The following is a 144,179-nucleotide window of genomic DNA, read 5'->3' on the forward strand; positions in this document are numbered from 1 at the left end:
AATGAGCCCACCGACGGGAATCGACCCTAGATCGATCGATCATCAGGCGAGCGCTGTACCACTGAGCTACGTCCCGCCCCCGTTAAGACTGGGGAAAAAAAGTTCACCTTCTCCTTTATTCTTCGTGTTTCTCTGGTTCTAATTTAAATACAAATATTTATATATTTCGACAGGTGAAAAATACAATAGTTTTACTTTTTCAGCACTAAATGTTCATCTTGTATTTTTCTCTGTGTGTGTGTGTGTGTGTGTGTGTATGTGTGTGTGCGCGAGCGCGCACATGTATGACGGAGAGAGACCCATGGGGTGAGCAAAACTTCATTGTATGGGGAGGAATCTGGATCAAATACCTGTGGTATTTCAGAATATTGTCCCACACAGATATAATGGTGTCACGGATCTTGTGTGTGTGTGTATATATATATATATATATATATATATATATATATATATATATATATATATATATATATATATATATATATATATATATATATATACTGAACAAAATAAGAAACTTCCGCTAACTTTGCTTGAACATAACTTGATGAAAACAAATCGGAGGAATAATTGTTATATATGCGTTTAAACTAAAGAGTGTTCCATGATGCATCGTTTGGTGCAAAAATCATGGCCATAGGTTAACAGAAACTGGTAGGGGTTAAAAAAAACCCACAAAAAAAACAATCAGTGACGACTAGTGGTGAACGATAACCATGGGCAATAGCTGCCCAGACCATGACACAACCCCCACCCCCGAAACGATCTCGTTCAAGAACACAACAGTCAGCATAGCGTTCATTTCTCCTACGGTAGACGCGCACCCTGCCATCACCACGTTGTAAAGAAAATCTGGATTCATCCGAAAAAAGAACGGTATTCCAGCGTCGCCGTATCCAACGAGTGTGTACACGTGCCCAATTAAGACGATTTAGACGATGACGTTGCGTTAAGACGTCGTACATGTAAACCGTTCTACGGCAGACGATTACGAACAGTTTGCCCACTGATTCGGTTATTATGAAGCCCAGGTGTGTTAGCAGCAGTAGCAGTGGCAGTTTGCAAATGCGTGTTCATGATATAGCGGTCTTGACCACGCGTTGTAACACGCGGACGTCCACGACGTGGCAAGTCGTTGATGCTTCCTGTCGTTCGAAATCTTACGCGAAGATTTCGTATCGCTCGACTTGAACTCCCAACATGCCTTGCAACGTCTTCTGTCGACATGCCAGCATCAAGCATGCCAATCGCCCGTTCGCGTAAATATATATTGGGTATTCTTGGCATACTAAAAATGCTACAATGTAAAAAACATTAATTTTTTTTACAATTTTTTAAGCGTTTTCGTTCACTTGACAACAATGTCAGTAAGACAAGTAAAACAAATTGACCGAATACTACACGGGACATGTCGAACCATGCATGCACCATCTTCATAAATCAAGGCTAATATTCGTTCCTCGTATTCAGCCTTGATACATGTCGTCAAGAAATCGTGCCACAAAATACTTAAATTTCATTGGATGCGATGAGATCTGATTGCAACGAATCGCAACGCTCCTTATAGATTCCCTTGTTATTATAAACAAAGATGGCAGCGTCAGCGTCCGTGGAAACGTGTCGTGTTTGGCGGTTAATTTTTTATATTGCTTTCAAGATTGTCACATGTTACCGATGCTGTGATTGGTCAACGATGTCATCGTGTAAGGGACATAATCGGTGTTACAAATTTTCTTCCAATAGAGGACGCTAGTAGTGGATATCAGTAATCTTGACGACATGTATCAAGGCTGAATACGAGGAACGAATACTAGCCTTGATTATGAAGATGTGCATGCACGTGCGAATTGAATTTCACGTTGTCGACGATTAACAGTGCAAAAATAATCGATACAATTCATGAATCCTGATAATACAGCTCAAGGCTAATACTACCTATATAATTTCATTACACAATGAATTCTTTAACACAACAAATACTATATGTACAAATCGGGAGTTTTTGTGTGGGTTTTTTCAGTATATAGGCACAGTTTGTCACTTTTTCGACAGTGTGTGTGTGTGTGTGTGTGTGTGTGACCAAGTGTAATTTTGTCATTAAATATATTATTAATTAGATATTTAGGATATTAATCGTTTGTAGTTAGTTAGTCACTTACCTTATTATAGTATATATATATATATTAATAGTGTGTGTAATGTTATTGGTTGGTTTGTTTAGATTGGATATTGGTTTGTTATGTATTCGGTGGCACGTGTTATTGGTGACAGGTTACGGGTGACTGAATACAGTGACGCTTAGCAAGGACAGTAGCACGTACTGCACGTTGGGTATTTTTCCACCTGTTCACGCCAAATTAACCACACCCGATCTCATTCTTTGTTCTACTTTTACCTCAGCAACTGAACATCTTTCAAAGACTTCAAAGTCAAAGATATATCGACATATTTTCACATGAAAGTTGTAGTGCGAACTAGAACAAGATGACTAGGTTTTTTTATATGGTCATCATTAAAGAAAATCTTCTTGTGTCTTAATTCACTACCCGAGGTTACATGTATACATGTATCTCTTATATATGGAACCGGCCTCGGTGGCGTCGTGGCAGGCCATCGGTCTACAGGCTGGTAGGTACTGGGTTCGGATCCCAGTCGAGGCATGGGATTTTTAATTCAGATACCGACTCCAAACCCTGAGTGAGTGCTCCGCAAGGCTCAATGGGTAGGTGTAAACCACTTGCACCGACCAGTGATCCATAACTGGTTCAACAAAGGCCATGGTTTGTGCTATCCTGCCTGTGGGAAGCGCAAATAAAAGATCCCTTGCTGCCTGTCGTAAAAAGAGTAGCCTATGTGGCGACAGCGGGTTTCCTCTAAAAACAGTGTCAGAATGACCATATGTTTGACGTCCAATAGCCGATGATAAGATATAAAATCAATGTGCTCTAGCGGCGTCGTTAAATAAAACAAACTTTACTTTTTTTTACTTACATATGGATCAAGTCCTATAAGAACTTAAACCTCACCTTCTTAGACATACTTTTTTTTGTCTTCCACCGCGGTCTCGGTGGTGTCGTGGTTAAGCCATCGGGCATAAGGCTGGTAGGTACAGGGTTCGCAGCCCGGTATCGGCTCCAACCCAGAGCGAGTTTTAACGACTCGATGGGTAGGTGTAAGACCACTACACCCTTTTCTCACTCTCACTAACCACTAACCCACTGTCCTGGACAGACAGCCTACCGCCCGTGCCTATAAAACATTTAGAGACCAGACGCAATCTTTAATGACGTCAAACGCATACAGTTTGTATGGCGTTGTCATGACATTAGTATCACACTCTATTAGAGTCTCGAGTCTTGACTCTAAATGTTTTATAAACATCAGGCCTGATCTATGACGTGTGTGCCCAGGAAAGCGTGCTTGAACCTTAATTGGATATAAGCACGAACATAAGTTGAAATGAAATGTGTCTTCTCTTGCTCGTAGCTGGACAAACGCTCGTGCCCGCACTGCCATACTTTCCGGGGACTTTCTCCGGACGCACATTATCAGAATCATGCCATGACCTGCTTTCGGTGAGGCTAACTCCGATAGAACACTTTTGGGACGAGGTCCTAAGAAAGCTCAATGAAGTTCACCCACCGCCAAGAACTGCAGCAGATCTACTTGCCACTTGCAGCCTCATCAGTGCTGTCAAGTCTCACGCATTCATGCATTTGAACGTCGTGTCACGCTCTCACGCTGGTACATGATTTTCTCATGCATTTTAAACATAGCAAAAAAAAAAAAAATAATAATAATAATAAAAATTAAACATATATTTTTTTTGTTGTTCATTCGATCTCGACGACCGACAAACAAGCCTGCGACTGCCGGCTGGCCCGGTTAAGCTGGCCACACACTGCCCTTGCGGGCTACGGTTTTTGATCGGTGCCACGAATCACAGAGCCGGAAGCCTTTATGTGCGGATAACGCCGTAGCCATGTCGTAATGATTTCATGCCGGCGGTCCTTGATGCAGCAATGACCGCAGAAATCAAAATAATTTGATATAACGCCGGTCAAAAACCGTTGCCCGCAAGGGCAGTGTGCGGCCAGCTTTAGCTTTAATATATATGAACATATTGAAACCTTAGTTATACGTCACGTTATTTTTTCGGTTCAGTGTATATGCATCACATGTTTTTGGTATGTTGTTGATATAATTGAATTTTAAAGTTACAACTGCAATCGTGGATTATCGATACCAATCTAATTAAAAATTGTGGAGCTAATTTTAATTAGATTGTATCGATACCTAATCATGTATAATTATTCAGCAAAAGAATGTAGTCGCGTTTTATGCAAACGAAATGTAGCCTCTCACGTGATTTAATCATGTGACATGGTGTTTGGATCTGTGTCGGTGTAGAATTGTGTTTTGGAACCATATTTTAAGGATTGCTGTGTATTCGTTTTTGACAAGTTAATGAAACGGGTAAGAATGCTGTTATATTCCATATTTTCGAAACAGACAGGCGTTGACATCCGTTCTTACTTTACAGTTTCGCCATTTGAACGCAAACACTCAATTCGGAAACGGCCAAAACCAGGAAAACCGGCGTATCGATTTATTATAATATTAATGAAAATATGTCAAGTAAAATTAATATGATCAGATTTGATTATTTAGATTTTGTTTGTTTGTAAGCCTAAGCTTCAAAAATATTGTCCTCTGGAGATAACAGGTCATAGATAATATTAATAGCTCGTGAAGTAGTAGGCTAACAGCAGGGTTCGAATTTTAGAATGGCACCGACAGCAATATGCCAGTAGTTAATTAAAATCAACCTCAGAGACATATGCGTTTGTCCTCAGTTTGTTTTAATGAACTACAACAGCAAGTGACATGATGCCCTCTGGAGCTGTAAAGATATGGTGATACAGTATCATATCACGATACGAGGGCCACAATAAAATACATCGATTCATGACAGCTGTATTGCAGTACAATACAATACATTCTTGTTTTAATACTAAAAGGTTGGGGAAGAAATTTACGAACTTATGAACTTGCACAGTAGAGCAATGAAAACATAATTTTGACGTTCAGTTAACTTGCTGGAATTACCCAGCATTTGAGGTGTCTATTAATAGTTCTCATCGTTGATATTGTCACATGCACCATATGTTTATTTTTTTAATGAAATTTCCTGAAAAAAGTATTAAATGTATATTTTTATTATTCATACAAACAAAGTATACAAATTCGCTAATCAATCTGAACATTGATTAGCGATTACTGATTTTGTGTAGCAATTTTTAAAAAAACCCATATAGTATGATATGAACAGATGATTTTTAAATAATTTTATATCATTTATTTAAATATCATTGCAATTTTATTTAGCCATAAAGAACAAATAATTTCACATGTAGTAAATTCCATTTTATAAGAAAGTGTTCCCCGTGGGAAGAACTGTATAGTCACAGTATGTGAATTCTGGTGCTGTTGCTCCAATATTTGGTTGTTGTTTTTGTACAATGTTTGATAATTCCGAGTCATAATACTCATATTCTTCTCTAGATCTGTGCTATAATAAAGTACTTACATTTAAGAGAATATACACTACATAAAGTCTAAGAAATACTAGCTATTGTTTAGTAATCGTTTAGTGTACCAAGATACATGTACAAACGAACATTAATAGCTGTCCGACTCATGATTACTCTACCCTATTGTTGGCTAAAAAAATTCTGTACATGATATATGTTCTGGCTAAGACTCAAAATAAATGCATCTATAACGAATTCAGATGATCTAAGGCGGAATTTGGCGAAGTAATATAGGAAGTAAACATGATTTGTTTCGAAATTCTGTTACACTAATTACTAAGATATTAATAACTGATGATTTCATACATATGTTCAACTTGTTTGTGCTTCCAATAGGTCCAATATTTTGTACTCACCAGTTGGCTACTACTTTTTAAGAAACAGTTGCCTGTGAACAAAATATTTGCAAATGTGAGTGTTTTACTCGCAGTGTTGGGTCCTGCCAGTAGCTGATGATTATTTAGTAAATCAATGTTCTCTAGTGGAGTCGTTAAAACAAACAAAGTTTAAATATATACTACTTCAATGTTAAATACATTAGTGATGAATGCACTTCAAAATAAGTGTAAAATGTTTTAATTTTCTTGGGGGAGGGGGGGGGGGGGGGTGTCCGGAACCCCTTGACCCCCATCCCCATCCCTGTAGATCTGTGCCTGTACATACATATATATACATACATGTCTACATAGGTTCATTTCCAAAACATGATTCATGTTTATATTCGAGGAAAACATGATTTAGCACATGAAGCAGTTTTAAAGGAAGGGACAATCAAGGCATTTGACCTGGTATGCATATTCAACGATAAATATAATACACATTATTGCTTAATATCAACAAGTATAATCGGATAGTTAATTAATAAAATGGTTAAATGTGATGGCTATTATATATAACGGGCGCAGCCATTCATTTTGTATCATCCCAGTGAATACGCCCTCTGGCGAGCTGGTGGTTACATAATACCTAACGTGTCACGTCAGGAATTAGTCTTCGAACTGAAGAAACAAAACATACCTGATTTTTGCGGATGCATCGCAATATTCTGTAATAATAGTCATCCCAGTAAGCCAGCAACAATTATCTATTTATGTTTAATACAAAATAAACCACCATTGTCAAAGTGTTGAAATAACTGTATTATGGTTTGTACATAAATTAACCCACGTACTGAAATAATAATTGGGAGTGTTTTCTTAGTTAATTGGTTTTTTCTTTCCGTGGCCTGTACCTGTGGTTCCTGATTGGCAGGTGTATATTTAGACGGTACCCAAACACTGTGTCTAGACACACTGAAAAGACGTGCCTCTTTTATTAAGATCACAGGGTATTGTGTGTTAACCGTACGGATACCCCTCTAATTGTAATCGATCAACCGTCTGCTTTATTACTATAAGTAATTCTGTAAAACCCTTGATTAAGTAGACTTTCCCACCTAAAATCACAAAACTGACCAATTACATAGTCCCAAAGAAAATTATCACTTGGGTATCGTGAGTGGTCGTTTTTTGCTCGAACGTAGCATACCAATAGGCCGTATGCATTTTTTTCTTTGGATTTTTAAAAAAAGACAAATACTATAACTCCATTTCGTTCTATTGATGCAAATTGAAATATATTTAGTTAAATAGTTTATTATACTATCAAGTCATTTATGTTATTTTACAAGTCAGATTGATGAAAGCGAAGCGCCTTGTCGTAAATTAGAGCATTTGTTTACACTGTGCGTAGAGCAGATGGACGGAGCTGACGTCACTTCACCCCAAGCTATACCACCGGACGTCACAAAAATGAAACAAAATGGCTGCCCCCAGTTAGCAGGAATAATCATGTTTTTTTATTAACTCTAAAATTACACGTTTTTCATTTGTTAAAGTGTCAGTATGTGTTGGTGGTCCGGGTATGCATCTTTCCAACACATAAATCTCTACCTTTAATATATTGTTGAATGCGCATAGCTGAAATCGTTCCAGCCAGTACACCACAACTGATAAGATATCAACAGTTGTGGTATGTGCTATCTTGTCTGTGGGATGGTGCATATAAAATACCCCTTGCTACTAATTAATGGGAAAATGTAGCAGGTTTTCTCTCTATGACTACATAACTGTATATATCAAATTACCAAATGTTTAACATCCAGTAGCCACTGATTAATAAATCAATGTGCTCTAATGGTGTCGTTAAACAAAACTTTTTATATTTTTTTATATCAATTATAAGAGTACATGTAGTTATAAATTAAACAATAATTTAAAAATCAACAATATCCACCACTGTGATTTAAAAAAAACACCCCAAGACTAATGTGGTACATCTGACTCGGTGTGTGTGTGTGATTACCTGAGTGTTTTGCATATTGCATTCAAATGCCTTTTGTGTGTGTGTATGTACATGTATGTGCATGTGTGTGCATGTGTGTGTGTGTGTGTGTTTGTGTGTGTGTGTGTGTGTGACTGTAGTGTGACTGTAGTGTGTCAAGAAGGGACTAGATTCTGTTTATTCATATTTATTCATGTTTATTCATATTTATTCATGTTTATTCATATTTATTCATAAATACATGTTGCTTTTTGTAAGTGGTGTACTCAGTCTTAGTAGTTAATTTGTGATGTTAGGATGGGAAGATGACAGAGGCCTTGAATAATAGATGAGAAACACGTAATAAATGTAATTTGAAATGTCTTTTGTGTAAACCATTCCAATCACGGAACTGGAGTTCAGCTTGTTTGCTATACAAAAGAAGAAGAAGAAGAAGAAGAAAAAAATAAAATAATAATAGAGATTGTGCATACATTTGTACATACGTAACAACTACATGTAAATGTAGGTATGTATGTGGAACTGAATATTATAACGGTTAACTGTAACAGTAGTTGATATAATCGATAATTGAGATATATCAGCAAGTTAGAGTTACCCCACTCACAACCGACCCTGGTCGGGCTGCTGGTGCTCCCTTACACTTGTCAGAGTGGGCGAACCCTCCTCTCACCCACCCCAAACCCTTTCCTGTCCTGGACGGAGGAGCCGGCCCAGGCTGACACCTACGTGCCATGACAGGCGTGTGATACAATAGCTTGCTCTGACTGAATGTGCACATTAAGCCCCATGACCTGACTTGACCTGACCTAACCTGACCTAAGTTAGAATTATTCTAAATTTACATGTAAATGTACATTTAGGGGTGCACAAATGTGAAGTTGTGATGGTTGCCCGGTGGGCAACAAGTAGCTGAAGTTTTGTTGCCCAATATCATCTCTTGGTTGCCCACATATTTGATAAAAGTTTTATGAATATAATTTTAAACTGTCATTAAAACAAAATTAAAATATTTTTATTATTATCATTTTAGTTTTATTCCTTTTTTAACATTATTTATCTACAGCTCATCTTCACTTGGACTGTCATGATCAGTTTTACAGGGTTTCAATTATTAAAATTAATCAATTTGGGAAGGGGTAGTTCAACAATTACCTGACGGACACAAATCAGGCTTTTATATCCCCTCCCTATCATAACATCGTGTAATGCTGGGAAAACATGCACACACATGCACAAACACGCGTGCACGCATACACTTCACCCCCTCCAAAAAAGGGCGCAGACAAACTCTTAAAATTATGTAATACTCGTTTTAACTGCTGCATCATCCATTCCCAAAGATTTTGACATACTTTAGCCAACATTATTCAGCGCAAATTTTTAATGACTGCTTAACTTCTGTGTAGGAGATCGAACAAATTAAACACTAGTAATATTTCAAGATATTGTTTTTAAAAGGATACATAATTCTTAACAAACAACCCCCACCATTCGATAACGCGTATAATTCCAATGACGCAAAATGCCGCAGGATTTGCTTAATTGTTGAACAGCTCCTTAGAGTGAGAAAGCACGGGAATACTCTGTAAAATAGTGTACACGTGACGATCATGAGTAGCAGGCCTGATCCGCATTTTCAGTGATACCAAACATTTTGTCTCATGTCAAATCGACCCTACTTTGTACTACTAGTTTGTCCCTATCCGGATTATTTCGCCACCAAATACATGTTATGTTGACGATATTACTAAACCATTTAACAAAAATACAATTTAATTCATGAAAATACGAAGAACTTAAAACATGAAAAACACGTTTTACAAAATGTAGAACTCGTTTTGAAGTAAAGTTAATAATGACAACATTTAAGAAATATTCATGATTAATTAGACTAAAGCTTGCCAGATAGTGTCTTAAAAAATTCACACTCGTTAAGCACAAGTCGTCAGTATTGAGATGTGTCAACAAGGTTTTTAGGGTGAATAGGAAATATTTTGTAGCGAGAATTACGGTATTAGGAACCATGCATGATGGACGCTGAGTGAATGCCGACATTTTGAATTGCCCGTGACTGTCCGAGTTTTGTTTTTCATTTTATTTGTTTTTAATATGATTTTCTTGGTTGCCCGTCGGTCAACTGTTTGACAAAGAATGGTTGCCCGCAACATATTTTGGTTGTCCCGGGTGTGATTTAAAATATGCAGGTGGAGAAAACCGAAAAAGCCCACTTAAATCGGCTTTTTAGTGCCTATATAGCTAGGTGGTGTGTTTTATCAGACCGAGAACATCTCATTTTAGGTGAGCCACCATCATCTCATTTTAGGTGAGCCACCATCATCTCATTTTAGGTGAGCCTCCATCATCTCATTTTAGGTGAGCCGCCATCATATTTTATAATTAGGCTATTCTTTTGACATTTCCCATTTTATTTATGTTGTCTTCTGCATATATCATTAAACAAATGAATGCATGTGTTCTATAGTGATGTTGTTAAACAAGAAAACTTTAACTGATAACTACATGTACATGTATGTGTCAGAATTACCAAATGGCTGATATTCAGTAACCTAAGATAGATTAATAATAATCCGTGCACTCCGGTGGTGTCATATGAAACGGGGAACATTGTGTTCAGTATACTGCATCACGATTCGCTATGCAAGTTTCAGAGATCCCAAGTGTTTGACATCCAATAACTGATGATGGATTAATCAAAGTGTGCTCTAGTGGTGTTGTTAAACAAATTTTAACTGAAGTGTGTGTTAGAATTACCAAATCTAATAGACAATTATAAATTAATCAATGTGCTCTAGTGGTGTTGTTAAGCAGACAAACTTTAACTGAAGTCTATATGTGTCAGAATTACCAAATCCAATAGCCAATGATAAATGAATCAAATCAATGTGCTCTAGTGGTGTTGTTGAACAAGATAAACTTAACTGAAGTCTATGTGTCAGAATTACCATGTCCAATAGCCAGTGATAAATTAATCAATGTACTCTAGTGGTGTTGTTAAACAAACAAACTTTAACTAAAGTGTATGTGCCAGAATGACCAAATCTAATAGCCAATGATAAATTAATCAATATGTGCTCTAGTGGTGTTGTTAAACAAACAAACTGACTGATGTCTATGTGTCAGAATGACCAAATCTAATAGCCAGTGATCAATTAATCAGTGTGCTCTAGTGGTGGTGTTAAACAAACAAACTCTAACTGAAGTCTATACATGTATGTGCCAGAATGACCAAATCCAATAGCCAATGATAAATTAATCGTGTGCTCTAGTGGTGGTGTTAAACAAACTCTAACTGAAGTCTATGTGCCAGAATGACCAAATCTAATAGCCAGTGATAAATTAATCATGTGCTCTAGTGGTGGTGTTAAACAAACAAACTAACTGAAGTCTATGTGCCAGAATTACCAAATCTAATAGCCAGTGATAAATTAATCAGTGTGCTCTAGTGGTGGTGTTAAACAAACTCTAACTGAAGTCTATGTGCCAGAATGACCAAATCCAATAGCCAATGATAAATTAATCAAATCAATGAAGTTTATTGCACACACGCAATACCACTGGAGCTACGCTGCGTTCAGACTCGCAGGCCAACAAATAATCAATTGAATACATCGCCTACTGATTCACTGGCAATTACATCTATCAGGAGTAAGGTGTTTTCAGTCATCTTCATACTCATTTACAGTCAAACGTCCCTGGCAACTGGGCATCGTTTTCCACTGCTAGCTGACTCATTCCGTCATATATTAAATATTGCAGGCCCATCCCGGGCACCACCGTAGAGTATGATGACACACGAAGAAATGCGGCGCTATAGTGGACACACGGGATAGAGCTGGAAGCAGCTAGTTAAGACTGCAAACGGTGACCTTGTCAAGTGCTAGTTGACCTTGACGGCTGTCCGGTGTGTGTGCCAGGACAGGAGTGATGAATTTGGAGGCCGTCTGAAGTCGTGCGATAGGTGAGTGGGTTAATAGTTAATTGAGGCGACATGCATACAGCCGGTTTTTATATTCTCTGTATATAGTATTGATTTTTGTTTGGTTTTCCCTTTTCTCCGGTGTCTAGCATTTGCTTGTGATCTGTAATGTGGCCTAGCTGCAGCTGGGTGGACAATGATCGGGAAAGAGGTGTGTATTTACAGTGCCATGTGATTGTCACAGCTTGTGCTTTATTATTACCAATTTAGCATGTATGTGTGTGTGTGTGTCGGTATTGATGTTTGCGGCAATCACTTGAATGTGTCACGTGCAGTGGAATAGTTGTAACATACACCACGTAATTAAGCCGGCCGGCTTCCATTCATATATTGCCTTTCAAGTTAAAATTTAGTGCTACGACTCCACTATATGGAGCACGTTGATTCATTAATACATATATGCCGGCAAGCCTCCATTCATATTGCCTTTCAATTTAAAATTTAGTGCAATGACTCCACTATGGAGCACGTTGATTCATTAATACATATGCCAGCCGGCTTCCATTCATATTGCCTTTCAATTTAAAATTTAGTGCAATGACTCCACTATGGAGCACATTGATTCATTAATAGATATGCCAGCTGGCCTCCATTCATATTGCTTTTCAAGTTAAAATTTAGTGCAACGACTCCACTATGGAGCACGTTGATTAATTAATTAATACATATACCGGCCGCCCTCCATTCATTACAGGGAGTCCATCCTATTAGTGTGTGTAACTGTGACTGTCAGTTCTTGATGTGTTTTGTTATTAGTGTGCGTTCAACATGCATGTTTTGTAACTGTCACTGTCAGTTCTTGATGTGTTTTGTTAGTAGTGTGTGTTCAGCATAGTTTTCTAGATGTCTTTTCCACAATGCCACAAGATATCCAGCTGAAATTCTGTATATAACTTTATCAAGTACTGTTGCAGATCAATCTTGACCTTTATGGCGAATTATCCATTTTTGAAAGAGTTATGGCCCTTGAACTTTGGACATACAAAAATTAGTTTTCCTCGCATTTCGTTCGGAATACCTCAAGATATTGAGCTGTAAGTTTGTGTATAACTTTTAACATGAACTGTATTACAGATCAAGTTTGAATTTTGTGGCGATATCCTAATTTTTGACAGAGTTATGGCCCCTGAGCTTAGGAGATATAAAAATGTGTTAGCCGTGCAGTAGGGGACATGTATTGCTTTGTCAGTGCTCTCAGAATTTGTGGTGAAATATGTTTCTTTATCTCAGAATGCATGTTGAAATATGTTTCTTTATCTCAGAATGCTGGTCGAAATATACTTTGTCAAAAAAGAAATGCATAGGCGAAATATTCATGGAATTATCTCTTTAATACAAAGTGGCATAATTTCATTATTTATGATCGTATCACAGTAAAATTTGACAAGAGTATGTGACAATGTTCTTGCTATGGACTGACGGCAGTGGAGGCATTTTCATCACCAGAGTCGCACGAGGGTGCTGAAATCAGTACTTTGTGTGGCCACCAGCAGCAGCAATCACTGTGCGACATCTTCTTGGCATAGATTGAATGAGTCTCTGAATCTGGGCACGTGGAATCCTAGCCCATTCTTCCTGCAGTGCATGTGACAGTTGCGGAAGTGTCTGAGGCTCCGGGTCACACTGGCGTACACGTCTATCCAGTTCGTCCCATAGATGTTCAATGGGTTGAGATCTGGCAATCTTGATGGCCATGGCAGCACATTAATGTTCTCATTCTGTAGGAAGTCCATTGTTACACGTGCCGTATGCGGCCTGGCATTGTCCTGCTGAAAGAGTTCTCTCTGTCGATCCAAAATGGGAAGCACGTGATGGCGAAGAATTTCATCCCAGTAGCGTACAGCTGTCAGGTTGTCTTCTATGAACACAAGTTCACTGCTGCCAGTATATGATATGGCTCCCCACATCATGACACTCCCTCCACCAAATGACACAGTTGTTGGCAAAACGTTTATTGTGGCGTCTGTAAACATGTTGTTGTCCACTACGTCACTGTAGAAGGAAATGTGACTCGTCGCTGAACCATACTCGCCACCAGTTTCTCAAGTTCCACCCCTATACATTTGTGCACCAGCGAACACGTAAATGTCGATGTTGACGTCGCAGGATGGGGCCAACATAAGGTCTCCTAGCCCGTAAACCAGGATTGTGCAGACACCCTTCTCAAACCAGGTATGCGTCCAGCAGTGTTCGTTGCTGTGGCAGTTTGGTGAACCCGGATGTAACGATCTTGTGCTGCAGTTGTTATGCGAGGTCTTCCACTTCTGGGCCGGTCTTCAGCTGATTGAAACTGCTGGTACCTGTCCCAGAGACGTGAAATGGTGCTCTGATGGACGTTCCGGGTCACGCTGGCATACACGTCTATCCAGTTCGTCCCATAGATGTTCAATGGGGTTGAGATCTGGCGATCTTGATGGCTATGGCAGCACATAAATGTTCTCATTCTATAGGAAATGCATTGTTACACGTGACGTTGTTTGGTGATGCAAGTGTAGAACCCGGATGTAGCGATCTTGTGCTGCATCTGTTACGCGAGGTCTTCCACTTCTGGGCCGGTCCTAGGGCTAGCTCTGGGTCAGCAGATAATTTTGCCAAATTCTCTACAAAACTTACAGAAAGCCAGTTATTTTGTAACAAGATATCAGTTAATACTTGAAATTATTTCGCCAAATTCTCTACAAAACTTACAGAAAGCCAGTTATTTTGTAACAAGATATCAGTTAATACTTGAAATTATTTCGCCAAATTCTCTACAAAACTTACAGAAAGCCAGTTATTTTGTAACAAGATATCAGTTAATACTTGAAATTATTACGCCAAATTATCTACAAAACTTACAGAAAGCCAGTTATTTTGTAACAAGATATCAGTTAATACTTGAAATTATTACGCCAAATTAAAATAAAATTCGCCAGTTGTTGTTTTTAAAATTCGCAGCTGGCGAATTTGGTGAGTGCCAGAGTTAGCCCTGGGTTTTCAGCTGATTGAAACTGCTGGTACCTGTCCCAGAGACGTGAGATGGCGTCTGATGGACGTTCATGTGGCGTGAAACTTCAGCTGATTGAAACTGCTGGTACCTGTCCCAGAGACGTGAGATGGTGCTCTGATGGACGTTCATGTGGCGTGCGACTGCTGACTGCGATTCACCTAACTGGAGGTGGCCTATTGCAATGTTTCAATTCAGCAGGCTTAGTCTTGGCATCTTGTAACTCGTCTACGTCGAAATGGAAATGATGCATCATTGCGAGCATTACAGCTTTAGATACCTATCACTACCCCAATGTTTTGCCCGAGTTTCATGTGCATTCACCAGAATCTGACCATTTCACGCCGATTTCCTGCAATTGTCGCACAATGTGCGTTAAATTTGTTTTTGGGTGCATTTGGGCATGCTGTCCCATTTCAGCATTCATTCAGAAACATTGTACAAAAAAAAGATATTTTGTAAAAATCAAACACCTTCCTTCTTTCCCTATCACCTATGCGTTTCTTTTTTGACAGAGTATATGTTTCTTCATCTCAGAATGCCTGTTGAAATATGTTTCTCTATCTCAGAATGCCTGTTGAAATATGTTTCTCTATCTCAGAATGCCTGTTGAAATATGTTTCTTTATCTCAGAATGCCTGTTGAAATATGTCTCTTTATCTCAGAATGCTCGTTGAAATATGTTTCTTTATCTCAGAATGCCTGTTGAAATATGTCTCTTTATCTCAGAATGCTTGTTGAAATATGTTTCTTTATCTCAGAATGTTTGTTGAAATATGTCTCTTTATCTCACAATGCTTGTTGAAATATGTTTCTTTATCTCAGAATGCTCATTGAAATATGTTTTTTTATTTACAGAATGCTCATTGAAATATGTTTCTTATTTACAGAATGCCTGTTGAAATATGTTTCTTTATCTCAGAATGCCTGTTGAAATATGTTTCTCTATCTCAGAATGCCTGTTGAAATATGTTTCTCTATCTCAGAATGCCTGTTGAAATATGTCTCTTTATCTCAGAATGCCTGTTGAAATATGTTTCTCTATCTCAGAATGCCTGTTGAAATATGTTTTTCTATCTCAGAATGCCTGTTGAAACATGTTTCTCTATCTCAGAATGCCTGTTGAAATATGTTTCTTTATCTCAGAATGCTCATTGAAATATGTTTCTTTATTTACAGAATGCCTGTTGAAATATGTTTCTTTATTTACAGAATGCCTGTTGAAATATGTTTTATCTCAGAATGCCTGTTGAAATATGTTTCTTTATCTCAGAATGCCTGTTGAAATATGTTTCTTTATAGATGAGTGATTTTCTTTGAATTTTTAGCCTCATCAACCATGGATTCTGTTTTCGGTCGCCTCCGCTCCAACTCGAAGGTGAAGAGAAACCACCTGGCACCGTCAAAAGAGGACATTCTGAACACTATCGACCAGTTCGACAAGGTGAACGCGGAGGACTGCCTACCCGCAGCAAACGAAGGTGAGATGTTTTAAGTTTTTGCTTTCTCACAAACTGTATATATATATATATATGTGTTTGGGCTGGACTTAGCCCGGTGTTAAAGCTCTCTCCTGCATGATGCACTGTCGATCTAAATGAATGAATGGATGTTTAACGATATCACAGCATGAAAAATAGGTCGGCTATTGGGTGACAAACTAAGGTAAATGCTGGTCAGTCTACAACAGATTCCCAGTGCACCACAACTGGTGTATCAAATGCTGTGGTATGTGCTATCCTGTCTGTGGGATGGTGCATATAAAAGATCCCTTGCTACTAATGGAAAAAATATAGTGCGTTTCCTCTCTAAAACTATTATAGTATACATATATGTCAAATTACCAAATGTTTGACATTGTTGATGATCAATAAATCAATGTGTTCAAGTGGTGTCATTAAAGAAAAAACTAAATGTTCATGACACTCCAGTACCAGTATGGTATGTGCTATCCTGTCTGTGGGATGGTGCCTATAAAAAATCCCTTGCTACTAATGAAAGAATGTAGTGTGTTTCCTCTCACAGATAAGGCTGCATGTATGTATTGGCATGCTTTGACAGTCACAAAGTTAATATTAGGGGTAATTTTGTCCCACACTAGGTACAGTCGCTAGAATGCCATTGTCTTTGCTATTAATAGACCCGATTCAGTCCAAAAGAAGTTATACAAGTGCCGAACTCCGTGGAGAATCTGTAGGGTAGCATGTAATAATGAAAGCAGACGGTAGTCGTGACTGATATAGCTGGACATGTTGAACGATGGACAGAAACCTTATTAGAGCACATAATATGACGTACATTAGGTCAGCGATTTCCCACTGGACACAGTTTTCCAAAACATTGATGATATTAGCCGACACACATTTGTTTGCACACAGTTTTCCAAAACATTGATGATATTAGCCAACACACATTTGTTTGGATCTTCTGATGAGATACAGCTTTTACACGAACGATCCATTTATATTGATATTCAGTTGGTTTTGCATAACCTAGAGGCGAGTGACGAAATCTTGCATGCCAAATTTTATGCACTACAATTTATTTTTCTTCCACCCGCTAAACGAAATTTGAAATAATTAAGTCATAGAAAATCCCTAATGTTTTTATGTGTGTAGTGTTTTACATTTAAAACATGTTTAATTAAGATAAGATATTGTTTAAAAAATAAAGAAAAAATAGGATATATGTTTATTTTGTTGAGAGGAGGGATGGAACTCTTGTTATGGCTGAAATTCAGGACAGTGTCTTTAATTTACGAAAAACATATGATTTTGTGCACATAATAAAATGATCAGAGAATATATGCTCTGGGTTGGAGCCGGTACCGGGCTGCGAACCCTGTACCTACCAGCCTGTAGCCCGATGGCTTAACCACTAGCTGCGCCACCGAGGCCGGTATTAGAGCACAAACACAAAATGGTTAAGAATTGAATTTCAGTTTATTGCACAATCAATCTGGTGTCGGTGAAAACAGAGATAAGTATTTTACAGCATCAGTAACAACCAGGACAACAATTAATAATAATAACAATATGAATGTACACAGACAGAAACACAAAATTTGTATTCCTAAAGTTCAGCAAGCACTGCATGGTTTTTAAAATGTCTTCCTTTTTTGCAACATCAGCTGGATAATAGTAACCTTTGGAAATTATATGTACTTGACAACAGTAGTGGTGACAGTGACAAGCCACAGCTGGAATACCGGGCTATTATTAATGGCTGCCTATATAACACGATCACCGCTATCATGATAACTGTGGCATTTTATGAAGAGGAGTTGAACATTTATAGATCAGTGGTGGATCGAGTGGTCATTTGAGGCATGTTGGGTCATCGGATCTATCACCATCAGCGCACTGAGAGTTTTGATTTTGCTGTTCCAACCAGTGGCCATTAAAGGTTGTGGTATGTGGAAAGGTGATGATAAAAGACCTCTTGCTGCTTTTTGGTACCACCAAGTTGTCGTGCTGTTTCCATGGGCATGGTGACATGACCGATCATTAGACACCAAGTTGACGTGCTGTTTCCATGGGCATGGTGACATGACCGATCATTAGACACCAAGTTGACGTGCTGTACCAAGGGCATGATGACATGACTGTTCATTAGACACCACCAAGTTGACATGCTGCACCATGGGCCTGATGACATGACCGTTCATTAGACACCACCAAGTTGACGTGCTGTACCATGGGCCTGATGACATGACTGTTCATTAGACACCACCAAGTTGACATGCTGCACCATGGGCCTGATGACATGACCGTTCATTAGACACCACCAAGTTGACGTGCTGTACCATGGGCCTGATGACATGACCGTTCATTAGACACCACCAAGTTGACGTGCTGTACCATGGGCCTGATGATATGGCCATTCATTAGATGCCACCAAGTTGCCGTGGTTACAAATGAACTTATCTATAGATGAAGTTAAACATTTCCTTCCTTACTGATCGAGAGAACCTAGCTCACATTAGAAGCAAGGACAAGGATGGATTAAAAAACACGTCCCCCATGAACATGCAGGACAACACCTACCACGGACATTGATTGGTATATTGTCCTGTCTATGGCAAAGTATATACAAAAGATCCTTTGCTGAAGACTGCATATCAGAATTGCAAAATGTTTGACAACCATTGGCCGTATATGATTAATTAAGGAGTATATGCTTTTAGTGTCGTCACTGGACATAGCCCTGTGGTAAAGCGCCCGCTAATTTCGTTGAAATAGCCCAATGGGCCCACGGATGGGGACCTGGGATTGATCCCCGTCGGTGGGCCCATTGGGCTATTTCTCATTCCAGCCACTGCACCACGACCGTTATGTACTACTCTGTCTGTGGGATGGTGCATATAAAAGATCTTTTGCTGCCAATTGAAAAGAGTAGCCCATGAAGTAGTGACAACGGGTTTCCTCTCTCAATATTCGTGTGGTCCTTATCCATATGTCTGACGCCATATAACCATATAAATAAAATGTGTTGAGTGCATCGTTAAATATTTTCTTTCCTTTTTTTTAGTGTTAAAACAAAACAAAACAAACTTTGTATTAATATTACTCAGTGTTTTTCAGTGGGGTTCTTTTAAAACAAAGATTGAGCTACATGTATTTCTCTTTCATCTAGTGCACCACAACTGATATATCAAAGGCTGTGGTATGTGCTATCCTGTCTGTGGGATGGTGCATTTAAAAGTCCTCTTGCAACTAATGGGAAAATGTAGCGGATTTCCTCTCTAGGACTATATGTCAAATTACCAAATGCTTGACATCCAATAGATGATGATTAATGAATGAATGTGCTCTAGTGGTGTCGTTAAACAAAGCAACGTTTGTTTACAGACCTGCAGCGCTGTGAGGACAACAACAATCTGAAGTCTCAGCTGAGTGAGGAGGTCGTGAGAGGTCGCTACGACATGCTACTTGATGAGTCGCCCAGCGCCAGCTTCTCCACGTCGTACAGGTGAGAACACCTTAAATAGTAAAGGAGGGAACACCTTAATTAGTACAGGTGGGAATACCTTAATTAGTACAGGTGAGAACACCTTAAATAGTACAGGTGGGAACACCTTAATTAGTACAGGTGAGAACACCTTAATTAGTACAGGTGAGAACACCTTAAATAGTACAGATGAGAACACCTTAATTAGTACAGGTGGGAATAGCTTAATTAGTACAGGTGGGAATACCTTAATTAGTACGGGTGAGAACATCTTAATTAGTACAGGTGAGAACACCTTAATTAGTACAGGTGGGAATAGCTTAATTAGTACAGGTGGGAATACCTTAATTAGTACGGGTGAGAACATCTTAATTAGTACAGGTGAGAACACCTTAATTAGTACAGGTGAGAACACCTTAATTAGTACAGGTGAGAACACCTTAATTAGTACAGGTACGTACCTTTCGGTTTAATACAGGTGGGGACAACTTAATTAGTACAGATTTGAACACCTTAATTAGTACAGGTGAGAACACCTTAATTAGTACAGGTGAGAACACCTTAATTTAATACAGGTGGGAATACCTTAATTAGTACAGGTGACAACACCTTTATTAGTACAGGTGACAACACCTTAATTAGTACAGGTGATAACACCTGAATTAGTACAGGTGAGAACACCTGAATTAGTACAGGTATGTACCTTTCAGTTTAATACTGGTGAAAACATCTTAATTAATACAGGTACGCACCTTTCAGTTTAATACTGGTGAGAACATATTAATTGGTACAGGTATGCACCTTTCAGTTTAATACATGTGAGAACACCTTAATTAGGACAGGTACACACCTTTCAGTTTAATACAAGTAAGAACACCTCAGTTAGTACAGGTACACACCTTTCAGTTTAATACAGATGAGAACAATTAGTACAGGTACGTACCTTTCAGTTTAATACAGGTGAGAACATCTTAATTAGTACAGGTATGCACCTTTCAGTATAATACAGGTCAGAACACCGTAATTAGTACAGGTATGCAGCTTTCAGTTTAATACAGGTGAGAACACCTTAATTAGTACAGGTGCACACCTTTCAGTTTAATACAGGTAACAATTCCTTAATTAGTACAGGTACACACCTTCCAGTTTAATACAGGTAACAATACCTTAATTAGTACAGGTGTGCAGCATTCAGTTTAAGACAGGTTTGTAGCTTTATTTTAATACAGGTATGAACCTTTCAGTTTAATGCAGGTACGCAGCTTTCAGTTCAATATAGGTACACAGGTGTAAGAAACGAAGGTTTCAATTTAATACAGGTGTTAAAATATATATATGAAGCTTTCAGTTTAATACAATTGTTCAAATGCACAGGTTTACGTTTTTACAGTATGATGGTGTTAAAATAAACAGGTTTCAGTTTACATGGATATGCAGTGTCACAATACACAAGATAGTTTAAAATGCACAGGTTTCAGTTTACATGGGTATGCAGTGCTAAAATACACAAGATAGTTTGAAAAGCACAGGTTTCAGTTTACATGGGTATGCAGTGCTAAAATACACAAGATAGTTTAAAATACACAGGTTTCAGTTTACATGGGTATGCAGTGCTAAAATACACAAGATAGTTTAAAATGCACAGGTTTCAGTTTACATGGGTATGCAGTGCTAAAATACACAAGATAGTTTGAAAAGCACAGGTTTCAGTTTACATGGGTATGCAGTGCTAAAATACACAAGATAGTTTAAAATACACAGGTTTCAGTTTACATGGGTATGCAGTGCTAAAATACACAAGATAGTTTAAAATGCACAGGTTTCAGTTTACATGGGTATGCAGTGCTAAAATACACAAGATAGTTTGAAAAGCACAGGTTTCAGTTTACATGGGTATGCAGTGCCAAAATACACAAGTTATAGTTTAAAATACACAGGTTTCAGTTTACATGGGTATGCAGTGCCAAAATACACAAGTTATAGTTTAAAATGCACAGGTTTCAGTTTACATGGGTATGCAGTGCCAAAATACACAAGATAGTTTAAAATGCACAGGTTTCAGTTTACATGGGTATGCAGTGCTAAAATACACAAGATAGTTTAAAATACACAGGTTTCAGTTTACATGGGTATGCAGTGCTAAAATACATAAGTTATAGTTTAAAATACACAGGTTTCAGTTTACATGGGTATGCAGTGCTAAAATACACAGGTTTTTCACTGATAGAAATATTTTTCATTATTGAAATCAGACATTACTTGCATTTTATTGTTTAGATTAACATTTCCGAACATCCAATGTGTTTCTGGTCATCCTGACTAATTAATAACAGTTAAAAACATATGAGCTCTAGTCTATCTTTTTAGAGTAATTCCCCGTTTTATCGTCACACTCTCGTTTCACTCTATATTGTGGCTTTATCCAAATTTGATACAGATTTGAAATTATCCAAACTTGGTGTCTACTTTGACATGTTTAAATTAAGGCTCTAGCTGGGAGTAACCAGTCATTTTGGGTTTGAGTTTGGATTAGCTTCAAGAGCACTGCCTAACTGTCATGTCATAATATAGCTGTGCAGATATCACGTTTCAGACCAGCTACCCAACTGATATATCATAATATAGCTGTGTAAATATCAAGTTTCATTCCAGCCGCCCAACTGTCATGTCATAATGTAGCTGTGCAGATATCAAGTTTCATACCAGCCACCCAACTGTCCTGTCATAATGTAGCTGTGCAGATATCACGTTTCAGACCAGCTGTCCAACTGTCATGTCATAATGTAGCTGTGCAGATATCACGTTTCAGACCAGCTGTCCAACTGTCATGTCATAATATAGCTGTGCAGATATCACGTTTCAGTCCAGCCGCCCAACTGTCATGTCATAATGTAGCTGTGCAGATATCACGTTTCAGTCCAGCCGCCCAACTGTCATGTCATAATGTAGCTGTGCAGTAATCACGTTTCAGTCCAGCCGCCCAACTGTCATGTCATAATGTAGCTGTGCAGATATCATGTTTCATACCAGCCACCCAACTGTCATGTCATAATGTAGCTGTGCAGATATCATGTTTCATACCAGCCACCCAACTGTCATGTCATAATGTAGCTGTGCAGATATCATGTTTCATACCAGCCGCCCAACTGTCATGTCATAATGTAGCTGTGCAGATATCATGTTTCATACCAGCTGCCCAACTGTCATGTGATAATATAGCTGTGCAGATATCACGTTTCATACCAGCCACCCAACTGTCATGTCATAATGTAGCTGTGTAGATATCACGTTTCATACCAGCCGCCCAACTGTCGTGTCATAATATAGCTGTGCAGATATCACATTTCATACCAGCCGCCCAACTGTCATGTGATAATATAGCTGTGCAGATATCACGTTTCAGACCAGCCGACCCAATGGTAAACCTAGACTGGAATTGGTCCGTTCTAACGGAGGCAGCTAAGTATAGGTACCAATCCATTCTCTTATATATTCACCTGTCCCACTCAATTGACATATTTGTACAGTGTGATATTATGCACTTTATCCAAACATTGATTTTCACACCAGCAACAAACTTCCTTTACCTTGCTTAGGTTGTTTTTCCTATATTAGCAAGAGTGAGATAAATATGTATAACCACACACTTTATAAATCCCCACCTCTCACTGAGCCATAAGTTAATAAATAGGTAAGTATGTTCTCTTACGATCACACCAACACCAAGCTTTATTTCCATATGTTATACGGACCGTTGATGATCAGCGTGTGGATCTAAGTGTATGTGTATAGGGGGTGCGGGTCCCCCTAAATTTATATATATATATTTTTTTTTTTTTATTTTTTACATTGGAGAATCTGACAAATCCCTTTGGGAATGTCTGTGGTCTTCGGCCACATGTCACTGGGATGGATCTTCTGGATGTGCCATGGATGACATCAGTAACTTAATTACCAATGAAAGGAAGGAATGAAATGTTTTATTTAACGACCCACTCAACACATTTTATTTACAATTATATGGCGTCAGACATACATGTATGGTTAAGGACCACACAGATATTGAGAGAGGAAACCCGCTGTCGCCACTTCATGGGCTACTCTTTTCGATTAGCAGCAAGGGATCTTTTATATGCACCACCCCACAGACAGGATAATACATACCACAGTCTTCATTACACCAGTTGTGGAGCACTGGCTGGAACGAGAAATAGCCCAATTAATGGGTCCATGCCGATAGTGATCGATCCTAGACCGACCACGCATCAAGCGAATGCCCCTAATTACCAATGAAAGTACATTTACTAGATTCAGCCATAAGGTCATACATATGACAAGTATAGTTTACTGCTAGGAGCAGTTTATGACTTTTCTTTAATCGGGCGTTATAATTGGTCAATACAGCTAGTGTTTGCCGGATAAATGTTCATGTAGTTTTGTGGTAACCAGCACTCTAGCTATCGAATACGTAATATATCTCATTAAAGAGACAGACCCTAGCTAGTTTTTAAACACTCGGACATATTTTTCACTATTAGAGCCATTTGTGGTCACTGAAATCAAACATTACTTATATATTATTGTTTAGATTATCCATTTCCGTACAACTCAAGTGTTTCGATCTGGTCATCCTGGTGTTTCTAATACCACAAAATTAATTTGTCATATTTAAAAAAAAAAAGCATGTGTGTCTGAGAAGTAAAGGTTATGGATTCGTATTTTAGTCTATTTTTAAGGGTATTTCAACATCACCAAATCTTGTTTCACTGTTCTATCCAAATTTGTTACAGGTTTGTAAATTAACCAAACTTATAGTATCCATTTTTTGACGGGTTGAAAGTAGGGTCTTAGTAAAAAATATGCCTTAGTGTTTACAAAATAGAGTCCGTCTCTTTAAGTAGACATTTGTTTGCAGTATAGTGATGTTCCAATTAATGATCATGCAGTTATAATCGAAAATCGATCTGTTTGAAATTTAAAATTGATCCGTTTGATCATCGGTTATAAAAATCCATAATTGATTGTGTGGAAAAATGTTAAATGTATCTTGTAATTGTTCCTTCAAATTGTAAGTCAGTTGAGTGCCCGCTTGAGGTGCTTGCATCGCAGGATCAATCCACATTGGTGGAGTTTTGTTCCATCCATTACACTACAACTAGTCAAAGGCTGTGGTATGTACTATCCTGTCTGTGGAAAAGTGCATATAAAAGATCCCTTGCTACATTACTTAGGGCTGGACGTAGCCCAGGTGGTAAAGCATTCGCTTGATGCGCAGTCGGTCTGGTATCGAACCCCGTCGGTGAGCCCATTGGGCTATTTCTTACTCCAGCCAGTGCACCATGACTGGTATATCAAAGTCCATGGTATGTGCTATCCTGACTGATATATAAAAGATCCCTTGCTGCTACTCAAAAAGAGTAGACCATGAAGTGGCGACAGCAGGTTTCTTCTCTCAATATCTGTGTGGTCCTTAACCATATGTCCGATGCCATATAACCGTAAATAAAATGTGTTGAGTGCATTGTTAAATAAAACATTTCCTTCTTTCCTCTGATGACTTACAATAGCTGATGATTAATAAATCAATGTGCTCTAGTGTCGTTAAATAAAACAAACTTTAACGTATATGACATATTATGGTTTGAATTGTAAAATGAGACATGTACACCCACAATCACTGTTTTATGTATTTTTCACCCCAATTCTTCCAGATTCATAATTTCATTTATTACCTACGAGGTACAGCATAACGAGGGTCATATTTATCGTACGATTTCCCTCGTATGTCATAACTAAATCATATGTCCTCTTGACATTGTCGTTTAACGATTGGCTGTTGTAAGAGTACATTTCTTTCTGATTGGCTGACACGACATTCCACAGATACTACTTTCTTCATTAATACATTTTCATTTCGAGTGTAAGCTGATCACATGCCGTAATGACAAATAAGTGTTTTTAATTAATTTAATAAAACATTAATTGATTATTTATGATAACTTGTATTATATTACGATGTAGTTGTGACACATCAAACACTTAATTATGAATATAACGTTCACAACTGTTAGAAATCTATACTGAGGTCAACGAGTCACTTTTCGCAGCCTTGTTTTGGCTTCATACATAATAAATGTATCATATCTTACCATAATTTCACTTGAAAGCCATATTTAGTAAAAGGTACAATGTTTTAATCCCAAGATTTTCTTCAAACCCATTCAGGTGCATTAATAATGTTAAAAAAAAAAAAAAAATCAATAGCAATTTTGCACTGGAATTATTCCAGCATTATAAAACGGAAACATCATGTACCCAATTTATAGTTATTGTAAGGAGATGCAAAGTGACGTCATTCAAATTCAAAATTAATTATTTCAATTACTGTGTATTTGTTTGCTTTTTAGTATACACATGCTTTACAATTTACAGCTGTTGATACATGTGTACTCTTTACTTATGGGCGTATAAATATCACATAACTTTAGAACAGGTTGTGATTTGGTTTTCAAGACCTCAATGAACAAACATTACTCCGCCGTTAAGGAAACGTTAGTTTGTAAACAGTGACTGGAATGTTCATTTAGCAAGACAGTTCTATTGTAATAAACAGAATATTACATTCGTGTCCATGACAGACGATGTTTACGACACTCGTGCCTAAATTATCGCATAGTAATTTAGGCACTCGTGTCGTAAACATCGTCTGTCATAGACACTCATATCATATCCTCTATTTAAAAACATTACTGCGCTATAATTGTATATGCTACCAATTTAATAGGAAACTTTACATTTTTAACATATGATCAATAGAAATTATTATACGAGCTTGTGTGTCATACTGACTTTACGACACGAGTGTCAGGATTTTTGTATTGCCCAAGTGAGAGTGAGGGTAATACATGAATCCTGATACGAGTTTCGTAAAATCAATACGACTCACACATGAGTGTAATAATTTCTTTATTATCCATATTATTATTGTTGTTTTCTTTATGAATAACAAGATCTAACTCAAAATGTTTCAGTCACAACTTGAAGGAGACGACGAAATGACATCATATTTCAAATGCACAGTCTGAGCTAGGACTGGAGAAGCAACGTCATGTTATGACATTGCTTCCCAAAATTATGTCATTACACTTGTTATTCCATGTGTGCTTCATATGATTATTATTAACTCGGTTATGTTGAACCATATGGATAATAAACTCGTTTATCAAATGTCTGGCTTAGCAGATATCTCGCAACTGCTGTTTGTTATGAAATAAATCATTTGTCGTGTGAAGATTTGCCATGACGACCGGTTTATTGAATGCAATTGATGGTGGTCATTTGTATGGGAATTAAGTGCTGTGTGGGTGGGAATTTTGCGATAATTAGTTGCGTTATTTTGTCGAGTATTTCCGTGCCGTCTCCCGAGACAAGGCTGGCGATTATGTATTATCTCATATATCTCCAGCTTGTTGCATCTCTCCAGTTCCTCTCCCCGTCACGCTTTATTTATACATCCATTTGTTCTATTGATTTTCCTGTCCTGTGTTCCTCGTGTGTAGAAATGTATAACTGTTTGCGTCTGCTTTGGCTTTGTTCAACAGTCATTTTATTTTTTTATGGAGAATATTAAGTAATTTTTACTGCCTGACAAGGTGTTAGCAGAACTGTTGTGAATGCCATTTCGAAAAATCAGAAATCAGACGTTATTAAAAAGAGAAAGAGAGAGAGAGAAAAAAAAAGAAATAAGTAAGATAAAGAAAGTTTGCTTTTGTTTAACAACACCACTGGAGCATGCACACCGATTAATTAATCATTAGCTGTTGGATGTCAAACATTTGATAATTCTGACTCGTAATCATCAGAGGAAACCAGCTACATTAAAGATAAAGATAACATAAAGTATATTCTTAAACTATTAAACTATATTATTTTTAAATAGTGATTACCATTGCTTGGTAGAATGTTTGCTTTTTCAAGATTTCTTTTAAACCCAGCCACAATCATTGTAATTTAATTGTCACACTTTTATGTTTTTTGTTCTATATACCCCTGCTTTAAATAATCCAAAAACAAATTAAAATATATCTTATATTTTCAGTGCAATCAAAATATGTGATATTTTCAGATCACATGCTTTAATAATTTGATAACTTTGCAAATTAGATGTAAATTAATTGAGGTCATGGCACTAGGTTTATTGACATTTAAGCAAACGTACTATCCAAGGGTGACACTCCATACGTGACGTAATATGCATTCATAGTCATCAAAGAAAAACATCTCCATAGCAATTTTACCATGAAAGCTGTCCAGTGTTCAGAAAACAAAAAATGTTAAGGTCCAGTTTATTTTGACGTAAGGACATCCAAAATGACATCATTCGAGTTTGATGTCATTTCCATTCAAAAAGACACCGCGCCACGTATTCTTACATCATTTGAATATCTAGTAATGGCGGACTGGAATTAAAGCTGCATTTACAGTTTACAAAAACACGTTCTATCATATATTAGGAATGAAAATTATGTATTATGTATTATGCTTGCCAGATACAATTTTTATTCCTAATATATCATATTGACAATACTGAAACTTGGTACAATGATCCTCTACAGTACTTTCCACAAACTAATTACAAGAGAGATATCTGGGAAATTTATGATTTTTTTTACTTTATTAAAAATTTTAAAATTTAAATTGAACATTTTAAAATATTATTTTCTATTAAGTGTTTATAGGATAGTTCTGAAACTTGGTACTATGATTGTCTGGGCACTTAAACTTGACACATGGATATTTTAAGGTGGTGTTTAAAAATAAAATTAATGATTTATCTACAAGTGACAAAATTGTAACTTAAATAGTGGAGGTCTATATATATATATATACATGTGTAGGTTGATAGGCCTCTTGTTACAATACAAAATTGAAGTAAAAAAAAAAAAAAAGCATTTTTAATAGCAGGGCTCTGAATTTGTTTGTTTGGGAGCTCTAGTCTTTTTGTATACAGTACAAGATTGAAGAAATAAAATTCTTTGTTTCTTTAATTGCAAGACTCGAAATTTGTTTGGTGGAGTGGGAAATAATCTTTGCTGATCAGATTTCAAGATGGAGGCAAATGCTAAAAATTGAGAAACAATTCTAGAGATTAGTATCAAAATTAGACTTGTGATAAGAACAAGATTTATTACACAAATAAAACTAATAAAAGACTGGTTACCGTTTTTGTATGTTATGCATATTATTGGTATTATAGAGTAACAAATCTTTGCCATCAGGATTGCACAAAGTAACTTTTACTGGCCCGAATTCAAGAAACACTGGCCTTGGGCATCGGGCCACCGTATTCTAGAACCCCTGTTTAATTTGATAGAAGCCTTTATATGGCCAAAATGTATTTTTTTAAACTTTAATCCTTGGTACCTTTTATTCCTCTGAATACACGTTGTATAGAAGACAGTTTTTAAGTAAAAGTTGTTGTTTTTCTGTTGTAGCTCCGAGTGGGAGAGGCTGTTTGTGACACCTAATTACAAGACGAAGCTCAAGGATCATGGGATTGCAGGGCGGCTACGCAGCAGTCGATTCCGCAGTGTGGTTTGGAAGGTGAGACACTCATTGGTTATTACCGGCCTCGGTGGCGTAGTGGTTAGGCCATCGGTCTACAGGGTGGTAGGTACTGAGTTCGGATCCCAGTCGAGGCATGGGATTTTTAATCCAGATACCAACTCCAAACCCTGAGTGAGTGCTGCGCAAGGCTCAATGGGTAGGTGTAATCCACTTGCACTGACCAGTGATCCATAACTGGTTCAACAAAGGCCATGGTTTGTGCTATCCTGCCTGTGGGAAGCACAAATAAAAGATCCCTTGCTGCTAATCGGAAAGAATAGCCCACGTAGTGGCGACGGCGGGTTTCTTCTCAAAATCTGTGTGGTCCTTAACCATATGTCTGACGCCATATAACCGTAAATAAAATGTGTTCAGTGCGTCGTTAAATAAAACTTCTTTTTTTTCTCATTGGTTATCTCCCTTTACTGTTGTTGGTTATCTCCCTTTACTCTAGTTGGTTATCTTCCTTCAAAACTGTTGGCTATCTTCCTTTACTCTTGAGATATTTACGTGAATATCTGTCAGTCTCACATATTGTTTGTTTTCTGTGGGTTTAGGTTTACTGGGACTATTTCTTGTTCCAGCCAGCCATTATCAAAGACATTGGTATGTGCTATCCTGTCTATGGGATGGTGCATATAAAAGATCCCTTGCTACTAATGGAAAAAAATGTTGCGGGTTTCCTCTCTAAAGACTATACATTTAAATTACCAAATGTTTGACATCTTATTGCCGATGATTAATAAATCAATGTGCTCTAGTGGTGTTCTTAAACAAAACAAACGAACAGGTTTACTTGGAAGTGTGACGTGAATCTCTGTCAATGTTTGATGTCTTTAAGGTTTACCTGGGGGCGGGATGTATAGCTCGATGTGTGGTCGCTCTGGGATCAATCCCCGTCGGTGGGCCCATTGGGCTATTTCTCGTTCCAGCCAGTGCACCACAACTGGTATATCAAAGGCTGTGGTATGTGCTTCCCTGTCTGTGAGATGGTGCATATTAAAGAACCCTTGCTGCTAATCGAAAAGAGTAGCCCATGAAGTGGCGATAGCGGGTTTCTCTCTCTCTCTATATCTCTGTGTTTTACTGTAATTAAAATGTGTTGAGTGCGTTGTTAAATAAAACATTTTTTTTTTTTTTTTTTTTTTTTAAGATTTACTTGGAAGTGCTGCCGGAAGACCTTGACCTCTGGGTGGCCAGTTGCCATGAGTGGCGCAGCAAGTATGAAGAGCTCAAAAATCAGGTGAGAACTGTATTCATAAATAGAGATTATTATACGAGCTTGTGTGTCACACAGATTTTACGAAACGACTTTCAGGATTCTTGTATTGCCCAAGCGAGAGTGACGGTAATACCTTGATCCTGACACAAGTTTATTACACAAGCTTGTGTGTCGTACTGATTTTATAAAATGAGTGTCACGATTTTTGTATTGCCCAGGTGAGCGTGACAGTAATACCTTGATCCTGACACGAGTTTTTCTTAAAATCACTATGATTCACACAGCAAGTGTAATAATTTCTCTTCATTATTCACATTACCGTATAACCGGAAATTTTCGAGGATTTTTATTTTCGTGGGTTTCGAGGGTAAGTAGTCAGCATCGAAAATATAAATCCTTGAAAATATTTGAAAAAATCAACAAATTCTAACTAAAATATTTATTGTGAAAACCATAACACACTGACAATTTACCGGAACATTTTATTTCCTGTCATGCGCAGTCCACCGGATACGACAAGAGAATAGTATAGTCAAAACAACAAGTTAGAATTTTTAAAAAGTTATTGCGTGAATCTCACTGTTTGTAGAATATAATGAAATATTTTTTAATTTCGTATATTGTTTTTGTCAATGTCCGCCCGCACTGCATCAGAGATTCTGGGGTGGATGAATGCAGATTTCAACATTTCCTGGCGTATTTTTAATTCTGCCATAACTTTCATAATCCACCTTGCATGAATTGGTTTTATCCCCGAAGTATGCATTTCGATCTTGATGTCCGTTACAACTTCGCCGTGTTTCATAGCCAGGGAAACCCGCTTTGAATACCATGTGGTAAAATTAGACTTCATGGCGTCCTTAAGTGCTTTGTTCACACATACGTCGTAATTGGCTTTACACAAAATCAAAGACTGTGATCAGTTGTCTGTCGAATAGCATACCGGGTATCACAGGTGACTGTTCTATTGTTTAACTTTACACGTCGGTAGTATCGAACAACTGGCAGCCGAAGTGAAACTTTAATCAACAATAGCAAGTATTCTCGCAACTAGACTTGCTAAAACTTGAAAATAAAATCACTTTCAATTTAGATTTGGCAAACAACGAAAATAAGAAACCTTGAAATATTTTTATACCCCAAACCACGAAAAATTAAGACCACGAAAATTTCCGGTTATACGGTATCCATAATATTATTTTTATGAATAATGAGGACCATGTCAAAACGTTTGAAACCTAACAAGAAGGAGATGGTGAAATGACGTCATTTTCAGTCGTTATGGTAAGTGATTACACAGATTGAGCTAAAACTGGTAAAGCGACATTATGTTATGACGTCGCTTCACAAAATTATGTCATTCGTTGTGCATGTGAAATCAGTATGATAAATGTGTGTTATACTGGTTATATTTTACAGTGTGTGGATAATAATTGTTATGGGATGATGTCTATAAAAGATCCCTTGCTACTAATGGAAAAATGTAACAGATTTTCTCTCTAAGATTAAAATTACCAAATGTTTGACATCCAATAGCCAATGATTAATAAATCAGTGTGCTCTATTGGTGTAAAACAAATTAAACTCTCTCTGTGTGTGTGTGTCTCTCTCTCTCTCTCTCTCTCTCTCTCTCTCTCTCTCTCTCTCTCTCTCTCTCTCTCTCTCTCTCTCTCTCTCTGTGTGTGTGTGTAATTAATCTGTTTTCTTTCAGCTGATAGTGAACCCGCGGAAAGCCGTCGATCAAGTTGACTTGTCATTGAACAACCCGCTATCGCAGGATGATGAGGTAATTAGCTTGTTAAAACTCAGGACAAAATTCAATAATTCCTGGATGTCTGCATTGGCATAGACGTGACATCAATCATTGTAAAACATGAGTTATGATGTCTGGATCAGACAGATTTATCTAGCCCTGTGCAATAGCTGGCTATAATTCAGTCCAGTGGGCAAGAATTCAAATTATTATATAACATTTAGTGAAATATCTTAAAATATCAGTGAAATAAAAGGGTTATTATCACTCAGTGACGATAACACATTTTAGAGTGAAAAGTTCATATTTCACTCGAAAATGTGTTATTGTCACTGTAGAACGTGTTATCTTCACTGTAAGAAAGCTGGAACTATTTTGCTGCTGGCATTTTAAAAATAAAGGTAAATTGCCAAAAGTTATATAATGAACAGAAAATTTCATGTTTTTTGTCAAATATGATTTATATCTCATCTCATATCACACTTGTGCAATCATGAAACTTCATCGATTGGGGCATATACATGAACCCTTACAGGATACAATCAAATGCCACATGAACAAGCTGGGGCATACAAGTGATAAATACATGTACATTAAGATCGATTTTGGGTAATAAATAGGATATTAACCTTGCTACCATTTTGTATCATGTTTATGTCCCTCATCAAATAATTTTCATTGTCACTCAGTAATGCTCTTTGACAATTGAAAATTATTTCACTTGAGACATAAACATGGTACGTAACTTAATTATTTAAAAAAAAAAAAAAACCCCAACAAACAAACATAATACGTACACGTAACTTAAACTTGTTTAATATCTTATAAATATTACACTAATAAATATGTTTTTTGCAATGTTACATTTTTTAATACATAATTCATGGATTTCTGCTTTGTGAAAGGAATTATTTCTTTAAGAAGTTTGCACATTGTTGATCATTTACTAAACACACCCGTCATAAATATTTACATCTGAATTTTTATAAATGTTTTTTTTTATATAAATACATTATTATTAATAAATATTTTTGTAATTACTTTTGTTAGATATATTTTGTGATCATTAATGATTATGAGCCAGTATTGTGGTACCTGATATGAATGTGATTACACTGTTTGCAGTGAATTTTTTACTAGTCCACCGGACAAATACATCGAGAAATTTACTTATCTACCAATATTTTCACTTGTCCAAATAAATGGTTTATTTTATTCAAGTATCAGGATAATGTTTGTGATTGCTAAAAATAAAACTGCCCTGAAAATTTTCACTTGTCCACTGGACAACCACCGAGGCACATTTGGCTTGTCCGAATAGATTTTCACTTGTCCACTGGACAACCACCGAGGCACATTTGGCTTGTCCGAATAGATTTTCACTTGTCGGGACAAACGGACAAGTGCTGATTCGAACCCTGGTTTGTTATTTCAGAGCCCTTGGAACAAATTCTTTCAGGACAATGAGCTCAGACTAACCATCAAACAAGATGTCATTCGGACGTAAGTTCTAATTCCAACTTTCTGTGTCCACATGTGAGTTGTTACCAGTAATCGATATGGCGCAGTATATACACAGTATAATTAGGAGATAACCATATGGAGTTTTTAGATTTGCCTTACAAGGTTTCTGCCAGAAGGTACGAAGGGTAAAATTATGTATCCTAAAATCTTGGAAATTAAAATTAATGGATATAGTTTTATAATTTTTAGTCATATTGAATAGGACATTCCTGAGTTTGCTGCATTGTAAGATGTTTCCGACTAATAAAATATTTCTACAATTAAACTTGCATATTAAATATATTTTCTTGTTTAGAATACCAGTGTCTGTATATCCAATGTATTTCTCGTCGTCTTAATATTTGTAAGAATCCCAAACTGGATTTTGTCTTCAAATAATTTTGTACATGTATGTACTAAAAAAATCTTTTTTTGGAAATAAAATGAAATTTAACCTAGTACAGATATTAGAAATATCAGAAACACGTTTAATATACAGCCACTAATATTTTATGCAAATAATATATATTTCATATGTAATTACAGTTGTCAAAAGTCTCTGTTAGTCGATAACATATTAAAAATTGCAGCAAACTCAGGAATGACCCTTTAAGACTCGTCAATGTATATGGAATGTAGTGTCCAATTTCAACAGATTTCAAACCCATAACCACCTTTTTATGGTCTGTACCCTCAGATTATGTTTTTTGGCAGAAAACCTGCACTACTCAAAATATTTGGTGATGGAGGGGAATGACGGATGAATTGCACTACTATAACCATGATTAAATATCTTGTGTGTTATTCATTTATATTATGGTAATATACATGTATACTCATCAATGAAAGGAGCGTTAATGTTTTAAAGGGACATTCCTGAGTTTGCTGCATTGTAAGATGTTTCCAACTAATAAAATATTTCTACGATTAAACTTACATATTAAATATATTTTCTTGTTTAGAATATCAGTGTTTGTATTTTCAATGTTTTTCTGGTCGTCTTAATATTTGTAAGAAGCCCAAACTGGATTTTGTCTTTGAATAATTTCATATGTATGAAAAAATTATATTTTAAAAAATAAAATAAAATTTAACCCAGTACAAATATTAGAATGATCAGAAACACGTTTAATATACAGCCACTATTATTTTATGCAGAAAAATATATTTGATATGTAATTACAATTGTTAAAAAGTCTCTTGTTAGTTGATAACATCTTAAAAATTGCAGCAAACTCAGGAATGTTCCTTTAATATCTTCTTTTTAATGTTAGGATTAAGTCGCTAAATAAATGGTCAAAATGATTACAAAACATTTGATAATTTGAATGGACACAAAAACTTAATGGATTGAAACTGAATAATTTTAAATAAATTTAAAAAACCCAAAATGTCTGCTGTACCTGTTACGTTTGTCATCTAATTGTGTTTCAGCTATCCTAAAATCAAATTCTTGTTTTTTTGGTGGGAGGGTGGGTGAGCTAGAGGATTAAAACAAAATGTCTGCTGTACCTGTTACGTTTGTCATCTAATTGTGTTTCAGCTATCCTAAAATCAAGTTCTTGTTTTTTTGGTGGGAGTGTGGGTGAGCTAGAGGATTTAAAACAAAATGTCTGCCGTACCTGTTATGTTTGTCATCTAATTGTGTTTCAGCTATCCTAAAATCAAGTTCTTTTTTTTTGGTGGGAGGGTGGGTGAGCTAGGGGATCTAAAACAAAATGTCTGCCGTACCTGTTATGTTTGTCATCTAATTGTGTTTCAGCTATCCTAAAATCAAGTTCTTTTTTTTTGGTGGGAGGGTGGGTGAGCTAGGGGATCTAAAACAAAATGTCTGCCGTACCTGTTATGTTTGTCATCTAATTGTGTTTCAGCTATCCTAAAATCGAGTTCTTTCAGTCGAACCAGCTGCGCAACCTGATGGTGGACATCCTGTTTATCTATGCAAAAATCTACCCTGAGCTTTCTTATCAGCAGGTGCGCCGCACACCGTTGTGTCAGTGGTGCACGTGGTCATCACCCCGTCAAGGCTGCACATGTTTATGGCATTTATGTTTCTCCTCTCACTACAGTGAAAGCCCTGTAAACCGGACACCCACGGGAACCATATAAAAAGTCTCATTTAAAGGGGTATCTGGTTTAGAGAATGTTCAGTTTTGTACTGGTATTTTAAAAAGGATCATATGAAAACCCTGTAAACCGGACATCCGTGGGTACCATTTAGAAAGTCTCATTTAAAGGGGTATCTGGTTTGGAGAAGGTTCAGTTTTGTACTGATATTTTAAAAAGATCGTGAAACCCCTGTAAACCGGACACCCACAGGGACCTAGTAGAAAGTCTGATTTAAAGGGGTATCTGGTTTAGAGAATGGTCTGTTTTATACTGATATTTTAAAAAGATCGTGAAACCCCTGTAAACTGGACACCCACGGGGACCAAGTAGAAAGTCTGATTTAAAGGGGGGTATCTGATTTAGATAATGTTTTGTTTTGTACTAGCCGATATATTTAAAAAAAGGATTACATAGGGTCCGGGTGAGAGGACTTCCACTGTATTTAGATGCTGCATGTTTTGAAGAAAACCACACACCTGTATAATATGTTTTCTGTTTCAAGCTTTTAATGTGTAGATACTTTCTTTTCTTTAGTAGCTGTCTACAATGGATCGAGAAAACATTTCTGATTGTTCTGTAATATTTGTTTTTAGGAAGGAAATAGAATCCATTGGTATCTTAAGAAATTATTTATTTATTGTCTTTTTTGTTTGTTCTAATGAAGGTATGGTACATGTATTTCTCTATGTACTTTAGAGTTTCTTCTCCCCCCCCCCCCTTTTTTTTTGGTAAGGACAGTAACTAAATACAACAGATATAAAGTATGGAAATTTATTATTTTTATTATTTTATTTTTAATTTGTATTTCTTTCTTTTTTTTCGAATAAAGGTAATTTTTTTTTTAATTTTTTTTATGTAATTATAAATATGTGTATCGCTTCTAGTCATTAATTCCCAGTAATATATACTCGAAGAAAAAAGTTACTGTGCACCAAATGATTGCATATAGAATATAATTTACTTGAAATCTGGTTATAAAAATTTCAGTAACTGAACGTGTAATCACTAGCATTACTAGCATTCTTGGTCACGTGCTCCTGTTTGACGTCATTTTTCTTATCATTGGACTTTAAAACTATTGTATGGATTCTCATCACTCAGAAAAATATTTTTGTTGGTATCTGATCGTTGTCAGTGTGATGCCACGCCTCCCAGAAAATGGACTTCTTCGAATGATGGGTATGATTGAGGTTAGAACGGCACAAATGCTGTTGCTAGTAATTTTGGTATTCATTGGTGTTCATCAAAACACTATGCAATATCTGTGGAGATGTTCTCAACAGTTTAGGGGTACTAGGGATCTTCCATGTTTAGGGAGTCGACACGTGACGCCACGTCAGCAAATCGTCAGTATTAAGCGGGTGCACATATGGAATCATTTGAAAATGATACGTTTAACATCCTAATGCATCTCTAAGTTAAGCCCAATCAGTGGAAGAACTGAACGCAACCGATTAGGTGATAACAAAGTACGACCATGACCGTACATCAGTACATTGTTCTGTTACATCATCACCGACGGCGCACCAAACATTGTGTAAACAGTACTTCAGGTTCAGAAGGCAGGAGAGGATTACTGTACTTTTAACAGATAAATAGTACATCTATGTAAATTACAATATTTTTAAATTTTAAAAATATAAGTCCTATTGAAATTTTAATGATGCACATGCAGGAACATTTTTCCGTGAGTATATATATCTATAGCTTTTTTTTCATACTATGAAATTTACTACAAGTTATTTATTTATTTTGGGTCCGGTTGATTTGTAAATTGCACACAAAAATAGTGTGTGTGGTTTGTGTTGTTTTTTTTGTGGGTTTTTTTTTTTGGGGGGGGGGGGGGGGGGGTATTTACAAAAAACTTCTACTTTTCTTCTTACCTGACAAACCAAACTGAAATTATTTACAAAAAGCATTTTTATAGAATGATGGGACAGACTAATACATCTATTATTCTGAATATAATCTATATATCTACTGTCTTGTAGCTTCTAGAAATTGTTGTGAGATTTTTCTTTATTTATCCAAACAACTTTCTAAATGTAGCGTTTTTCGTTTATGCTTGTTTTTGTTTGTAGAACGGGGATCGGCGTCGCAGACCGTCCTCATTCTGTTGTGGCTCCTCAGTTCAGTTCTTGTGCTTTGTTTTCAGTTTTCCCGAACTTGAGTTTTTCAAGTCGTCCCAGTTACAGGACATGATGCTCGATGCCTTGTTTTGCTTTTGTCGCACTCACTCCGTTCTCTCATACAAGCAGGTCAGTGTGTCAGGGGCATCTTTCAGGGCCAGACCCAGAGGTGCCATTACCTGGGGGTGGGGTGGGGGTGGGGGGATCCATTCTGTCCTACAAGCAGGTCAGTGTGTCATGCAGGGGCATCTTCCAGGGCCAGATCCAGAGGTGCCATTGCCTGGGGTGTGGGAGGTGGGTGTGGGGGGAGCCATTCTCTCGTACAAGCAGGTCAGTGTGATATGGGGCATCTTCCAGGGCCAAGCCCAGAGGTGCCATTAACCGGAGGGTGGGTGGGGTGGGAAGGACTTAAGAATACATTAGACATAACATAATTTGTATTGTGTCCCGGTGTATGTCCTCAATTTATTTGTTTTTTAAAGTTTCCGGGAGGGGTTTGGGGTGGTTCCAGCCCCCAAACTCCACCCTTTATCTACCAACCCTCAAATCCCCATCTTCACAAACCAACGATTCTGTTCTGTACTAATACTCCATACAGACCCTCGGCAAACAGAGCCAGGTTAATTGTCTCATGTGTCCCCTATTAGATATCGAGTTGAAGGAGTGATTATTTCACTTGGGTAGTGGCACTGTGATAACCTTTAACAAGAAAGCACATAGCTACGTATGCACAATTTTGCTAAACGCAGTTGGATGCATTCGTAATTGTTAAACAGAAAATTCCTGCAACACCTTTAGGTTTTGACTAAAAAGACCTTTCGCCTCTACCTTCTTGTAGGGATGTGATTTTGATTATGGCAAATGGATTTTATCATTCAGATTACATGAAAGTTTGGTAGTACAGTCAAATCTGCTTAATTGCATAGCCCTGGTGCACGTCAAATTTATGCAAATAACCGGTATAACCAATTATCTGATGGAGCCCTATTTCGAGATTATAACCAACAATTAACTTTACAAACGCCTTGTGGACAGTCTATCTTACTCTTAACTGCAGAACAAACACCGTCTTGGTCATAGAAATATGCAAACTGATGTATTTCGATCAGTGACTTCATCTGCAGAATTAAAAAAAGCAGTTATATTAATTAAGAGCATTGCAGTTTTTGTCAATATATCGGTCATGGTAAATATAGAGACCCTGCAGCCATTGTTGTTTACCATAACAAACCGAAATGTAACAAACTACACAATCTGTCCAGCCAATTACGTCTTGCTGCATCTAGTGAAATTAAACACTGCAGGCATCAAAATAAGTTGAGAACGGTCGTTCAGGTTACTGGGAGGTTACCACATGTAAGAAAAGTTGAGAACGGTGTTTTGTTCTTGACAAAAATTTCAACGTTAACGGCAGTTTCGTTTCCGAATGTAAACCAGGCAATAAATTTACTTCCGTATTTCGTTTCTCGTACCGATGTTCACACGCACCAGTACAATTTCAGAACGTGTGTGTTATATAAGTAGTAGTAATTGGAATTCAGTTCTAACTTTCATACAGTTGTGGTAACCTATAGGTTACCATGCATGCAGGCTATATTTTATGGTAATTGCGTTACCAGACACGATGCTTATTCCGATGCCTGACTGTGCCAAGGGTACATGCAGTATGGATTATCGGTAGCACCGTACGACATTCATTGTATGGATCCGCTGGCTTGTGAAGATGCCCCTGCCCCCCCCCCCCCCCCCCCCCAACCCTTGAGTATCTTCGGTGGATATGTTTTATATCTGATACTATTTTTAGATCTGATACTATTTTTTATCTCGGAGCATGGATTGAAAACTGCTATTAGCTTGTGTTGACACTTAATTATTTGTTACAAAGATGGTCACAAATGTAAAAAATATTACTGGCAGTATACTTTCCAATTAATTATTGTGTGACAGTTGATTATTATTCAGTTATCATATCAAGTAATATTTAATTCAAAACACAGGTTATGTTATAAACCCATTGATAAAATCTCTTGGTTTATGATTTATTTAATTTGCCTAGTATTAAATAATTAATTAATGTTTTAAAATATTTATGACAGAAAACAATTTGCTTTGCTAGCTTGTATGTTACATTTTATTCCTATATCCATGTCCTGTCATATAATAATTAAATTTAATGTTTATTGTTTAAATGGCTAAGTACATGTTCCAATATAAGATACATGTAATAATTAATATGACTTTTTTAATGTTTATATTATATAATAATTATTGATATTTTGTTCATCTATTTTTGTTTTGTTTTGTTTTGTTTCTATGTTATATTATTTATTATAATAATTAAACGTAAATGTGGCACATGTTAAATGTATTACAATGTTCACATGTTAAAACATATTACAATGTTCACATGTTAAAATGTTCGCACGATAAATTTTGTTTTAATGTTCACGTTAAAATGTGTTGTCATGTTCACATGTTAACATGTTGTGTTACAGTATTCACAAGTTAATTAAACTGTTGTAGTGTTCACATGTTAAACCACTGTGTTGCAGTGTTCACATGTTAAACCACTGTGTTGCAGTGTTCACATGTTAAACCACTGTTGCAGTGTTCACATGTTAAACCACTGTGTTGCAGTGTTCACATGTTAAACCACTGTGCTGCAGTGTTCACATGTTAAACCACTGTTGCAGTGTTCACATGTTAAACCACTGTGTTGCAGTGTTCACATGTTAAACCACTGTGTTGCAGTGTTCACATGTTAATTTAAACCACTGTGTTGCAGTGTTCACATGTTAATTTAAACCACTGTGTTGCAGTGTTCACATGTTAAACCACTGTGTTGCAGTGTTCACATGTTAAACCACTGTGTTGCAGTGTTCACATGTTAAACCACTGTGTTGCAGTGTTCACATGTTAAACCACTGTTGCAGTGTTCACATGTTAAACCACTGTCGCAGTGTTCACATGTTAAACCACTGTTGCAGTGTTCACATGTTAAACCACTGTGTTGCAGTGTTCACATGTTAAACCACTGTGTTGCAGTGTTCACATGTTAAACCACTGTTGCAGTGTTCACATGTTAAACCACTGTGTTGCAGTGTTCACATGTTAAACCACTTGCAGTGTTCACATGTTAAACCACTGTGTTGCAGTGTTCACATGTTAAACCACTGTGTTGCAGTGTTCACATGTTAAACCACTGTGTTGCAGTGTTCACATGTTAAACCACTGTTGCAGTGTTCACATGTTAATTTAAACCACTGTTGCAGTGTTCACATGTTAAACCACTGTTGCAGTGTTCACATGTTAATTTAAACCACTGTGTTGCAGTGTTCACATGTTAAACCACTGTTGCAGTGTTCACATGTTAATTTAAACCACTGTTGCAGTGTTCACATGTTAATTTAAACCACTGTGTTGCAGTGTTCACATGTTAAACCAGTGTTGCAGTGTTCACATGTTAAACCACTGTGTTGCAGAGTTCACATGTTAAACCACTGTTGCAGTGTTCACATGTTAAACCACTGTTGCAGTGTTCACATGTTAAACCACTGTGTTGCAGTGTTCACATGTTAAACCACTATTGCAGTGTTCACATGTTAAACCACTGTTGCAGTGTTCACATGTTAAACCACTGTTGCAGTGTTCACATGTTAATTTAAACCACTGTGTTGCAGTGTTCACATGTTAAACCACTGTTGCAGTGTTCACATGTTAATTTAAACCACTGTGTTGCAGTGTTCACATGTTAAACCACTGTTGCAGTGTTCACATGTTAATTTAAACCACCGTGTTGCAGTGTTCACATGTTAAACCACCGTGTTGCAGTGTTCACATGTTAAACCACCGTGTTGCAGTGTTCACATGTTAAACCACCGTGTTGCAGTGTTCACATGTTAAACCACTGTTGCAGTGTTCACATGTTAAACCACTGTGTTGCAGTGTTCACATGTTAAACCACTGTGTTGCAGTGTTCACATGTTAAACCACTGTTGCAGTGTTCACATGTTAAACCACTGTGTTGCAGTGTTCACATGTTAAACCACTGTTGCAGTGTTCACATGTTAAACCACTGTGTTGCAGTGTTCACATGTTAAACCACTGTGTTGCAGTGTTCACATGTTAAACCACTGTTGCAGTGTTCACATGTTAAACCACTGTGTTGCAGTGTTCACATGTTAAACCACTATTGCAGTGTTCACATGTTAAACCACTGTTGCAGTGTTCACATGTTAAACCACTGTTGCAGTGTTCACATGTTAATTTAAACCACTGTGTTGCAGTGTTCACATGTTAAACCACTGTTGCAGTGTTCACATGTTAATTTAAACCACTGTGTTGCAGTGTTCACATGTTAAACCACTGTTGCAGTGTTCACATGTTAATTTAAACCACTGTGTTGCAGTGTTCACATGTTAATTTAAACCACTGTGTTGCAGTGTTCACGTTAAACCACTGTGTTGCAGTGTTCACATGTTAAACCACCGTGTTGCAGTGTTCACATGTTAAACCACCGTGTTGCAGTGTTCACATGTTAAACCACCGTGTTGCAGTGTTCACATGTTAAACCACCGTGTTGCAGTGTTCACATGTTAAACCACCGTGTTGCAGTGTTCACATGTTAATTTAAACCACTGTGTTGCAGTGTTCACATGTTAATTTAAACCACTGTGTTGCAGTGTTCACATGTTAAACCACTGTGTTGCAGTGTTCACATGTTAAACCACTGTTGCAGTGTTCACATGTTAAACCACTGTGTTGCAGTGTTCACATGTTAAACCACTGTTGCAGTGTTCACATGTTAAACCACTGTTGCAGTGTTCACATGTTAAACCACTGTGTTGCAGTGTTCACATGTTAAACCACTGTGTTGCAGTGTTCACATGTTAATTTAAACCACTGTGTTGCAGTGTTCACATGTTAATTTAAACCACTGTGTTGCAGTGTTCACATGTTAAACCACTGTGTTGCAGTGTTCACATGTTAAATCACTGTGTTGCAGTGTTCACATGTTAAACCACTGTGTTGCAGTGTTCACATGTTAAACCACTGTGTTGCAGTGTTCACATGTTAAACCACTGTTGCAGTGTTCACATGTTAAACCACTGTGTTGCAGTGTTCACATGTTAAACCACTGTTGCAGTGTTCACATGTTAAACCACTGTGTTGCAGTGTTCACATGTTAAACCACTGTTGCAGTGTTCACATGTTAATTTAAACCACTGTGTTGCAGTGTTCACATGTTAATTTAAACCACTGTGTTGCAGTGTTCACATGTTAAACCACCGTGTTGCAGTGTTCACATGTTAAACCACTGTGTTGCAGTGTTCACATGTTAAACCACTGTTGCAGTGTTCACATGTTAAACCACTGTGTTGCAGTGTTCACATGTTAAACCACTGTGTTGCAGTGTTCACGTGTTAAACCAGTGTGTTGCAGTGTTCACATGTTAAACCACTGTTGCAGTGTTCACATGTTAAACCACTGTGTTGCAGTGTTCACATGTTATACCACTGTTTTGCAGTGTTCACATGTTAAACCAGTGTTCACATGTTAATTTAAACCACTGTGTTGCAGTGTTCACATGTTAAATCAATGTATTCACATGTTAAACCAATGTGTTCACTGTTCACATGTTAAACCAGTGTGTTCACTGTTAACATGTTAAACCAGTGTGTTCACATGTTAAACCAGTGTGTTCACATGTTAAACCAGTCTGTTCACTGTTCACATGTTAAAGCAGTGTGTTCACTGTTCACATGTTAAACCAGTGTGTTCACATGTTAAAGCAGTGTGTTCACTGTTCACATGTTAAACCAGTGTGTTCACATGTTAAACCAGTCTGTTCACATGTTAAAGCAGTGTGTTCACTGTTCACATGTTAAAACAGTGTGTTTACATGTTAAACCAGTCTGTTCACTGTTCACACTGTTGTTCACTGTTCACATGTTAAACCAGAGTGTTCACTGTTCACATGTTAAACCAGTGTGTTCACATGTTAAACCAGTGTGTTCACTGTTCACATGTTAAACCAGTGTGTTCACTGTTCACATGTTAAACCAGTGTGTTCACATGTTAAACCAGAGTGTTCACTGTTCACATGTTAAACCAGTGTGTTCACATGTTAAACCAGTGTGTTCACTGTTCACAGGGAATGCACGAGCTGCTAGCTCCTCTCATCTTCATCCTGCACTGTGACCATCAAGCCTTTCTGCACGCCTCGGAAGTCGACACGCTACAGTAAGTAAACCACAGATATGGACTTTTAAATATCTACGTGGAGATTTAAAAAAAAAAACATATTTGTTTGTTGAGGGGTGGGAGGTTGGGCGGGGAAGTTTTGAGCCCTTTCTTTCATTCAAATATTCCATCATATTTCTTCCTCGTCTGTCAGCTCCTTCTGTTTTTCATCTTTTTATTTCTATCCACCTCCACCTCCTAGTCCTTCCAACTGCAGCAGGTGCTTGTACGTGTCAGGTGACCATGTATGCCAAACATTTGCTATTTGCCACTGAGTTTTGGCACGTTTATGATATACATTTGTACAAGTTATGAGAAATCCTGTTTTTGTAAATAGTCTTTTGTGGGGCAACTGGTGATACATAATGTGCTGGGGTGTTGTGTCCTTTCGTTGCTTTAATAGCCCCCTACTGGTCCAACCAGAGGGGACTATAGGTTTCTTCTATGTTTGTCTATCTGTCTCTCTGTCTGTCCCACATATAGTTTACGAAACTTGTTTTTCTGGCTTTTCATAATGCCTCAAGATGCTCAATTGAAATTTATTGTATAGCTTTATTGTTGAGAGTTACAGAACAAGTTTGACTTGCATGAGGGTTGACCCATTTTTGACAGAGTTATGGGCCTTGAACATTTGTTGGCCTTTGTTGGGGACATATGTGTTAATGCTTTAACGGTACTCTCCCAGAAAGCTTGTTTTGAAAGGGTAATAGCTGTACAGACTTTGATCTAATCCTAGAGATGTGTGCAGTGGTTGTAAGAACCAAACATATTTCTGAAAGTTTTAATCCAACTCAGTTAATCAGACTTCTGTGTAGAAATTCATAATTTTCTGATGTGTGACATGCTATATCTTTAAAACAAAATTGTCATGTTTCTAATAGTTACTAACACGTAATAATCTTCTGAGTAAACTAAAGAATTGTTGCATCAGATTTAGGAAACTGTGTTGTGTACTTGGTTGTCAAGAGATGGACAGTTTCAAATTGTGTTGTCTACAGTAAAATCTTGTTGGGTCGAACTTGGAAGGGTCGAATACACTGCAACGCTCGAACCAAAAACAAAGTCCCGAGTTACACTTACACATTGTTGACCGAATGGTTAGTTCGAACTACACTATGGCTCAAACACTTTCTCGAGCATCGACGGGGTTCAAGCCAACAGGATTCAACTGTATTTAGAAACAGCACTTGGTTGTCACAGATGGATAGTTTCAAACGGTGTTGTGTATTTAGACACAGCACTTGGTTGTCAGAGATGGACAGTTTCAAACGGTGTTGTGTATTTAGACACAGTACTTGGTTGTCAGAGATGGACAGTTTCAATCTGTGTTGTGTATTTAGACACAGTAGTTGGTTGTCAGAGATGGACAGTTTCAATCTGTGTTGTGTATTTAGACAGTACAAAGATGGACAGTTTCAATTGTTGTGTATTTAGACACAGAGAGAGATGGACAGTTTCAATCTGTGTTGTGTATTTAGACACATCACTGGTTGTCAGAGATGGACAGTTTCAATCTGTGTTGTGTATTTAGACACAGCACTTGGTTGTCAGAGATGGACAGTTTCAATCTGTGTTGTGTATTTACACAGTACTTGGTTGTCAGAGATGGACAGTTTCAAATGTGTTGTGTATTTAGACACAGTAGTTGGTTGTCAGAGATGGACAGTTTCAATCTGTGTTGTGTATTTAGACACAGTACTTGGTTGTCAGAGATGGACAGTTTCAAACGGTGTTGTGTATTTAGAGACAGTACTTGGTTGTCAGAGATGGACAGTTTCAATCTGTGTTGTGTATTTAGACAGTACTTGGTTGTCAGAGATGGACAGTTTCAATCTGTGTTGTGTATTTAGACACAGTACTTGGTTGTCAGAAATGGACAGTTTCAAACTGTGATGTGTATTTAGACACAGTACTTGGTTGTCAGAGATGGACAGTTTCAAACGGTGTGTTGAGACAGTGTTGTCAGAGATGGATATTTAGACACAGTAGTTGGTTGTCAGAGATGGTTAGTTTCAAACTGTCTTGTGTATTTAGACACAGTACTTGGTTGTCAAAGATGAACAGTTTCAATCTGTGTTGTGTATTTAGACACAGTACTTGGTTGTCAGAGATGGACAGTTTCAAACGGTGTTGTGTATTTAGACAGTACTTGGTTGTCAGAGATGGATAGTTTCAAACGGTGTTGTGTATTTAGACACAGTACTTAGTTGTCAGAGATGGATAGTTTCAAACGGTGTTGTGTATTTAGACACAGTACTTGGTTGTCAGAGATGGACAGTTTCAAACGGTGTTGTGTATTTAGACACAGTACTTGGTTGTCAGAGATGGACAGTTTCAAACGGTGTTGTGTATTTAGAGACAGTACTTGGTTGTCAGAGATGGATAGTTTCAAACTGTGTTGTGTATTTCAATAGTTGGTTGTCAGAGATGGTGTTGTGTGTATTTAGACACAGTACTTGGTTGTCAGAGATGGACAGTTTCAATCTGTGTTGTGTATTTAGACACAGTACTTGGTTGTCAGAAATGGACAGTTTCAATCTGTGATGTGTATTTAGACACAGTACTTGGTTGTCAGAGATGGACAGTTTCAAACGGTATTGTGTATTTAGAGACAGTACTTGGTTGTCAGAGATGGATAGTTTCAAACGGTGTTGTGTATTTAGACACAGTAGTTGGTTGTCAGAGATGGTTAGTTTCAAACTGTCTTGTGTATTTAGACACAGTACTTGGTTGTCAAAGATGAACAGTTTCAATCTGTGTTGTGTATTTAGACACAGTACTTGGTTGTCAGAGATGGACAGTTTCAAACGGTGTTGTGTATTTAGACAGTACTTGGTTGTCAGAGATGGATAGTTTCAAACGGTGTTGTGTATTTAGACACAGTACTTAGTTGTCAGAGATGGATAGTTTCAAACGGTGTTGTGTATTTCGACACAGTACTTTGGATAGTTTCAAGATGGACGGTGATGTGTATTTAGACACAGCACTTGGTTGTCATCACTTGGTTGTCAGAGATGGACTAGTTTCAATCGAGTGGGGATGTGTATTTAGACACATCATGTATTGGTTGTCAGAGATGGATAGTTTCAATACACCTACATGTATGTGTATTATAGGGACACAGCCAAGGGGATGTGGTTGTCAGATACATGTAATGGACAGGGACACTAAACACTAAGCCATGTGTAATAGAACTTAAGCCATGTTCTGACATACACCTACATGTATACATGTAATAGAACAGGACTATAGGGACACTCGAGCCAAGGGGATGTGCTTAAACACCTACATGGAACAGACTAGACCCTGACATACACCTACATGTATACATGTAATAGAACAGGACTATAGGGACACTCGAGCCAAGGGGATGTGCTTAAGCCATGTTCTGACATACACCTACATGTATACACTATAGGGACACTCGAGCCAAGGGGATGTGCTTAAGCCATGTTCTGACATACACCTACATGTATACATGTAATAGAACAGGACTATAGGGACACTCGAGCCAAGGGGATGTGCTTAAATGTTCTGATACACCTACATGTATACATGTAATAGAACAGGACTATAGGGACACTCGAGCCAAGGGGATGTGCTTAAGCCATGTTCTGACATACACCTACATGTATACATGTAATAGAACAGGACTATAGGGACACTCGAGCCAAGGGGATGTGCTTAAGCCATGTTCTGACATACACCTACATGTATACATGTAATAGAACAGGACTATAGGGACACTCGAGCCAAGGGGATGTGCTTAAGCCATGTTCTGACATACACCTACATGTATACATGTAATAGAACAGGACTATATAGGGGCACTCGAGCCAAGGGGATGTGCTTAAAGGGACAGACCCTAGTTTTTAAACACTAAGGTATATTTTTCACTATTAGAGCCATTTATGATCACTGAAATCAAACATTACTTATATTTTATTGTTTAGAATATCCATTTCCGTACAACCGAAGTGTTTCTGGTCATCCTTGTGTTTCTAATACCACGAAATGCATTTTTCATATTTTTAAAAACACATGTGTGTCTGAAAAGTACTGGTTATGGAATCACATTTTAGTCTATTTTTAAGAGTATTTCAATGTCAGACTCTTGTTTCACTCTGTTGTATCCAAATTTGTTGCAGGTCTGTAAATTAACCAAACTTAGTGTCCATTTTTATAGGTTGAAACTAGAGTCTAGGTGAAGAATATGCCTTAGTGTTTAGAAACTAGGGTCTGTCCCTTTAACAGTGGTATAGAATCATTGCATACATGTAGGAATATTCCTCGAGTCATTAGATGGATCAACACAATTGTTATTTCATTGTATGTCTTCAGTTTTGTTTCATGTTACATACATGTGTATGTTGTATTCGTTTATGTAGTGTACATACGTTGTATGTTTTGTGTTCTGTTGTCTACAGGTGTTTCATGTTACATACATTGTGTTTCGAGTTATGTTATATTTTATGTATTGTTGTGTTATCTGTTTTTGCGTTGAGATTAAGTTTTAAAGCACAGGCCTCTGAGAATTATAAATTTGCATAATTAACCTATTTACGGGTTACCCCAAAATAAATACAGGGTATACAGGAGGTAACCCATTACCTCTATGTAAGCCTTTATGTCTGTGTAATTCAAATTTAATGAGTTAATGAAAAAGAGGTTAGGACACAAAATTAGAGTTGTGTGAGCATTGCATGAACAGAATGGTTGTTCTCGTTGTGCCTGAATGAAATGTTTTTTCTCTATGTGCGTGAATGAACTGGTTGTTCTCTATACGCGTGAATGAACTGGTTGTTCTCGCTACGCGTGAATGACCTGGTTGTTCTCTATACGCGTGAATGAACTGGTTGATCTCGCTATGCGTGAATGAACTGGTTGTTCTCTATACGCGTGAATGAACTGTTTGTTCGCTATACCCGTGAATGAACTGGTTGTTCTCTATAAGCATGAATGAACTGGTTGTTCTCTATACGCGTGAATGAACTGGTTGTTCTCTATACCCGTGAATGAACTGGTTGTTCTCTATATGCGTGAATGAACTGGTTGTTCTCTATATACGAGTGAATGAACTGTTTGTTCTCTATACGCGTGAATGAGCTGGTTGTTCTCTATATGCGTGAATGAACTGGTTGTTCTCTATATACGAGTGAATGAACTGTTTGTTCTCTATACGCGTGAATGAACTGGTTGTTCTCTATATACGAGTGAATGAACTGTTTGTTCTCTATACGCGTGAATGAACTGGTTGTTCTCTATAAGCGTGAATGAACTGGTTGTTCTCTATACGCGTGAATGAACTGTTTGTTCTCTATACCCGTAAATGAACTGGTTGTTCTCTATACCCGTGAATGAACTGGTTATTCTCTATAAGCGTGAATGAACTGGTTGTTCTCTATATGCGTAAATGAACTGTTTGTCCTCACAGTGTTCTGAGGCCTGAACTGTGTGGTACATGTAAATGAACTCTTTGTCCTCACAGTGTTCTGAGGCCTGAACTGTGTGGTACATGTGAATGAGCTGTTTGTTCTCACAGTGTTCTGAGGCCTGAACTGTGTGGTACATGTGAATGAACTGTTTGTTCTCACAGTGTTCTGAGGCCTGAACTGTGTGGTACATGTGAATGAACTGTTTGTTCTCACAGTGTTCTGAGGCCTGAACTGTGTGGTACATGTGAATGAACTGTTTGTTCTCAGTGTTCTGAGACCTGAACTGTGTGGTACATGTAGCTTTACGTGTTGCTTTATTTTCAGACCCATTTCTCCGAACCACAGGTTTGTTTTTAACTTCCTCTTCTTCGTTTCTTCCTTTTTCGGCATGCGTTAATTTGCTTCTTCTAGCTTGCATGTTGTAGTTTCTTCCGCATGCTGTTATTATTGTTATTTTGCATCCAGTTTGCACAAGATAAGATACAAATTTTGAAGCATTCTGTTCAAATGAGGGATCAAATACTTGACATCCTTCCTCATATACTTGACATAACCCCTCATATAATTTAACATAATGGCCCACTCATATACTTGACATCCTTCCTCATATACTTGACATACCCCCTCATATAATTTAACATAATGGCCCACTCATATACTTGCCATCCTTCCTCATATACTTGACATCCTTCCTCATATACTTGACATCACCCTTCATAGAATTGACAGCCTCCCACCACCCTCCAATCAACCCAGTTCACTGGTTACATTCTCTTGAGTGTTCCAGCCTGCAGTATGACTGGTATGTCAATCAATGAACTGTTCACAATTTTAGGGCCACTTCAGAAGGGGTTGTGTAGTTTTTGGTAAAATTTTACTTTCAGTAGAAAGGATTTAATATATATGTGTGTGTGTGTGTGTGTGTGTGTGTGTGTGTGTGTGTGTGTGTGTGTGTGTGTGTGTGTGTGTGTGTGTGTGTGTGTGTGTGTGTTACACAATATACTGGTGTGTTTTAAGAAGAAAAACCTATTGTACCTGTCCTCCACCCATCCGCAAACTAGTATGTGCCTAAAGATTACACTATGTACAGGTTAATTAAATATGTTAATTCTTGGTCCATCCTTTTACTGACATACACTTTCCCGGTCCCTGTACAGTTGTAGTTATTGTATCAGTGCAGTGTTAACAATAGGATTCTACATTTAGACTATAGTTGTGTCATAGCTGATATACTGTCCATAATGTATGTCAGAGGTTATGAATTGTAGGTCACAGGTCATAACATGTAGATCAAAGGTCATGACTTGTAGATAGAAGGTCATAAAATGCAGGTCAAAGGTTGTGAATTGTAGGTCACAGGTCATAACATGTAGGTCAAAGGTTGTGACTTGTAGATACATGTAGAAGGCCATAACATGTAGATCAAAGGTCGTGACTTTTTGGTCAAAAGTCATGATGTGCACGCATGTCTGGGAAGGTGCATGTAAAATAGCCCTTACTGCCGATAAGGAGTAACTTATGTGGTAACAGATTTCTTTAGTCAGTCATCAGCATATTTGAGATTACCAAATATCTGCTGATCAAATAGGTTACCTTCCTTGCATGAGTATTACGGGACATCTCTCGGATAGCTTTCAAACAAGTTACCTCCCTTGCATGAGTGTTATGGGACATCTTTCAGCTAGCTTAGTTTGACTGATAAATCATTAATGTTTTTTATGTACTACAACATAGTTAAATTATGTGACATGCAGAGTAAGGGCCTTGCTTGGCTGAGGTTTCGTGCTTCCTACGATGGAGAGCCACCTCTGTGGGAAACTCGTTCCAGCCAGTGCTCCACAGCTGGTGTAACAAAGGCCATGGTATGTACTATCCTGTCTGTGTGATGGTGCATATAAAAGATTCCTTGCTAGCTGCTAATCAAAAAGAGTAGTCCATGAAGTTGCGACAGCGGGTTTCCTCTCAGTATCTGTGTGGTCCTTAACCATATGTCCGAAGCTATATAACTTATTACCATAAATAAAATGTGTTGAGTGTGTTGATAAATAAAACATTTCCTTCCTGTGGAAAACTCCATGCAGATAACAGATCTCTTGTTGCTAATGAAAACATGCCACAGGTTGTACATGTATTTCAAGGATTGTCAAATCAAATGTTTCATATCCAAAAGCCCAATGGCCATGGCATTTGTTTCACTGAACTGGGAACAGGGGCTGGACAATGACCATGGCACTGGTTGCACTGAACTGGGAAGAGGGGCTGAACAATAGCCATAGCACTAGTTGCACTGGACTGGGAACAGGGGCTGGACAATGACCATGGCACTGGTTGCACTGGACTGGGAACGGGCTGGACAATGGCCATAGCACTGGTTGCACTGGACTGGGAACAGGGGCTGAACAATAGCCATAGCACTGGTTGCACTGGACTGGGAACAGGGGCTGAACAATAGCCATAGCACTGGTTGCACTGGACTGGGAACAGGGGCTGAACAATAGCCATAGCACTGGTTGCACTGGACATGGAACAGGGGCTGAACAATAGCCATAGCACTGGTTGCACTGGACTCGGAACAGGGGCTGAACAATAGCCATAGCACTGGTTGCACTGGACTGGGAACAGGGGCTGGACAATAGCCATGGCACTGGTTGCACTGGACTGGGAACAGGGGCTGGACAATGACCATAGCACTGGTTGCACTGGACTGGGAACAGGGGCTGAACAATAGCCATAGCACTGGTTGCACTGGACTGGGAACAGGGGCTGAACAATAACCATGACACTGGTTGCACTGGACTGGGAACAGGGGCTGAACAATAGCCATAGCACTGATTGCACTGGACTGGGAACAGGGGCTGAACAATAGCCATAGCACTAGTTGCACTGGACTGGGAACAGGGGCTGGACAATGACCATGGCACTGGTTGCACTGGACTGGGAACGGGGGCTGGACAATGACCATGGCACTGGTTGCACTGGACTGGGAACAGGGGCTGCACAATGACCATGACACTGGTTGCACAGGACTGGGAACGGGCTGGACAATGACCATGGCACTGGTTGCACTGGACTGGGAACAGGGGCTGGACAATGACCATGGCACTGGTTGCACTGGACTGGGAACGGGCTGGACAATGACCATGGCACTGGTTGCACTGGACTGGGAACAGGGGCTGGACAATGACCATGGCACTGGTTGCACTGGACTGGGAACAGGGGCTGGACAATGACCATGGCACTGGTTGCACTGGACTGGGAACGGGCTGGACAATGACCATGGCACTGGTTGCACTGGACTGGGAACAGGGGCTGGACAATGACCATGGCACTGGTTGCACTGGACTGGGAACAGGGGCTGAACAATAGCCATAGCACTGGTTGCACTGGACTGGGAACAGGGGCTGGACAATGGCCATGGCACTGGACTGGGAACAGGGACTGGACAATGACCATGGCACTGGTTGCACTGGACTGGGAACAGGGGCTGGACAATGGCCATAGCACTGGTTGCACTGGACTGGGAACAGGGCTGAACAATAGCCATAGCACTGGTTGCACTGGACTGGGAACAGGGGCTGAACAATAGCTATAGCACTGGTTGCACTGGACTGGGAACAGGGGCTGAACAATAGCCATAGCACTGGTTGCACTGGAACAGGGGCTGGACAATGACCATGGCACTGGTTGCACTGGACTGGGAACGGGCTGGACAATGGCCATGGCACTGGACTGGGAACAGGGGCTGGACAATGACCATGACACTGGTTGCACTGGACTGGGAACAGGGGCTGGACAATGACCATGGCACTGGTTGCACTGGACTGGGAACGGGGGCTGGACAATGGCCATGGCACTGGTTGCACTGGACTGGGAACAGGGGCTGGACAATGACCATGGCACTGGTTGCACTGGACTGGGAACAGGGGCTGAACAATGGCCATGGCACTGGTTGCACTGGACTGGGAACGGGCTGCACAATGCCCATGGCACTGGTTGCACTGGACTGGGAACAGGGGCTGAACAATGGCCATGGCACTGGTTGCACTGGAACAGGGGCTGGACAATGACCATGGCACTGGTTGCACTGGACTGGGAACAGGGGCTGCACAATGACCATGGCACTGGTTGCACTGGACTGGAAATGGGCTGGACAATGACCATGGCACTGGTTGCACTGGACTGGGAACAGGGGCTGAACAATGGCCATGGCACTGGTTGCACTGGAACAGGGGCTGGACAATGACCATGGCACTGGTTGCACTGGACTGGGAACAGGGGCTGCACAATGACCATGGCACTGGTTGCACTGGACTGGAAACGGGCTGGACAATGACCATGGCACTGGTTGCACTGGACTGGGAACAGGGGCTGAACAATGGCCATGGCACTGGTTGCACTGGAACAGGGGCTGGACAATGACCATGGCACTGGTTGCACTGGACTGGGAACAGGGGCTGCACAATGACCATTGCACTGGTTGCACTGGACTGGGAACAGGGGCTGGACAATGACCATGGCACTGGTTGCACTGGACTGGGAACAGGGGCTGAACAATGGCCATGGCACTGGTTGCACTGGAACAGGGGCTGGACAATGACCATGGCACTGGTTGCACTGGACTGGGAACAGGGGCTGGACAATGACCATGGCACTGGTTGCGCTGGACTGGGAACAGGGGCTGCACAATGACCATGACACTGGTTGCACTGGACTGGGAACAGGGGCTGGACAATGACCATGACACTGGTTGCACTGGACTGGGAACAGGGGCTGAACAATGGCCATGGCACTGGTTGCACTGGACTGGGAACAGGGGCTGGACAATGGCCATAGCACTGGTTGCACTGGACTGGGAACAGGGGCTGGACAATAGCCATAGCACTGGTTGCACTGGACTGGGAACAGGGGCTGGACAATGGCCATGACACTGGTTGCACTGGACTGGGAACAGGGGCTGGACAATGACCATGGCACTGGTTGCGCTGGACTGGGAACAGGGGCTGGACAATGACCATGGCACTGGTTGCGCTGGACTGGGAACAGGGGCTGAACAATGGCCATAGCACTGGTTGCACTGGACTGGGAACAGGGGCTGGACAATGGCCATAGCACTGGTTGCACTGGACTGGGAACAGGGGCTGGACAATGGCCATAGCACTGGTTGCACTGGACTGGGAACAGGGGCTGGACAATAGCCATAGCACTGGTTGCACTGGACTGGGAATAGGGGCTGGACAATGGCCATAGCACTGGTTGCACTGGACTGGGAACAGGGGCTGGACAATAGCCATAGCACTGGTTGCACTGGACTGGGAATAGGGGCTGGACAATGGCCATAGCACTGGTTGCACTGGACTGGGAACGGGCTAAACAATAGCCATAGCACTGGTTGCACTGGACTGGGAACAGGGGCTGAACAATAGCCATGGCACTGGACTGGGAACAGGGGCTGGACAATGACCATGGCACTGGTTGCACTGGACTGGGAACAGGGGCTGAACAATAGCCATAGCACTGGTTGCACTGGACTGGGAACAGGGGCTGGACAATGACCATAGCACTGGTTGCACTGGACTGGGAACAGGGGCTGAACAATAGCCATAGCACTGGTTGCACTGGACTGGGAACAGGGGCTGGACAATGACCATGGCACTGGTTGCACTTGACTGGGAACGGGCTGGACAATGGCCATGGCACTGGACTGGGAACAGGGGCTGGACAATGGCCATGGCACTGGACTGGGAACAGGGACTGGACAATGACCATGGCACTGGTTGCACTGGACTGGGAACAGAGGCTGGACAATGGCCATGGCACTGGACTGGGAACAGGGACTGGACAATGACCATGGCACTGGTTGCACTGGACTGGGAACAGAGGCTGGACAATGGCCATGGCACTGGACTGGGAACAGGGGCTGGACAATGACCATGGCACTGGACTGGGAACAGAGGCTGGACAATGGCCATGGCACTGGACGGAACAGGGGCTGAACAATAGCCATAGCACTGGTTGCACTGGACTGGGAACAGAGGCTGGACAATGACCATGGCATTGGACTGGGAACAGAGGCTGGACAATGGCCATGGCACTGGACTGGGAACAGGGGCTGGATGTAGCCCAGAGGTAAAGCACTCGTCTGAAGTGCGGTCAGTGTTGGATTGAATCCCATTCGGCTCTTTCTCATTCCAGTCAGTGCACCACGACTAATATATCAAAATTGGTTCTGGTTTTTGCAATATCCCAAAATGCATTTTTCATAATTCTAAAAACGCATGTTAGTCTGAGAAATAATGGTTATCGATGAACACAAGCTTTGTAGTTATCTTTCGACAGTATTTCCCTGTTTAAACATCACATACTTTAGCTTGTATCTGTTAATTATAACCTTATCCAAATGTGTGTTGCAGGTTTGTAGATTAACCAAATTTAGTGTCCGTTTTCATGGGCTGAACCTACATGTAGGATCTGCACCTTTAATAGAGTCTTGATAAATAAATTTATCTTGCAATCGCTGTATACATTGGAAAGACAGGATGACTAGATAATTAAATCTTCCGTCTGACTTAAATCTGACTAGATATTCAGTCACTCACCAAAAGCCCAACTCAACTTGAGTATTTCAGACTAGATTTTCAATAAATATTCTCACTTTAAATAAGTCATTTGTTTTAGTACCATAAATACAAATAACTTTCAGTTTTGCGATAACTGTACAAAACTTGTATATTTATTTATGAATTAGTGTTGAGAAACGTTTTTTGAATGTGACAGAATGTAGCTAGTGTCTTACAAAGAATGACGTCAAATATCTTGTATGATGTCATATACTGCAAAAGCCTTGCTTGGTTAACAATACTCAGTTTACATACACAAAAATGGAATAAATAATGATTTTTCGACTATTCTTGTAGGATTGCAGGATAAAAGAATCAACTGGCTACTGCCTTAAGATATCGGCTTTTTCATGCTCCGATCCCATGGTGGATGTTGATCCGCAGAGCCTTGCAGCATTCACCATTAACATTTGCAGGATAAAGCCGATATCTTAAAGGGACTGTCCTGAGTTTGCAGCCATTGTAAGATGTTTGCAATAACAGAACCTTGTTGGCGACTACTATTCCATACTAAATACATTTTCTGGGTTTTTTTAGAATGCCAGTGTCTGTATATCGAATGTGTTTGCGGACGTATATTAATGTTTGTAACACTCAGGTTTTACTTTAATTTGTGATATAGATGTTTTCGTATGTACAAATTAAATTATTTGGAGGAAAATCCAGTCTGGGCCATTACAAGCATTAGGACAACAACAAACACCTTGTAAATACAGACACTGATATTCTAAATTTGAAAATGTATTTAATTTGTATATTACGTCGTCATCGAAAAGGCTCTGATGGTCAGAAAGATTTTACAATAGTTGTAAACTGAGGACTGTCCCTTTAAGGCAATAACGAGTTATTCTATATAAATTTACGTGTTTCGTTGTGCGAATATAGTTCTCGTAACTGACGAGTGAGGCCTACCTAATCCTAATATACTTGAACTACGGTTCTGTGCCACATTAGTAGTTCAAAAACATAAACTGATTTTCACTTACATTACTGATATACGGTACTTTTAATTTGAGAATTTAATTGTTCACCATGTAACCGATGGGTGGTTCTCGTGATTTTAAAGTTGCGTAACCGACACACAGACAGAACAACGGTTCTCGTGAAATATTGTGCCCTGATATACAGGTATATTCTGACAGTATGCAAACATTTTGGTGAAGTGCAATCATCTTAAGCAAGCAACTAAAGATGTATACTTAATTGGTAGGAAAAATGTGGTGGAATCATTTCGATTTCTTTCTGAATTTGTTATGAAATTACTCTTGAGATGCTGAATTTTATTCTAAATTTTCTTTTTCTACCTGTGATATTTGTATTTTTGCACAGCTCTTAATTCACACCTTTTGTAAATTTAACTTTTGAATTTTTATATTCATATTGATCATTGATTCATTCCTGTATTTATCTAGGACACCACATTGATTCATTCATCTTTCATTCATTCATTCATCTTTCATCATTCTTGTATTCATTCATTCATCTTTCATTCATTCATTCTTCATTTATTCTTTCATTCGTTCCATGTTTAAAATCTAATATGGCTGTTCTTTCCTCTGATTTCGTTTGGCTGAGAGATTTTCATTTCGTTCTCAGCTTCCAAAAGAGTAATACCTCTTTATCCTGCAGCCACTGTTTCTATTGACAGATTATGATGGCTGATTAAAGCAAAGTCATAAACGTATACTAGCAGATTATGGCTTCTGACGTCACTCATATATGATGTCACACGCATAGCACAGCATTCACTTCATGCACGGTCCGTGTGAGATCGATCTCTGTCGGTGGGCCCATTGGTCTATTTCTCCTTCCAGCCAGTGCACCACGACTGGTATATCAAAGGCCATCGTATGTACTACCCTGTCTGTGGGATGGTGCATATAAAAGATCCCTTGCTGCTAATCGGAAAGAGTAGCCCATGAAGTGGCGACAGCGGGTTTCCTCTCTCAATATCTGTGTGATCCTTAACCTTATGTCAGACACCATATAACCGAAAATAAAATGTGTTGAGTGTGTCGTTAAATAAAACATGTCTTTCTTTCTTTTTTTCAATATCTGTGTGGTCCTTAACCATATGTCTGACGCTATATAACCATAAATAAAATGTGTTGAGTGCGTTGTTAAATAAAACGTTTCTAACTTGATAAAAGTGGATCATTTATTGGTTGAGACCGGCCTCGGTAGCATCGTGGTTAGGCCATCGGTCTACAGGCTGGTAGATACTGGGTTCGGATCCCAGTCGAGGCATGGGATTTTTAATCCAGATACAGACTCCAAACCCTGAGTGAGTGCTCCGCAAGGCTCAATGGGTAGGTGTAAACCACTTGCACCGACCAGTGATCCATGACTGGTTCTACAAAGGCCATGGTTTGTGCTATCCTGCCTGTGGGAAGCACAAATAAAAGATCCCTTGCCTGTCGTAAAAGAGTAGCCTATGTGGCGACAGCGGGTTTCCTCTAAAAAACTGTGTCAGAATGACCATATGTTTGACGTCCAGTAGCCGATGATAAGATAAAAAATCAATGTGCTCTAGTGGCGTCGTTAAATAAAACAAACATTACTTATTGGTTCAGCCACATGTAGGTTACAATACATGTACATTGTACATATGCACATCTTCATTAATAAGCATGTCTTCGGTTTTCACGAAAACTATCGGTACGTAGCGTATTGGTAAAATCACGGAACCTAAATTTTGTTTCCCATGATTATTATATTGAGTACGACTATTCAATGGAACTAATTTAAAACAGTTTCCGATGGGTTCCCGTGATCACAAGGCATAGAACCGAAAAAGTGTTTCCCGTGAAATTTGAAATCCTATGGCCTGTTATAACCCAGTCAAGGCCTGTTATAACCCAGTCAAGGCCTGCATTTGTTCATATTTGTTATGTCAATGTCAAATTGGTGGTCGCCAAACGACCGTCTGTGATGAATCATTATTACTATGGTCCACTTTTCAGAGGTTTATAGACTAGTTAGTTTAATACCAGATACACAATTCAAGCCCCATGGGCCTCTTGTGTATATAACCGGCCTCAGTGGTGTCGTGGTTAGGCCATCGGTCTACAGGCTGGTAGGTAATTGGTTCAGATCCCAGTCGAGGCATGGGATTTTTAATCCGGATACCGACTCCAAACCCTGATTGAGTGCGTGTAAACCACTTGCACCGACCAGTGATTCATAACTGGTTCAACAAAGGCCATGGTTTGTGCTATCCTGCCTGTGGGAAACACATATAAAAGATCCCTTGCTGCTAATCAGAAAGAATAGCCCATGTAGTGGCGACAGCGGGTTTCCTCTCAAAATCTGTGTGGTCCTTAACCATATGTCTGACGCCATATAACCGTAAACAAAATGTGTTGAGTGCGTCGTTAAATAAAACATTTCTTTCTTTCTTTCTTGTGTATAACCCCAGTCCTCTGAGAATTAAACATTTGAGTAAGCCATTTATGGTTACACACTAACAAATTCAGGTAACCCATTTCGTTTTTACGTAATCCATCATGATCACGTAAATGATGTCATAAACTGAATGTGCAAATGAAAAATGAGTTATGCGAGCGACGTACGAGTGAAACTATCGCTCTTGCAATTTTGAAAGTGATTTAATACATTGACTGTATACTCATGCTGGTTTGTGTATGTCTTGTTTTCAGAGATATTGTCAAGGTCATCATGGATCCAAAATATCTCGAGTCGGATGCGTAGTGAGTATGGTAGATCATATCAAGGTTGTTTTAAAAACCATCATGGGGTGGGGGTGTAGCTCAGCGATAAAGCGCTAGCCTGTTGTGCAATCAGTCTAGGATCGATCCCCATCGGTGGGCCCATTGGGCTATTTCTCGTTCCAGCCAGTGTATCCTGTCTGTGGGATGGTGTATATAAAAGATTCCTTGCTACTAATAGAACAGTGTAGCGGGTTTCCTCTCTAAGACTATATTTCTATGCCAAAATTATCAGTTTAGTGTTTGACATCCGATATTTGAAATCCAAGGTGTTCTAGTGGTGTTGTTAAACAAAACAAACTTTAACTTTAAAAACCACCACTGCATGTTGCACATCAACAATTCTATTATGCTCTAGGGGGATGGGGAAGGGGAGGTGATATCATGGGATAGATATTTTACGAAATGTTATGCAGAATATAGGGAGATGGATTTTTACACTGTAGATGTTCAGTGTTGAAAGTGTATATTTCCACAAATATGTCTAAGTTGATAATATTTTTGTTTACTCAGTGCCATGTTCTGTAAAGTGATGGAAACAGTCGAACCGTGGTATCTGTCCAAGGATCTCGAGAACCCGAGGGTAAGGAAAAATTTCTTACATAAGTAATTGTACAGTTTAAAATCTATTACTCTCAGTTTGAACATTTCTAGATTTAAAATTTGGCATCTAGCCAAGGTTATTAGAAACCCAAGGATAATGGAAATCCATTTGAACATTTCCAAATTTAAAATTTGGCATCTAGCCAAGGCTATTAGAAACCCAAGGATAATGGAAATCCATTTCTTTCAGTTTGAAGGTAGCAATACAAAATTCATCACAACTGCTGATGGAAAACTTTTGTGTGTTTCCTCACAATTATCAATAGCCAATAATTAATAAAACAGTGAGCTTTAGTTCGTGCTTATATCCAATTAAGTTTCAAGCATGCTGTCCAGGGCACACACCTCAGCTATCTGGGCTGTCTGTCCAGGGCTCCGTTCCACAAAGCAATCTTAGCCCTAAGATCACCTTAAGTACATAGCTACCTTATGCACTAAGTTGATCTTAGTGCTAAGATCACTTCGTGGAACGGGGCCCAGGACAGTGGGTTAGTTGTTAATTGTTAGTGGTTAGTGGTCTTACACCTACCCATTGAGTCGTTAAAACTTGCTCTGGGTGGGAGCTGGTACCGGGCTGCGAACCCAGTACCTACCAGCCTTATGTCCGATGGCTTAACCACAACGCCACCGAGGCTGGTTTAAGCCAAAAAAAACAACTTTTATAACAACATTTGTTCGGGCACTAAACTAGCTGACAAAATGGCACTTTTTATTTTCCAAAAATACCAGTTGCTATTACTTTAATTTTAATTACAGATATAAAAACATCACATTAATTATCACTTATATAATACCATGATAGTGTTTTTAATGAAAATACCAATATTCAGCTATCTTGCTTACATTTTTATCACTGATAATGAAATTTTATAATCTGAACATAGAGAGTCCATAATTGACAACCTTTCTGAACGAATCTGGAACGTACCTGGAGAAACTATGAAATGTATCGATAAATGTTCACGTCACCCATTTTTACCAAACTGTTACCCTTTCATCTGGAATGGGCGATTTCACTGAATCTACTTTTTCAATCCTACAATGTAGATTAGTTAGTTACAGGTCCAACCGCTGGGTGGGGGTTGGGGGGGAGGACTGTAGGTTTTGTCTCCTGTCTGCATATCCATCTGTCTGTCCGACATATAGTTTTCGGACTGTTTTGGGTCTTTCTTTTTTTTACAATGCCTCAAGATATTCCGCTGAAATTTTGTGTATACATGTAGCTTTATCAATTTACTGTTACAGATCAACTTTGACTTTCATGGCAATTTACCAATTTGTTTTTAGAGTTATGGCCCTTGAGCTTAGGAGACAAGAAAATTGGTTGGGCCCAGTAAGGGACATGTATTGCTTCAGTACTTGCTTGTTTAGTATCCTCTGTTTCTGATTGTATTGCAGCCTACAGACCTGGTGACCTGTTTCTGATTGTATTGCAGCTTACAGACCTGGTGACCTCTGTATTGCAGCCTACAGACCTGGTGACCTGTTTCTGATTGTATTGCAGCTTACAGACCTGGTGACCTCTGTATTGCAGCCTACAGACCTGGTGACCTCTGCTTCTGTTTGTATTGCAGTCTACATACCTGACGACCTCTGTGTTTGTATTGCAGCCTACAGACCTGATGACCTCTGATTGTGTTTGTATTGCAGCCTACAGACCTGATGACCTCTGATTGTGTTTGTATTGCAGCCTACAGACTGATGACCTCTGTCTTTGTATTGCAGCCTACAGACCTGGTGACCTCTCTTTCTGTTTGTATTGCAGCCTACAGACAAGGTGACCTCTCAGCCGTTCTCGCGACCCCAGGACTTGAATCCCTCCAATGTGATAGTTGCCAAGCTGACCCGTATCCAGGACTACATTCTCAAAAAGTTTGACCCTGAGCTGCACCAGCACCTAGAGAGACTGGACATAGCTCCACAGGTGTACGGAATGTGAGTCACTGTAGAAAACATGTCATTATTATTAATACTGTAATCTAGAGAGACATAGCTCTGCAGGTGTACAGAATGTGAGTCACTGTAGAAATCGTGTCATTATTATTAATACTGTAATCTAGAGAGACTGGACATCGCTCCACAGATGTACGGAATGTGAGTCGCTGTAGAAATCGTGTCATTATTATTAATACTGTAATCTAGAGAGACATCGCTCCACAGGTGTACAGAATGTGAGTCACTGTAGAAATCGTGTCATTATTATTAATACTGTAATCTAGAGAGACATAGCTCCACAGGTGTACGTAATGTGAGTCACTGTAGAAATCGTGTGTGATTATTATTAATACTGTAATCTAGAGAGACATCGCTCCACAGGTGTACGTAATGTGAGTCACTGTAGAAATCATGTCATTATTATTAATACTGTAATCTAGAGAGACATCGCTCCACAGGTGTACGGGATGTGAGTCACTGTAGAAAACTTGTCATTATTAATACTGTAATCTAGAGAGACATCACTCCACAGGTGTACAGAATGTGAGTCATTGTAGAAATTGTGTGATTATTATTAATACTGTAATCTAGAGAGACATCGCTCCACAGGTGTACAGAAAGTGAGTCACTGTAGAAATCATGTCATTATTATTAATACTGTAATCTAGAGAGACATATTAGCTCCACAGGTGTATGGCATGTGAGTCACTGTAGAAAACGTCTTTATTATTAATACTGTAATCTAGAGAGACTGCACATCGCTCCACAGGTGTACGGAATGTGAGTCACTGTAGAAAACATGTCATTATTATTCTAAATACTGTAATCTAGAGAGACATTGCTCCACAGGTTACGGAATGTGAGTCGCTGTAGAAAACATGTAGAAACATGTCATTATTATTATAAATACTGTAATCTAGAGAGACTGCACATCGCTCCACAGGTGTACGGAATGTGAGTCGCTGTAGAAAACATGTCATTATTATTATAAATACTGTAATCTAGAGAGACTGCACATCGCTCCACAGGTGTACGGAATGTGAGTCACTGTAGAAAACATGTCATTATTATTATAAATACTGTAATCTAGAGAGACTGCACATAGTTCCACAGGTTTACGGAATGTGAGTCGCTGTAGAAAACATGTCATTATTATTAATACTGTAATCTAGAGAGACATAGCTCCGCAGGTGTATGGAATGTGAGTCGCTGTAGGAAACATGTCATTATTATTAATACTGTAATCTAGAGAGACTGCACATAGTTCCACAGGTTTACGGAATGTGAGTCGCTGTAGGAAACATGTCATTATTATTAATACTGTAATCTAGAGAGACATAGCTCCACAGGTGTACGGAATGTGAGTCGCTGTAGGAAACATGTCATTATTATTAATACTGTAATCTAGAGAGACTGCACATAGTTCCACAGGTTTACGGAATGTGAGTCGCTGTAGGAAACATGTCATTATTATTAATACTGTAATCTAGAGAGACATAGCTCCGCAGGTGTACGGAATGTGAGTCGCTGTAGGAAACATGTCATTATTATTAATACTGTAATCTAGAGAGACTGCACATAGTTCCACAGGTTTACGGAATGTGAGTCGCTGTAGGAAACATGTCATTATTATTAATACTGTAATCTAGAGAGACATAGCTCCGCAGGTGTACGGAATGTGAGTCGCTGTAGGAAACATGTCATTATTATTAATACTGTAATCTAGAGAGACTGCACATAGTTCCACAGGTTTACGGAATGTGAGTCGCTGTAGGAAACATCATTATTATTAATACTGTAATCTAGAGAGACATATCTCCGCAGGTGTACGGAATGTGAGTCGCTGTAGGAAACATGTCATTATTAATACTGTAATCTAGAGAGACATAGCTCCGCAGGTGTACGGAATGTGAGTCGCTGTAGAAAACAGCCTGTGTCATACAATGTTGTTGGTTGTTATTCAGACTGTAATACATTATATATTCAGACTGTAATATATTATATATTTTCAGCCGCTGGGTACGACTGCTGTTTGGTCGGGAGTTTCCCATGCAGGATCTTCTCGCAATGTGGGACGCCATATTTGCCGACGGAATTGGATTCGACCTCGTTGACTACATCTTTGTGGCCATGCTGCTGTATATCCGTGACGTCCGTTAGTCCAAATGATTTTTTTGATTGTTTTATTTTTCGTATACTTAATAATATATTCATGACATCTGTTATTGCAAGATCTGGTTTTAATTATTTTATGTTTTGTGTATATCTGTAACATTTGTTAGTCCAAATGATTTTTTTGATTGTTTTATTTTTTTGTATGTCTGTCATGTTTGTTAGTCCAACTTTTATTTTTAATTGTTTTATTTTTTGTTTACGTGTATATTCATAACGTTTGTTAGTGCAATGTCTGGTTGTTAGTTATTTTATGTTTTGTGTATATCCGTGACATTTGTTAGTCCAACTTCTGTTGTTAATTGTTTTATTTTTTGTTTGTCCATAACTTCTGTTAATCTAACTGCTTTTTTAAATTGTTTAAATTTATATCAGTGACTATGACTGTGTTATATTTCAGTACTCGCCAGTGACTACAACTGTGTTATATTTCAGTACTGGCCAGTGACTATGACTGTGTTATATTTCAGTACTCGCCAGTGACTATGACTGTTATATTTCATTACTCGCCAGTGACTATGACTGTTATATTTCAGTACTCGCCAGTGACTATGACTGTGTTATATTTCAGTACTGGCCAGTGACTATGACTGTGTTATATTTCAGTACTCGCCAGTGACTACGTGGCCTGTCTGGGATGCCTGATGAAGTTCCCCCCGGTGGGCGACGTCCATTACTTCATAGAGAAAGCGCTGTACTTGAGAGAACCTAATGTAAGTTGTCTCCCTTTGGCCTACTCAGCAGTGTGTCGGAATATAGTTACATTTTCATCTTAAACTCTATTTTCGTGCTTATATCCAATTAAGGTTGAGGCACCCTGCCCTGGCCACACACCTCGGTTGTCTGGGCTGTCTGTCCAGGATAAGGCTTAGTGTTTGGCTTTAGAGAAAGTCGATGTAGTGGCCTTACACCTACACCAACGGAGAGTCGTCGTAACTTACTCTGGGTGGGAGCCGGTAGCAAGGTGCGAACTCAGTGCCTACCACACACCTCGGTTGTCTGGGCTGTCTGTCCAGGATAAGGCTTAGTGTTTGGCTTTAGAGAAAGTCGATGTAGTGGCCTTACACCTACACCAACGGAGAGTCGTCGTAACTTACTCTGGGTGGGAGCCGGTAGCAAGGTGCGAACTCAGTGCCTACCACACGACTGAGGTCGATAGAGGACACACCTGTTGTGAGAGTCTTAATTATCCTCTTACATTAGATTTAACATGATGGAAATAGCGCACAACATTTCACATGAACCATCGTTGTCGGTTTTGCAGATTTAATTAAGTATTGTCTGTTATTTCTTTCACATTCATTGGGGTATGGACAACAACAAAAATTAAGGAGCTATACATACACGTATACATGAACGTTGAAGAATTAACAGACAATCCTTAATTAAATTTGCCAAACCGACAACTATCAAATGTTTGACATATCCAATAGTCAATATTTAATAAATCAATGTGCTCTATTGGTGGTGTTGAAACAATTAAAACAAACAGTTTATCAATGAACACATTTTCATTTCCTAAATTGTTTGAAGTGTTTAATTGATTTTTTCCCCAGCAATATCCCAGACCCCCTAAGTACACCTTTAAGACGGTGAACCAGCCTGGAGCGAACCGATCCCAGCACAACAAAGGTAAGGAGAACAATATTTATTACCAAATTATTGGTCAGGGTTGACAACACCTTAGTTCATTACAGTGCAGTACCCCGATCAAAACCCTAGGTGGGGAGGGTGGACACTACTTTTTATAAACAAATGAAACACCTTACAAATTAAGCCCTGAGATGTGTATGCTATTTTCTGGAGTAAAAATAAAAAAAGGTGAGATTCTCACGGGGGCAACTACTCCCCCGGAGGGTACGGCCCTGTGTGCAGGAAATTGTAAGGGGCTCTAGATTCTGTTGAACAAAGTTTATGGGGTTGGGGGTCGGGTCATATGTTCCTCTAGATAATACTTTGAAAATTATTATTTTTATATATTTTGGACCAGGGTTTTGTTTTTCAATGCCCCAAACCCCTCCTATGCACACATGCCTGCAGTTCTTGGGGTTGATCAATTGACTATCAAGTTATCCACAAAAGAAAATACTTTTAAAAAATTATATATATATATATATATATATATATATATATATATATATATATATATATATATATATATATATATATATATATAAATATATATATTGGAGCAGCTTTTTTTTTCAATGACCAAAACCCCTCCTATGCACATGTGCCTACAGTTCTTAACTATCAAGTGTTATCCACAAAACAGTCAGCTACTCTTTACTTCCCTTCATTGATCTGTTGGGATTGACAATGGTTATTTAAAGTAATTAATCGATTACCTGGGTTACCCAAGATGTTCAAAATTTATTCCTATAGCTGTATACCTTTACTTCTGTGTGGAAGTTAGCATGTCATTGGACGCTTGCAGTGGGCAGGAAACCACAATTTGTCCACCCTATATCTAACCCTTCTAGACATTTTATCTCAATGAATGGTTCATGAATTTGTTTTGTTTATTAAAAATATTATTAACGTTAATTATCCCTTTAGATTTCAACCCAAATGTTACATAGTCCTTCCCACCTGAAGCGTCATTTTCTTACTATGGTATTTGTACTACAAGTTACGTATTTCTGAGCTGCGTAAAACACTCATTGTACACAAAAATAGTTGTTTTTTGTTCTTTCCAAAACACTTACTTTTCTTCTTATATCAAATCAAACTGAAATTATTTGCAAAAAAACTTTGTTAATGGAAGCTGGGACGGACTATAAATACTATTTATTATGTAGTGTTATATATGTGAGACATAGTGAGTTGTTTATCTGTGACCCACCTTGTTACTGCAGCGAGCCTTACTAACAAACGACATAACACGGGGCTTGGCGGCTTCTCCTCTTTTTCACGGAAATTTAACCGACCCAAAACACTCGCTGTTTCGAGCAAAAAAATCTCCAAGTCATCAAGTGAACCCATGAATCTGCAGACCGACATTTCACCAGGTATAGATGTTGTCTGATGCATGGGTTGTCTCCCTGTTATTGCATGGAATGTGGAGTTGCCTCCCCTGGTGGTTTTAGGTTTATCCCAGTGTCTTTCCTTTTTCTTTTCTTTTTTTTTGGTTACCTTTTTTGGTGAAGTGTGTTAGTTATTTTCATCTGTATTAAGTTTCATGTCTGGGCTGGTTTTGTTTATCAGTAATATTTTTGTGTAGTCAGCTAGTAAATTGGCTAATGAGTGTAAAGCTTTTGTTATTCCTTTTTGTTCGTAGTCTGTCAAATACATGTGTATAAATACCACGTACCCTCTGTATTTATATGCAGATCGGTTTGTCATGTGTATGGATATTTAATATCATCAAGTGATTCAGTGTTGAAAAACAACCAGCATGACTGGAAAAAACCACAAAAAAACATTAATTTATCTTTTATATAGATATGTAGGGTTTGTTTTTCTCAAAAAGGCGTAATTTGTTCTAGAAGAAGAAGAGACATGTTGCCTTAGGTGTCATTGACTATCAAACATGGCTAGCAGATGGGCAGTTTTAAATTTCTGAAATGTTATTGATATGCCTTGCATGAAGAAAAGATGTGAAATTTGCATGCATGTTTTACTGTTATATTATTACTATCATAGGCGTATGGGCTCCCATTTTCGTAGGGTGGGTGGGCAGGCTGGAGTTTGCCCAAATTAAACAAAACTGCCCGAATCTGGATAGCAACATTTATTCATATTAGCATCACTACCAAACAGCTATATGTGGTTGCAAATGAATCACTACGCATTTTTACATGGATTACAATGAATTTTGATGGAAATACATGGTAAAAAGGGTCTCAGGTTAGCACATTTTGCCCGAATATCTGTATCATTTTTGCTGCAGCACTAAGGGTGCAGTTGCCTACCTCCTCCTCCTCCCCCCCCCCCCCCCCGGTTCTTAAACAATAACGCTTATTAAGACAAAGTAGCAATATAAATTGAAAAAAAGTTTGTTTTGTTTAATGACACCACTAAAGCACATCCATTAATTAATCATCGACTATTGGATGTCAAACATTTGGTAATTCTGACTCGTAGTCATCAGAGGAAAGCTGCTACATTTTTTCTAATGCAGCAAGGGATCTTGCACTGGTTGGAATGAGAAAAAGACCAATCAGTTGAATGGAACCACCGAGGTGGTTTGATCATGCAATGCAAGAACTTCAGCAACAACAAGGGGTGGAATTTAACTCAGTCGGTTGAGAGCTCGCTTGAGGTGCTTGCGTCGCAAGATGGAACCACCTTGGTGGATCCATTCAGCTGATTGCGTTTTTTCTCATTCCATCCAGTGCACCACAACTGGACAAAAGCCGTGGTATGTGCTTTCCTGTCTGTGGGAAAGTGCATATAAAATATCCCTGGCTGCTAATGGAAAAATGTAGCCGGTTTCCACTGATGACTACGAGTCAGAATTACCAAATGGTTGACATCCAATAGCCGATGATTAATTCATCAATATGCTCTAGTGGTGTTGCAAAACAAAACAAGGTAACTTTTTTTTGTTATGTATATATATATATATATATATATATAATATATTATACATGTAGTTTAAACTAGCACATCACATAGTTAACTTAGCATGACATTAGTTCAACAGCTGAATCCACTTACTCTGTTTATAGCATAAATCAATTATTTGCATATTTAATTTAGCACAGAATGATCGAGTTGGCATTGAAGCAATACAAATTATATTGAATGAGCTTACAAGCATACATATCGTTTATTTGAGTCTGTACTTTTATGTTATGTATCTAAGATTAGTTACACTTGTAACTATTACAGCCAGTATGAAGCCTACTCTGGTAATTCATTCTATGTTAATTACATGTACACTGTGGTATGTACTACCCTGTCTGTGGCATGGTACATATAAAAGATCCCTTGCTGCTAATCGAAAAGAGTAGCCCATGAAGTGGCAACAGTGGGTTTCCTCTCTCAGTATCTGTGTGGTTCGTAACCATATGTCTGACGCCATATAACCGTAAATAAAGTGTGTTGAGTGCGTCGTTAAATAAAACATTTCTTTCCTGTACTTCAATTGTGCATGTATCTGATTAAATTAATTAGCTATTAATCGAGGTAAATTAATTCTGAATCGGTTCTTAATCTTAATTTGGTTTCTCAGTTAATCTAATTGGAGAAAGTTGAAGGTTAACTTTATAATAAAATGATTAACGACATGACGTATGAGCTGTATGAGCTGTATGGTGTACGTCTACATGTAATTTACTGTATCATATAATATCTTACATTTCCATGTAGTGCAGTCAAAGTATGTGATATTTTTCACATCACATACTTTAAAAATTTGATAACTTTGCATATTAGATGTAAATTAATCGAGGTCACGGCACTAGCAAACGTACAACGGTGACACTCCATAATTGACGTATATGCATTCATAGTCATCAAACAAAAACATTTCAATAGCAACTTTACACTGAAAGTTGTCTGGCGTTCAGAAACAAAAAAACGTTAAGCACTAGTTTATTTTGATGTAAAGATATAAAAAATGACCTCATTCAAATTTGATGTCATTTCTATTAAAAAAGACACTGTGTCACATATTCTTACATCATTTGAATATTTAGTAATGGCGGACTGGAATTAAAGTTGCGTGTACAGTTTAAAAAAACATGTTGCATTAAGCTTGAGGTTATTTGATAAAGAGATTATTACCCTTGTGTGTTTCAGTATCGTCAATATCATATATTAGGAATAAAAATAATGTATTATGCTTGCCAGAGGCTTGCATAATACAATTTGTATTCCTAATATATGATATTGATGATACTGAAACACATAAGGGTAATAATCGCTTTACATACATGTACATATGTACTTCATATTCACAATAACAATTAAAAAGTGTTTGTCATACTTTTGTTTTGACTTAAGCATTGACAATTGTCTTACAGAATACCTCCACTAAACATTCCAGACTTTATTAAAAAAACTAGGATGACACTGTTACAACTGCATCTGGCTGTGTTTGAAAAGTAAAATTATAACACATTATGATCATGGTAAAATACATATTTATTACGTACTGAGAGAAACCAGTGGTCCCAGCATGCATCCTGTTACTGACTTCATTCAGGTAACCGGCCTCAGTGGTGCAGTGGTTAAGCCATCGGATTACAGGCTGGTAGGTACAGGGTTCACAGCCCGGTACTGGCTCCAACCCATGCAGAGCGAGTTCATAAGGGCTCAGTGGGTATGTGTAAGCTAGGCATCTACACCCTCTTCTCTCTCACTAACCACTAACCCAACTAACAACTAACCCACTGTCCTGGACACACAACCCAGATAGCTGAGGTGTGTGCCCAGGACAGCATGCTTGAACCTTAATTGGATATAAGCACAAAAATAAGTTGAAATGAAATATTAAATTAAATTAATTATTATTTATTCTTATCCTGTTTACAGAAATGAGTCTAATATAGACAGTGTCATATCTAAATCAACAGGATTTGTAATGTGTTGTTACAGCATGTGACTGTAAACTAATGTGTGTTGTGTGTTGTTACAGCTAGTCCCATGAGACTGTAAACTAATGTGTGTAATGTGTTGTTGTTACAGCAAGTGACTGTAAACTAACTTGTGTAATGTGTTGTTGTTACATAGGGGTGCAACGATACGGTCAAAACCGTATTGCGATATATTGCGATATAAGAAACTGTATTGCAATATGTATTGCAATACAGTTGATATTATTTAAATTTAATATTTATGGGGTTGGGTTTTTTTTAATGAAAACAGAAGGCATAACATTTTAATGATCTTTATTAGTTTCAGTTGTCAGGCTAAATGTTTTAGGTCATATTTTTATTTTTTAACACAATACTAGTCTACTAGAACACTGGTGTGACGGTGTCAAACTATTTATAAATTGTCACATTCGGAAATCCTTACTATCGGACTTTTCCGTTGCTGCTCGCTTGACACGGAAATGTACGTATTGAGTCGCAATATTTCAGCAGATCGACCGAAACAGAGCCGAGGTATTTTGAACGATCGACCGAAGTATTCCGAGTTCAGTGAAAAACAGCGAAGTGTGATTCTCATTTGTTGGTTTATTTCTTTGAAGATGATAGCCGTAGTCGTATTCCAACGTAAATGAACAATGAATGATAATGTGTAAGTAACAAAACATTTATTTGTAATTATCGTTAACTGGTTATTATCATTGGACTTTTAACACGTTTTGTTTAGAAGTTAGAACCAAGTATAACCAACCTATCACTTCGTATGCCAACAAGTAAGCCGACTACTCTTGATGTGATTGTTACATTTCCTGCCATCACCAATTAATAAAATGATGTGTTTTTTGTTTGTTTGTTTGTTTGCCTATTTCAAGACAAATAAGATAAGGACAAAAAATAGCGTATAAAAATCGCGATACGCAAAACTGTACCGCGGTTCGTATCGAGCTGATCAATTATCGCGGTATACCGGTACACCGGTTTATCGTTGCAGCACTATTGTTACAGCTAGTCCCAGGGGACTGTAAACTAACATGTATAGTGTATTGTTGTTACAGTTAGTCCTGCAGGACTAAACTAACCTGTGTAGTGTGTTATTACAGCTGGTCCCATGGGACTGTAAACTAACGTGTGTCATGTGTTGTTGTTACAGCTAGTCCCACGGGACTGTAAACTAATGTGTGTCATGTTTTGTTGTTACAGCTAGTCCCACGGGACTGTAGACTAACGTTTGCAGTGTGGTGTTGTTGTTACAGCTAATGTGTGTAGTGTGTTGTTGTTACAGCTAATGTGTGTAGTGTGTTGTTGTTACAGCTAGTCCATGGGACTGTAAACTAATGCGTGTAGTGTGTTGCTGTTACAGCTAGTCCTGCGGTCCCCGAAGGAAAGCGAGGCTCCACGGCCAGCTTGTCTCAGTTGGAAGACTCCATGTTCAGAACCCACCACAGCTCATCGTCAAGTCTCGCGCGACTCGACCCAGGTCACAGGTGAGTTGTCACAGGTCACAGGTGAGTTGTCACAGGTCACAGTTGAGTTGACAGAGGTCACAGGTGAGTTGTCACCGATCACAGTTGATTTGAGAGAGGTCACAGGTGAGTTGTCACCGGTCATAGGTGAGTTGTCACAGTTGAGTTGACACAGGTCACAGTTGAGTTGACACAGGTCACAGGTGAGTTGACACAGGTCACAGACGAGTTGTCACAGGTGAGGTGACACAAATCACAGATGAGTTGTCACAAATCACAGATGAGTTGACACAGGTCACAGGTGAGTTGACACAGGTCACAGATGAGTTGACACAGGTCACAGATGAGTTGACACAGGTCACAGATGTGTTGACACAGGTGAGAGGACACAGGTCACTTGCACAGGTCACAGATGAGTTGTCACATGTGAGTTGACCCGGGTCACAGGTGAGTTGACACAGGTCATAGGTGAGTTGACACAGCTCACAGATGAGTTGTCACAAGTGAGTGGACACAAGTCACAGGTGAATTGACACAGGTCACAGGTAGGTGACAAACGTTACAGTTGAGTTCACATGTACCACTATATATCTGAGTATGTCATTAAAGTAGTGTTTGTTGACGTGTTTCAGGTCGTCTCAGTCGACGCCCGCTGGACACAGCCCATCAGGTTTGTCTGCCGACGAGGGTGCGATGCCCGGCTTTCCACATGACAGTCCTTCCAAGTATGCCACCCTGCCTAGTCGGACCAGACTCAAGAACAAAAAAATATCAAAGACTGTGAGTTTATCGAGTTATTCCAATCAGACACAAGAACAAAAAAATATCAAAGACCATGAATTGTTAAAGTTATTCCAGTCTGGGTCAAAAACAACAAAAATATCAAAGACCGTGAGTTTTTAAAGTTACTCCAGTCTGGGTCAAGAACTAAAAAAAAAAATCAAAGACAGAGTTTGTTAAGGAACCCTGACCGTTTCCTATTACAATATATTCAAGTTATTCCAGTCAGAGTTAGGAACTAAAAATATCAAAGACTGATTTTGTTCAGGTTATTCCAGTCGGGGTCAAAAACTAAAAAAAAATACCAAAGACTGTGAGTTTATCAAGTAAATCCAACCCTTTACTTTCCCATTACAACAAATTAATTCATAAAACAGCTAAAATGTGCAGTTTTCTTCTCTTGTTGCTAGAAAATAGAATTTAAGGCCCAAACCACACCGAAACCTTGGCCTTAATGTGAGTCTGGTGCTGTCAAGATACAGCACATACATGTATGTTCTATATATAGCACATCTGTAGTTGATACCAGCACACTATTTTGTCACATTAGATTTAGCGTGTTTCTTTTTCGACTGGTACCAAACTCGCCAGACCCAGATCCAGACCCACACCCAGGTGCGGAGAGTTTTAGGACAAATTAAGGTTATAACCTAAGAATAAAATAAATTATTGTACTAAGTGACTCAACAAAATATAAGCTGAAGATGTATTTAATTTGTCCAGAAAAGTATTTTATTCGACCAGCTTATAGCTGCTATTTGGGCATCAAATCACTCTTTGTTATAAATATTTTAGTATGTAATGGGAACTGAACAATCAAATAGATGGCTTTGTTGCTGTAAAACAGAAACAAATATTTTCGATCTCAAAACAAAATCCAAAACTTTAACATTAAACTTCACTCCTAACATTACTTTTAACCCATCCCAACCCTGACCCTGACACTAACTTTAACACTACACCCAACTCGAATCCTAACTCTGATCTAAATCCTAGCTCCACGTCCAACTCTGTTCCTGTGACTGACTTAATCTTTCCCTGACCTTAACTTTAGCCCTAACCCTGAACCTGACCTTACTTTTAACCTTGACCCCAGTTCTAACCCTGACCCCAATCCTGACCCTGACCTCGGATTAAGATGCTTGATGTGAAGATGTCTGTGTAGCGAGTTCCCAAACCAGGTTGTTTGTGTTTTAACTTATGCGTATGACCGTGTTGCAGGATGCCGAAGTCCAACAACAGATGTCCCATCTACAAGGACAGCTCAACGACAAGTCAACCATGTGTAGATACTGTGCCAGCAAGCTCGACATTCACATAAGTAAGTATACAGCCTGCAGTATCTTTGTGATTACCTATAGTGGTCATTGTTAATAGTTTGACATTCACATAGGTAAGTACAACCTGAGATATCTCTGTAATGACCTATATAGTGATCACTGTTTATAGCTCAACATTCACATAGGTAAGCATACAGCCTGACAGAGATATCTCTGTAATGACTTATGGTGATCACTGTTGATAGCCTGAGAGAGAAATCTTTATATTGATCTATAATAATCACTGTTGATAGTTTGACATTCACATAGGTAAGCATACAGCCTGACAGAGATATCTCTGTAATGACCTATAGTGATCACTGTTTATAGTTTGACATTCACACAGGTAAGCATAGAGCCTGAGAGAGACATCTCTGTAATGACCTGTAGTGATAATTGTTTTTAAAATATTTGTAAAAATGTTTTTTAACTTTATATTTATGGTTAAGTTTCATTTTTAGGTCATTGTATAATGGGGACTATATTTTTCCCTGTGCAATTAAATGAGTTTACAGGTGAAATGTTTCTGAATCAATAGTTCTAGAATAAACAAAACAGAATCAATGTTTTGTTACTGTAATTAAAGAAAAAAGAATCTGTCACCTTTATGAGGTGTAGATAAGGCAATTTCAACCCTTGGGACAAATCGGTAAACCTCGGCCCTCACCAAAATTCGGATTGCAGTGTCTTATCTACACTTTACAACGGTGATACATTCTATTAGTCCATGCCAGTCTTTTTGACCTGCACTGCGAGATGGCAAAGTTTCAAGGGTTTATAGTGAATCAGGCCCTTGGTCTCTGACAGTAATGACACCACTATTGTTTGCGTTGTTGGTTTCAGATCGTTTACAGAGCGAGTTGATGAAACTCAACCTAGACGCGGATGACGAGATCATGCTGTCGTTAGCTGGCATCAAACAGGTAATATCCAAGTATGGTTTAAGCCCGCTTTCCTGGACACACACACACACACACACACACACACACACCTCGGCTATCTGGACTGTCTGTCCAGGACAGTGGGTTAGTGGTTAGTTGTTAGTGATTAACGACAGAGAAATCGGTGTAGTGTGGTACACACCTTGGCTATTTCGGCTATGACTGATTATCTCCCCTTGTGTTACTCTTTTCACAGGTGAGAGACATTTTCAAACTGTTGACTGATTTTGTCCCCTTGTGTTAGCCAGAGGGATTTTTTGAATGGAACCATTGACTGATTATCTCCCTTTGTGTTACTCTTTTTAGAGATCAGAGATATTTTCAACCTACTGTTGACTGATTATCTCCCCTTGTGTAACTTTTCAAAATTGAGGGATGTTTTGAACGGAACTGTTGACCAATTATCTCCCCTTGTGTATCTTTTCACAGGTGATGAATGTTTTTAATGGAACTGTCAACCAATTATCTCCTCTTGTGTAACTCTTCACAGGTGAGAGATGTTTTGAACCCACCTGTTGACCAATTATCTCCCCTTGTGTAACTTCACAGGTGATGGATGTTTTGAACCGAACTGTTGACCGATTATCTCCCCTTGTGTTACTCTCTTCACAAATTTATTTCTGGCAGAAACACTGCCTTGTGTAACTCTCTTCACAGGTGAGGGATGTTTTGAATGGAACTGTTGACCGATTATCTCCCCTTATGTAACTCTCTTCACAGGTGAGGGATGTTTTGAACGGAACTCTGCGGTTTCTCGCAGAACCTCCTTGACGAGGACGAGATCGCAATCAGTGACAATTTCTACAAGGAGGAGGAGCGAGTCACGAGCGAGAGAGTGGAGAATGAGAGTGCGCCCAACTCAGCCGTCGCCCGCACACTGCTACTGGACCCAGCAGTCGTCACGTGCAGTGGAGGAAAACGCAAACACAACAACCTGTTCTACATGGGCAGCGACGAGACGTCGGAAACCGTGGACTTGGTCGAACCCATTAACGGAGCGGCAGCGCTGTCACAGAGCAGAGAGTGGCCACTCGAGCTGAATGACTACGCCAGAAAGAGGCATTCCAGCGGACCTAGGGGAGACCACTCTGGTGTATCGAGGGGAGACTACTCCAACGGGCCTCAACAGATGTCTGACTCGGTGCTATCCGACTCGCTCAGTGTCAGCAGCGTCAACGCTCAGACTAGTAGCACGTCCACAGACTCATTCGAAGTCAGTCCAAATCCTCTGTATAGTTTGACCATGGACACAGATGCTGTTTAGTGATGGCCAGTTTCACCATGGACACAGATGCTGTTTAGTGATGGCCAGTTTCACCATGGACACAGACGCTGTTTAGTGATGGCCAGTTTTACCATGGACACAGACGCTGTTTAGTGATGGCTAGTTTCACTGTGGACACAAACGCTGTTTAGTGATGTACAGGTTTGCCATGGACACAAAATGATGTTTAGTGATGGCCACTTTCACCGTCGAAACCAATGCAGTGCTCATAATAATTTGATGTTAAACATTGTTCACTGCCCGAACCAACGTTGGATATTGTTACCGTCATAGTGACATACACAGCTACCTACCTTAGTGCCATCGGTGAACTAGGAGGAAACGTACATTGTTTTAAAGTTTTAAATGGTAATTGATTACATACATACATTCAGGGCTTGAAATTTGCCAAAATATATGGTGGCCCAAAAAATAATAATGGATGTTGGCAAATTATGGTAAGAGAACCACAAGCAAGATTTTAATGTGGAATACAAATATTAATAGTGTCTCATATGTTATAACTCTAAATTAGATCGCGCACATAATATTATTTGGGCGACTAACTTCATTATTTTTTTAATATTTAAGTAGTCCAAACGGGACATTGGTTGCTATTTGGCGACCTGGCCACAGGCCGTTTCAAGCCCTGACATTTAAAGTCTCAGACGCTAGTTTTCAATCAAGAAAATCTATAGACACCAGTTGTGGTTAATCTACAAACTTGTAACGCATCTCGATAAAGTGGTAATAGATTGAAGCAACTGTCTCTCAACTTGAAAGGGTGGGAGGTGGGGAATGCTCTGGGAAAATATACTAGAGCTCGCCTCATAACCATTACTTCTCAGAGCTAAGTGCGTTTTTTCGAATTATAAAAATTCTGTTTCATTATGATGAGTAGGATGATGACAGAGACTTAGGATGTACGGAAGTGGATATTCTAAACCACAGAAGATAAGAAATGTCCCGTTCCCAGTGCCGGATTTACAAGGTGGTAAAGGGGCCAATTGCCCCGGGCCCCCCTGCCAGAGGGGCCCCCCAGACTAAGGACTTCCGTTATAAAAAAAAAAGAAGTAATAATTATAAAATTAGTTCATTTCTTTTATTTGTCATGTAATTTAATTTCTATGTTGAGGGCCCCCGAACCAGAAGTGCCCCGGCACCCCCCTCCTCCCCCAAGGTCTAAATATGGCCCTGCCGATTTCAGTTGACACACAAGGCCTACGTACTGGGAGAAAACTGCTGTAGCTATACTGAGTCATAAATAATTCAATGAGGGTTCTTACGCCTCCTGGAAATCCTGGAATGTCCTTGAGTTGTGTGAAATTATTATCCACACCTGGAATGTCCTGGAAAAAGCATAATTTGTTTATAGTGTCCTGAAAATATCCTGGAAATTTAGGCCAATTTTTTCGTTTGCATCTTTACTTTTGTTGTCCTCATAAGCTGTCTAAATTCATTGATTGAACATACTTGGTCACTGGTGGAGTCGGAGGCTAGGTCTGAGGTGGATGTGCCTCCGTGGATATAGGTACGTTAATAGAGTTCCCAGTTCCCAATTCCCAGTTCTTGAAAAGCCCTGGAAATGTCCTTGAAGTTTATGTTTATTAAAGTGTAAGAACCCTGTCAATATGTATTTGACTGATATTTTCTTGCAGAAAGGACATTAGGGCCTCTACGAGTCGAAAATATTGGACTTGAGTACACTAACACTAGAAGACAATGAGACTTAGGAATAAAGTAAAATAGCATTATATGCATCTTAATTCTAGCGCTGAATATGGATGTCAAATCATGCCATTGTATTGTATTCCACACATTCGACTTTGTTTTCTACCCATGTGTCATAGCCCTGTAATGTAACCAGTGGCAAGCGTGTGGCAACATGGCGTTAAAAATATATAATTAAATGAGAGTTCTCTACTTGCCCGGGTACTAGAGTCCTGTGAACGGACTCAAGTTTTGCTAGACGCGGGCCATGCCTTGGTAGACTCGTGGAGATCCTGAAGGCCATATTATATCTGAACATAAGAGAACCTCAATAAACCGGATACCTCTTAAAACCGGACTTTTTACTTTGTCCCTAGGGTGTCTGGTTTAGACAAGTTTCACTGAATTAAGCTTGTGACAAATGAGATATTGGTAAGAGCTGTAACTAAATATTGTGTTTCATTTTGTTTTCTTCTGTTTAGGGGGCTGTGTTAAAAATTATCCACCAAGTGATTTCAGCAAGGAAAATTTTCCTTTATAATTGAAATGAATGAATTTGGCACCAAATGTCCGTAGATTTTTCGGTCAATGAATATGACAGCAAAATGTCCATGAACTGGCTACCAGAAGTGTGAAATGGACACTATACAATCCCTAATTTGAAACTAAAAGCTCCGATTATTTTATGTTATATAATTATTAACAAGTTGAGGCCTTCTTAGTACATAAATGTAGTAATTTAAAATCGTTTGATGTAATGAAAGACTGCGTAATAAATATAATTTTTTGTTTTACTTTTAGTTTGTGTTTTATTGTCATAGTAACGTGAACATCCGACATCAATTAGAAGCATTAATATTTATTGTACTAAGTACATGTAGTTCATATATACTCTTAAAAAAAAGTAGGGGAACTCTTATAAGAATTTACAATTGCCAAAATTCGAAAGTATATTAGCTGTGGGGAATGGTTATATGATAATAGTGAATTAATTGGGCAAACATTACAACCGGTAGTTCAGTATTACAGTAGGTTTTATGACCACCGAAGATCTTGAAGGACGATTGGGGCCAGAAGTGAAATTTGAAAGTTGACGTTTTTTTATCAGTAAATCGTAAATTCAAACAATAAAAAATGACTAAAAACAAAACAATAACAAATGTATGATCAACAGAATAAAAAAGATTGACAGAAATAATGTTCCACCGATTAATCAACCTTCCTGGAAATTGTCAAAATCGAGAACGACATTTCACGCACGTTTATGGGGCAACTGCGTGATGCACGTGCAAACTATGGAATGTGTGTTTGTGTGTTGATAAACAGACCTGAACGTTCTTTACTAGGATGTCTGTAGTCGAGCAAGTGCTTTACCACTGGGCTACATCCTGCCGACAAATCAGTGGAAGACCTATTGTTAGCTACAAAAGATCCCTTGCTGCTAATCGAAAAGAGTAGCTGATGAAGTGGCAACAGCGGGTTTCCTATCTCAGTCTATGTGGTCCTTAACCATATCTCTGACGCCATATAACCGTAAAATAAAATGTGTTGAGTGCGTCGTTAAATAAAACATTTCCTCCCTTCCTTCTTCCTTCTAATCGTATCCATACAGTGTGAGACACATTACATGCGAGTAACTTTAAATATTATCTCACAGAACATTTAATTGAGCTGACTTTTGGTGCGGGTTTTGTTTTGCCAAATTTTTGTTTAGATAAATTAATGTATTTCCATAACAATATGGCTCAGATAAGTATGCTAGACTACAGATTCGGCTTTCTGTACCGTGTAAACCCAATATTAAATAGAAAACATTAATTCATGGTGCAAAGTGAATCTTCAGAGGTACGAATTTCAAGTAATTTTAAATTTTGGTGGCCATCATGGATTTGAGGTAAAATTCCAGGTGTCCCAAAAGGTAATTTCAAAGGAAAACGGTTCAGGGCCCCGTTCCATGAAGCGATCTTAGCCCTAAGATCAACTTAAGTGCAAAGGGTAGCTATGCGCTTACGGTAATCTTAGGGCTAAGATCGCTTTGTGGAACGGGGCCCTGCATTGTGGACCCACTGAGAATACTGACAAAGAAAATGGCTGGGGGTCGTTTTGGTTTTTTTCTTGACTGGGACCTGTTTGTGTTCACCTAGTCCTCTTCGCGTCATCCTTGACGTTGTTTCTGCAAGACACTGTGATATCGCATAGTTGGAAGAGTTTAGCGTAGCAGGCCTCTCACTTCGTATTCATATTTCATTTCAACTTATTTTCGTGCTTATATCCAATTAAGATTCAAGCACGCTGTCCAGGGCACACTCAGCTATCTGGGCTGGCTGTCCAGGACAGTGGGTTAGTTGGTTAGTGAGAGAGAAGAGAGAGTAGTGGCCTTACATCTACCCAATGGCTTAACAACTGCGCCGCCGCCGAGGCCGGTACCGTACGTATTCAAAAAGAGGTGGGACGCAGCCCAGTGGTAAAGCGCTTGCTTGATGCGCGGTCGGTTTGGTATCTCGTTCCAGCCAGTGCATCACGACTGGTATATCAAAGGCCGTGATATGTACTATCCTGTCTGTGGGATGGTGCATATAAATGAAGGAAATTGTGTACAGGAAGTCTAGACTGGTGTTTTTAAGGGAGGGGTCGGGTCATGCGTCCCCGGAAATACATTGAAAACGAAACAAACATAATATAGCACGTGAGGAAGGGGACTGTTCTGATGGGAATATTACATACAGTCCGTCCCATCCTCCTACAAAAATGTTGTTTTGTTGTTTTTGTAAATAATTTAAGCTTGGTTTGACATAAAAATAAAATAAAAGTGTTTTGGAAATAACAAAAATATACTATTTTGTGCGTAATTTAGTTAGTTTATTATATTTCTTTCTTTCTTTTATTTACTTTTCGCTATCACTTATATCAGTCACATACAACTTCATTTGAAATATCTGGTATTTTCGAAGATTAATTTTTTTTATCTACATGTATTTTTTAAATTTATTTATTATTCAATTTATTTTCTTTGTTTGATTTTTTCTTTGTTTACACTTCAACATTTATATTAGTCATATACAACTTCATATCAAATATCTGGTATTTACGAAGTTTTAAAAATATTTATTTATTTATTTATTAGGCCCTATTTCTTCATTTTCATTGACCATTTTAATTATTTATTAATTGATTGTCCGTCGTCCAAGGCATTATTTAATACGTTTGCATCCAACATTCAAATGAAGTACATTACGACTGCGCATAATAAACCCTCATGAGTTTATAATAAAGAGACCATCCTGAGTTTGTAGCCATATTATCAAGCTGTCGGCTAGTCTAATCTGTTATAAATATAACTTACATGTTTCTTAGGCTGAATAACCTTGCTTTAGATTGCCCTCGCCCCCCCCCCCCCCCCCCCCCCGACTTCCTTATTGTTCCTACAGGCCTAATTCAAATGTTTTATAATACCGTAACTCAAATTTCATATGTATCATTTAATTTTATTCCAAATACCGAACAAAATTTTAAATAACTTGGGGAAAAAGAAATTCAAATCTTGACAAGAATCCTGAATGTATTTATTCGTATAATGCTTTCTAACTCATGTTAAATACGATAAATATCTGTATACTTATACGCGCGCACACGCACACACATTAATATTATTTCAGCCCATATTCAATATTTGTCCGATATTTATCGTGTACGGATCCGAACATGGGCGGATGGGGACTCTTTGATTTAGGGGGGCTGGAGGGGTTGATTTGCCCGAAATTTTACCCAGATAAAAACTGACTGAATTTTTCCCACTGTTTTGCCCGAATTTGCCCCCCCCCCCCCCCCCCCCCGGGGTCGTACGCCCATGGATCCGAACCGAATCGAGCATTAACAACAAAATATAATTGTTGGATATCGACAGAATTTTCGGGTTCCCTACTGATAGAATAATTAATCATGGAGATATTCACATTCCTATTGCGTGGCCTCCCATTGTCTATGTCCCCCAACTTGTACACAGGGCAATTTTTGCGAGATCTCGCGTGATTTCACGGTTAGCGTCCACGAAATGCTCTGCGACACGGACATGCGCAGTGAAATGTGATACTGGTCTATTCTGTTGCAAAAAAAAAAAAAACCTTGCAATCAGTATAAAATATCCTTTAAGACTGAGTCGCCATAATTCACTAAACTTTAACTACACCACTAGAGCACGTTGATTTATTGGAGATACGCTTGTTCTAATGATTGTCAAATATAACCGTCCTAAAAAAAAAAAAAAAAAAAAAAAAAAAATATATATATATATATATATATATATATATATATATATATATATATATATATATATATCCATCATAATATGAAAATTATTGTTTGAAGAATTATATTTTTAAAAAATCCCTCGGGGGCGGGATTTAGCTCAGTCGGTTGAGAGCTCGGCTACGGTTCTTAATAGTGTCGTAGGATCGAACCACCTCAGTCGGTCCATTCAACTGATTAGGCTTTTCTCGTTCCAGCCAGTGCACCACAACTGGACAAAGGCCGTGGCATGTGCTTTCCTGTCTGTGGGTAAGTGCATATTAAAGATCCCTTGCTCCATTAGGGAAAATGTAGCGGGCTTCCTGTGATGGCTACGTGTCAGAATTACCAAATGTTTGACATCCAATAGCCGACGATTAATTAATCAATGTGCTCTAGTGATGTCGTTAAACAAAACAAACTTTAACTTTAGATATTCCTTCGAAATCAGTTTTTCATTGGTTGTAAAGGCTGTAGGGGCCTACGTATCCGGGTATAACCTACTCTCCTTTTTTTAAAGTGGTGTAGCCGAGTATATTCTATAGTATAACTCCCCCCCCCCCCCCCCCCCCCCCCGTCCTGGGGCAAAACCTCAATATTCGGGCAAAAGTAATAGAGATATTTGGGGGAAATGTGCTAACCTGAGACCTTTTTACAATGTATTTCCATCATTCTACCCTCAAAATTAGTTGTAATCCATGTAAAAATGTGTATTTATTCGTTTGCTACCCTATATTATAGCTGTTTGACAGTAATGCTAATGTTAATAAATGTTGTTATCCAGATTCGAGCATTTTTGTTTAATTCGGACAAAAACCACTAGGAGCGGTCGTAGCCCAGTGGTAAAGCGTTCGCTTGATGCGCGATCGGTCTGGGATCGATCCCCGTCAGTGGGCCCATTGGCCTATTTCTCGCTCCAGCCAGTGCACCAAGACTGGTATATCAAAGGCCGTGGTATGTGTTATCCTGTCTGTGCGATGGCACATATAAAAATTCCTTGCTGCTAATCGAAAAGTAGCCCATGAAGTGGTGACAGCGGGTTTCCTCTCTCAATATCTGTGTGGTCCTTAACCATATGTCCGACGCCATATAACCGTAAATAAAATGTGTTGAGTGCGTCGTTAAATAAAACATTTCTTTCCTTCCTTCCTTCCTGGCCCCTACAAAAATAGTAGCCCCCACGATTATGGCTGTGAGCTTTTCTCTTTGTTCACACCCCCCCCCCCCCCCCCCCCCCCCCCCCCCACACACACTTACGTTTTGTTATCAGTGATCTTCTCCTTTTTCCTAAGCCTACATGAGAAAATTTGTATTTTATAATCTGGCCACTTACATGCCTGTATACTTTAATGCTGAACCAGAAAAGGACAATTTATTCAGTAATTTGATTCAACATAATTCGTCACCGGTAATTCAAGTCTGATAACTCTGTTTGTCAAGTCAACGTTCATAAACATCACTCTGAGAAATCTGGGCCCGTGCTTATAAAAGGTTTAGAGTCCAGTCTCAATCTCAAATGACGTCACACGCATTCAGTTTATATGACGTTAGTGTTCCAGACTTATTAGAGTCTCAAGTCTAGACTCTATACGTTTTATACGCACCAGGGCCCGTGCTTATAAAATTGTTAAAGAGTCCAGACTCAATCTCAAATGACGTCACACGCATACAATTTGCATGGCGTTGCTATGATGTTACTGTCTCAGACTCTATTAGTCTCGAGTCTAGACTCTTGACTCTAATAGAGTTTGAGACACTAATGCCATGACAACGCCATACAAATTGTATGCATGTGACGTCATTAGAGATTGAGTCTGGACTCTTAAAAAGTTTTATAAGCACGAGCTCAGGTCAGGTCAGGTTTTCACGCGTCTCCTCAGTGTCAACGTTCAGAAAAAGCAAGTTGAGATATCTGGTTTTCATGCCTCTTCCTTGTAACCAGATTTTTTTTTCCGATTGGATCTTTTCTTCTTCAGAAGCACCAAGGTCACAGTACAGATGACGAGCAACAGGAACGTCACCACGGCAACGCCAGCTATTATCGGAGTAATGAGGTTCACTTCCGGTTCACACACTTCATCAGAACTGTGTGCGGTTTCTGAAATATATATATATATATAGAATACTAAACGAGCGTGCCTGTCATACCGTTTTTATGAAATGAGTGAACAGTTTTGGTATATGACGAGCGAAAGCGAGTCAGATACTAACACTGTTAACGAGTTTCATAAAAAATGGTATGGCAGGCAAGCTAGTTTAGTATTTTATTTATTACAAACCAACTGTAAACAAGCCGTAACGCAGAAGCAAGCGGATATCGAGACCTACTACACGTTGTTTTTCCACGAATTGGGTCAGCAAGTGATCTACGTCACGCTCACGTCACGCCAATATTAAACTAGTTAGATACTGAGTGATTGTTATGACATTAGCAATATCTTACACTGGTGTGTAATAAATTTAACTCTTGTCAGGCGTGTAATGCGTTTGGCCATTGAGGCTGGTAGGTACTGGGTTCGTATCCCACCTGAGGCAATGGGGAATTTTCCATGCCAGTACCGGCTCCAACCCAGAGTGAGTGCACCGCTAGGCTCAATAGGGGGGTGTAAGCCCACATACACCGAGTTTCACCCACTTCACGGCTGCGATTATGGATGTGTAAACCCGAGTGTATGACCCCAACATGGGGGATGATTACCCGGCATGCACTGCAGGTTCCGTGTACCCCGGGCTCGGGTGATACCGAGATAGCTCAACTGTCAGCAAGCGTGGAGCACGGCCCTGCCAAGTTATCCCATGCCGAAATGAAAATACTGCGGCTTCACCATTCATCTCATCATCATCTATGTTTATAATATCAACAAAAAAAGTCTTTGTCTCTGTGTTAAATTTTTCTGGCGTTTAAAAAAACAAAAAAAACAAGTAATAATACAAAAAATATATAAATAAAACATAATGCGTTTGGTTAAAAATATAACTGATTGGCAGCATAGTTTCATAGAGGTCATTTGACAGTTTCAACATGAAGAACGATCAGTTTCAATTTAACTTGTATGTCACAAGGCAATCAATTTCTGTCATTCTTTTTTCATTGGGTTATTACCATGGTGCGGCCAATCGTAGGTCTTGTAATCAAAAACACGTGTATGATATCACAAATACTGTATGCTGGACTCATTAACGGATGTATATATATTTATTTATGGGACGATTATTTATTTATTTATGGGACGAATATTTGTTTATTTATTTATTTATGGGACGATTATTTATTTATTTATTTATTTATTTCTGGGACGATTATTTATTTATTTATTTCTGGGACGATTATTGATTGATTTATTTATTTATGGGACGATTATTTTATTTATTTATTTATATATTTCTGTCACGATTATTGATTTATTTATGGAACGATTATTTATTTATTTATTACACTATCCCAGCCCACGCAGTTTGTATATCTTATACGTACCTGTTTTCTGACCCCACAACTAATTACCCTTTCTTTCCACGCTGACCTGCTGACCCCGCCCCTGCACTCACCTGTTTCATTAGGAGAAGAAACGCGCCTAACGGTAAAGCTCCTGCTGACCCCGCCCCTGCACTCACCTGTTTCATTAGGAGAAGAAACGCGCCTAACGGTAAAGCTCTTCGTAACAGTCTCGTCCGACACATGAACTGATCTACGCTTCCTCCCGAACCCAGACTGCCCGTTACAGTCGACCTGAATAGAGAAGTAGTTCACATGTCAGCAAGTGCGTGTGCAGGTGAGGAGTTGACACACCCACCCCACGCCACCCCACCCCATCCCGCTCAACCATTGGTTCCTCTTTGTAAAAAATGTTTTGCAGAGAAGCAAAGTAAAGTTTGTTTTATTTAACGACGCCTTTAGAGCACATTGATTTTTATCTTATCATCAGCTATTGGACGTCAAACATAATATGGTAATTCTGATATTTCTTTAGAGGAAACCCGCTGCCGCCACATAGACTACTCTTTCTGATATGCAGCATGGGGTCTTTTATATGCACTTTCCCACAAACAGGACAGCACATACCACGGCCTTTGATGAACCAGTTGTGGACCACTGGTTGGAACGAAAAATAGCCCAAACTGCAAATGGGTCTACTGAGGAGGATCGATCCGATGATCGACCGCTTCACAGGCGGACACGCTACAGCTTGAGCTGCATCCCGCTCATAAACTTCGCTTGCGCACGCACACACACAAACACGCACACGCACACACACGCACGCATACATACGCACGCATACTTTCACACACACACACACACACACACACACACACACACACACACACACACACGCCTCCCTGCACCGATAACATTTCTGCAGAAGATTTTAAACTACGGGCAAACATTTGGTATCCAACATAATATGGCTATTTTAACATAGGGGTGGGGTGCGGCAGGGTGGGGTGGGGAGGGCGAACACTTTTCGTAGTCGGTAGAGCACTTGCCTGAGATTCTTAGGTCAAAGGATCGAACCCTCTCGGGGGATCCATTCTCTAATTGGGTCTACCCCAACCCGACCTATTCCAACCATTGCCCCATGACTTCAAAGGTAATGGTCCTGTCTCTGGGAAATGCATATAAAAGGTATCTTGGTATTAATTGAACAAAACAAATGTAGCGGGTTTCCTCTGAAAGCTACGTCTCAGAAATGACCAGATGGTTGAAACAGTCCCAACCTTAACCCCACTTGTGGACGAAAACATACATTGTGTTTTGGATGTCAAACATAATATGGTAATTTTGGCACAAAGGAAACCCGCTACATTTTTACATTACTAGTAGCAAGGGATCTTTTATATGCACCATCCCACAGACATGATGGCACATACCACGGCCTTTGATATACCAGTCGTGGTGCACTGGATGGAACGAGAAATGGCCCACTGGGTCCACCGACGGGGATCGATCTCAGGCTGACCGCGCATCAGTCGTGCGATTTGCCACTCCAGCTACATCTCGCCCCTATAAGGTCATCATACCCCAACTAAACATTCTTGGTCGTGTCGTGGTTAAGCCTTCGGACATAAGGCTGGTAGGTACAGGGTTCGCAGCCCGGTACCGGCTCCAACCCAGAGCGAGTTTTAACGACCACTATACCCTCTCTCACTAACCATTAACCACTAACAACTAACCCACTGTTCTGGACAGGCAGCCCAGACAGCTGAAGAGTGTGCCCAGGACGGTGTGCTTGAACCTTAATTGGATATAAGCACGAAAATTAGTTGAAATGAAAATGAAAGTTTACGGGTTACATCTAGTATACCTATAAAACACTCGTTCCTTCCCAGAGGCAAAACAAAACAACAAGAACAACAAAAAACAAAAACAAAAACAAAACAGAACAAAAAACAAAATAAAACAAAAAACAAAACAAAACAAAAAACAAAACAAAACAAAAAACAGAAGGAAAAGTTTGTTTGTGCATCCATTTGGTCAAGTGTTAATTTTGATAAAGAATTTTATATGAACGCTACCCAACCACATTACATTTATATTACGGGTCCCTCCATCGGCGACGGTGGGCCCATTGGGCTATTTCTCGTTCCAGCCAGTGCTCCACAACTGGTGTAACAAAAGCTGTGGTATGTACTATCCTATCTGTGGGATGGTGCATATAAAAGATACCATGCTGCTAATCGAAAAGAGTAACCCATGAAGTGGCGACAGCGGGTTTCCTCTCTGAATATCTGTGTGGTCCGTAACCATATGTCTGACGCTATATAATCGTAAATAAAATGTGCTGACATTAAGGGCGGACCCAGGAAACATTTTAGGGATGGGACCAAGGGCAAAACGGCACATGGAGCAACTCACTGAAAAAGGCACTTAAAAGAAAATTTATAAATAAATTCTTCAAAAGGGGACACTTTAAATTTTTAGTGGGAGGGACAGGTCCTCCCCCCCCCCGGCCCCCTCCCTTGGATCCACCTTCATTTGCGTGCATCGTCAAATAAAATATTTCCTTCCTTCCTTCCCTCCATGGGAAACACACCTAGACCCGCCCCTTGCACTCACCGAGTCACAGAAAGAGCCGAGCTGTGCGGGACACACCTTGATGACACAAGACAACAAGATGGCGTTGTTGTTGTTTAACATGAACGGCTGCAACTGCAGCGTGATCGTCGTGCTCGGGGAGCGCGCCGGTCTCGCCTTCATCAGTTTGCCGATCTCAGACGACGGACAGCTGAATAGAAACGAGTTTGAAAAATAAACCCAGAAAAGACATTCCTGAGTTTGCTGCCATTTTTAAGATGTTATCGACTAACAGAGTCTTTTTAACGATTGTAATTACATATCAAATATATTTTTCTGCATAAAATATTAGTGGCTGTATATGAAACGTGTTTCTGATCGTTCTAATATTTGTACTAGGTTAAATTTCATTTTATTTCCCAACAAAGATTTTTTCGTATGTACGAAATTATTTGAAGACAAAATCCAGTTTGGGCTTCTTACAAATATTAAGACGACCAGAAACACATTGAATTTTGTGTCCATTCACATTATCAAATGTTTTGTAATCATTTTGACCATTTATTTAGCGACTTAATCCTAACATTAAAAAGACGATATTAAAGGAACATTCCTGAGTTTGCTGCAATTTTTAAGATGTTATCAACTAACAAGAGACTTTTTAACAATTGTAATTACATATCAAATATATTTTTCTGCATAAAATAATAGTGGCTGTATATTAAACGTGTTTCTGATCGTTCTAATATTTGTACTAGGTTAAATTTTATTTTATTTCTTAAAATATAATTTTTTCATACATATGAAATTATTCAAAGACAAAATCCAGTTTGGGCTTCTTACAAATATTAAGACGACCAGAAAAACATTGAAAATACAAACACTGATATTCTAAACAAGAAAATATATTTAATATGTAAGTTTAATCGTAGAAATATGTTATTAGTCGGAAACATCTTACAATGCAGCAAAGTCAGGAATGTCCCTTTAATATGGACGTGCTGCCACTTTATGCTTTGTAAAAAGTATTACACTTTTTCTCTTTTTTTTTAAATATTAATTTTTTATATTTTTTAAATACTTTTTTTCACATGAAAATTATTTTTTTCATATACTTTTTTTTGTGAAAAAACATATCTTAAGAAATCCAATTTCAAATTTGACAATCGTAAGATTTGTGCTTTGCTATCTCCCAAAATGCGTTACATACAGACAGTCTATCTCCCAAAACACACAGAACACGTGCGTTACATACAGACAGTCTATCTCCCAAAACACACAGAACACGTGCGTTACATACAAACAGTCTATCTCCCAAAATACACAGAACACGTGCGTTACATACAGACAGTCTATCTCCCAAAACACACAGAACACGTGCGTTACATACAGACAGTCTATCTCCCAAAACACACAGAACACGTGCGTTACATACAGACAGTCTATCTCCCAAAATACACAGAACACGTGCGTTACATACAGACAGTCTATCTCCCAAAACACACAGAACACGTGCGTTACATACAGACAGTCTATCTCTCAAAACACACAGAACACGTGCGTTACATACAGACAGTCTATCTCCCAAAACACACAGAACACGTGCGTTACATACAGACAGTCTATCTCCCAAAACACACATAACACTGAGATATCACATATCACGTGATAAATAATAAAAACATTTATTATATTTATCCCAGACCTTGCCTATTAATGAAACTATCACTCTCGCTCAGTATCAGTGATTCCTGCCTTGAAACTAGTTCAAGGAAAGTAATTTTTAGAGAATTTATATGGTATCAATATATAGTATATTAAATGGTTCCACATAATTTTCGCTAAAGAGGGGGGAGGGGATTAATTAATCATTCATCTCAACATTTTTTTACAGCTGGGTCTGAGATATTATCCGTGAAGCACTCGAGTTTTGTGGGCGTTTTGAAGTTTGTCGAAACGTGCGTACCACCGCTCCACCCCTTTTGAATCGGATTCCGTTTAATATGCGAGCAATCAGTGTACATGTATAAGCTTGCGTGGTTGAGATGGGTTTGCGTGTAGTTTTGTTGTGAATTTGTCATTGATCTGCTACTGATGGTATGCACTACAAGTAAAACTAGACCCCTAGGAACCGGGGACGGGAAAGTAGCTGTGCTCCCCTCCCCCCTGCCCCCCTCGAGGAGGAAAATGTACGATATATATATTTTTTTAAATTGGGAGGGGGGGGGGGGGGTCCTACTCTGTATAAATAAATATTAATATCTGGCTAGAGGCTGTGGTCCCTCCACTACATATTGTGCCACCCCTCCCCTCCCCCCCCAGATGTTGTGTCTACTGGCCTGACAGTTACTCTAACGTGCAACACAATTGTAGTCTTCGTTTACCCATTTTCTACAATCTTCAAGGTCTCCAGATCTGCATCCGATCGTTTATTATTGGCTGTGCAAGACTCTAGCCTGATTGCAGCGTATCCTGTAACAAACAATGCTATTTTTAATCAACCAATTTCTATATTTTTGAAAGTGGCAAACCTCCCTTCGTATTTATATAACATCTGACATGTTCTTCGTTGTTCTGTAATACATACAGAAGTGACCAGTTTACAAGCCCTAGAATTTAGATGATATTGTGTTTACACAATCATGGCCATCATCATCATCATCATCATTACAAACACCTTCGTCACAATTATGATCATCACCATCAATGCTACTACCGCCGCCACCGTCATTACCATTATCACCATAATCATCGTCACAATCATCTTCGTCATCACATTCACCATCATCATGACCCCGACCCCATCACCATCATTATCATCACCATCACAGTCGTTATCATTATCATAACAATCACAACAACCACAACATCATCATCTTCATCACCACCACCATCATCACCATCATCCTCATCATCACCGCCATGATCATCATCACAACTACCACCATCATCATCACCATTATCACCATCGTCATCATCATCATCACCACCACCATCACTATTGTTATCATTATCATCATCACAATTATCATCATCATCATCATAACTATCACAACAACAAACATCATCATGATCACTATCATCATCGTCATCATAATTAACATCAACATCACCACCGTCAGAATCACCATGATCATCGCAGTTATCATCATCATCATCTTCTTCTCATAACTATCACACCAACCACGTCATCATTATCACTATCCTCCCCATCATCATCATCACATTCATCATCATAACTATCACAACAACCACGTCATCACGCTCACTAGCACTATCATCACCATCATCAAGGTGTTCTACTGCACTACAAAGCTACCTGATGTGACGCAGACTTTGTCTACGTAAGTTGTTCCCGACAGGGCGGTCAGGTTGCCATACTGGGGGGTGGTGTACAGGTGGCAGGCTGTGCCCGTGTACTGGGCCGCCACGCAGGTCGAGGTCTGGTCGCAGAACGCCTGGCACGCCTTGAGGTCCGCCTCCGTGCTTAACCCCTTGTAGGCAGACTCGTCGCCCTGTTGATCCGGGTGCTCCGTGTACGTGCACGTCGTTGTCACTGGAAGTAAGCAATGAGAAACTCTCAACTCAGGGCCCCGTTACAGAAAGCGATCTTAGCGCTAAAATAACTCTAAATGCATAACGGTTAAGGTGATGTTAGCGCTAAGATTAGCTTAAATGTTTAACAGTTACTATCTTAAGCATTTGAGGTGATCATAGGGCTACGATTAGCTTAAATGCATAAGAGTTACAACCTGATGCACGTAAGGTGATATCAGCGCTAAGATCGCTGCCTGGAACGGGTCCCAGTAAAGGGACGGTTCTGACTTTGTTATTATTGTAAAAAAATAAAAAAATAAAAATATTAACAGGGCCTTTTTAACATCTAAAATTACACATCAAATAAATGTTCGTGTACTAATGTATGTAGCAGTCACTTTTCATTTTACTTCGTAATATATATGAGTTTCATACATACACAGTTATTGGAAGGTAACATCTGGGGTGGGCGTCTACATGTACAAACATTAGGACGACAACAAACACAGACAGGATAATATATTTTATATGTAACTTTACATTTATTTTTATTAGACATCAAAAGAATTTGTTAGTCGCAAACTTGTTACCATGGTAACAAACTCAGGATAGTTCCTGTAAGTCCGGGATTAGCTCGAGTCACCTCCAGCCCTACCCCTTATTGATATCAATATCATATCATATCATATCATATATCATATATCATATCATATATCATATCATATCATATCATATCATATCATATCATATCAATAGCATATCAATAGCATATCATATCAATAGCATATCAATATCAATAGCATATCAATAGCATGTCATGTCATATCATGTCATGTCATATCATATCATATCATATCAATCTCAATATCATATCAATCTTAATATATCAATATCAAATCAATATCAATATCATATCAATATCAATATCAAATCAATATCAATAGCATATCAATATCATATCAATATCAAATCAATGTCAAATCAATATCATATAAATATCAAATCAATCTCAATCTCAATCTCAGTATCATATCAATATCATATCAATATCACTATCAAATCAATATCATATCATATCAATATCAATATCAATATCAATATCAAATCAATATCAAATCAATATCATATCAATATCAATATCAGTATCAGTATCAAATCAATATCATATCAATATCAAATCAATATTATATCAATATCAGTATCAGTATCGAATCAATATCATATCAATATCATATCAATATCAAATCAATATCATATCAATAGCAATAGCATATCAATATCAAATCAATTTCATAGCAATCTCAATCTCAATATCAAATCAATTTCATATCAATCTCAATATCAATATCATATCAATATCATATCAATCTCAATATCAATAGCATATCAGTATCATATCATATCATATCATATCATATCATATCATATTATCATATCAATGTCAATATCATCTCAATCTCAATATCATATCAATATCAAATCAATATCAATATCAATATCAAATCAATATCATATCAGTATCAATATCAATATCATATCACTATCATATCAATATCATATTAATATCAAATCAATATCAATATCATTATCATATCAATATACCAATATCAAATTGATATCATATCAGTATCAATATCATATCAATATCAAATCAATATCATATCAAATCAATATCAAATCAATATCATATCAATATCAATCTCAATATCATATCAATATCATATCAATATCATATCAATATCAAATCAATATCATATCAATCTCAATATCATATCAATATCATATCAATATCAATATCAATATCATATCAAATCAAATCAATATCAATTTCAATCTGAATCTCAGTCTCAATATCAATATCATATCAATATCATATCAATATCATATCAATATCAAATCATATCAATCTCAATCTCAATATAATATCAATATCAATATCATATCATATCATATCATATCATATCATATCATCATATCATATCATATCATATCATGTCATGTCATGTCATGTCATGTCATGTCATGTCAATACCAATACCAATACCAATATCACTATAAATATAAATCTCAATATAAATCTCAATAAGGGGTAGGGCTGGAGGTGACTCGAACTAGGCTGGGATGTTTATAGATTCTAACAAAATATTATGGACATTTCGATACTTTGTCGAAGGACAAAGAGATGAAATCCCTTACCGCCAGAGAGGCTATTCTTATCAACAAAGCAACAAGAGATATGTTAAATGCACGTTTCCTTAAAGGGACAGACCATAGGTTGTAAACACTAAGACATATTTTTCATGATAAAATTTGTTTATGATCACTAAAATCAAACATTATTTATATTTTATTGTTAAGATTATCCATTTCCGTACAACCGAAATGGTTCTGGTCATCCTGGTGGTTTTAATACCTCAACATGCATTTTTCTTATTTTTAAAAAAGCACATGCGTTTGAGATTTAACCGTTATTGAAACGAGCTCCTGTCTGTTTATTAAGGACATTTCACCGTTCCAGTGTCACACACTCTCGTTTCATTCTACTAGTATTGAAACCTTTTTCCAAATGTGTTACAGGTTTGTAGATTTACAGGTTGAAACTTGAGTGTGCGATTTTAAGACAACAAACTTAGTACATACTATTTTCCCGTAAGCCTCCTAAACTCCATACGGATTTTACTAACTTCGACCCCCCCCCCCCCCCACCCTTCTTTACAAAATTCAAGATCCGACCCTGTTTAGATAGGTTAATGTTTGTATGCTTGTCAATGTAAAGCAAGTATACCGGTGACATGTCGTCAGTACATTTTAAAGTACTGCAGTTCAGAGTCTGACATACTGCTAAATTCACGTCACGGTCCTAATTCCATAGACACTCGCAAACTTTGCGATATCGCAGTGCGATGTAAAAAAAAGCTTTGCGAGGATGTCGCGATGTTGGTTAAAGTGACAGATATCAGTTGTTAAAATGCTCAACTTTCGTAAACACCTGATATCATAAGTGTACGTGACAACCCCCCCCCCCCCCCACCCCCACCCACCCACCCCCAAATCCTGGAGAAAAACATCAAATTCAGGCATTTAGTATTATACCCACAATATTAGTAAAAATGCGTGGCGATTCGTTTGCAACTGTATATAGCTGTTTGGCTGTAAAGCTAATATGAATAAATGTTGTAATCCAGATTCGGGCATTTTCGTTTAATTAAAGCCAAAATCAGCCTGTCCCCCTCCTCCTCACCCCCTTACAAAAATGGGATCCCGTACGTCTATGTAGGAACACATATAAACACACCTGGACTGGCAATAAATTCCAATGTCAGTTTGTCGTCCAAAGGGACGTTACTCGATGCCAGCGTTCCATCCTTCAGCCTGATGTTAAACTCTACAGCGGCTGAGTCGACGTCTGGGACGTTGTCGATGTTCTGTTGTTTGGTGTTTCTGGAACACAGCAGTATCAAGTTGTTATATACGAAGACGTGGACGATAAACGATGACATGTTCTGAACATGAAAATCAAGCAACTATTCTGAGTGTGCTGATTAGGCAATACATGTCTTTTACGGGGCCCGAATATGTTTCGTATATCCTAAATTCAAGGGCTATAACTCTGTGAAAATTAATAAATCGTTATGATAGTCAACCGTGATCTGCAAAATGGCAGCTCAATACCTTGAGGCATTGCACACAAAAAAAACCCAACAAAGTCTTGAAAATCTTGTTTAATGGACATAACTGTCAAAAAAGGGTAAATTGCTATGAACGGTACACGATAAATATATATACACAATTTCAGCTCAATGTCGTGAGGCACTGTTAAAACTATATGTGGGACAGTCGGACAGACAGATAGAGACGAGTAACGAGATGATCATTTCAAGTAGTTTCCTTAAACAAAACAAATTTACTATGTACTTTGATATGTCACGTCTATGTGTTGTACTACTATCTGGGAAATACTGGAAATATTACCCATCTGACCGTGCTCATTTCGTTCTGAATCACGTCTATGTATTGTACTACTGGGTGGGGAATACTGGAAATATCACCCACCTGGCCGTGCTGATTTCGTTCTGAATCACGTCTATGTATTGTACTACTGGGTGGGGAATACTGGAAATATCATCCACCTGACCGTGCTGATTTCGTTCTGAATCACGTCTATGTATTGTACTACTGGGTGGGAAATACTGGAAATATCATCCACCTGGCTGTGCTCATTTCGTTATGAATCTCGTCTATGTATTGTACTATTGGGTGGGGAATACTGGAAATATCATCCACCTGACCGTGCTCATTTCGTTCTGAATCACGTCTATGTATTGTACTACTGGGTGGGGAATACTGGAAATATCATCCACCTGACCGTGCTCATTTCGTTCTGAATCACGTCTATGTATTGTACTACTGGGTGGGGAATACTGGAAATATCACCCACCTGGCCGTGCTGATTTCGTTCTGAATCTCGTCTATGTATTGTACTACTGGGTGGGAAATACTGGAAATATCACCCACCTGGCCGTGCTCATTTCGTTATGAATCACGTCTATGTATTGCACTACTGGGTGGGAAATACTGGAAATATCGTTCACCTGACCGTGGTGATTTCGTTCTGAATCACGTCTATGCATTGTACAACTGGGTGGGGAATACTGAAAATATCACACACCTGACCGTGCTGATTTCGTTCTGAATCACGTCTATGTATGTATTACTGGGTTGGAAATACTGGAAATATCACCCACCTGACTATGGTGATGTCGTTCTGAATCTCCACAGTGTTGGTTCCCTCTGCACATGTGACCGTCACCAGGCTGTCCACGCTTGTTAGGTATTTGTTGTTGAACTGCACGATGACGTCACGAGACTTGTTATTTGCCTGTTAATCACAAAGCAAGGTACGTGCTCATAAAACTTTAGACCTACATATATATACTAGTAGACAAACAGACGAAAAGAGACAGAGATGGGGAAAATCCGAACGAGAGAGGGGGAGAAAGAGAGAGACACAGATGTAGAGGAAGAGACAGAGAGAGGGAGACAGAGGGATAGTGTGTGTGTGTGTGTGTGTGTGTGTGTGTGTGTGTGAGAGAGAGAGAGAGAGAGAGAGAGAGAGAGAGAGAGAGAGGGGGGGGGGGGGGGGGGGGGGGAGGGAGAGACAGAGATAGACCGAGAGAGAAAGGGATGAATGGTGAGATATAGAGAAAGGCACACAGAGAGGGAGAGAGGGAGGGAGGAGAGAGGGAGAAATATATAGTGATAGAGGGAGAAAGAGAGAGGAGGGAAAAAGAGATAGGAGGGAGCAAAAAAAAAAAAAAAGAGAGAGAGAGAGAGAGAGAGAGAGAGAGAGAGAGAGAGAGAGAGAGAGAGAGAGAGAGAGAGAGAGAGAGAGGGGGGGGGGGGGGGGAGGCAGAGACAGAGATAGAGATAGACCGAGAGAGAAATATATCGAGATAGAGGGAGAAAGGGAGATACAAAAATAGAGAGAGAGATTCAGACAGACAAACACAGAAGCAGGGCAGTACTGACCGAGTTGATCGTCGCCCCACCACAGTCGGTATCCAGCACGTTAAGGGCCAGTCCCTGTCTGCCGGCGGGGAGGTCTGTCGTCGTGAACGTACAGCCCGCCGTCTTCTTGTTACCGTCGACGTAGATGACGCCGCCGAACGTTCCGTACGGATTCAACACGATCAACATGGATGACGTGCCGCATGTGACGTCATCTGAACGAGAAACAAACCAGTTCACGAGCTGCGTGCTTTTTTTTTAACTCTTCCTAATATATATATATATATATATATATATATATATATATATATATATATATATATATATGTATGTGTGTGTTTTACTCTTCCTAATACCTTGGAGTTGGTGGAGTTCCGTGCGTGATTTAAAAACAGATTTCTGCCTTTCGTTCCTTTATTGGTGAACACCATTATTTTACTGTGCTCTGGTTCGGCTTTTGCTGCACTCCCTCATCAGTTGCCATTAATATTTTATGCATTGAAATATATTTGATATGTAATTTAAATCTTTAAAAAGTCTGTGTTAGTCGATAACATCTTAACATGAGGAATGTCCCTTTAACTCTGTTCAAAGATGTGAAAAAAGAAGGGTTTGGTATTATTACATAACCTGTTACGGATCTCCTCGAGAGTGGCGGTCCTCCTAAGGATGAGCACTTGATAATGGATCACGGAAGCAATCGTGACTTTGCTTAACAACCTTTCCATTCTGTGTTGTGCAGAGATATGTTTTTATATTATCGTTTAGATTCAATACACTGAACTGATCCATCAATCAACTTTCGATTATATATAATCGATTAGATTTCCACGAACTTTAGATAGATTTGAATGTGTAGGACTATGCAACTATTGTCATCCTTTTTGTGGGCAGGACATAGCCCAGTGGTAAATCGCTCGCTCGATGCGCGGTCGGTCTGGGATCGATCCCCGTCGGTGGACCCATTGGGCTATTTCTCGTTCCAGCCAGTGCACAACGACAGGTATATCAAAGGCCGTGGTATGTACTACCCTATCTGTGGGATGGTGCATATAAAAGATCCCTTGCTGATAATCGAAATATCTGTGTGGTCCTTAACCATATGTCTGACGCCATATAGCCGTAAATAAAATGTGTTGAGTGCGTCGTTAAATAAAACATTTCCTTCTTTCTATTGTCGTCTTAGGGCGGGATTTAGCTCAGTTGGCTGTGTGCTCGCTTGGAGTGCTTGCGTCGCAGGATCGAACCATCTCGGTGGATTCATTCTCAACTGATTGGATTTTTCTTTTCGTTGCAACCAGTACACCACAATTGGTCAAAAGCCGTGGTATGTGATTTCCTACATGTGGGAAAGAGCATATAAAAGATCCATTGCTGTATTAGGAAAAATGTAACGTGTTTCCTCTGATGCCTACGTGTCAGAATTACCAAATGTTTGACATCCAATAGCCGATGATTCATTAATCAGTGTGCTCTAGTGGTGTCGTTAAAAACAACAAACTTTAACTATCGTCGTTTAGACCAGGATAGACGCGAAAAATCTCTCAATTTACCTGTAAGTCCCAGTCAGTAATTGTGTTCTTTATTCATGAACACAATCAGCATATTTATAGGAAAAGTTGCAGTTTCTTTGGTTTAACGACACCTCTAGAGCACATTGATTTTGTAATAATCGGTTACTGGATGTCAAACATTTGGCAATTTTGACATATAGTCATAGAGGAAACCAGCTACATTGTATCATTAGTAGCAAGGGATCTTTTATATGCACCATCCTACAGACATGATATCACATACCACGGTTTTTGTTACACCAGTCGTGGTGCACTGGCTGGAAAGAGAAATAGCCCAGTGTGTCCACCGACGCGGATCGATCCTAGACCGATCGCGCATCAGACGATCGCTTTACATATTTATATGAATTCCATCGTCTAAACTCCAGGAGCAATTTGCTAACATTTTACACGACAATCGATTATTGCTTTATATAGTCGATTATCACATCCGCCCAATCGATCAATATTCGATAATAATCGATCACTGGACACATTACGCCGACTCACAGCGAGGGAGCTGACACTGGTTCCCGTACGCGCTCGCCGGACAATGGCACGCCGCTGTTCCGCTGTTGTTGTAACACACCCCGCCACCAGTGCCGCAGTAGTCCGTTAGACTGGTACAGGGTCCGGTGTCTTTCAGAGCTGTAACAGTAATACACGCACGTTACACTGACTATAGTACTGTCGGAAATAGAATAAAAATGATTTTTGTCGATTATTTCTTACAAACTAAACTGACAAGTAAATATTGTGTAAATACCCATTCAATGATACTTTACCTAATTTAGCATTTACTTGTTTGGGCTCTCACTGATGTACAAGGTGGTGTTTACTCTTGAAATTAAACTAAGTATGTCAGTAAACAGGTGATTTGTGACCTTTATTGGAACAGACTATAACACGTTTTGATCGATATGTGTCAATTTCATTTACCCTTAAACAAACTTTTAATTTAAACTGCAAGTTAACTGATTGTTTTGAATTGCAGCATAAATTATTAATTATGACTAGCATATTTATTGAATATAAATTTAATATAAGTACATTAGAAATTTACACATTCTTGCAACAATTTAAAGGTGCTATATAATGCGAGCTGTGATAAAGATTCTCCAATAAAAAAAGTATTTTCTACCAGTAGATAAAATTATTTCCTATAATCATTTATGGGCATATTGTTAAAGGTGTTTTCTTTAAATGTTAAATGAAAAGTTTATTAAAAAAAATAAAAATAAAATACAAAATGATTTGCAATAGCTGTCATTGGGTAACATTGAGATAGCACCTTTAATGTCGGTATAATGGATCGTTATAATGGCTCTTGACAATTTTGCTCAAAAGTTAAATATGACTACAAATATTTTGTTTTGGAGAGGGATAGGGGAAAACCATCATTAGAAACAGTCCCTCACATATTGTAACAGCAATGAAATTGACACATGTTGACCAACATTTGTTATAGTTATAGTTCCAATTAAGTGCACAAATCACCTGTTCACTGACATTTTTCTTTTAATTTCAAGAGTAAACACCACCTTGAACATCAATGAGCGCCCAAACAAGTAAATGCTAAATTAGGTATACTATCATTAAACAGATATTTACAAAATATTTACTTGTCACTTTAATATGTAAGAAATAATCGACGAAAATCATTTTTATTCTATTTCCGACAGTACTTTAGTTAAACACAGCCAGGCCAAGTACTAAAAGACGAATAAATAAAACGAGCCAAATAATAATAAGAATAAGAATAATAATAATAATAATAATAATAATAATAATAATAATAATAATAAATTTTTTGAAAAAAGAAATAAGGAAAATAAAACCAGAACAAAGAAACAAACAAACAAAGCAAAATAAAAACACCAGCAAATAATTAAAAAAACTAAATCATGTTCTGAAAATAGTTTAAGTATCGTATTAAAAAGCATTTTCACGAGTGAAGCATTAAAACCAAAGACGTCTGTTATAGTAAGTATCTCCTTATTAAGCAATGTTGTTGTTTAGTGTTTGTTTTTAAGTTCAGAATTTTCTTGAAACAACATAACTTAAACCACATACAGTAAAAAAAATTAATAATAATAATTTAAAAAAACTAATAATAATTTAAAAAAAAAAAAAAAAACATATCATATTAAAATATCTCACTAAGACTTAATAAAAAAATGTTTTTGATAGTATCGTATTAGAAAAATAACAAAACAAAAACAGAAACAAAAATCAACCCACCAACTTAATTATCTTAGTAAAATCCATCCTTAATTCATGTATTGAAAAACAAACAAACAAACAAACAAAAAATCCCAAACAAACTAAAAAAAAAAAAAACATAAACACAAACAAACAACAAAACACGCACCTCAAGTATTGCAGTAAATGACACACCCTCCCTAAACCCCATTGCAATAACGGTCTATCCTATCAGGCCTACAATTTGGAAATAAAAACTCATTCTTCGTGTTTCATTTTAACTTTATTTTCGTGCTTATAAATATCCAATTAAGGTTCAAGCATGCTGTTCTGGGTTGTCTGTCCAAGACAGTGGGTTAGTTATTTGTGGTTAATGACCAAAAATCCCAGAACAAAGAGCAATACTCGCCATCCTCCAAGCCGCAGTCGTAGCTGAGGTACGTGGTGCCGCCGCAGTCGCAATATCCGGTGTCGACACCCGTCTCCAGACACGTCTTGCTGTTGGCGCAGTCCTGGCCGTCTCGCCGACAGTCAAAATAGTCCCCGCCTGTAGAAATACATAATATAGTCCCCGCCCATAGGAATACATAACAAACAAAGTAGTCACCACCTGTACGAATTCACAATAAAATAGTCCCCGCTAGTAGGAATTCGTGTACAAAACAACCAAAGTAGTCCACGCCTGTAGGAATACATAACAAATAAAGTAGTCCCAGGCTGTAGGAATACATAACAAATAAAGGAGTCACAGCCTGTAGGATTACATAATAACTAATGTAGTCCCTGCCTGTAGGAAAGAAAACAAAGTAGTCCCCGTCTGTAGGAATACAAAACAAACAAAGTAGTCCCTTCCTGTAGGAATACATAACAGTTAAAGCAGTCCCCGCCTGGAGGAATATATTACAAACAAAGTAGTCCCTGCCTGTGGGAATACAACACAAAGTCGTCCCCTCCTGTAGGAATACATAACAAAGTAGTCCCCGCCTGTAGCAATACAAAAACAAAGTAGTCCCCGCATGTAGGTATACAAAACAAACAAAGTAGTCCCCGCCTGTTGGAATACATAACAATCAATAATATTCAACTACTCCGTGAAGACATGCAAAGTAGTCCCTTTTATAATATGCCGCTATATTTATAAAATGGTTCTCCGTAAGGATGCGGACAAATAAAGTAATCCCCGCCTATATCAACAAGGCATTAATCAAATTTCCCGAACAATCCGGAATTTTTAACCCATATCCGGAATTCCGGAATTAATGCCAAATATCCGGAATTTTTTCCAAATTCGCTATCATTTTTTTTTTTTTTTTTGGAAGCAACCATTTCTGAATATATTTTAAATTTTCTATATTTTTAAATCCATAGTTTATTAAACCGATTTTATCATTCTGCATTTTCCATTTCAACCTGAACTCGGTATTATCTACAGTTTTGTGCTATTACTAAGACGTTTGTCTATTGGCTGTATTTGTCAACAGCCGACCAATGGAAATGTTGTTGACAATCGAGTAAACTGAAGCCATGTATGAAATTTGTTTTACATGTTATGTAGTTTATGTATTCATTTTAAAGATATTTCAAATAGCATATAGTAATTACTACGGGGCAGACATCGGTTCTATGGCGATGCATGCAACTTCGCCACTGTGGGTAAAAACACTTACGATCGTAGGAAAACAAAAGAAACGGATCCACAATTCTCTTCTTTTCGTATGCTTTCACATGCAACATTTCACTAAATAATATGTGTCTACCAGTAATCTGTGACACATTCATGACATTAATATACCTACCGATCTTGTTTTATTCAAGTATGTTAAACTATAAACAATGTTAAATATTACAAACCATTGTTAGATTTTGCCGCGATATTTTTCTTTACACTGGCACCCCAAAAGTACTACTCTAATAGTAATGCAAACGTAATGCAGAACGATAGCCAGTCTTCATGTGGGTACCAGACATTTCGTCCCAAATTGAGTTAACCACAAATTAGTTCGACCCCACTGATGAAATAGTGCAAATGTGGCAATGTACCTACATAAAAATAACATTGGTCTTTTATTAAAACATTTTTAGTCAAACGCAGATGAACCTAAACAAATGCTTTTTTTTTAAATAACAGACAATCCTCATCATAATTAAATTTTGGTTTGTTACTAATAACGTTTAAAATGTTAAGGGTCTTTAAATCATTTTAAACCTATTTTAGATGATGCATACATTCACAATAAAATGATATTATAAAAACAGTTTTGGATTAGAACTAAACCTCCTTCCCTCTTTTTGAGTAGCCCATGAAGTAGCGACAGCGGGTTTCCTCTCTCAATATCTGTGTGATTCTGAACCATATGCCCGATGCCATATAACCGTAAATAAAATGTGTTGAGTCCGTCGTTAAATAAAATATTTCCTGCCTTACCTGTTCCCCCTTTTCTTTCGGGGTATCATCGCTATTTATCCCACTTGACTGAATATCTGTGGGCAGACACAGAAAAACGCCCACGTGGAAAATAGAGAAAAGTTTGATGTCAAGTGTGATTGTCGTTAGGACAGTAGTAAGTGTTTGTGACAAGGCTATAGAAGACAGTGAATGGGTGTGACGTATATACCTGGAACTGAACCATATTTTACTCTGCCGTCGCAGGTCAGCGACATACGAGGTGTATTGTACACCGTTTAATATAGATACATTAAAGGGACATTCCTGAGTTTGCTGCATTGTAAGATGCTTCCGACTAATAAAATATTTCTACGATTAAACTTACATATTAAATACATTTTCTTGTTTAGAATATCAGTGTCTGAATACTCAATATATTTCTGGTCGTCTTGAAATTTGTAAGAAGCCCAAACTGGATTGTGTCTTCAAATAATTTTGTACGTACGAAAACAACATATTTTAGGAAATAAAATGAAATTTAACCTAGTACAAATATTAGAACGATCAGAAACACGTTTAATATACAGCCACTAATATTTTATGCAGAAAAAATATATTTGATATGTAATTACAATCGTTAAAGTCTCAGTTAGTCGATAACATCTTTAAAAATTGTAGCAAACTCAGGAATGTCCCTTTAAAGGGACACACCCTAGTTACGGCTAGTTGTTAACCATTACGGCGTTGTTTTTCGCTATTAAACCCATTTTTTCACAAATAAAATTGCACTTTACTTACCGTTTATTATTTAGAATATACATTTCTATTCACCTGAAGTGTTTTTTGGTAATCCTGGTAATCCTGGTTTTTGTAATACCACAAAATGCATTTTTCTTATTTCTTAAAAACGAACGCATGTTTGAGAAAAAACCGTTGAGCACACAAGGTCTAATCTATTTTTAGACGGAATATTTCCATTTCAATGTCACAGACGTTAGTATACCACGTGACCGTTATCATTTTGGTTCGGTTTGTTTTCTCGTGCACGGTTCGCGCAATCAACATCCGATTTGTTGTTGTTCATTTGTGAGATTTTTCGTCACAGTTCGTGAACATTTTCAGTAACAATAAAGTTCAGACAAGTAAGTGTCTCAATACAAAATGTTACAAACCCTTAAAACCAATAATTTTGCTAAGTCTTACGATATCTGGAGAGGGGATACAACAACCAGGACAGAACAGTTGGAACATGTCCAGGAGAGGTGAAAAGAACGCACCCCAAGTCTGTGCGCACTCTGTGAAATTTGTCTTGACGTAGGCATTGTTGTGCTTCGAGCGACATCTACCGGTGACATCAGAATACTAACTTTCAAAATTATTTCCAGCAATTGGGACATGGGGATTCCCGTGGTATTTATCGATATAAAACCTGCTTTTTCACTCCATTTGATAAAAACGTGATCTAAGTGTGTTACAGGTTTGTAGATTAACCAAATTATAATTTATTTTCGCTGGATGGAACTAGGGTGTGCGGCTTTAAGTAAAATACATGATTGCACATTCGACAAAATAATGACGTACATGATACATTACAACTTGTAAAAGTGTGTATATAGAGGATTCGTCACGAGTATTTTTTAATATGGAAAATATCAACCGAGTCTACGTTAATCGTACTAACGTTTAAATACACAAGGTTGATATTTTAGGCCTACATATTAAAAACACGAGTAGCGAATTCTGTTTATCTTATAACACTTCTAAAATAACATTTTAATTCCATTTTTAGTAAATCACAGTACTAAAGTCGCCTCCATCGGTAATATGACGTCATCACGATTAGCTCAAATTAGTTTGACGTCACGCATTTTAACTAAATCTTATGAAAATATTACGCCGAAGTATACATGTCTTGATGGCTTGTAAATAAATGACCCATTCACAGCAATACATTATTACATAAAGACCATATAATTTTAAATTTGCATACCATTATTAACCGGGTTAATACACTAAATTATCGCATGGATATCATGGGTAAGTTATAGGAAACATACATTTGTAAATTAAACTTGATAATGCAACAGTGTGTAAAGCGGTTCTGTGGTTCACATCTGCATGAACGTCAATAATTAGCAAGTTAAATTTGATTAATTCCAAGTGAATAATAATTTCATGAATATAAAATAACAATCAGACGCTTTCTATAAGCCTGTGCACCTTCCTACCACCCACCCCAGACCTCATCACATTTCTTTTGTTTCTCTACCACCGTTTATAGTTTCCTGTCACCCCATAACACAACTGGTAGACAGTGTGGTTGCCCCCCCCCCCCCCCCCCACACACACACGCACACACACACCAATGGGAATTGAGTATGTTCTCTGAATTCACATTTATGTCGCATATGGATCTGGTTTAGCCTATGGATCTGGTTTAGCCTGTGGACCTGGTTTAGCCTATGGACCTGGTTTAGCCTATGGACCAGGTTTAGCCTATGGACCTGGTTTAGCCTATGGACCTGGTTTAGCCAAGTCTGGCAATATTTTAGAAGAAGCCTTTTTCTTTTTTTCCTTGACATATGTCACTGTCTATTGCACGAAGATCTCAGGTTTACGTATTTGAGAAATATTCCACTTTGGAATGAAAATGTTTATTTGTTTGACAGCATCTTTGCGCATTTCAAACAATGACTATTTTGTACTTCGAACACTTTATACTAAGAATGAGAGAGTGAAGAAGAGAAAGAGAGACAGAGACACACACACACACACACACACACACACACACACACACACACACACACACACACAAAGATACATAGATGGAGATACAGGGAGACGGAGAAAGACAGCTTGAGAGACAGAGAAAGGGTGGACGGCTGTTCCTATACAGGCTACTACTACCAGGTTATTATTATTATTATTATTATTATTATCATCATCATCATCATCATCATCATCATTATTATCGTTGTTAGTGTTTTTATTATTATCATCATCATCATTGTTATTATTATTATTATCATTATTATCATTAGTATTGTTATTGTTGTTTTACTGTCATTGTTTTTATTATTATTATTTTCATAATTATTGATATTATTATTATTATCATCATGATCATTATTATTATTGTTGTTAAAATGATGATTATTATTATTATTATCATCATTATTATTATTGTTAAAATTATTATTATTATTATTATCATCATCATCATCATTATTATTATTGTTAAAATTATTATTATTATTGTTGTTGTTGTTGTTAAAATTATTATTATTATTATTATTATTATCATCATCATGATCATTATTATTAATGTTGTTAAAATTATTATTATTATCATCATCATTATTATTATTGTTGTTAAAATTATTGTTATTATTATTATTACTATTACCATCATCATCAACATCACTACGGACTTATGCTATAGTACATATAACTACCACTACTATGTCTAAAACAAAAACAGTCACAACTAGAAAACATGTGAGGAATAAACCATAATTCTAATCACAACCGTCATACATCTAACTAAAATGACATCTGCCATTTGTCACACGATTGCGGTAAATAGTCCAACCACTGATGGAATAATTCAACCACTGATTAAATAATTCAACCACTGATTAAATAGTCCAACCACTGATTAAATAGTCCAACCACTGATTAAATAATTCAGTCACTGATTAAATAATTACAGTTCCGTCTTTTGGCAAAATACAATTATTATTCTGTCGTTTAACTAAACCATTAATCAATGCATTTGATCAAAGCAATTTTGGTCAATCATTTTACAAATACAGTTAAAAACGATTTATCTATGTAAACATTTCACTAAATGGATCGTTCAATCAGTTAAATTAGTTAACTCAATGAATATTCCAATCATTTCACTAAATGAATAGTTCAGTCACTAAATGAATAGTTCAGTTATTTCATTAAAAGAATAGACCAATCGTTTCTCTAAATGAATATTTCAATCGTTTCGCTAAATGAATAGTTGAATCATTTCACTATATTAATAGTTGGATCATTTCACTAAATGTATCATTCAATCATTTCACTAAATAAATAGTTTAATTGTTCCGCAAAATGAATACTTGAATAATTTCATCAAATGAATAGTTCAATAATTTCACTAAATAAATAGTTCAATAATTTCAATAAATGAAAGGAAAGGAAATGTTTTATTTAACGACGCACTCAGCACATTTTATTTACGATTATATGTCGTTGGTTCAATAAATGGATTGTTCAGTCAGTTAACTTACTGAATATTTCAATCATTTCGCTAACTGAATAGTTCAGTCATTTCACTAAATGAATAGTTTAATTGTTTAGCTAAATGAATAGTTGAATCATTTTACTAAATAGTTCAATCATGTCACTAAATTAAACGCTCAATCATTTCATTACATTAATAGTTCCATCAATTCACTTAATGAATAGTTCAGTCAATTAACTCTTTGAATATTTCAATCATTTCACTAACTGGATAGTTCATTCAATTGAATCATTGAATAATTATCATTGAATAATTTGACTAAATCATTAAACAGTGCGGTCATAGAGACTGACTGTAAAGTTATCCTAGTTACCTTGCACGTTGACTACAAGTGACAATAGTATCCATAATACTCTCGTTCTGGTCTTCAAGATAGCTCCCTAGGAGAGAACAAAAGTATAGATTTATAGCGAACAACCAATAGATATGGACATGTATAGTATGCATATTTCAACTTATATATGTTCGTTTGTCTGCTCATCCATTCATCCATCCATCCAACCATTTATCTCTCTATCCTCTATCTCACCATATATCGATCTATCTATCTATCTATCTATCTATGTATGTATGTACCAAAGGCCGCGGTATGTGCTATCCTGTCTCTGGGATGGTGCATATAAAAGATTCCTTGCTACTAATGGAAAAATGTAGCGGGTTTCCTCTGATGACTACGAATCAAAATTACCAAATGTTGGACATCCGCTAGCCGATGATTAGTTAATCAATGTGCACCAGTGATGTCGTTCAACAAAACAAACTTTAACTATCTATCTACCTACCTACCTATCTACCTATCTACCTATCTACCTATCTATCTATATGATCAATATATTTAGCTATATTTAGCAATATCCCTGTCTATCAATGTATATCTCCATCTCTTTCTATTTATTTGCCTGTCTGTCTGTCTGTCTGCCTGCCTGCCTGTATCCATGCATGGATGTATGTATTTCTGCTTGTATGTTTGTCTGTCTGTCTGTATAGCTGTCTGTCTGTCTCTGTATCTGTTTGTCTACTATATATATCCCCTTAATCTAGATGCCAGTGTGTGGCTATGCGTCCACAAATCAGTAGCTAAATGACTGACTTACCTGGTATGTCATGCCGCAAATCTGGAGAAGAAACACTGTACACAAACTCGACAACCTGTTTGAGTAAAGATTTGAAAACACTTAGACCTTCCCGTCAACACCACTCTCATCGTGTGTAATAGCCAAAAAACCCCACTCGACGCCTGTTCATCGTTTTTCACTCTTTTCAAGCAAAAATCGGCCGTGGAATTCCACACGAATTCAGTCAAGCGTAGATTCCTCAACGAGGCCCATCTCTAACCGCGTACAGGTGTCTATACATAATTCAGAATTGAAGAGAGGCGGTGTTTCTATTTTCAATGATTGGCTGTTATATCAGCGCTGGAGTGAAACGTAAAAATACTGAACCCCACGGACCTGCTTCGGTGGCGCAGTGGTTAAGCCTTCGGGCTACAGGCTGGTATGAAGGCTACATGGTTCGCAGCCCGGTACCGACTCCAACCCAGAGCGAGTTCTTAAGGGTAGGTGTAAGGCCACTACACCCCCTTCTCTCTCACTAACCACTAACCAACTAACAACTAACCCACTGTCCTGGACAGACAGCCCAGATAGCTGATATGTGTTCTCAGGACAGCGTGCTTGAACCTTAATTGGATATAAGCACGAACATAAGTTGAAATGAAAGGAACCCCACGAAAAATGCACCATCCCATTTTCAATTGTTAGTTATGTGTGGGGTAGCTATAACACATACAATAACCGCAACCCTTAGCATACAATTTCTGGGTTGTTTATTGCCTGTGAGAATACATGTACGTCCTGTTATAAAAATCAGTTATAGGGACATACCCTAGTTTTTAAACACTAAGGCATATTTTTGACTATTACAGATAGTACTAAACCAAATAACTTCCGGCTGCGTCATAGTTCGAGGTACACCCAACTTTTGATAGAGAAGTGAACACCATAAGTCATGTGACTGGTGATAAATGTGAGTGTATTGGTTGTAAAAAGAAATAGTTTCATCCGGGCAAAAAAACAAAATGCAATTTTATTTCATCTAGTACCACTGTGTCAAGTAGTCTTGTGCTTGAAACATGTATGGGGTGCCTGTAAAAACAAGTACGGTACTCGAATTTTGTGCGGAACTAGGGTAGTCATAGCCGCTACCCGTTATCTCAGAAATGAGCAGTTTGACCCCCAATTTTTCTGATTCACTTTAAGGATGAGGGGTGGTAGTATTTATATCCGTGGCGTTTACGTCAATTGATACGCTGCAGATAGGAGTTGTAGCCACATATGTTACTATTCTCTTCTATGGGATTTGATTTGGTAGTATACTCCGTTATAGCCGTTTTAGATTATCAATTTCCGTATATTGGAAGTGTTTTTGCTCATCGTGGTGTTTTTAACATCACAAAATACCTTTCTCATATTTTTAAAAACGCACGTGCGTCTGAGAAGTAACAGTTATGGAGTCGAGCTTTAGTCTATTTTAGAGGGTATGCCACCATTTCAAAGTCACACACTCATGGTTCACTGGATTGTAACTTTATCCAAATGTGTTACAGGTTTGTAGATTAACTAAACTTAGTGTTAATTTACAAGTCTGACTGATGCGTTTTTAGTGGAGTTTATTATATATTGTCATTCATTCATTTTCATTCATGTCAACTTATTTTCGTGCTTCACCTCAGCTATCTGCGCTGTCTGTCCAGGACAGTCGGTTAGTTGTTAGTTGGTTAGTGAGAGAGAAGAGGGTGGTAGTGGCCTTACACCTACCCATTGAGCCCGTAAGAACTCACTCTGGGTTGGAACCGGGCTGCGAACCCTGTACCTACCATCCTGTAGTCCGATGTCTTAACCACTGCGCCACCAAGGCCTCTTATATCTTGTCGGGTTTTGCTAGTCTTAAAGGGTCATTCCTGAGTTAGCTGCATTGTAAGATGTTTCCGACTGATAAAATATTTCTACGATTAAACTTACATGTTAAATATATTTTCTTGTTTAGAATATCAGTGTCTGTATACTCAATATATTTCTGGTCGTCTTGATATTTGTAAGAAGCCCAAACTGGATTTTGTCTTCAAATAATTTTGTACGTACGAAAACAACATATTTTAGGAAATAAAATGAAATTTAACCTAGTACAAATATTAGAACGATCAGAAACACGTTTAATATACAGCCACTAATATTTTATGCAGAAAAAATATATTTGATATGTAATTACAATCGTTAAAGTCTCAGTTAGTCGATAACATCTTTAAAAATTGTAGCAAACTCAGGAATGTCCCTTTAAAGGGACACACCCTAGTTACGGCTAGTTGTTAACCATTACGGCGTTGTTTTTCGCTATTAAACCCATTTTTTCACAAATAAAATTGCACTTTACTTACCGTTTATTATTTAGAATATACATTTCTATTCACCTGAAGTGTTTTTTGGTAATCCAGGAAGAGAAATATATTTCAGGAAATAAAACAAAATTTAACCCAGTACAAATATTAGAACGATCAGAAACACGTTTAATATACAGCCACTAATAATTTATGCAGGAAAATATATTTGATATTTAATTACAATCGTTAAAAAGTCTCTGTTAGTCAGCAAACTCAGGAATGTCCCTTTAAAGGGATTATCCAGTGTATATATTGCAAAAGGTTTTCATATTTTTTACATAATCAAAGTTGCAGACCCTAGTTTTTAAACACTACCGCGTGTTTTTCACAATTACACCTTCTTATAATTAAAATAATAGATTATTTACATTGTAGGTTGCATAGTACCAAATAAGAGAGTTCCGTGTCAAAGTTCGAGGTCAAATATTGACGGAGTGAAAATAGCTCTGGGTGTGATTGGTAGTAATATGTGACATTGATTATTTGTGCAAATACTATTATCCACTGACAATAAATAAATACACTTTTATTTGTTATACAGTTGTTATGCAGTATATACCAGAGGTTGAAACTTATGCGGGGTACCCCCAAAAATGGAACTGCAATTTTCAGCAAAAATGACGGTTGCTATTAAAAACATTAATTAAATCTCTTAAATGGTATGTGACACCCCCCCCCCCCCCCCCCCCCCCCCCCCCCCCCCCCCCCCACCCCCATTTTCTTGCATTAGATGTGAGGTGCCACACTTTTTATTGCTGTACTTCCTGGGGATGTTGATTCGCTGCTTATATCAGTTTTATTATCTGCCATTATCATTCTCTTTATTTGTGACAATTGTAAACAATTCTTTGAAACCTAATCAAGATTATAAGAAGCGATATCTCCTAGGAGAATATCGCAGGAGATATCTCAAATTACAGTGCCAGCGATATCTCCTACACAGGCCTCAAATGGATGATAAAAATGGTTCTCCGATCCCTAAAAAGATGGTGATTTTTTAAATTCAGTACAGGACCTGAGGTGTGTGGGCTCGGGATAAAACATATTTTTAGCCACTGAGGTTAAAACAGTTTTTACTGTGCAATATTAACTTTAATATTGGTGTACTGGAAAAAGGTATGTGGGATGTTTTTTTTTTTTTTTTTTTTTTTAAATACAATAAAATAAAAAGTCCCTACGCGCCTGCATTTCGTTTTATTTAATTTAATTTCAACTTATTTCCGTTCTTATATCCAATTACGGTTCAAGCACGCTGTCCTGGACACACATCTCAGCTATCTGCGCTGTCTGTCCAGGACAGTGGGTTCGTTGTTAGTTGGTTAGTGAGAGAGAAAAGGGTGTAAGTGCATTACATCTGCCCACCCAAGTTAACAACATTTTATTGTGTTATAAGAGGCTTATCTTTGATCGTTATACGTCAGGTTTTCAACACGGGTACGACAATCAATGTGACAATAAATTTATTACGATGACACCTTTGGTCTATATCATACTGGTAGTAAGATACGGACCGTATATCTCCAGCACAGTATAAAAGATAATCAACAAACACGTCTTAAAGAATGATACACGCTCCATTACCCGCCAAAACGTCACTTCACCGACACAGACAACCCGCTACGCCGTTGCGCATTGACTGATACACACAATATGCTACGCCGTCTGATCTCAATTAATTCAGATTAGTTGACAAGAAAGCACCATTTCATAATAGAAATCTGACAAAACTTGAATAACTCTAGCAAACATTGCCATTGGTGTATAAGAGTAATGTTTTATAACATAATAAAGGGGGATAACTCGAATATACCAACTAGTTAATGTCGGTAATAGTGTTTCCTTTAACATAATGGGTTTATAACAGACACTAAATATGAATCTAACAATAGAAATCGTGTATGTTAAAAGAAGAAAAAAAAGAAGAAATTTTGAATATAATTTTTTTTAAATGTCCGTGCATTTGGGTAATGACTTGTAACTTGATCAAAAGGGATATCTTGAACAAACTAATTAAGATTTTTCAACCCAGTGGGTTTGCATCGGACTATTCAGATATTTTGTGTGTTCGCTGTCTTGTTACTAACTGAGGGCAAATGTGATGTCAGACGTTAATACGAGAAGAAGGCAGGACACCGAGATACGGGTGTAAAAACTTCGTTTAATCGTTAGACAGGCTGGCTGGTCGGAGGGCTATCTTTAACTGAGAGGCTGGTGGGTGTTACTTGTTGTCAGTAATGCTTAGAAATGATGACTGGTTGCTGAAGCACCCCCGGGGTTCAAAAGGTGTGCTTCCTGTTACAGTGTTTGAGTTACATACGTGGGACGTAGCCCGCGTACTCTGCCGTTCGAGAGAAGTGGCGTAGCGAAGAGGAGGGGTAGGGGACAAGGGAGCCATGCCCCCCCCCCCCCCAATCACAATTAAAAAAAAAAAATGTTTTACACTATTAAATTCTATAAAATTCTATATAATTACATACATACACATACGATGGGTGGAAATGCTTTATTTAACGACGCACTCAACACATTTTTATTTACGGTTATATGGTTAAGGACCACAGATATGGAGAGAGGAAACCCGGTGTCGCCACTTCATGGGCTAATCTTTTCGAATATCTTTTATATGCACCATCCCATAGACAGAATAGCACATACCACGGCCTTTGATGTACCAGTCGTGGTGCACTGGCTGGAGCGAAAATAGCCCAATGGTCCCACTGACGGGGATCGATCCCAAACCGACTACGTCTCGCCCCTTAGGATGGGGGGGCGTCCCCCCCCACCCCCCCGCCCAATCTAAAATCCTGGCTAGACACACATTTGCACGGTTACGATTCTCGCTCTATTAAACACACGGACGTACAGACTCCCATTTTTGTAAGGGTTGGGGGAGGCTGGATTTTGCCCGAATTAAATAAAAATGCCTGAATCTGCAAAACAAACTAATGAATACAACAATAACCATTGTATGTTTGCCGTTAAATACCATTACACTGATTATTTTCAAGTTCGCTCATAATAAATATTTCACATATTAACCAATAATACACACACTACAGGAAGAAACCCGACAGCAAACACCCCCCCCCCCCCCTTCAATAATGTTCCTGTTAAATACGTAGTGGCAATCTTTGTCTACCCGCTGGCAGGCAGCCATTCCATATTTTCGCTATACAGTTATCTCTGACGTCCCAATGTCCGTCTAACGGCAGAATACTCGGACTATACTGAACATAGCCCAGTGGTAAAGCGCTCGATCGCCTGATACGCGATCGATCTAGAAATTGATCCCCGTCAGTCAATATGGGCTATTTCTCGTTCTAGTCAGTGCACCACGGTTGGTATATAAAAACGCCGTGGTATGTGCTATCCTGTCTGAGGGATGGTGTATATAAAAGACCCCCTGCTACTAATGGAAAAATGCAGCAGGTTTCCTCTACGGGGAGTAGGACGCAGCCCATTGATAGAGCGCTCGATCGCCTGATGCGCGGCCGATCTAGGATCGATACCCGTCGGTGGACCCATTCGGCTATTTTTCGTTCTAGTCAGTGCGCCACTATTAATATGTCAAAGGCCATGGTGTGTGCTATCTTATTTGTAATAAAAAATATTTCTTGCTACTAATAGAAAATTGTAGCGGGTTTCCTCCATAAGACAATAGGTCAATATTACCAAATATTTGACATCCAATAGCCGATGGTTAATAAATCAATACGCTCTAGTGGTGTCGTTAACCAAACCCCAGGCGGAATTTAGCACTGTTGGTAGAGAAGTCGACAGGTGCTTCAGCCGTAGGCTTGAACCTTGGAGACGGATACATTTGTGGAGGGTGGGGTGGGGTGGGGTGGGGTGGGGGGGGGGCGGTCCCGTCCCAGCCAGGATTTTTTGTTGGGGGGGGGGGGGGGGGCAACTGAGTAGTTAATAGTCAAAAACTCATTGTGATTGTTGTATCGTTGTTTGAAATTACCGCCAGATAGACCGATGTATGTTTTTGACGTTGCGCCAGTTGTTACGCTTGCTTTGTATACTATCGAACTTGCTTGGCATTGTCCGTTGAGTGGGCAGTTTTCTTTATTTCTGCAGTTGCAATTTTCTTTTGTTGTTACGCTGACTGGATCTTTAATAATTTTAGAGTTGTGGTTTTTGATTAATGTGCCGATGTTTTTCATGCAACTGTAGCTGATTTTGACGTTATTTTTGTTGAATATTTTGTGGTATTTGTGTGTGGAGGGGAAATGTTTGGATATTAATTTTATGAATAATTGTCCGATGTTTGTTTTCACAGCTTTGTTGTATGGTGGGTTGAACCATATGATTTTCCTGCTTCTGTTCTTTCTTTTTTTGTTTTGTGTTGTGTGGATTCCTGTTTGTGTGTATAGTATGCGTTCTGTGTAGTTGCTTTCCTTTAGTGCTTTGTCGTACGTGGGTGCGGCTTCCGTGAAATCTTCTTCGCTGGATGATAGCATTGAGATTCGCTTGCTGATTGATGCGGGTATCTGTTTTATAATGCTGGGTGGGTGGTTTGAGTGTATATTTATGTACACCGGGTCGTTGTTGGGTTTTCTGTAAGGTTTGTATTTTCCTGTATGTAAGTTTAGTGTGACGTCGAGGAAGTTGACACATTTTAGGTTGATTTGTGTTGTTATTTTGAGGCCAAATTGTTCGAAAATTTGTATGAGTATTTTTCTTGTTCTGTCTGCTTGGCTTCCTGAGCAGTTTCTGAGTACTACGAGTCCGTCGTCTCTATATAGACCGGTATTTGCGTTGTTGATTGTTTTTCCTATCGTTTCTAGAATTAGAAGGCCAACAAGTTCGCACACTTCAGCACCGTCGTAACTGCCCATTGTGACATCAAATGCGTTTTGGGTGTTTCTTTTCACCCATGGTTTACCATCGTTGTCGAAGAGTAAAGATTTTCTTGCATGCATTATTGTTTTGTGCTCCTTTTCCGTGATATTTGTGTATTGTTTTGCCCAGTTTAGTGATTTTTTCGAGCAGTTCTTTTGTTATTGTTGGGTAGAAGTCCACAATGTCGAAAATGAGGAACGATAGGTTTTGTTTTTCATGCAGTGCTGAAAACCATTCAAGCACGGAAGAAGTGTTTCTCCATTGGTTGACTGTTAAGTTTTGTCTTACGGCTGTGTTTATTCGATCTAGCATTATTTTGCTTACTTTCCCTATTTCACTTTTTGCCGGGTTGATTAGTCTGCATGTGGGGTTTGTGTTGTAGTTTTCTTTGTGGTCTTTCATTGTGATGAAAGCTTGAGTTTCTGTTGTTGTGTCTATCCGGTCACTTATATATATACATACATATATATATATATATATATATATATATATATATATATATATATATATATATATATATATATATATACATATACATATACATATACATATACATATACATATACATATACATATATATATATATATATATATATACATATACATATATATATATATATACATATATATATATATATACATATATATATATATATATATATATATACATACATATACATACATACATATATATATATATATATATATATATATATATATATATATATATATATATATATATATATATATATATATATATATATATATATATATAATATATATATATATACATACATACATACATATATATATATATATATATATATATATATATATATATATATATATATATATATACATACATATATACATACATATATACATATATATATATATATATATATATATATATATATATATATATATACATATATATATACATACATATATACATACATATATATATACATACGGGGAGGGGGGGGGGGGGGGGGACAGAACGCATCCAGTAGTAAAGTCCTCACCTGATGCGCGGTCGACCTAAAATCGACACCCGTCAGTGGACCCAATGGGCCATTTCTCGTTCCAGCCAGTGCCTCACTTTTCGTACATAAAACGGCCGTGTTTCGCATCCATTAGCCGATGATCAATAAATCAATGTGCTCTTTTTGGGAGGGGAGGAGTGGAGGGGTGTGGGGGCTTCTTTTTAAAATTATTTAATTTATTAATTAATTTTGGAGGGTGTATATTTTTTGTTTGTATTTATACTGATTTTTGTCGATTGTGTTTGTTCTGTTTCGTTTTGTTTGTTTATTAAAATTGTTGTGCAAGCAGGTAGGGGTGATATACGAGAATCAATAGCAGGTCTGTCCCCAGGGCGGGCTGGGGTAAATGGTGGGGGTGGGTGGACAGGTTCATCATTCAACTTTCTCCCCCGTCGCTACGACCGGTTAGTTGGAGTGTTATTTTGTTTAAAACCTAGCAGTTATAACCTGACTAAAGCCGACTAAGGACACAGTACAGTGGTGAAAGGGGAAAACACGTTAGATTAACACCATTCTTTCACTTTGTGTATTCAACCGTTGGTAGGTTTGAAAACAACCAAACAATCAACATAATTGAATTGTAAAACTCTTTCTAAAGCACCAGACAATGAAAGAAAAAAATGTTGTGTGTTTTTGTTTTGTATCATCGTTAAGTACATACGATAGAGCTATCCCATTGAAGTCTTGGCCACACACCTCAGCTATCCCATTGAAGTCTTGGCCACACACCTCAGCTATCTGGGCTGTCTGTCCAGGGCAGAGGGTTAGTGATTAGTGAAAAAGAAAAGGGTGAAGTTGTCTTACACCTACCCACTGATTCGTCAAAACTCGCCCTGAGTGGGAGTCGGTACCGGGCTGCGAACCCAGTACCTACCAGCCTTATGTCCAGTGGCTTAACCACGACACCACCGAGGCCGGTTGAGCGAGAATACTTCTATCGATATGTACGTTAGAAGTCATAGAAGAAGTGGAGCAGGGTGTAGATCAGTAGTACAGCGTCAGCTTGATGCGCGATCGGTGTAGATCGATTCCCGTCGGTGGGCCCATTTCTCGTTCCAGCTAGTGCTCCACAACTGGTATAACAAAGGCCGTGGTATTTACTATTCTGTTTATGGGATGGTGCACATAAAAGATCCATTGCTGCTATTCGAAAATATTTTCCAATGAAGTGGCGACAGTGGGTTTTCTCTCTTAATATATGTGTGGTCCTTAACCACATATCCGACGCCATATAACCGTAAATAAAATGTGTTGTGTGCATCGTTAAATAAAAACAGTTCCTTCCTTCGTTCCTTCATAGAAGAAGTTGTTGTTGTCATTGCGGTTGTTGTAGCTGTTGTTGTTCCTGCTGCTGTTGTGCCGTAATAACAATAATAGTAGTAATAATAACAATAGCAACGGTAACATGATTAGTTCGTGAAAACCCGGAAATGCTGGTAGAAATCCAAGAGTTCCATTAATTGCCTGGGATCGGCGATCTGTGTCGTGTTACCTGTACATACGTACACATCCACAGACACGCGCGACGTGGCGCTGTTGGTCCTCGTCAAACAGGGGACACTTCCATCAACAGGAAACAACCGGTCAGTACTGGGAGACCCGCGTGGAATATCGCCGATATCTCACAGGGGTAATATCACCGATATCTCACAGGTGTAATATCGCCGATATCTCACAGGTGTAATATCACTGATATCTCACAGGTGTAATATTGCCGATATCTCACAGGTGTACTATCACCAATATCTCACAGGTGTAATATCGCCGATACCTCACAGGTGTATATACGAAAACTTGCAACCGATAGAGTTCAATAAGCTGAACGTTAATGGGACATTCCCAACTTTGCAGCAATTTTTAAGATGTTATCGCTAACAGATACTTTTTAACGATTGTAATTACATATCAAACATATTTTTCTGCATAAAATATTAGTGGCTGTATATTAAACGTGTTTCTGATCGTTCTAATATTTGTACTAGGTTAAATTTCATCTAATTTCCCAAAATATTGTTTTTTCGTACGTACGAAATTATTTGAAGACAAAATCCAGTTTGGGCTTCTTACAAATATTGAGATGACAAGAAACACATTGAATATACAGACACTGATATTCTAAACAAGAAAATATATTTAATGTGTAAGTTTAATCGTAGAAATATTTTATTAGTCGGAAACATCTTACAATGCAGCAAACTCAGGAATATCCCTTTAAAAGTTAGAGTTTGTTCTGTTTAACGACACCACTGGAGCATATTGGCTATTGGATGTCAAACATTTGGTAATTTTAACTCATAGTCTTAGTGGAAACCCGCTACAGTTTTACATTAGCAGCAGGAGTTATTTTATGACAGGACAGCACATACCACGGCTTTTGATCCTATTATATTATTTATTTGGTTTTAATGGTAATTTCCCCATTGAACAGGTAAAATCCACTCTACATGGGTGTCGTTGCTTTCTTAAAGTTCAAGTTTGTTTTGTTTTACGACACCACTTGAGCACATTGATTTACTAATCATCGGCTATTGAATGTCAAAAGTGTGTTAATTTTGACATATAGTCTTAAAGCCGCACACCTTAGTTCCATCCAGCGAAAATAAATTATAATTTGGTTAATCTACAAACCTGTAACACACTTAGATCACGTTTTTATCAAATGGAGTGAAAAAGCAGGTTTTATATCAATAAATACCATGGGAATCCCTATGTCCCAACTTGAAATAATTTTGAAAGTTTGTATTCTGATGTCACCGGTAGATGTCGCTCGAAGCACAACAATGCCTACGTCACGACAAATTTCACAGACTTGGGGTGCGTTCGTTTCACCTCTCCTGGACATGTTCCAACTGTTCTGTCCTGGTTGTATCCCCTCTCCAGATATCGTAGGACTTAGCAAAATTATTGGTTTTAAGGGTTTGTAACGTTTTGTATTGAGATACTTACTTGTCTGAACTTTATTGTTACTGAAAATGTTCACGAACTGTGAAGAAAAATCTCACAAATGAACAACAACAAATCGGATGTTGATTGCGCGAACCGTGCACGAGAAAACAAACCGAACCAACATGATAACGGTCACGTGGTATACCAACGTCTGTGACTTTGAAATGGAAATATCCCGTCTGGAAATAGATTAGACCTTGTCTGCTCAACGGTTTTTTCTCAAACGTGCGTCCGTTTTTCAGAAATACGAAAAATGCATTTTGTGGTATTACAAACACCAGGATTACCAGGATTACCAAAAAACACTTCAGGTGAATGGAAATGTATATTCTAAATAATAAACGGTAAGTAAAGTGCAATTTTATTTGTGAAAAAATGGGTTTAATAGCGAAAAACAACGCCGTAATGGTTAACAACTAGCCGTAACTAGGGTGTGTCCCTTTAAGAGAGTTAGATACTGTAAATCATGTATTTAATACGTCATATTATTGCGTCCGTACATGAGTGAACAAAAAATGCGTATTTTTATTAATGCGTCGGTTCAAAGTCCACATCACATAAAAACCAGTTCTGTTATTATATTGTTTGGGCTTCATCTTTCATGTTAAAAGAAGTCAGTAGTTGTTTTCGCAGCTACTACATAACCTGCAGCTATTCGCATGGTGGGTCGACCAAAAAGCCCTAATTACTTAAAGTAGTGTAATTAGTATAACTACACCTTATTGTATGCCTCGCACTTTTGTGTGGTGATTGCTTCTAATTAATCCACCAGTAGGAATAAAACGGTAAACGGGTCGCTATTGCAGGGCACAATATTTCACGCGAACGCAGACGTATTATGCTAACAAATGATTTAGACTGATTTTATACACTTGATGCGCAGCACAGGAATAGAGGTTAACAAATGCGATATATTGCAACAGTGACAACTTGCGACCAGTCTAAATTTAAATGCCATGTATAGAGTCGAGCCAAATGGTTTGAAGAAATACGCACGGATTGTTGGTTACGGTTATATAATTTTCTACTGTTTAATTTTTACAGGAATATATTTAGTAATAAAATTTGTTGATTATAATTTTACAAATGTTCAAAACAGTTTAAATATATACAGTAATCCGAACTGTAAGAAAATTAGAAAAATACTCACATCGCAAAATCAGCTTTTTAAAAACAAAACATTTGGAACATCACTGTATTATATAACCGCTATGATATTCCAGGAAAGTGAAAATAGAATGGCAACATCGAAACGAAAGAAAGATTCTTGAAGTATTCACAAAAAGACGTTTAAGAACAATTGTTTTTGTATTTTGTTTCATCTTTATATTATAAAAGTTTTATTCTATTGAGAAGTATTATAGTAAAATCCTGCACATTTTTTATATGGGGAATGAGTCTAAACAAAATGCGTCAAGTTATTATTGCGTCGATGTGTTCGCCGCATTTTTGCGCTTTAATTACTTGCTCGCATTAATTTCATGATTTACAGTAACTAGTTTAACGTGATCATATACCACTAGGGTTTCGAACACGCCCATCCCGAGTCCGACCTCGGATAAGATCGGTGGCCTGACTCAGGACAGGAATTACCTTTTTCTAAGGGTGAATTTTGAAATTTTGAATAGGACCAATAAATTAATAAAAAAGGGAAAAAAGGGAGTTTTAAAATTTTGAAACGCCTATAAAATTAATTAAAATTATAACTACAAAAAATAAGTTAACTGGCGCAAATTTTGATGGGCTATTTAAAAAAAAAAAATTAATTTTAGATTAATTAACAAATTTAAGCCCAAGTTGGTTAGGAGGAAAGGTTGGCCCAGGCTCCACAGGAAAGCTCCATTAGTAGTTTATAAAGAGATGTCAGTTATATTCCGAACCTTGGTGTGACCAGGTAGGGACTGGGGAGGAAGGGAGGTCAGATCAATCGCCTAGCCTATAGTCTTAGAAAGAAAACTCGCTACATTTTTCCATTAGTAGCAAAGGATATTTTATACTTTGTTATAGTTTGTTTTTGTTTACATCATTTCATCATTTAACGACACCACTAGAGCACATTTATATATTTATCATCGCTACTGGATGTCAAACGGTTGGTAATTTTCACATACATTTTTAGAGAGGAAACCTGTTACATGTTTCCATTAGTAGCAAGAGATATTTTATATGCACTATCTCACAGACAGGGTAGCACATACCACGACCTTTGATATACCAATCGTGGTGCACTGGGCTAATAAACGGACGAGTCATGGAGCAACTGCCCCCCGCCCCACACCATCCCAGTGCTGGAGCAAATTCGGCGGCAAAAATCATACATATTCGCGCAAAATGATCTGGTCTGAAACCTTTTTACCATGTATTTCCATCATTCTAATCACAATATTAGTTTAATGTAACTATGCGTAGTGGTCGTTTGCAACCCTATACAATTGTTTGGCAGTAATTCTAATATAAATAAATGTTGTTATCAAAAATGGGAGCCCGTATGCCTATGAATGGGCCCATTGTTTGGTAGCTCGAGTCACCTCCAGCCCTCCCCTTATGTACATCAATAACAATAAGGGAAGGGCTGGACATGACTCGAGCTAACCGATGGGAATCGACCCTAGAGCCACCGCAGACCAAGTGAGCGCTGTACCACTGGGCTACGTCTCTGTCGTTACTTGATTTCAAACCCAATCAGACACGTGTGCAGGGAATTGTGCAGGGGGTGGTCTGTACTGTGACGAGCTACGTTTTTAGGGGAGGGGGTCGGGTAATGCTTCCTCGGAAAATACATTGACAAAAGATAATTCGATTGGAGCAGGGAGGGGTTTGACCCACACACTCTGTACACGTCTGTTTGTGTGTGCATCTAAGTAACGGCGAGGGGCTGGACGTAGCCCAGTGGTAAAGCGCACGTATGATGTGCGGTCGGTTTAGGATCGATCCCCGTCGTTGGGCCCATTTGGGCAATTTCTCGTTCCAGCCATTGCACCACGACTAACTTATCAAAGGCAGTGGTATGTGCTTTCCTGTCTGTGGGAAAGTGCATATACATGTAAAAAAAAAAATCCCTTGCTGCATTAGAAAAAATGTAGCGGGTTTCCTCTAATGACTATTTGTCAAAATTATCAAATTTTTGACATCCATTGGCAGATGATTAATGAATCAATGTGCTACTTATGAAAAAATGTAGCTGGTATGACTGTGTCAAAATGACCATATGTGTGACATCCCATAGCCGATGATTAATTATTATACATCAATTTGCTCTAGTGGTGTCGTTAAACAAAACAAACAAACAAAACAAAGTAACGGCAGAAAGCGCCTTTCACTGCCTACCAACTTTATGTTCATTGCCTTTAAGTTCAATGTCTTAACCATCACACCGCCAGGGCCTATAAATTAAATTGGAATGGACCCATGGAATATCTTCGTGTGATAGTTAAATCGTGAGAGGTTCACACCTGACGGAGTGTGTAATTCGTGTTAATAGATTCAGCGCGGGGTGGAGGTGTTTTGTCCCACACCCGGGTACCGTGCCAGTACCACGCACGCTGTGACACCGCTGCCGCCAAACAAGGCAAGTCAATTGAGCCCAGCATTTCAAGTCATTTTTTAAAGCTTCAGGTCGCGACCTTTCCTTACACGTTCCGTCATCTCTGTGTGCGGTATTCAGTGGCCACAACGTTCAGCTTCATACCAAGCAAACATCACGAAAACACGATCACAACGGTGATAGATAGATAGGCTAGAGAAATTAAAACGATACATTTACATTCAGTTTTCGTACGTTTAATTGTTATGACCTTTTTTCATTCAATTGCAGGACATTCTTTCAAAAATCGTAATGGGGTGTCGTTAAACGTTCATTAATTTATTCCTTTAAAAAACAGGGTCGTAGCTAGCGGGGGGGGGGGGGGGGGGGGGTTCTTCTTGTTAGTCTCCCGACCCCACAATGTCTTGCATAAAACGTATTTCATTTACTATATAGTTTCAATCTGTTAATAAACTTGTTACAAAATGTTCTATTTGGATTGATCGAAATGATATCATGTGACTTAAGAAAAATAGAGAAACAAATAACAGAAACAGAAACAGAAACAGAAAAACAAAAAAACAAAACAAACAAAAACATCACGTTCATAACCCCAAAACTACTTTCGGCAATACTTAGAAAACAAAACAAATCGTTTCGGCTTTTTTATGTATTTCAAATTAGTAAAATAACTGCTTACGTTATTTGTTACGTCGCATCAGGAAACATTATTATTTAAACTTTATTAAAGGCGCAGACCCTAGTTTCAGCCCGAATTTGTGTTTACTGTGTTTAGTGAATCTACAAAGATGGAACATATTTGAATGAGAGTATAACAGAGAGAAGCTAAAGTCTGTGATGTTTGAATGGGAAAATACCATCTAAAATAACTAGAGCTTGTCTCAATAACTATTACTTCTCAGACGAACGTACGTTTAAAGAATTATGAAATATGCATTTCGGGGTATTACAAAAACCTGGATAACCAGAATCACTCCAATTGTACAAAAATTAATATTCTAAATATTAAAATGTAAGTAGGCCTACTTCTAATTTAAATTATCAAAATGGGCTTTAGCAGAGAAAAATACGTTGCAGTGTTTGAAAATTAGAGTTTGTCACTTTAATATATGAAAGAACATCAGACTTCTTTCATTCAGCCACTGACGGAAACAGCCGAACCATATAATGAAGATTCTCATTATTCCGTGTATATGGTTTCCAGAAGAAAACCTTCTATGGTTATTTTATAGCATTTTTCTATTGATGAAATAGATATACACTTGGAATTATAAAACTTGAAGATAATAATTTTTGACGTCCACTGAAGTACGAAGGTTCAACGAAACGGCTTTAAGCTGAGATTCCTTTTGTCCGGTTGCGGTGCGGTTTAATCAAGCCAGTTTGTTCCAGGTGAGAGTGATTCCATTAGTGCGGTCCGTTTGTGTTTAGTTATCCGAAACCGCATGCGCTTATTTCAATCGCTCCGTGGGGCGATTCATCCGTTTCGCCGTTTCGCCCCCCCCCCCCCCCCCGCCCCCCACGTGTAGATTATCACCAAAAGGCTGTATAAACGCATACTTTGCCGTCAAATGGATTCACTCAAAACATATTGTAAACGCAACCGCAAACGGAGTCGTAAACGGAGCCGAAAACGCAACCGGACAAAAGGAATCTCAGCTTTAGGTTCATATAGAGTGGATCCGGATCATGCGTGCGGTCCCACCGATGCGTCTGCGGTTTGCGTTTTGGGCATACACACCATATATGTTTGTTTCTTTGCGGCTGGTCGCATGTATTTTTAGACGCACGTATCGCACGCATCCAGTCTAGACGCTATCACTGAAACTAATGTATTTCAATTAGGTTTTACCGCACCGCACGCACGCACCGCATCCAGTCTATATACCCCGTTATGCATGAAAGACGTGGCGCTTTAACGCTGTTCCGAGGTTCGTACTTCTGTGAACGTCAAAAATCATTATACGTTACGATAAATCAGACCTCATGCTGGACTCTACAAAACGTATTTCTGTTACATTGGGGCACGGACCTGCAATAAGATAGTGCCTGATACCGGACTCCTGACTGCAATCATGAGCTTTGGAGGCAACTACAAAAGGTGCCCCATCGACGGTTATTTGGCCGAGTGGGTTAATTCTATACGGACTATTTTCTGCTTCGTGTATCCTTATTATTAATTATATACCCTCGAGACAGCAGCCAATCTCGTATCATATTTCCAGGCGGGGGGGGGGGGGGGGGGGGGGGGGGGGGCGGTCGTGCTTTCGGGGATTTGAACGAGCCAATTCCCTGTGCTGATACTAAAATATGTTTTGTTTGTTTGTTTTTTAGGCTGTTAATATAAATGTAGGCTAAATGTAGACAACACGGTCCGCTAGGTTCTTGATCGACCCAACACAGATCCAAACCACGCGACGTCCCTGGTTTCTCTGTTTTGTATGGGGTATTTTCGGGGATTTGAACGAGCCCATTCCCTGTGCTGATGCTAAAATATGTTTTGTTTGTTTGTTTTGTATGGGGTATTTTCTGGTTACAGTTTGTTTTGTTTAGCGACACCGCTAGAGCACATTGATATAGTAATCATCGGCTATAAGATGTTTAAACATTTGGTAATTTGACATGTAGTCTTAGAGAGGAAACCCGCTACATGTTTCCATTAGTAGCAAGGGATCTTTTTTATGCACCATCCCACAGACAGGTTAGCATATACCACGGCCTTTGATATACCAGTCGTGGTGCATTGGCTGGAACGAGAAATAACCCAATGGGTCCAACGACGGGGATCGATCCCAGACCCACTGGCTGCGCATCAAGCGAGTCCTTTACCACACGGCTACGTCCCGTCCACCTGTGTTGTAGTCAACGTGTACTGGCGGATGTAAGGTGTGTCTTTGGGAGTTAGGTTCCATCTTAAAAATATATATATATTTACAAATCTTGCCTGCAATGCATTATGGAGTACCCCCCCCCCCCCCTCCTCCCCCGATCCTCCTCGCAGTAATGAAGTATCAGGGTCCACTCTATCATTGATGTATAATACTATCATTACATTTTCTGGTTCATAAATTCTTTTTTCTACCCGTTCCCTCGCATTTCTAATCATTTATTTTAAAATGCGTTCACTCAATTCGTTTCATTCCTCCTACAATTATTTATACTGAAATACGGTTACTCATCTGTAATTCATTCGTAAAGTATTTATTCTAAAATACTTTTACCAGATATAATCCATTTTTAACTATGTCTTTTAAAGTATGATTACCCAGATATAATCCATTTCTTTGTTTTTCTGAAATACAATTACCAAACTATATGCCATTTCTAAATTATTATTTTTTAAATTTACTAACATACATGTACATCATTTTTATTTCATTTCCATGTTTAAATGACTATCCAGTAAAGATTAAGGATGGCTTGACTATGTATTTCAGTAATCAATGGTAATCGTATACACTTCAGTTATCGACGATAATCGTACACATTTCAGTTACCAACGATAACCATACACACTTCAGTTATCGACGATAACCATACAAACTTCAGTTATCGACGATAACCATACAAACTTCAGTTATCGACGATAACCATACAAACTTCAGTTATCAGTTATCGACGATAGCCATACACACTTCAGTTATCGACAATAACCGTACACAATTCAGTTATCGACGATAGCCGTACACACTTCAGTTATCGACGATAACCGTACACACTTCAGTTATCGACGATAACCGTACACACTTCAGTTATCGACGATAACCGTGCACACTTCAGTTATCGACGATAACCGTACACACTTCAGTTATCGACGATAGCCATACACACTTCAGTTATCGACTACAATAGTGGCTCTTCAGGGTAGAATTTGAAGATAAACTGATTTCTGCATGGATGAATAGTTGTGTGAAGTTATGTTGATTATTCATAATTAGATATTTATGTATGTATTTTGGAACAATATATGATTGTGATGTAAACAAAAACAAATAATATACACACACACACACACAGACAGACAAGCACTCACACACAGACACACACACATACACACAAACAGACACACAGTCACGCACTCACACACAGACACACAGACACACACGCATACATACACAGACACACACAGACACACACACAGACGCGCACACACACAGACACGCACACACACACACACGCATTCACACACACACAGACACACATGCATACACACAGACACACAAACAGACGCACACACACACACAGACACACACACGCACACATTGCATATATGACCTCACATTTATTTCATTTCAACTTATTTCCGTGCTTATATTCAATTAAGGTTCAAGCACGCTGTCCTGAGTTAGTTGTTAGTGGTTAGTGAGAGAGAAGAGGGTGTAGTGGTCTTACATCTACCCATCGAGTCGTTGAAAACTCGCTCTGGTTGGGAGCCGGTATCGGTCTGCGAACCCTGTACCTACCGGCCTTATATCAGATGGCTCAACCACGACACCACCGAGGCCGGTCTCACATTTAATAAATGCTACTTCTCCGACCCACTCGTTGTTGACATCCTCCGACGCCTATGGATGTAGTGTGGTATCATTAAACAAAACAAATTAAACTGCTCAGCTACAATTTATTACTAATATTAGTTATTATTTTCGCTGCTCATTTCATGATGTCTGTTACCAACTCAGTGCCCCCCCCCCCCCCCCTTTCCTTGTGTAAAACACACACAAACAGCGTCGTCCGCTAGGGGGCGTTGTGTCTATATACAAAATGTGTTTGGCGAGTTCAATCAGTGATTCCGGCCCAGGAGAACTCAAACCCGCGTTCGAATAAATAAACAACATTGCGTATTAAATAGGAAGTTTGCTGTTTGGAAAGAATTAGAAGAATTATGTACCATGTAGTGCATTCGTCTGTGGACACGGCAAATCATATATCTATCAGTCATATGAGTAAACATATGAGTAAATACGAGAGTAAATACGAGAGTAAACGGAGACGTCAAAAGTTCGAGGAGGAAGTTAATAAAGAAGAATGTCATGTATTTCTTCGGTAAATACGTGATCCGCGTTTGAAAGTAAATAATGAGTTTGCTTTGATTTCAAAAGAAGTGGATGTAAATATCTGATGGATTTGAGTATTATTCAGTTTCCTATTGGATAATTCTCCTATAAATACAATTTCATTTCATTTGTCTTTAATTTCTGTCTCTATTTGCTTCTGCTTTTTTTCTTTCTTTTTTTTTTTTTTTTTTTTTTTTTATTACACAGCATTTGTGTATTTTTGTTTCCCATTTCTCTCTTTTCTTCTTTTAATATCTGATCTATTTTTCCTTTGATTTCTTCATTTATTTTTATTATTATTATTATTATTATTATTATTATTATTCAGGGCCGTACCCTTCGGGGGCGGGACGGAGGGGCGGGGGCAGGTGCCCCCCCCCCCCCCCCCCGAGAATCTCACTTTTTTTTTTTTTAATCACTCCAGAAAATAGCATACACAGCTCAGGGTTTAATTTGTATAGTGTTTCATTTGTTTATAAAAAGTAGTGCCCCCCCCCCCCCCCATCATTTTGATCAGAGTACGGCCATGTTATTATTATTATTATTATTATTACTATTATTAATTGTTTTCACCTTCAGTTAAAGCTTATTTTGCTTAACGACACCACCAGAGCACATTGATTATTAATCATCGGCTATCCGATGTCAAACATATGGTAATTTTGACAGTCATAGAGAGGAAACCTGCTACATTTTCATTAGTAGCTAGGGATCTTTTATATGCACCATCCCACAGACAGGATAGTACATACCAAAGTATGTGATGTACCAGTCGTGGTGCACTGACTGGAACGAGAAATGGCCAAATGGGCCCACCGACGGGGATGGATCCTAGACCGACTGCGCATAAAGCGAGCGCTTCACCACTGGGCCACGTCCCGCCTCCAGACCCTCAGATACATAAGCGTACGAGACTGGGGACGCGGGGGTGGGGCAAATGAACGTTGTAATCCAGATTCAGGCATTTTCGTTTAATCCGGGCAAAAGCCTTTCTGCAATAATGGTCAGATAATTATAATTGTTGCCACAAATCCTGTGTGTATTAGACATATTGATTGCTTCTCGTTCTTATTCAGCTATATACAATTATACCAAATAACATCCACCTGGGTGACAAGTTGAAGTGAGCCGAACATTTAATAGAGCACTTAATACTACCAGTCCAGTCTGGATGTTACATGTGACAGTTTGTTGTCAACAAAAATAAAAATAATAAATAAATAAATAACTACTACTACTACTACTACTACTACTATTCAAAAAGAGTAGCCCATGAAGTGGCGACAGTGGGTTTCCTCTCTCAATATCTGTGTGGTTCTTAACCATGTCTGACGTCATATAACCGTAAATAAAATGTGCTGAGTGCGTCGTTAAATAAAACATTTCCTTTCTTCCTTCATTCATTCATTCATTAAAAAAGAACAAAAGCTTTATCGGGGCCCTGTTTTAGGAAGCGATATTAGCGCTAAGATTAAGGGCCGATTTCTCGTCGTCGGTTTAAACCTGATTCGCGGTTTAAACTCGGTTCAAACTCGACTCAGCTAAACATACCGCGTGTTTTTAAGACTACAGTTTAACCCATTTGATGTATACAGTGACGAAGAATTTCTGCAGCGGTTCCGTTTTACCAAAGAAGGTGTGCATAACTTGAAATTATCTTTCGTAATCAATTACAACGTATAAAGAGGGGTCATAACATTACACTTATGCAACAACTATTGGTCACGTTGAGGTTACTTACAACAGGATCATTTCAAATAGTATGTGCAGATTTAACTTCTATGAGTATAGCAAATGCAAACCGTGCGGCTATCTGTCGCACCATTTTAGTCATTGCAGCATGACACAGGGAATACATTATCTGGAGACGAGATAGATGTTACGAAACAAACATTTTTCAACAGCAGTGTGTGTGTGTGTGTGTGTGTGTGGGGGGGGGGGGGGGTGATAAAATATTATTTTTGAAATTCAATACGAAACCATTCCTGTCATGTTATGCTTTAGAATACCTTTCCAAAGATCTGTAACATGCGTTTAGCATAATTTTTACCCCTCCCAAGGTCACATGTAGGTTTATAACAATTCGTAATTAGAAAATTGGTCATAAATGTTTTAACATCTTGTTATAAAGTGTTTTTTATTTCTTGAATATGCTTTAATGAGTTACTAAAATGTTAGGGTGTTTCTGTCCCACGACTGGTATAGACAACGGCCATGGTATGAGCTGTCCTGTTTGTGTAAAAGTGCATATAAACATATCTTGCTACTAATGGAAACTGTACCGACTTTCGTCTGAAAACGTGTTAGAATTACCAAACGTTTGACATCCAACAGCCGATGATTAATTAATCAGTGTGTTCTAGTGGTGTTGTTAAACAAAACATTTTTTTTTTATATCTGGACAATATTGAATATACAGATTGTCTGCAAGTCTGAAAGTCGGTATGTTTTCTAGAGTATCCAACTATAACTGCAGAATATGAATCAGTTCTCTTTTCTAGCAAAGTCTTTAGAACAATATTATACATCTTTGCTGTTTTGACGCAAGACTTGGCGTCTTTTTTCCAACATCCTTTTAATTGTTTAGTTGTACGATTTCGGGTGTCTTGAATTGCATTGAATTTAGTGGTTATTGTCGTCCACGCACGTTCTATTTCCGTTACTTCTGCTGTTTGTTTGTGGTTTTTTTTTTATCCTCGACAACATCCCTATGTTCACTAATAATAGAAATAAGTATTTCTCGTTCACATAAGGTATAATTATTACTACGGGATGTCATTACTGGCAAAAAGAAACAAAACATGAACATATGAAGGGGTACATGAAATGTCCGCTTCATGGAACAGCCTGGTTTAGTTGAGCGAGATAATGATTTTGCACGTGAAATAGGATCTGAAATGAATCATGGTTTATTATGAACTAGGCTTAGTTGATCTTGACCGAAGGTTTAAACCTAGCTGCTTTGAGCGGTCAACGAGAAATCGGGCCTACGTGTAGTTCAGGTGATCTCAGCGCTAAGACTAAGTGTAGTTCAGGTGATCTCAGCGCTAAGACTAAGTGTAGTTCAGGTGATCTCAGCGCTAAGACTAAGTGTAGTTCAGGTGATCTCAGCGCTAAGATTAAATGTAGTTCAGGTGATCTCAGCGCTAAGACTAAGTGTAGTTAAGGTGATCTCAGCGCTAAGATTAAATGTAGTTAAGGTGATCTCAGCGCTAAGATTAAATGTAGTTCACGTGATCTCAGCGCTAAGACTAAGTGTAGTTCAGGTGATCTCAGCGCTAAGACTAAGTGTAGTTCAGGTGATCTCAGCGCTAAGATTAAATGTAGTTCAGGTGATCTCAGCGCTAAGATTAAGTGTAGTTAAGGTGATCTCAGCGCTAAGATTAAATGTAGTTAAGGTGATCTCAGTGCTAAGATTAAATGTAGTTCAGGTGATCTCAGCGCTAAGATTAAATGTAGTTAAGGTGATGTTAGCGCTAAGATTAAATGTAGTTAAGGTGATATTAGCGCTAAGATTAAATGTAGTTAAGGTGATATTAGCGCTAAGATTAAATGTAGTTAAGGTGATATTAGTGCTAAGATTAAGTGTAGTTAAGGTGATATTAGTGCTAAGATTAAATGTAGTTAAGGTGATCTCAGCGCTAAGATTAAATGTAGTTAAGGTGATGTTAGCGCTAAGATTAAATGTAGTTAAGGTGATCTCAGCGCTAAGGTTAAATGTAGTTCAGGTGATCTCAGCGCTAAGATTAAGTGTAGTTAAGGTGATCTCAGCGCTAAGATTAAATGTAGTTAAGGTGATCTCAGCGCTAAGATTAAATGTAGTTCAGGTGATCTCAGCGCTAAGATTAAATGTAGTTAAGGTGATGTTAGCGCTAAGATTAAATGTAGTTAAGGTGATATTAGCGCTAAGATTAAATGTAGTTAAGGTGATATTAGCGCTAAGATTAAATGTAGTTAAGGTGATATTAGTGCTAAGATTAAGTGTAGTTAAGGTGATATTAGTGCTAAGATTAAATGTAGTTAAGGTGATCTCAGCGCTAAGATTAAATGTAGTTAAGGTGATGTTAGCGCTAAGATTAAATGTAGTTAAGGTGATCTCAGCGCTAAGATTAAGTGCAGTTAAGGTGATCTCAGCGCTAAGACTAAGTGTAGTTCAGGTGATCTCAGCGCTAAGATTAAATGTAGTTCAGGTGATCTCAGCGCTAAGATTAAGTGTAGTTAAGGTGATCTCAGCGCTAAGATTAAATGTAGTTAAGGTGATCTCAGCGCTAAGATTAAATGTAGTTCAGGTGATCTCAGCGCTAAGATTAAATGTAGTTAAGGTGATGTTAGCGCTAAGATTAAATGTAGTTAAGGTGATATTAGCGCTAAGATTAAATGTAGTTAAGGTGATATTAGCGCTAAGATTAAATGTAGTTAAGGTGATATTAGTGCTAAGATTAAGTGTAGTTAAGGTGATATTAGTGCTAAGATTAAATGTAGTTAAGGTGATCTCAGCGCTAAGATTAAATGTAGTTAAGGTGATGTTAGCGCTAAGATTAAATGTAGTTCAGGTGATCTCAGCGCTAAGATTAAATGTAGTTAAGGTGATGTTAGCGCTAAGATTAAATGTAGTTAAGGTGATATTAGCGCTAAGATTAAATGTAGTTAAGGTGATATTAGCGCTAAGATTAAATGTAGTTAGTTAAGGTGCTAAGATTAGTGCTAAGATTAAGTGTAGTTAAGGTGATATTAGTGCTAAGATTAAATGTAGTTAAGGTGATCTCAGCGCTAAGATTAAATGTAGTTAAGGTGATGTTAGCGCTAAGATTAAATGTAGTTAAGGTGATATTAGCGCTAAGATTAAGTGCAGTTAAGGTGATATTAGCGCTAAGATTAAGTGTAGTTAAGGTGATCTCAGCGCTAAGATTAAGTGAAGTTAAGGTGATATTAGCGCTAAGATTAAGTGTAGTTCAGGTGATCTCAGATTAAGTGTAGTTCAGGTGATCTCAGCGCTAAGATTAAGTGTAGTTAAGGTGATATTAGCGCTACTATTAAGTGTAGTTACGGTTATCTCAGCGCTAAGATTAAGTGTAGTTAAGGTGATCTCAGCACTAACATTAAGTGCAGTTAAGGTGATCTCAGCACTAAGATTAAGTGTAGTTAAGGTGATCTCAGCGCTAAGATTAAATGTAGTTAAGGTGATGTTAGCGCTAAGATTAAATGTAGTTACGGTGATATTAGCGCTAAGATTAAGTGCAGTTAAGGTGATATTAGCGCTAAGATTAAGTGTAGTCAAGGTGATCTCAGCGCTAAGATTAAGTGAAGTTAAGGTGATATTAGCGCTAAGATTAAATGTAGTTAATGTGATATAAGACTTTTTGGGGGCCGAATATAGATTTTGTTTTTAAATAACACAGTGTTGGTCTTCACGTGGGGAGCTAGTACACACCAAATCATCCCAACCCCCTTCTCAGTTCCTACGGACTGAGCAAGGGACGACCCTGTGATCCGTAGCATCTCAGGTGGAACACTTATCATTTATCTACATGGGTTGGGGCGGGATGTAGCCCAGTGGTAAAGCGCTCGCTTGATGCGCGGTTGGTCTAGGATCGATTCCCGTTAGTGGGCCCATTGGGCTATTTTCGTACCAGCTAGTGCACCACAACTGATATATCAAAGTCCGTGGTATATACTATCCTGTCTGTGGGATGGTGCATATAAATTACCCCATGCTACTAATGGAACAATGTAGTGGGTCTCGAAGACTATACGACAAAATTACCAAATGTTTGACATCCAATAGCCAATGATTAATTAATCAATGTGCTCTAGTGGTGTCGTTAAACAAAACAAACTTTAAACTTTATCGACATGTAACCTCCATGCACTTTAAAAGTCCATGCTAAATATCATGTGGTCGTGTTAATTTGACTTAATACATGTTTAATACTGCCAATTACCTTCCCATACACATAAAGGTCGCACTTGTCTGAAAATACATATAGAAAGGGTGTAAAAGTTAAATTTTACAAACTCATACCCTCTTAATAAACAGTGCCGCTAACTGGGTTACGCCGTGTACAGATCATTAAAACCAGTGGAAGCTGCGCGGAGGGAGTTTGCACGCGACACGGGGTCTCGTGTTGGGTTACAAAGACAAGAAAGGAGCGAGTCTCGTTAACTTGTACCTCTTTCGCTCTTAGCCAACATTTGTCTTTCTTTGTAAAATATGGCCGGGCCTGTCCGTAATGAGGACAAATTGAATCGAAGCAGTCTCCTTTATTTGTACGATTGTTAAAGGTCATTTCGTTTCTTTCTTCCCTTCTACCTTTTTTAAAAAAATACTTTTCCATTTGGCTGCGTTTTCTTTACGTTTTCACGTAATAGAAGTTTTAAAATGTCACGTATTTCAATTCAATTCATTTTTTTTCTTTTGTTTTTCTTTGTTACTTTTCCCTTTTACTATCTTTTTTTCTTTTTTTAACGTTTTCACGTAAGAGAAGATTTAAAATGTGACGTATTTAAATTCAATTAATTCATTTTTATTTATTGCTTTAAGTTATAAGGTTATCAGTAGTAAGCCGTAATGGCGGCCTTCTGGTACCTGTCCCCTCTCTTCCGTTTTCCTGTTTTTACAAGGGGCGGGATGTAGCCCAGTGGTAAAGCGCTCGCTTGATGCGCAGTCGGTTTAGGATCGATCCCCGGCGGTGGCCAAATTGGGCTATTTCTTGTTCTAGCCAGCCAGTCGTTAAATAAATTTAAAAAAATAAAATGTTCCAGCCAATGCTCCACAACTGGTGTAACAAAAGCAGTGGTATGTACTATCCTGTCTGTGGGATGGTGCATATACAAAATCCCCTGCTGTTAAAGTGGCGACAGCGGGTTTTCTCTCGTATTTCAGTGTTATTCAACAGAATAATAACTGCATCAAAGACAAGGTATGATAGATTTATATGTGTGTTAAAACATTGTCATTAAATGTCTCGATATTTTTAAACACTTCCATTTATTTAAGCAGTTGTACGGGTGTGCCGTACATCACATCCTTACAGCTATTCTAAAATATTGGATTGAAGTGTTTACAAATACTGAGGCATTCCTTGATATGATTGTACGTACATGAATATGAATTTATTGAATACTGTACATAATTTATATGAATATGTATTTCTTGAAGACTATACGTACATGAATATGGATTTGCTGAATATTGTATACATGGATATGGATTTCCTGAATACAGTATATATGAATATGTATTTCTTGAAGACTATACGTACATGAGTATGGATTTGCTGAATACTGTATACATGAATATGGATTTCCTGAATACAGTATATATGAATATGTATTTCTTGAAGACTATACGTACATGAATATGGATTTACTGAATACTGTATACATGAATATGGATTTCTTCAAGACTATACCTACATGAATATGGATTTGCTGAATACTGTAGACATGAATATGGATTTCTTGAATACTTTACATACCGTGCATTTCTTGAATATTTTACGTATATGTACAGGCTGCTTGACGAAACTTTAGATTTTAATATAACTGCTAAAGCTGTTGCTCACTTGCGACGCCACATAACCGTAAATAAAATGTGTTGAGTGTGTCGTTAAAAAAACATTTCCTTCCTTCCTGTTGCTAACTCTGCTAGTGGAGCATTAGGACTGCTTATAGCCAAAAGCAAGGCTATGGGCGGAATGTCTTATACTGTTTTTAGTAAATTGTATTACTCCATTGTGTTGCCTATTATTACGTATGGTGCTGGTGTATGGGGTACCAAGGAGTACTCGGTTATCAACAGTCCAGAACCGTACCTGTAGTTGTTTTTCTGGGAGTTGGGAAATACAGTCCCAATGCTGCTGTGAATGGAGATATGGGGCGAACTCCTATGAACGTATTCCAGTGGAAAACGGTACTACGCCAGTGGAGTAGACTTGTGAATATGGATATTGATAGACTTAAAAAAAAGTATTTTCATATGGACAGAAAAACTGCAATCTGAAAAGTGTGAAAATTGGAATTTTAATGTGCACCAATTCTGTTTACAGCAACATATTGGACAGTTTTGTGTCGTTGATATTCCGCTACCTCAATATATAATTAATGATGCCGCAAAACAACTGTGTGAAACACACATGGATTCGTGGAGGAACTTTATATATCACAATACTGGAAAACTGAGGACTTATCATCGCGTATTTAAGAACTGGTTTGGCGTTGAAAGATACGTTGAAATGTTAATGCCCGGCCACTACAGAAGCGCTCTAGCCAGGTTTCGATGTGGTGTAGTACCAATACGACTAGAGACGGGCAGATATGAAAATTTACCTGCTCACGAACGTCTATATGTCCTAACCAGCGTGTGGAGGATGAATTGCATGTGTTTACATACTGCCCCCTTTACGAAGACCTCCGTTTTATTCTGTATCAACACGCACTAGTTGCTTTTAAACATTTTACGGCTTTATCTGATTTTAATAAGATGTGTTTTTTTACTGTTTGAACCAAAAACTGCTTTTTAACTCTATAGAGACGTGGAGACATTTTATATTTTTGATTAATTTGTATATTTCGTTTATTGTCAAAAGCTTATTTTAATATTACAATGACGTACCCATATGTACATGTATTCGTATTAATATCGTTTTAAAATTTAGTATAAATGTGAATATTTGTTTATTGTATATATCGTCTCATAATTCCCCATGGAATGGTTTATGTACTTTTATATGTTTATTTTAAATGTAATTATGTTGTACATGAGGTGAGACGTAAATAAAGATGTCTGTCTGTCTGTCTGTCCCTAATCTAGCGGGTTTTTTCGCCGAAAGTCAGCTCAAGTCGCCGAGTTATTAGCAGTAGTGAGAAGAAACATAATGTGTGTTGATATATATATATATTAAATACTATATATATATATATATATATATATATATATATATATTATATATATATATATTAAATACTCTACCTATGTGAATATGGATTTCATGAATTCTATACGTGTACATATAGGACAGAAAGACAGACAGACAGACAGACAGACAGACTGAATGAATGAATATTTAACGACACCCCAGCACGAAAAATACATCGGCTATTGGGTGTCAAACTATGGTAATGCAAATAAATAAAGTGATGATCAACATCAATATAAAAATTCAAGACTTAAACAAAAACAGTGTAAAGAACTGTGCAAAAACACAAATATCACAGAATTTTACGGATACTGAATTTTACTCAAAACTTCAATTTTGTGCTGTATTGGCCATTCTCGAAGAGAATGTTACACCCCTGCACCACGGTGAGGTTACAGCACACGCAGGGGACAGACAGATGCACACACACACACACACACACACACACACACACACACACACACATTGATTAATTAATCATCGGCTATTGGGTGTCAAACATTTGATAATTTTTATTCTTACACACCTGTTGGTGAGAACATCATTCGTTTATTTATGTGCTCCTAGGTGATGACCAGGTCACCAATGCCATATATCCAATGAAAAACAACACGAGTGAAATCAATTACACTGTGACGTATAGTTAACCTGACAATCATGGATCTGTGACGCGTAACTTCGCTACAAGTATAACGGCTGTAAATATATTTTAGTCGAAAAAAATGTTAAAATTTGCTTAAAACCTGGTTTTTGAGGATATGTAAGAAACAGAATAATACATTCGTGTCCGTTAGATACCATTTATATCACAACTCGTTGTTTACAAACGTATCAAACTGGCTTTCGCTCGTTAGATACATTTTAAAACAACTCGTGAGATAAATTGTATCTAACGGCCACTCATGTATTATTCTCTATGTCGTATTTAAAACCGAACAATCAATTAATTACAAAACAAAACAGCAGAAATCTTTCTTGGGAAAAATCACCAAAACGAAGGCTATTAAAATCCAAGACTATACTCCTTTATATTGTTTACACAACGGCGTGACCTTTCTGAGAATGTCATAAAACTAAAAATGTCTCTTTTAAAAAAAAAAAGGTACACCGGAAGTTGTCAATTAGCGTGTGTCAACATAGCGACTGATTTCTTTCAGCAGCTGTGATCCGTAGCGCTGGATTTACTAATGACGATCTACGTCACACGGGCCGGTGATTGACCGGTCCGTGCTCGCTGTTTACGTCACAGCTGGCGAGTTTGGTGGCATCACCTTTCCACGTGAAACGTCCGTCATATGGTCGCCTGTCTCCGTACAAACGTAAACAGTTCACCGCGCGGTTTGACAATTACTGACTATTGCCAAACATTACGCCCACATTTATTAGCTTTAATTGCAGCTGTGCAATTAATGTTACCATCTCGACTCACCATAGTATAACATATTTCACTACATTACCGACTGGTTGACTAAATGACTAACTACTTAACTAACTGACTGACTGACTGGATGGATGGATGGATGGATGGATGGATGGATGGATGAATAGTTGAATGAATGAATTAATGAATGGATAAATGAATGGATGGATGAATGAATAAACGAACTAATTAATGCATGGATGGATGGATGGATGGATGGATGGATGGATGAATGAATGAATGAACTACTGAATGGATGGATGGATGACTTAATGAATAACTGAAGGAAGGAAGGAAGTAGGAAGGAATGTTTTATTTAACGACGCACTCGACACATTTTAATTACAGTTATATGGCGTCAGACATATGGTTAAGGACAACATCGATATTAAGAGAGGAAACCCGCTGCCGCCACACAATGGACTGCTTTTTTCCGATTAGTAGCAAGGAGTATTTTACATGCAGTATTCCACAGATATGACAGTACATACCACGGCCTTTATTACACAAGTTGTGGACATTGGCTGAAATGAAAAAATAGTCCAATGGGCCCACCAATGGGATCGATCCAGGACAGCGCTTTACCACTGGGCTACGTCTCGCCCCTTTAAATGAATGAAGGAATGGATGGGTGGATGGATGAAGAATGAATGGAATGAACGAAGACAAATCGGCTGTTGGGTAAACAACAAAGATATAAGAACGAACGAAAGTCGATACAAGCGTTTTGTCATAACAGTGTATTGAGCTGTAGTTTGTTTTGTTTAAAGCCACCACTAGAGCACATTGATTAATTAATCATCGGCTGTTGGGTAATTCTGACATATAGTCATCAGAGGAAATCCACTACATTTTTCCTAATGCAGTAAGGGATCTTTTATATGCACTTTCCCACAGACAGGAAAGCACATACCACGGTCTTGGACCGGTTGTGGTGCACTGGTTGGAACGAGAAAAATCCCAATCAGTTGAATAGATCCACTGAGGTGATTCGATCCTGCGATGCTAGCACCTCAAGCGAGCACTCATCTGACTGAGGTAACTCCCGCACCAGACCAATTAGTGTCATGCAATAATTAAAAAAATGCGAGCAATCCAAACCACGATACAATGATTGCCTCGGGTATTGCAGGCAGTTTTTAATGGGTATGAAATATGACTACACGAGTACGTGTTTAGTATGTGTCTTATAAATAAGGATCATGTACCCATAGACGACTCCTGTCCGAGGCCGGCACCTGTGCCCATGACAGGCGTGCGCTACAGCTTGATCTAAATGTGTACGTTAATCCCTATGCCATACCATACCATAGACGACAACCGGCCTCGGTGGTGTCGTCGTTAGGCCATCGGACTACAGACTGGTAGGTACAGGGTTCGCAGCCCGGTACCGGCTCTCACCCAGAGCGAATTTTAACGACTCAATGGGTAGGTGTAAGACCACCACACCCTCTCCCCTCTCATTAACAACTAACAACTAACCCACTATCCTGGAGAGATAGCCCAGATAGCTGATGTGTGTGCCAAGGACAGCGTGCTTGGACCTTATTTGGATATAAGCAAACAATCAAACATAGACGGAAGACTCGGAGAGAACAGGTTCTGTTCACACGCCTTGACGTTCTCTGACAGAACACGAACTCTACGTGAAAATCCACGTGGCATAATTATAACCAAGAGTTTTGTTTGATACTCATAACTTGTTGTTAATGCTGGAGTTAGAAATAACACCCTACAATCCACGTCGTGACATTGGTTGTTCGTTTATTCAAATACACCAGACGTACGAAAAGAAAGGTTACAAGATATTAATATTTAAACAAATTCAGTAATGGCTGACAGAAATCAAACTCCCGAATTTAAGTCCTGAGTTTGCTGCAACTTTTAAGATGTTATCAGAAACGTTTTGACGACTGTAATTACATGTCAAATATATTTTTCTGCATAAAATATTTGTGGCTGTATATTAAACGTGTTTCTGATCGTTCTAATATTTATACAAGGTTAAATTTCATTTTATTTCCTAAAATATATTTTCTTTATACATACGAAATTATTTGAAGACAGAATCCAGTTTGGGCGTCTTACAAATATTAAAGTTACATTCTCTGGTTACCATATTATAACATCATGTACAAATGTGAAATACAAGCTCAAATGCACTTTTAAAAAAGTCGTGTGTGTTCGCTATGAACGGATATTGTCAAACGTATACGCTTGATTCGTCGCCTGTGTCGTCATAGCTCGGCAAAGCACAAACGGCAGCCTGTTGTCAGTTTCAGTTAACACGTGCGTTTGCCGATTTCAAATTGTAGGGTTCGTCTCAAAAAATTAAAAGAGAAATCTTGCCCTGTACGAAGAACGTTCGGTTGAGGATACGGTACTAGAGTCTTTAGTTAAAACCGGTTTGATCTTGACAACGTATTATCGACAGTCGTACCTTCCTATTTCAGAATTATATTTTATAAAGTGTTAGTAGAACTTTCAAAGTTTAGTTTGTATACTAGTAACACATTAATCATGTATATCTTTTTAAAATAAAATATACTAAAGTAGACAATGAACGTTTTCACTTCTTAATTTTACGTGTTAAAATCGACAAATTCAAATAAATATTATTTCGTTTGGAAAGGGTAAAGTTGGGTGGGGTGGGGTGGGGTGGGGGGGGGGTGGGGTGAGGGGGTGGGTGGTTTAACGACATCAAATATAAAGCATATTGATTTAATAATCATTCGACCCAATACAACTGTAAATAAAATGTGTTGAGTGCGTCGTTAAATAAAACGTATCCTATCCTTCCTTCCATCTGCTGTTGGATGTCTAACATTTGGTAATTTTGACATATAATCTTAGAGAGGAATCGGATGCATGTGCAGGGGGAGGTATTGGAGGTCGAAACCCTTACTTGCCCAAGCTTAAAAAAAATTGAAATGCATTTTTGGGGGGAGCATGGCCCCATATAAACTTCGCTTAACACAGTCTATAACCCCAACCCCGCTGAAATCCCTGCACACGCGCCTTGGAAACCCGCTACATTTTTTTTTTTTTAGCAAGGAATTGTTTATATGTACCATCCCACAGACAGAATATCACATACCGTGGTCTTTTTGTATATCCGCCGATGGGGATCGATCCTAGACTGACCGCGCATTTCCAAAAAACACCTTTTTAGGTCTAAGTAATGAATAAAAATAGCATATAGTCTTGAAAAATGATACGTAAATCGAACACAGTACCCTCTTCCTCTACCCCTAGAGCGTTACGTAATTAGTAACACCCCTTACATGTAACGCGTATGCCAACAGCTGGTCACTGTCAAAATTTCAAGGTAAATCCCCCACTCACCGACCCCTGGAAAGGCGTTGTACCATACCTTTATGGATATAAATATGTTTTAGAGATATGAGACGACCCCTCAATCAAGACAGTTAAATTTGTTCAAAAATTGCGAAATCTCACGTGATCTCGTTGGGGAATTCTATACTTGTGATAAGCCAATGAAAACCGAGATCGGTACGAGCCCGTCAAAAGTGTTCCACTTTCAAAATCATTGCTTTGTTTTTGACCTGGATAAGCCAGCGTAGTGAAACCAATGCGGAGTGCGGCGTCATATATGCACCAAACGTAATTGAATTTTCTGTTCTATATGCTTAAATAATAAAAAATATTCCACGGAATGTAGTTTTAAGTCTACCAGAAACACATTGAATATACAGACACTGATATTCTAAACAAGAAAATATATTTAATATGTAAGATTAATCGTAGAAATATTGTATTAGTCTGAAACATCTTACAATGCAGCAAACTCAGGAATGTCCCTTTAATGAAGTAAAAAACACCAAAAAACCCACATCAAAACTTCACTAACTGCAAACAGGTGGAACCAGATGTGATGAATTATACAAAAAAGACTGGTCGACATTGTGACCTTCACTGGTGTTTAACGCTACGGAGCGATGTTGATCGGTCGTTCCCTTATTGTGCAATTAAAAGTCAAATACATTCTGCTGGCAATGCGGAAGCACGTAAACGTGTTAAGGGAACGTTCGATCACTGACATATAAAAAACGACCACACAAACATGGTGTGTTGTTGATGTTAGTCAGCAAATAAAGGAACTGCAGAAACTGTTTGCCCAGCAATTTGCCCTCCTCGTTTGCTAATTTAATCATAAGAAATGATGTGGTTTGGGCGTTATTGCATCGGTAGTCATTTAGAACGGGGGGGGGGGGGGGGGGGGGGGGGGGGGGGGGGGGGG

The 144,179-nt window shown here is 38.4% G+C and overlaps 2 protein-coding genes across 2 annotated transcripts; one reads left to right on the forward strand and one right to left on the reverse strand.

Annotated features, from left to right (window-relative positions):
• Positions 1–4,355: 4,355 nt before the first annotated feature.
• Positions 4,356–79,720, forward strand: LOC121367255 (TBC1 domain family member 5-like). The gene is given in 24 exon segments (XM_041491367.1): positions 4,356–4,476; positions 11,697–11,898; positions 16,231–16,383; positions 19,753–19,873; positions 29,347–29,455; positions 30,612–30,701; positions 32,392–32,466; positions 33,869–33,936; positions 38,201–38,303; positions 44,329–44,417; positions 50,177–50,197; positions 60,129–60,179; positions 60,711–60,780; positions 62,566–62,735; positions 64,748–64,890; positions 65,514–65,620; positions 66,464–66,539; positions 67,766–67,918; positions 72,810–72,933; positions 73,545–73,692; positions 74,914–75,013; positions 75,855–75,934; positions 76,673–76,702; positions 76,704–79,720. Coding segments are annotated over 22 exon segments (2,583 nt in total). The 5' UTR covers positions 4,356–4,476; positions 11,697–11,898; positions 16,231–16,241; the 3' UTR covers positions 77,217–79,720.
• A 4,843-nt stretch (positions 79,721–84,563) lies between these two features.
• On the reverse strand, positions 84,564–110,026 carry LOC121367247. Its single transcript, XM_041491357.1, has 12 exons — positions 109,798–110,026; positions 109,017–109,083; positions 102,430–102,567; positions 100,329–100,466; positions 98,287–98,480; positions 97,503–97,636; positions 96,053–96,198; positions 92,540–92,776; positions 91,605–91,692; positions 89,263–89,431; positions 86,823–86,937; positions 84,564–85,308 (listed from the first exon to the last, which is right to left on the reverse strand). The coding sequence occupies exons 1-12, from the start codon at positions 109,807–109,809 to the stop codon at positions 85,130–85,132; spliced, it is 1,617 nt and encodes a 538-aa protein (XP_041347291.1). The 5' UTR covers positions 109,810–110,026; the 3' UTR covers positions 84,564–85,129.
• Between the last annotated feature and the right edge of the window lie 34,153 nt (positions 110,027–144,179).

The sequence above is a fragment of the Gigantopelta aegis genome, unplaced genomic scaffold (genome assembly GCF_016097555.1).
Source record: "Gigantopelta aegis isolate Gae_Host unplaced genomic scaffold, Gae_host_genome scaffold72, whole genome shotgun sequence".
NCBI lineage: Eukaryota > Metazoa > Mollusca > Gastropoda > Neomphalida > Peltospiridae > Gigantopelta > Gigantopelta aegis.

Coding starts and splice junctions, on each gene's coding strand:
- LOC121367247 (XM_041491357.1), bottom strand. Junction 96,199..97,502: donor AACGACATCACCATAGTCAG/GTGGGTGATATT, acceptor GCTGTGTTCCAG/AAACACCAAACAACAGAACA. Junction 85,309..86,822: donor TTCTTCTCCTAATGAAACAG/GTGAGTGCAGGG, acceptor TATATATTTCAG/AAACCGCACACAGTTCTGAT.